Raw genomic sequence first — 144,179 nt, 5'->3', positions numbered from 1 at the left:
AGAAAATATTATCAAATTGAATCCATAAACATATAAAAATGGAAATACATCACAACCAAGAGGGGTTCACTACAGGAATTCAAAGCTGATTCAACACACAAAAATGAGTTAATATAATTCATCATATTAACAAAATAAATTAAAATATATAATTATATTAATAGATGCAGAAAATTATTTGAAACAATTCTACATCCATCCATGATAAAAGCACTCAAAAACAATAGCAGAAAAATGAGTTTTCTTAACACAACTGAGGGTACTTACAAAAAAATTCTAGAGCTAACATTGTACAAATGTTATAAGATTAAGTGCTTTCACTTTAATATTAGGAATAAGTCAAGGTTCCCTCTCTGACCACTGCTATTCAACATTTATTAGAAGTACTATCTAGAAAGTAAGGCAGGAGGAGAAATGCAAGATATACAAATTGGCAGGTAAGAAATAAAACTTTTTTTATTCTCAAATAACATGATTATCCATGTAGAAAATCTAAAAAAATCTGCATCTACTGCAGAATTCTCACAACTAAGTGAGTTCAGCAAGGTCATATGGTATAAGGTCAATAGAATTTGAAATTACAAATGATAATACCATTTGCAATTGCACCCCCAAAATTAAGTGCTTGGGTAAAAACCTAACAAACTATGTGCAAGATCTATAGGTGAAAAACTACAAAACAATGAGGAAAGAAATCTAATTTAATTAAAAAAACATTCACATACATATTATGTATATAAAATATGTAATATAAAAGCAGTATGCCTGTGTCTATACTGATATAATAAATAAATGATTGAATGGATAAATACATAAATAAATAATTAGTGGAAAGGATACAGATCGTCCTTACAAAATAATTCCAAATAATTTGATTAGCTACTTCTCAGGAAGTACATCTAAATTTTCCTCACTCACGTTGAGAGGGTTAGAGTTAATGACATGATGCCAAAATAAATAAATAAATAAATAAATAAATAAATAAATAAATAATAAGGATATGGATAGGAGATAGAGTAACTTTGCAGTGAAGAAATTAGGCAAATGCTTATTTGATCCAGGATCAAGGTTAAAATCTCCAGTGATAAGTCCTGTTGACAGTGTGCACACATTTATATAATGTTAATAGTACAACATTTTACCACTTTGGTATTCTTTTTTTTTTTTTAAATAATTTTATTTTTTAATGGGGCGACATCAATAAATCAGGATACATATATTCAAAGATAACAAGTCCAGGTTATCTTGTCGTTCAATTATGTTGCATACCCATCACCCAAAGCCAGATTGTCCTCTGTCATCTTCTATCTAAATAGTTTCTTTGTGCCCCTCCCCCTCCCCCTTTTTTGGTATTCTTTATAAAAACCCATAACTAAGTCTAATCATGAGAAATCATCACAAAGTGAAATTGAGGGACAATCTACAAGATATTTGACTAGTCCTCCTCAAAACTGTCAAGTTTATGGAAAATGAGAACAATCTGAGAAACTCACAGTCAGGAAACAAAGGAGACATAACAACTAAATGTAATGTGGTGACCTGGATTAGATCTTGTAACAAAAAAGAAATCAGAAGTGGAAGAAAACTAATGAAATCCAAATATAATTTGTAATTTCATTATTAGTAATATGTCTGTGTTGGTTTCATAGTTTTGACAAATGTATTATGCTTTTAAAGATGTTAACAAGAGGAGAAACTAAGTTTTGGGGTACACAGAAATTCTCTGCAATAAATATAATTAAAGAAAATTATGAAAAAATTCTTACTTTCAAATTTAAAAATAATTCCCAAGATTTCTGACCACACACACATACACAAAGACCATATACATGCAATACATATACACTAATAAATAGATTGCTGGGTTTCAGGAGGCTGCCCTAATAATTATTCTGACAAAGTATTCCTTCTAATGGTTTTCACCTGCCTCATCTGGCAGTACAAGCCTTGGACCTCACCACACAAAATGTTGGCCTCCCGTTTATGTGTTCACAGGATTTATACAAAGAGCCAAGAAGTAATGGTTTGGACTGATACTGAGGTTCACTGTACTGTTGCACCTGGTGTTATACATCTGTTCCCTGTTTTACCTGGAAAGTAATTAAACCCTACACAAGCCCCTGGGATACCAGAGCTTTTCAGGACCAAACTTTCTAGCCATCTGTGTTATCTGAGGATTATTGAGAGACAGATTGTGCATGGAAAGCATTCTCCATTCTGCAAACAGGCATTTATCAATCAACAAATTCAGTGATTTCCAACTCTTTACTGAGCAAACATTACAGCTCATTTTCCAGGCTTGGAAGTCAGTTCATACGTCCAGGGGCAGGCTCAGAAATAGAAATAACTTGGAAGTGTTTTTACATGCCATCCTGCCAGGTTCTCAACAGGCAAATATGCTTACTTCCCACTCTCTGCCAGACTATGTTCCAAAACCAGGACCAGGAGACAGACTGTTGCAGCCTCCATAGGAAGGAGAGTTCAACTATTGGAGACACTCTCTTGGGTAAATAAAGTCTTAAGACCTTAACTAACTTGGTCACAGGCTTCTATTAAGTTCTTCTTTTTATTTTTTGTTTCTCTGTGTAATTTTATTTATTTATTTAATTTTAAATTATAGTTGACATATAATATGATATTTGTTTCTGATATCCAACATAGTGATTACACATTTTTTTTACCTTACAGTACAATAACCACAATAAGTCAAGTACCCGTTTGGTACCATACATAATTATAACAATATTATTGACTGTATTCCCTGTGCCAAACTTCAGTTCTTTCGGTATATATACAAGATCTGCCAAACATGTGATGTAGGTAAAAATTGCAACGGGCCCACAGCCTCCCTTCTAGGTGATAATAAAGCAGGCTTTGGATCAAATTTTAGCATAGATTTATTTATTAATTACTCATTATCAGATGTCCATAAAGCAGTTCATGCAACTATGCAACTGGGAAGTGGCATCTGATAATTGTATTTTTAACAAGTATCCTAGATGATTCTGAAACCCACAAAAGTGTGAAAAACACTGCCTAAGGTTGTACATCTGATGCCTGACTCAGCTGCTGCCCAGATGGTCTTCAGGTGCTGAAAGAAACTAGGAAAGAGCTGCTGGAAGGAAGCCCAGGAAAGGTAACATTTGAGGCAGATTGAATGTGCATTACGCATGCTCCTCAACTTTGTTTATTTTATAAAGCATAGAAATTATCTGTGGAGATTATTTTTTAAATACAGGGGTAAGAGGAACCTACCCCAGACATCCTGAAACTATATGTTTGCTGTAAGAAAGTCATATATATATTTTAAAAGCCCTGTAGTTGAATACAATGCACAATCATGTTTTTGAATTATTGATATTCAGTTAGCCAGAAGCCTCTTTCTATTTATCCTGCTCCAGTTCTCAAGCTTCCAGAAAGAAAAAAAAGATTTTTCTTTTCTGTACACAGAGTTGTTATTAATTAGCACTGGGTTCTCAGTCACATCAATTAACATATCAGAACTTCAATTTTCTCACAATAAAATATTTCAAACATATGCTACTATATAGATCCAAACAAAATATTATCCCAAATCCAGTAATTTAATTATCCACATATCTTTGTTGTAGGTGTGGCAGGAAACTATATTTTCATCATAACCAAAGCTTTTCTTTCTCCCATTTTTTAATAATCTGGAATATTTTATACATTGGGTCATTGATAATAATTGATTCAGCCAAAGGTTAAACCACTTGAGAATACAGAAGTTAAGTTCGTTTTTTTGTTTTGTTTTGTTTGTATTTTTCTGAAGCTGGAAACGGGGATAGACAGTCAGACAGACTCCCGCATGTGCCCGACCGGGATCCACCCGGCACGCCCACCAGGGGGCGACGCTCTGCCCACCAGGGGGCGATGCTCTGCCCCTCTGGGGCGTCGCTCTGTCCTGACCAGAGCCACTCTAGCGCCTGGGGCAGAGGCCAAGGAGCCATCCCCAGTGCCCGGGCCGTCTTTGCTCCAATGGAGCCTCGCTGCGGGAGGGGAGGAGAGAGACAGAGAGGAAGGAGAGGGGGAGGGGTAGAGAAGCAGATGGGCGCTTCTCCTGTGTGCCCTGGCTGGGAATCAAACCCGGGACTTCTGCACGCCAGGCCAACGCTCTACCACTGAGCCAACCGGCCAGGGCAAGTTAGTTTTTTGAGTGGATTGTTTAAACAGATAGAACACACAAGAGCAAGGAAAACCTGGCATTCCAAGAAACTCACCCTTGAAGGAAGCAGACCTAGAGATTATGCTATCCATGTTCTACTAAGAGTTGTATAAAGATGTAAGAACAGTTTCCTGTCCTGTCCTGATAAAGAACCCATGTCTTACCTTTAGAAAATTAGAAATAATTAGCAGAATTGATCAAGGATGTTAAATTGTGGATTATATGTTTCCAACCTGTTTCCTAGGGCTTGTTGTATGATAGAAATCCAGACAGATTTACTGGGACCTAAATACAAAATTAGTGTAAGGCTCTTGGAGAAGTCCCAAGGCTACTTTGGCACCTCATTTTAGAGTAATAAATTGTGAGTGTATGCACTCAATGTAGTGGTTATAGGAACATCCAATAGTGGCTTACACCTTTCAGAGGGACATAAAAATGACTAAAAGTGTGCTGGAGACTTGGAGCGACCTTAAAAATGAAGAAAAATGGAGACAGATATTGGTGTATAATAAACTGGGCTCAACAGAACATAAGGTTATGGACATTTGAACCACAGAGGCAGTGGCTAGATGTCAACCAATAATACAATTTTATCTTGCCTAATGACAGTTTTTAGTTGGTTCTGGTGTTGAGCTATGTATAATAAGTTACATATATCCCCAAGTGCCAGCATATTTATAAATTCCCCTGGAACATAGATCACCTCCAGGGCAAATAGAAAGAAAAGAGACACAGGAAATCCCTGAACTAGAGACTGCCACCTTAAAACCGGTTGAGTTTCAAACTAGAATTTACCTTTAATTTTGAACAATTAAATTTTTTGTTACTGAGCTGAAATAAAAACTCAAGATCTAATTTTAGTTCAGTTACAGAGGCAAAAGATAGGATATAATCGTCCTTTTGTGGTTGGTAACTGTACTCGATAAATATTTTTTACTTACAACAATTCTGCCCTGATGAAAAAAGTTATTTATTTGTTATCAGCTGTCTCTACACTTTGATGAGTATATCAATTAAGTTTCTATTCAAATGATGAATATTTTATTCAGAACAACTTATACAATGGAATTGAATTTTTTGTTTGTAACTTTTTTTTTTATTTCTTACATAATTTAAAATGCAGATGTATAAAACAGTAATTACACATCTACCTTAATGTGCATACAGTGTATAAAGATGTAATTTGTGACAACAATAACATAAAAATGAGAGGATTTATGTAGGAACAGAGTTTATGTATGCTATTGAAGTAAGTTGGTATTAATTCAAACTATATTGTTATAAATTTAGTATGCTAATTGCAATTCTTATATAACCACTAAGAAAATAATTTTTTGAATATACATGCAAGAAAATCATAGAAAAACCAAAGTGATATACTTTAAAAATTAAAAACAGAAGAAAGCATAAATGAAAGAAATGGAGGAAAAAAGGAGAAAGAAATTCAGGAAAAAATATATCAAAAAGACACAAATAAATTCTCTTTCATCAGTGATTGCTTTATAAGTAAGTTGGTTAAGCTTAGTAATTAACAGATATTTACACAATGGATATATATACACATACATATATAATATATATAATATAATATATATGATATATATTGTAATATATATAATCATCTAACTATGTGCACTGTACAAGAGACTCACTTTAGAGCCAAAGACAAAGATAGGTTGAAATTGAAAGAATGGAAAAAGGTATTACATATAAATAGTGATCAAAAGAAATTTAGAATAAATATACTAAAATCAGACAAAATTAAGACTTAAAATTTATGTAAAAATTGTTACAAGGTATAAAGAAGAATTTTTTACTGTGACAAATAGGATAATTCATTAAGAAGAACTGAAGAAATTAATTAAGACCTGAAAGATGGAAAAATATTCTGTGTTCATGGTTTAGAAGATTTAATATTGTTGAAATGACAATACTATCCAAAGCAATCTACAATGTCAATGTCTTTACCATAAAAATTCCAGTGGTACTTCTTTTTGTAGAAAAAAATGGAGAATTGACCCTAGCTGGTGCTCAGTGGGTAGAGCATCAGCCTGGTGTATGGACATCCAGCATTCGATTCACAGTCAGGGGACACAGTAGAAATGACCACCTGTTTCTCTCCCACTTCCTCTCATCCTTCTCTCCCTCTTCCCCTCCTGCAGCCAGTGGCCCAATTTATTAGAGTGTGACTCCTGGCACTGAGGATAGCTCATTGGTGGAACACATCAGCCACAGGTGCTAAAAATAGCTCAGTACCCAAGCATTGGCCCAAGATGGGGTTGCTGTGTGGATCTTGGTCAGGGCTCATGCAAGAGTCTGTCTTGCTATCTTCCCCTCTCTCATATGAAAAAAAAAAATGGAGAATCAAATTCTGAAACTCATATGGAATTGCATGGGGCAACAAATAACCAGAACAATCCTGGAAAAAAAAACAAAAAAACAAACACCAAAATCGGAGGACTTGCATTTCTGATTTCAAAACTTGTTAAAAAGCTGCAGTAATTCAAGCAGTGTGCTACTGGCATAAAGAACAATGAAATAGAATTAAGAGTGCAAAAATAAACCTATACATCTAAAGTCAATTGATTTTTGATAATGATACCAAGGTCATCTGTTTTAGTCTACTAGGGCTGCCATGGCAAAAAATCACAGACTGAGTAAATTAAAAATAAAAATTTGCTATTTATTGTTCTGGAGGATGGATATCCAAGGTCAAGGTCCAGCAGGGTTAATTTCTTCCAAGGCCACCTTCCTTGGCTTGCAGATGGCTATCTTCTAGTTGTGTCCTCACATGGCCTTTTCTCTTTGTGTATCCCTGGTGTTTCTTTCTCTTCCTATAAATACACCAGGTATATTGGATTAGAGCCTAACATGTATGACCTCATTTAAGTTGACTTACCTGTCTTGAAAGGCCCAGCTTCAGATATAAACACAGTATGGGTTAGGGCTCAGCATATGAATTGCTAGAGAATACAATTCATTCTATTACACCATGAAAAGTAGAAAGACTATTCTCTTTTAACAAATACTGCTGAGATAACTGGATATCAACATATATATAAAAGTGAAATTAAACTCTCACCTTACTTCACATACAAAAATGAACTCAATATAGGTAAAATATATAAATTTTAATCTATAAAGTTATTACAAGGAAATAAAGGAGTAAATTTTATAAGCTTGGATTTGCTGATGGATTTTTAGATAAGAAACCAAAAGTATGACCAACAAAATAAAAAAAAGAATAAATAAATTAGACTTTATAAAAATTAAATATACTACAGACAATCTACAGAATGTAAGAGAATATTTTCAAACTGTCTATTGGGTAAGATTTTAGCATTCAGAATGTATAAAAAATTCATATAACTCAACAACAAAAAGTCAAACAACCCAATTTGAAAAAATGGCTAAAAGACTTAAATAGACATTTCTCCAAGAATGATAAACAAACAAACAACAAAGACATGCAAAGACGTTGAACATTATTAGTCACTAGAGAAATGCAAACTGACCAACACACTCTAGAATGTCAAAAATCAACAAACAGAAAATAACAAGTGTTGGCATGTATGTGGAGAAATTAAAACACTTATACATTACTGATGAGAATGTGAAATGGCTTCTCTTCTGTGGAAAGTAGTTCCTCAAAAAGTTAAATAACCAAATGCCATATTTCCAACAATTGCAATCCTAAGTATGTGCATGTACCCAAAAGAATTAAAAGAAAGCCATTAAATAAATATATATATTTTAAATATATGCATTTACATGTCCATAGTGACACCATTCACAATAACCAAATGTGGAAACAGCCCAAATGTATATCAACAGATGAACAAATTAATGTATGTATATATATTAGAATATTATTCATTGAAAAAAATTAAGGTCTGATACATGCTATAGTGCAGAAGAACCTGAATAACATTATGCCCAATGATAAAATCTAGACACAAAATGTCACATATTGTATGATTCTATTTATAGAAAAAATTCAGAATAGGTCTATTTATAGAGACAGACAGCAGACTGGTAGAGGGAAATGGTAAATAACTGCTGAATAGCTGCAGAATTTCCTTTTGAAATGATTGAAATGTGTTGGAACTACTTATAGATGATAGTTGTAGATGATAGTTGCACAATACTGTGAATGTATTAAATATCACTTAATTGTTCATTTTAAAATGTTAGTTTTATGTCATGTAAATTCCACCTTAATAAAAATGAAAAAAATCTTTGGAATCTCAGACTAGCCCCCACTTACAGTACAATTAGCTTAATAAAAACATTTGGTGGGCAGAGATGTAACTTGCGCTAACAGTTAAAGTACCATATTTTATTCTTTATTTTTCAATTTGCAGAATAAAGAACACATAAAAATTTGAATAAATAGGTAAACTTGGTAATTTCTAATTTTTTTCTTAGTATTATTTAAGAAGGGTATTTTAGATTTCCATCTTTACCATCTCTTTTCCTCTGGGATACATATACTGTGAACATGTGTCACATTTGGTTTGGTCTTGAGTCCACAGCCTCTTTCTGCTCACTATTGCCTTTCCTGAGATACCTCTGACTTTGTAATCAATCCCATTTGCTGTCTTCTCTCTAACCTGATCTCTGATGCCAGATCTACAGAGATAAATGTCATCTTCCTTATCTAAAACAACGAATCCCTTCACATCCACGGAACCTTCCTCAAACTCTCTTGTGAAAGACTGGGAATCTCAGGATGTTCAAAATCTGCCTCATTCTCAGACATCCAACTGCAAGAAATTTGGGGATGCAGCCAACATGAGACAGTCAGAATTTCTTTACAACTACTTTTTCTTTGTCATCATTTCTAGTGTGAGACTGTGCATGTTGGTATTGTGGCTGAGAAAGAAATTTTCCTCTACTCTTCAAAGTTCTCCAACTGGACTAAAAATTAAACTAACACGAGACATATTAACAAAAAAACCCCACCAAATTTAATTATTTACAAATATATGGAAACCGCACATACATGCGATAGTCAGTGACCCCATGTAAATAAAAAGTTCTAAGATAGAAAAAGAAAATAAGATATATATGACATTCTAACCGGAAGATCATCTTGGGGCTCCAGAGGGTAGGAAGGCCATTGTATAATGATAAGAAGAGCAGATATTCAGTAATTAGAAATTTACCCGGCTCTATGGATAGGTAAAAAAGGTTATCTCTGGGCATGGTTCCTAATTCAAATTTTTCTAAATAGTTAATGTGGAGTAGAATTTTTTTTGAAGTCACAGAGTCTTGTTTGTCTTTAGCTCCAAACAATCCACTCACGACAGAGGTACATCTTGGGATGACTCATTCTGAACCTTTGTACTAAAATGTTGTATTTGTTTAATTTTGATTTCTGTTTAGAGTGGAATTATTAGATTAACTTTCCACTAAAAGTAATTCAAAACTTTGGATAAAATTTATAAAACATCACTTTAAAAACATTGAAGATCAGGTAAGATGATACAAAAGCTTTAGGCTGAGACTACACGATTCAGTGAGAACCCAGGGAGTTTAGCAGAAAGCAGAAAAATTAGTTTCACTTCACTGCCCCTTAAACCCTGAGAGACTTAGAGCTCCTTTTATTTTGAGAGTTAGATTCTCTGGCTTAAGTAGGAGTGAGGGAAAGAAGGAATGTGGGTACAGAAGCCAAGAGTCAAGGTCTGCCCAAGGAGGGAAGTCTGTGATCCAAAAAGTCTACATCTTTAGTATCAGAGAAATTCAAACTACACTTATTTACAGTGGATGCAAGAAAGTCATCTTGGTGCTGAGCAGAATGGGAGAAAAAAAAAGGGAAAGAAAAAAATCAATTATATATGGCCATAAACAGCCATACTGTAGATTTGCTAAGCCTAAAAGCATTATATGTGATAGAGTTAGTTCATAAAGATAAATGATTAATTTCATCAGGAAGATAAAATAATAGCATATCCTCAGTGCACATACATGTGCACATGTACACACGCACACAGAGGCAAAAACATACAAAATTGTAGTGAGAAAGGGATGAACTTCACAGTCATTGTGGGAAGTTTTAATATACTCCCGTTTTTGTTAACAATCACTCAAAAAATCAATTAGCATATAGATTTAAATGTCATTAAGAAATATGACCTAATGGTTATGTGTTTGTATGCATAAATCATCTCACCCCAAAACAGCACAATTCACATTATTTTTATTAATACAGAAAATATTCACAAATATTGACCATAAAAATCGATGTACTCAAATATTGTAGTATTAAGGGGAACAGAGTTTGCCACCCCAAAATATGCCTTTTTGAGAAGGGGAACATCTGTTAACCTTATCTAAGGCTTGTGGGGAAGGATAGTTCTTTGTGGTAAACCATTCCCTGAACACAAACTTTGGAGGGGGTGAATCTCTTTAACCATTGCTCTTCTCCAGAAGCATAGGATTCAGATAAAAGTCAACATTGTCAAAGCCAAAACCAAACAAAGTGTAAGACTGCAAGAATTTCTTTTTTCTTTGTCTCCCCACTGAGCTACTCAAAGACTGACCTTCAGGGAAGCAGACTGATTTGTAAATGAAACCAAGATGAGATGTGAGCCTCATCATTTCACACTAGCATCACCTTCAGTTTGCTGAGACTGCAGACTCCCCTGTAATAAAGGAGAAGACTCCATGGTACAAATTTAGGTTCCTTGAGATGTGTCCAGTAAAATTAGGAAACATGATGGTTGATAACATCTGGAGCTGCCCACAATAGAGGACAGAAGAGAGCAAATTTGGAATCTTGGAGCTTAAGCATCATAGAATACACAGATTTGCTACATAGTGACCAGATATGTGTGACAGCTCTGTGGTCAGTAATAGAAATAGTAATTTCATGCACTGTTTACTGTGTGCCTAGCATTTGCAGGGCACTTCACACATGTTTTTGTTTTTTAGTCCCTCAAGAATCATATTTTCGCCTGACCAGGTGGTGGCACAGTGGATAGAGCGTCAGACTGGGATGCAGAGGATCCAGGTTCGAGACCCCGAGGTTGCCAGCTTGAGCGCAGGTTCGTCTGGTTTGAGCAAAGCTCACCAGCTTGAGCCCAAGACCGCTGGCTTCAGCAAGGGCTTACTTGGTCTGCTGTAGCCCCACGGTCAAGGCACATATGAGAAAGCAATCAATCAACAACTAAAGTGCCACAGCAAAGAACTGATGCTTCTCATCTCTCTCCCTTCCTGTCTATCTCTCTCTGTCTTTGTCAAAAAAAAAGAGTAAAAAAAAAAAAAAAAGAATCATATATTTTAAGTATCATGTTACAGATGGGTTGACTGAGGGCCAAAGAGGTTATATAACTTGTGGGAATTTAGGCAACTAAGGTTCAAATTACTGTGAAATAGTCCATGGTTGCAGCAGTAAAGCAAACAGTAAATTCATAAATTACCTTTCAGTTTATCTTTCAAAAAGTAAGGAGATTATTTGATGTGTTTTGATTTTCATATTTTCCGCAATAATAAATATTGTGCTTTCCAAAACTACATTAGAACTTATAAAGTGTTTTCATAAAGCAATATTTAGAGGAAAATAATAAAAATCAGCCTCTAAAACTATTGGTCAAAGTTTTATGTTTTTAGTGATTTAGACTTTATTTGCTGAAGTACGACATTAAAGTCATTCTATATGTTTGTCTCTGTTATATTTGTTAGACCGTGTTTGCTCTTTAATTATAATTTATATTTGTGACAATTGTTAAGGCAGGAAACAAATTCTTTTACCCTTCTAAGTTCTTTTGGTTGGTCTAATAATTAAATTGACACAAGGCATATTAACAGGAGAGAGAAAAAACGTTTAATTTATACTTATAGAGGTCTTGTAGATGTGGGACCTAAGAAGTGGCCAAAGCAGGCAGCTTTATTTTTTTACTTTTTAGACAAAGGAACAATACATTTAGGAATTCCCAGAACAAGGAAACTTAGGCGTGGGTACTTAATTAGTGAATAATCGAAACAGAGTTTGTTTACACAGTCTTCTTGGCCATACATTTCATTTCTGGCAATAAGAATAAATCTTTATGTCTTGGTTCAAGGATGATACCTTTTTTAAATTTATTTTTAAATTTTTATTAAGTGAGGGGTGGAGAGGCAGGGAGACAGAGAGTCTCTCCCTCTTCGCGTGCACCGAAACTATGATATACCTGGCAAGCCCACTAGGGGGCCCATCTGGAGCAGCAGCTCCACTGCTCTGAACAGAGAGGTCATGGAGCCATCCTCAGCACCAGGAGCCAAATGCTAGGACCATTGGAGTCATGATTGAGGCAGTGGGAGGAGGAGAGAGAGGGAAGAAAAGGGGGAGAGAGAGAGAAAGAGAGAGAGAGAGAGAGAGAGAGAGAGAGAGAAGGGAGAGGGGTGGAGAAGCAGATGGGTGCTTCTCCTGTATGCCTTGACTGGGAATCGAACCTGGGACATCCACACACTGGGCCAACATTCTACACTGAGCCAACTGGCCAGTGCTAAGGAGGATACTTTTTATATGGGAAATTTAGTTCTTGCTTTCAGGGAGAACATAATAGGGTCATAATGTCCTTTTTGCAACAGCCACTTTTCAAGTAATTTTAATTCAAAATAATCAATATGCAAAGTAGCATCTTTTGAGGTAACTTGTCCTCAATCCTATTACAATTAAACCCAGGCTGTTTTCAGTAGTGAGGATAAGAGAAGATAGCAAATTCACCAGTTGAGTTTCTCTTTACCTTTCTGTTCCTGAGACTATCCAATTACTAACCTGACACCTTCTGGCTTTTTGGTTGTTGTTGTTCAAATACGGTTGACATTCAATATTATTTTTTATTAGTTTCTGGTCTACAGCATAGTACAATATTTTGACAATTATATAATTTACAAAGTAATTCCCCAGACAATTCAAACCTGGTAAATTGTCTTCATGCCTTTAGCTAGGATGAGTCTTACACTCAGATGGAAAAGCAACACTATGCACATGATTCAAACTGCAGGATTTTACATTTGTTTTTATTCACAGTGGGGTATAATCAAGGCACAACATCACAAAAGCCAGTGTATAGTTGGGTTTTTTTACTGGCAAGTGCTCAGGAAATCTTGGGGAAGATCTTGTTTGGCGATTCAGACAGACCAACAGACGCTGCGACTTGCGGAGAACTCTCAGCAAATGCTGGGCACCAGCCATGATCTTGGCTTTCCAGTTAGGACATCAATATTTAGTAAGGGAAATAGCAAGAGTAGACATGGTCCCGAATTCTAAAGGGGCTCTTGGTATTTCTAGGCAATTGTTCTAAGAAAGTAGGGACAAGGATAAAGACAAAAGCTCAGGTGCTAGCTGGAGAGTTAACTCAGTTCTGAGCCCTGACATGTCAAACTTTGTTTCCCCCTAAAAGAAAGCAATTAATCTCCTTTATTTATTCTGTAAATCTCAGGGCAGTTGTCAAATGGTCAAAGAGAGGAATAAGTAATTAAAGTACTAATCTTACTAGCCAGAATTAACATTGGTTTTATATTTATCACTCACTGTAGAAGAAAAAAAATCTCTGTTAACACATTCATCTGTTAAGAGTCATAAATTTATTCTTGCTAAGAGTTTCGAAAAGAAAATTTAGAACTAAAAAGCTTTCTGACTGATAAGTAAATCAATTATTTCACATTATAGTAGATGTGTTACCACTTTTTGCAAGGGCAAAATAGATATTGAGCTAAATATCAGCAGGCTAGTGTGTGTTTTACAATTTTTGTTTTACAATTTCCTGTAATAAATGCTTTAACAGATAACATTGTCTATATAAAAAAGCATGTACAATACGCTCCTAGTAATTATAGTCTCAAGGGTAAGGATTACATTGCACTAAACATAAAAATAAAACTGAGAATGCAAACAGAAAGTTACAAAAGAATTTCCTTCATTTGCAACAAACTTGTTCCAAAATCAATTTTACAATGACAAGATAAAGAATATGTATAGATTTAGTTAAATCAGTACCCATATAATGCTCCTTACACCTTGTAAATGGTAATTGATTCATTGATATTTTCCAAATCTTTCTATTATCTTTTCAATAAGGATTAACGTAGAGCTCTGTTCTCCTAAATTTTTCTCATTAAAATGAGACTCATGGACATAGATAAAAGTGAAGTATTTACCAGGGGGAAGGGTTTGGGAGAGGAGTGTGGGAGGCAGGGGAGTCAATAGGGACAAATATATGGTGACGGAAAATGATTTGACTTCGGATGATGGGCACACAACACAGCATTTCAAATGCTATAAAAATACTTACCTGAAATCCATGTACTCTTATTGACTAATATCACCTCATTACATTTAATTTTCTATTGTTTGCTTGGAAAATCATTTTCCAACCTTTCACTTTGAGTATACTTTTATCCTTGCACATTAGATGTGTTTTTTGAAGGCAGAATACGGTTGAGTTTTGCGTTTTGATCCAATCTGCTACTCGGTGCCTCTTTATTGGTGAGTTCAGTACATTTACATTTAGGGCAATTACTGACACTTGAGAATTTCCTATAGCTATTTTATATTTTGTTTTCTAGTAGCTCTGTGCCTCCTTTTTTTTCTCTCTCTCTCTTTTGGGTTTCTGTCAGTTTTTGTCTGTTTGTTTGCTTGGTGGTATTTCATGCTTATGTCCCAATTCTTCTTATTTTTTAATGCTATGTATTTTAGTTTTGTTTTCTTCATAGGTGGTTACCATTAAGTTGTTGAGAAAAAAAAAACTTCCTTATGTACAAGAGTCCTTTGTCTTATGAGTGCTTCTGCACTCAGTTCTCCTTTGCTATTACAGGTCTTTATTCTCTCCTGTTTTATATTATTGTTGTCACAGATTATCCTTGTTTTTATTTTAACCTTGTTGGAGCTTTTACTTGTAGTTTTCTATTGTTTTGTTCTTTGTATGTGGTAGAATAACCCCATTGAGTATTTTCTGCAGTGGGGGTTTTCTGGTGATATATTCCTGCAACTTCTGTATGTCTGGAAAAGTTTTTATTTCTTCGTCATATTTGAAGAATAACATTAATGAATATAGTATTCTTGGCTGGTAATTCTTCTTTTTTAGTATTCTGAATGTTTAGCTCCACTCTCTTCTGGCTTGTAGAGTTTCTGCTGAGATGTCTGATGATAACCTAATGGGCTTTCCTTTATATGCTATGTTCTTTTTTCCCTAGCTGCCTTGAGGATTCTCTTTGTCATTGATTTTTGACAGTTTTATTACAATGTGCCTTGGAGTAAGTCTGTTTGGGTTGAGGTAACTCAGCATTCTGTTTGCTTCTTGGGTTTGAAACACTAGCTCTTTCCATAGGCTTGTGAAGTTCTCATCAATTAGTTGTTTGAATAGGCTCTTCACTCCCTTCTCCCCTTCTTCTTCTGATGTATCCATTATTCTTATATTGCTCTTTCTGATCAAATTAGACAATTCTTGTAAATGTCTATCAATTTTTATTTTTTGACTCTCTCTCGTCTTCTCTTTGTAGCATCTCTAGTTGCCTGTCTCGATGTCTCTGATTCTCTGCTCTATCTGGCCTGTTTCATTAGTTAACTTGCTACCTAAGTTTTCAATTTATGTATTAAGTTCCTCATCTCTGTTTGGTTCTTTTTTTAGTTTCAAACCTTTCCAGCAGCTAAACTTTTGCCTCCTTTTTCAGAGGCAATTTGACCTGTGGCTATTCATTGACTTGTTACCGATGTCTCCATGAGCTATTCTTGGTCTCAGCCTGGCCTTGGAGGCTGCAACAGTCACCATAGGCATGTGCTTTGTGCCTGCCATACCAATCTTCACCTTATTTTCAGCATTAATTTTTGTGTTCCTGGTGACCCAGAGTGCTATGGCTCCCTCTTTACCAGGGGGCAGATCAGTAGGGAAAAGCTGACAATGGGAGCCCTGTGAAGCTGGGGAATCGAAACAAACACAAATCAGAAACCGTTTCTCCACATCATGCTCTCATTCAGTATTTGATGCAGATTTTTACTTCCACAACAAATTACAATATCTTTCTTTCTTGAGTTGTTCCTTTACTGCAAGCAAATGTCCTGGTATTGTCAACTGTTGCTAATAACAATGCTAATGTTCACCTTGATCATAATCATTGATGATATATGCAAAATTTAACAAAAATGGGTGGGAAAAATTGGTACTATTAGAGGACAAGGGGTATTGTTCTCACCCAGAAGGCAATTAATGTTAACACCTTTCAGTAGAATAAACAGTGTTGTGCATTATCAGTTCATGTAAAGATAGTAATATGTTTCATCACATCTCATTTCAATATTAAAATTTGTCTTATAATTTTATTTTGTTGGCTTCATAGTAGCATTTCAGAACACAGATGTGGCCATGATGATTACTTCACAGTTAAAATGTCCACACAAATTGTTCTGGCCTCTCAGGTTTCTGGGTGTGATGTCATGACTCATCAGCAAAGAGCATTTCAGACAATGCCTTCGTTGTTTTGTATTTAAACTAAAAGCTGAAGTGGAAGCTGAAGCTAACACACAGAAATGGAGAGGTCAAGGGAACACCTTTGCCCCCATTGCTGCTTCTGATGGACGTTCTGCAGTCATTGAAGTGGCAATGACATGATTATGGGGCCTCGGAGGAATTGTATTTATGTCACTTTTGTGTCACTAGATAAGTCATTTATATCTCTTAGGACTTCAAATTCATCATCTGTGAAATATGACCTAAATACCTGCCTTCTTACATGAGTATTGTGAAAATTAAATAAATTATGTAAATATATTTTAGAAGAAGCAAAGCATTATAAAAACACAGTTTATGGCCCTGGCCGGTTGGCTCAGTGGTAGAGCATCAGCCTGGCATGCAGAAGTCCTAGGTTCGATTCCCGGCCAGGGCACACAGGAGAAGTGCCCATCTGCTTCTCCACCCCTCCCCCTCTCCTTCCTCTCTGTCTCTCTCTTCCCCTCCCGCAGCCGAAGCTCCACTGGAGCAAAGTTGGCCTGGGTGCTGAGGATGGCTCCATGGCCTCTGCTTCAGGCGCTAGAATGGCTCTGGTTGCGACAGAGAAACACCCCAGATGGGCAGAGCATCGCCCCCTGGTGGGCGTGCCAGGTGGACCCCGGTCGGGCGCATGCAGGAGTCTGTCTGACTGCCTCCCCATGTCCAACTTTAGAAAAATACAAAAAATAACAAAAAAACAACAACAAAAAGTAGTTTATTATTATCTGTTCACACTTTTCTTCTCCATTCAATATTTATTGAGCATCCATGTATCTTTAGTCCTTCTCTTTTTTCTCTCAGACTGCTCACAATCCCTACTCTTGCCCTAGCCCCACCCCCTTTAACTCCTACCCCATGTCCTGATTATCTGGTTCTTCCTTCAAGACTCTTGTTGAATAGCACATTTGTTTTCATATCCACTCATGCTTCTCCCTCCAAACGGCTAGTTGACTATCCCTGTTTTAGTGCTAATGGTCTACTAAGTGCCTACCTAGCATTTTATGTTTTATCAAAATTGATTTCGGTTCCCTCCTGTATTTGTAAGGTATTTTCCTCAAAAGACTGCAACATATTTATTTATTTATTTTTTATTTTTAATGCTGAACAGAGGATGCTGGGAGATTGGGGATATTTAATGGAAAAATGGGAGAAGAGGCCTTTAATGATGGTTAACAGTATTGCATTATTTCAGGTGCAATGCATGGATGGCAAGGGTGGTAGTGGAAGCCATGCTTATGTGTTACAGGATTAATGCCTGTCCAGGCAGTCTAATCAACTAGGCAAATGAGCAACCAGAACCCTGATTACAAGAAACACTTAGAAAATTTCTTGGAGATAATATTTTTAAAGGAAGCCTCAACCAAGTAGGCCATCCAAACCTTTATCCGTTAGCAGAGAAATAATTCTAATACCAGTGTAGGATGGTAGCTGTGTCTAATCAGTAGCCCTTCCTAAACTCATGTCTGAGTTTGAAGGGAAAAAAAATGTGAGTACACTCTCAACAAGCTAATTTTTCTGAAACTTCTTTATAAAATAAAAGCAGAATGCAGTAGGATCTTTACATTCCCTGACTTGCCCTTCTCCTACCATACCTAACAGCACATAACACAGAAAAGAAGAAAATAATCTTTAATTTCTTCAGATAACAGAGATTTAGCATCTGCGAGGCAGTGATAACCAGCAGAAGCAACATGGGCTTTGATGATAGCCATAGTGTCCTAAAAAAGGAACAAAAATACCAAGCGGTGGAGGTAAGAATCATTCAACAGCAGTGCCCACCCAGCCCAGCTTCTCTAAGGGCCTCACCTGAGGACAAGTGGACAGGTGAAGGCAGGGAGACAGTGAAGTGGCCAAGGACCCTGTTTCTAAGCAGTCACCTGTTGGCTCTCAAACTTCTTCCTTTTCCATTTTCCCCAGAAACACTGCTGCTCCCCATCCCAGGTATCACCTTCACCCCACAATTTTAGTGACTTCTTTTGTTCTTCAAGGCTGCCATTTAAGTTCTTTTTAGTTTGGTTCTTCCTTCTGCCAGAAAGACTCTCTCTGAACCACCTAAGTGGCCCTCGAATTGGTTTACAAATCTGTCCTCTTTTTCTAGACCCAACTTGAGTGACTTCCTAGTGAAGTTTTAGGAGACAGTAGGATTGTAGATGACATGTGCTCCAGCCTCTGTACCAGGGCTGGGAACATGCGTTCTGGAAGCCAGAATGCCCAGGTTGCAGTGGGAGTTCCACAGTTTATCTGCTTTTTGAACAAAGTCCTTTCTTTACATTTCAATTACTGAAACTGTAAAATGAGGCCAGGGATCATACCTACCCCACAGTTTATGGCCTGGATTAACTGAGTTAATGGAGAAAGCAGTTACAGTAAGCAGCGCATATGAAGTGCTCAATAAAAGTTAGCCTTCCTTGTTACTCACTTACTGACCCCGTTTTGTTACTCCACAATTAACATTCCTGATAAGCTGTGAACTCAGAGGGAAGGGATGGAGTTCTGTATTTCCTTCATCTTTATATCCTCATTCCTTAACAGGGTGCTGGCCTGGCTCATAATAAATTTGTAACAAATGACTACTAAATTGTGTACATAACTGAATAATTAACTGAATAAAGAATGTGGTGGTAATAAGGAGAACTTTTATATTTGTGAAGTAGGTGCTGCCTCCAGGGATGATAAACAGTCAGAGGAAATTATGCCACTAATGGACAGTTGAAGGAAAGCAACTCTGAAGAGTGAATTATGAGGTTATACTTTTGGTTCCTTCAGGGGTCAGTTGCAGTGTGATTCCCTGTGATCAATGGAATCAGACAAGCCAAGAATTTGGTGTTTTACAGTTGTTCTTATCCAATTTCCATTGGTTGCTTAACCTTTAACCTTTTTTTAAATGATACAATTTTTTAAAAACTAAATAGTGATTCATTTCCTAGAAGGGAAATATAAAAAGAATGAGAGGTATGTATATGACTCAGAGAAAGCAGATATTTTACATATACAAGCAATATGCTCTTTTTAAAAAATACATAAGAGGATTTTTTTATTTGGATAACACAATAAATATTGGTTTAAACCATTGTTTAGAGACCTCCCTCAACTTCACATCTTTTTATTTTGTTCTGTTCCTCTGGTGCTTTGTGGTTTTACTTTACATGAAGAGGGAATATTAGTATATCAGTTTGGACAGCGGTAAGGTTTATAAGTACATGGGAAACACAGCTTAAATAGGTTAGAAATTCCTCACCTGTGAAAAGGGAGAAAGAATAACACTTTTATCTCATTTATGGACATTTTTCACACTTTTCTTTTGTTGTTGTTGTTGTTGTTGCAGAGACAGAGTCAGAGAGAGGAACAGACAGGAAGGGAGACAGATGAGAAACATCAATTCTTTGTTGTGGTTCCTGAGTTGTTCATTGATTGCTTTCTCATATGTGCCTTGACCGGGGGCTACAGCAGACCGAGTGACCTCTTGTTTGAGCCAGTGACCTTGGGCTCAAGCTGGTGAGCCTTGCTCAAACCAGATGAGCCCGCACTCAAGCTGGCGACCTCGGAGTCTCGAACCTGGATCCTCCACATCCCAGTCCGACACTCTATCCACTGCGCCACCACCTGATCAGGCCACGCTTTTCTCTTTCAGTTTTCTCATCTGTATCATTTATAGATTGTACACTGCAAAGGCATATAAAATGCCTGGTAACGTTATAGATAAAGTCTTGTTTGTGCCTAAATTCATTTGAGGTTCAATTAGTTAGAACATTTGCTCTGTGATCATAATTGATAAACACATTAACTCTGTCTTATGGTGAATATACAATTTGAGCAAGTATCTGAACGTGTAAAGAAAGGATATTTAGTATAAGCTTCTTCATAATAATATCCTTGAAATATCATAGGTACACTTAGTAGCTCCAATGAAGAAATTTGAAACTCTAGCTATTTTTTTCTGTTGGGTTATTATATCCTTAGGACTTGATATAACTGGTTATGCATAAAAAAACTTTCCAATTTACTGTATTATTGTTAAATTATGCAAACTTTAGTTTGATAGAAGCATATTTATCTTTGTCAGTAACTCAAACACCAAAATATATTTTTCTTTTGAGCAACCTGGTATTTAAAAATTTAAAATTCTAGCTGATACACTTATTTTTCATTTGTTCCTTCTCTTTTTTTTCAAATTCCCTATAGTTAAGCAAAAGCCTTTTTTTCCATTTCACACTCTTTTGCCTAGAGAATTTCCATTTAGAAAACATTATTTTATAAATGATATGACAAATTTTAATATGCAGTGTCTCTTTTCTCTGTATAGTCTCATTTCTTAAATTCCAAATATAAACATTACTTTGCTCCTGCTGAAATCCATGTTTTCAGTAAATGATTATATTATATACTGCAAGTTTTAAATCATAAGAGTGTCTGTATTTCACTTTTCAGATGAGATTAATTGGCAATAAGAAGTGCATCTGTCTAATTACCCAATAAGACTAATTGGACTAATTACCATTTTTTATTTCCTGGGGGCAGAAAATTGGAGTCAGCTTCTAGATTCAGTTTTTGTTGAGCCACTTGTAGTTTTAGAAGTCTCTACATTGCCAACTTTGCTGACCAAACTCATCCAAATTATGGTATTGGTTTATTTGCACTTCATTAAAGTACAATTGACATACCATAGACTCAATATATTTAAACTGTACAATTTAATCAGTTTTGACATATAGCTGTAAAAACATCATCACGGTCAAGATAAAGAACGTATCCACCACCCCTAAAAGTTTGCTCATTAAAAAAAAAAAAAAAAACTCTTCCTCATTTCTGTTCCCTTTCGTACTCTCCCAGCCCACTCCGGTTGCCAGGTAACCACTGACCTTTCTGTTAGTATAGATTGGTGTGCAATTTCTACCAGGTTTTATAAATGGAGTCTTACAGTATGGCATCTTTTTTGTCTGGCCTTTTTCACTTATCACTATTATTTTGAGATTCACCCATGTTGTGGCGTGTATCAATAATCCATTTTTTTGTCAAGTAGTATTCTGTTGTTTTATATATATGACAATTTATTCCTTCACCTATTGATGGAAGTGATGCATATGTTCTATATCTTGATTGCAGTGATGATTCCACAGGTGTATGAATTTTGCCAAATTTACCTAATTTATACAACGGCTATGTACAGGTTTTTTAACTATCAATTATACCTCAATAAAGCTGTTAAAAAACAGTAGAAGAGACAGGGTATTGGATATTTACAAACTATCTTTGCAATTTTTAAAAATAAACCTAAATCTATTTCAAAAAATTCATTTTATTGTTGAATAGTATTTCTTTGTATAGATATACAACAATTTGTTTATTCCTTCACCTATTGATGAATCCTACATCATCAACAATTGTTTCAATTCGGGAGCTATTAAAAATAAAGCTGCTTTAAATGTTAATGTTCCAGTATTTATATGTAGATGTAATTTTATTCCTTAAGGGTAAATATCTAGGAGTGGAACAGATAAGATAGTTACCTGCTTAATTTTTAACTGCCAAAATATTTTCCAAAATGATTGTATCATTTTACACCTCCACCAGTTTGAGTTAGAGTTCTTGCACATACTCACAGATTTTTGGTGTTATCTTTTTAAAGTAAATATTTTAGCTATTCTGATAGATATGCAGTGTTATACTGATGTGACTTTATCTTGTATTTTAGGAATGATTATTGATGATGAATATGTTTTCCTCTGCTTGTTTGCCCTCTGTTTAACTTCTTTAGCCAGATGTCTGTACAAATCTGTACCCATTTTTTATCAGGTTATTTAATTTACTATCAATTACATTTAAAAATTATTTATATATTGTAGACAAAAGTCCTCTGTTGGAAGTATGACTTGCAAATAATTTTTTACACTCTGTAGCTTGCTTTTTTCTCTCTTAATGGAATATTTCAGAAAGCACTAATTTTTTATTTTGATGAAATACAAATTGTCAATTTGTTCTGGATCAAGTCTTTGCCTAAACCAAGGTCACAGTGGTTTTCATGCAGATGTTTCATGGTTTTAGGTTTTACATTTAGGTCTATGATGCATTTTCAGGTGTTTTTGTTGTTGTTGTTTGTTTTGTCTTGTTTGTGTGTATGTGTATAACACAAAGTATGGGTCAAATTCCATTTCTTGGCATATGGATATTCATTTGCACCAACACCATGTATTGAATAGATTTTTTTTTCTCCACAACATTGCCTCTGTACTTTATCATAAATCATTTTTTGAAATAAGTGTGAGTATATTTCTGGAATCTCCATTTACTTTCATTGATCTATTTGTCAACCTTTATGCCAAGCCCACTTTATGTTGATTACTGTAGCTATAGATGTCCTGAATTCAAGTACTGTGGAAAAAAATACTTTCTATTACTTGAATATTTTCAAATATATCAAGATTTCTTTCATGGTTCAGAATATCATCTATCTGGGTAAATGTTCACTGTGCACTTGAAAAGAATGTATGTTCTACTATTGTTAAATGGAGTGTTCTGTAAATATCAGTGAACTCAAATTTGTTGTTAATGTTTTCTCTATATCTCTACTGATTTTGTCAAACTTGCTGTATCAATTATTGAAAAAGGAGCTTTGAAATCTCTGAATATCATTTTAGATTATCTGATTCTCCTTGTAGTTCTATTGTTTCTGGCACCATGTATTTTAAAGCTCAGTTATTAGATGAATGAACATACAAGAGTGTTATAATGCCTTGATAAATTGACTCCTTTGTTATTGTGAACACACCTTCTTTATCCTTAGTAATATTCTTTACTCTAAAATCCTGTTTAATATTAATATGACCACTCAAATTCTCTTAAAAAAGTGTTACCATCATATAACTTTCTTCATTTTTTTTTGCTTTAATTTATTTATATCTTTTGAGTCAAATAGTATCTCTGGTTGGCAGCATATACTTGTATCTTGCTTTTATATCCAAACTGACAATTTTCATTTTTTAATAAAAATACTTAGACATTTATATTTTCCACATTTTAACCCTCAAAAAATAACTGTATACATTTTCTTCAGTTTTCCAAATTGTTAAATATTACAAAATTATAATGCGAAATCAAAAACAAAAAATTCACATTGATAAAATATTTGTGTTTTCTATGTCAATTCATGACATTTCTACAACTATGTAACCACTATGACAATCATAATAAGGCATAATAAGGGCATATTTCATCATGTCAGATATATCCCTGATGTTTCCTTTTTATAATTGCACCACCACAGCCAAATCCCTAACTAGTGACCTGTTCAATATTTCTATAATTCTGCCATTCTGATAAAGTTGTAATAAATAGAATCATACTGTATGAGACCTTTTGAGGCTATTTTTTTAAATCAGAATAAAACCCTTGACATCTATCCAAGCTGTTGTGTGTAATAAAAATCCACTTCTTTTCATTGTTGAGTAGTATTTCATGGTGTGGGTATACCACAGTTTGCTTTACCACTCACCTATTGAGGGATATTATGGCTGTTTTGAGTTTATGATTATTATAAACACATCTTCTATAAACAATATATACAACTTTTATGTAAACATAAGTTTTTTAATGTGCCCATAAATTTAATTACTTAGATTAAACAGAAAAACATTCTTTTTTTTATAAATAAATTTTTATTTTAATGGGGTGACATCAATAAATTAGGGTACATATATTCAAAGAAAATATGTACAGGTTATCTTGTCATTCAATTCTGTTGCATACCCATCACCCAAAGAGAGATTGTTCTCCGTCACCTTCTATCTAGTTTTCTTTGTACCCCTCCCCCTTAAACATAAGTTTTAATTTATCTGGGATGAATGCCCAAGACTATAATTTGCTGCATTGTATCAATCGTTTGTTTAGATTTCAGAGGCTGAACCCATGACTAATTTAGCTTTCCTGTCCTTTAGTAGAGGAAGACAAAGGAGATAGGGTTGTATATAGCTTTTGAGTAGCGGATCCATAGTATCTGTACCGTGTTTTTTACCTCTTAGACAGCAAATACAAAGCACTCTGAACAATTGAAACAACTAACCAAACTTGATAATTTTCATAATTGGTAGTAGATTTGGCTCAGTAAATTAAATCAATTAGTTCTTTTGGTACCTAAGAAAATGCCTGAAGGACTAATGCCTTTGGAAAAATTTAAAAAAAATCAAAATCTTTAGAACGTGTTGTTTGATCATGTTGTTGACACATAGGAGAAGTACCCATTTGCTTCTCCACCCCCACCCCCTCCTTCCTCTCTGTCTCTCTCTTCCCCTCCCGCAGCCAAGGCTCCATTGGAGCAAAGATGGCCCGGGCGCTGGGGATGGCTCCTTGGCCTCTGCCCCAGGCACTAGAGTGGCTCTGGTCGCAAAAGAGTGACGCCCCGGAGGGGCAGAGCATCGCCTCCTGGTGGGCAGAGCGTCACCCCTGGTGGGCGTGCCGGGTGGATCCCGGTCGGGCGCATGCGGGAGTCTGTCTGACTGTCTCTCCCCGTTAACAGCTTCAGAAAAATACAAAAAAATTAATAAATAAAAAATAAAAAAAGCTATATCCACTGGACTCCTAGTAGCCACACCATACTAAGGCCTGTGAGAAAAAAAACTCAGGGAAGACAGAAACCTGGATCTCTGGGGTAGGAACCACACCCACTACCTTTCCTGATGCCTGATTAGCTCCAAGTATCCAGCAGACAAAACAGATCTCAAAGAACCATGGGTCTTTTGCTGACTTGCTCCTAGGACTGGTGCTGGTAAAATCCAACCTAAGTGTGCAGCTTGGTCCTTTCATGTGCAACCAGATCAAGACGAGGCACCCACAAAAGGGCCAACAGCACTTAAGACTCATATACAACAGGAATGTAAGTATAACTACCATTATAGGCATATATTAAGAAACAAAAGACCCTGACCTGTGGTGGCACAGTGGATAAAGCATCGACCTGGAATACAGAGGTCACCAGTTCAAAATTCTAGGCTTGCCTGGAAAGGCACATATAAGAAATAACTACTATGAGTTGATGCTTCTCACTCTTCCCATGCTTTCTCTCATACTCTCTCTCTCTTCCCTCTCTAAAATCAATTAGTAAAATCTTAAAAAATATAAAGAAAAAAAATTAAAAAAGAAACAAAAGGGATCCCTAGTAAAAAACCTAACATTACATCTTAAAGAACTTGTAAAAAAATAACAAAGGTAACCCAAAGTCAGCAGAAAAATGAAAAAGTAAAAAGTAAAGCTTATCTTAATAAAACAGAGGACAAAAAAAATTAATACAGCAAAGGAATTGTTCTTTGAAAAAGATCAATAAAATTAACAAATAAAATTAACAGGCCTTTGGATACACTTGCTAAGGAGATTAAAAAAAAAAGTCTTACATAAACAAAATCCAAAATGAAAGAAGAGAGATTATCACAGACATCATAGATATACAAAGCACCATACTAGAATATTATGAAAGATATATGCCACCAAATTCAACAAACTAGAAAAAATGGATAAATACTTAAATCTATACAGCCTTTCTAGATTGAATCACAAAAATTAGAAAACCTGGATAGACCCATAAGCAAGTAGGAAATAGAAACATCTATCGAAAACCTCTCCAAAAGTGAAAGTCCAGGACCAGATGGCAACACTAGTAAATTCTACCAAACTTTCAAAGATGATTTGGTACCTATCCTTCTCAAAGTCTTCTGAAAAATAGAAAAAGCAATATTCTTTAACACATTTTATGAGGCCAACATAACCTTGATACCAACACCTGGCATGGACAACACAAAAATAAAAAATTACATACAGGCCAATATCTGTAATATGTACAAATACAAAAAAATCTTAAAATACTAGCAATTAAATAAAGAAATCTTTTCAAAAAATAATAAATTATGATCAAATGAAATTTATTCTAGGAGCACAAGAATTGTTCAACGTAAGTAAATCAATCATTGTAATACACTAACTACATCAATAAGACAAAGTATATAAGCATATGATTCTATCAATAAATGCAGAAAGGCATTCAAAAATATACAGCATCCATTTATGTTTAAAACATTCAATAAAATGGATATAGAAGGAAGGTAGGAAAGTACCTTAATATCATAAAAGCCTTAGGTGACAAAGCATCAAGCAATACTATACACTAAATAGTGAAAAAGTAGAGTTTTTCCTCTAAAATCAGGAACAAGACAAGGTTGCCTACTTCCTCCACTCTTGCTCAATATAATAGTGGAGTTTTAACAAGAGCAATAAGGCAAGAGGAAGAAATATTAGGTATCCATATTGTGAAAAAAGAAGTAAAGGTATCATTTTGGGCAGATGACATGATTCTGTCTATAGAAAACCTCAAAGGCATCACTGAAAAACTATTAGAAACAATAAACAAATACAGTAAAGTTGCTAGATACAAAATCAATGTATATAAGTTTACTGCTTACCTATATTGCCAACAATGAAACTTCAGAAAATGAATTGAAAAATACAATTTCATTTACAATTACAATATGAAAAATAAAAACACCTAAGAATAAACTTAACAAAGAATTTGAAGAACGTATACACTGAAAATGTCAAAACATTATTAAAAGAAATTGAAAAAGATACAATAAAGCAGAAAAATATAACATTTCATGTTCATGGATCAGAAGAATCAACATAGATAAAATGACCATATTACCCAAAGCAATATACAAATTTAATGGAGTCCCCATTAAAATTCCAATGTCATTTTTTTAAAAAATTGAACAACAACAAAATAATCACCAGATTTATACAGAACCATAAAAGAAGCCAAATAGCCAAAGCAATCATGCAAAAAAAAAAGAATAGAGTCAGAAGTATCACACTAACTGACTTCAAATTATACTATAAACCATGATAATCAAAACAGAATGGTATTGGTAGAAAAACAGACATACAGACCTATGGAATAGAATCAAGAACCCAGAAATAAAACCACCTGTATATGGACAAATAATCTTCGACAAGAGTCAAAAACACACCGTGGAGAAAAGAAAGCCTGTTCAATAAATGGTGCTGGGAAAATTGGAAAGCCACATACAAAAGAGTGAAACTTGACTACAGTTTGTCTTTATGCACAAAAGTAAATTCAAAAATGGATCAAAGATTTAAATATTAGATGAACTCCATCATGTCCTACCTCTTCTCCTCATTCACTCCACTCCATTCACACTGAGTTCCTTGCTTCTCCTGGACAATTCCATGTATGCTCCTGCCTCAAGGTCTTTGTACTTGCTGTTACCAATGCTCAGAAAGCTCCCTCACTTACTTCAGCTCTTTGCTTAAATGTTGCCATACCATAGTTACCCCAACCTTATCTATGATTTATTATTCATAGTCTTCATTAGTACTCAACTATTAAACTAATACTGAAGCATCCATGAATGAGTGACATTAGCCTTTTCATAATATTTCCAACGGGAAAAATGGATAACATTATTATTAATCAATGTTTGTTTACAAAATATAAGTTATTTTGTATCATATACAAAAAATTAGAAAATTCCATTATTATTGCTTAATTGCCTTTTCTTGCACTCTGGCCTTTCTGTTTTTGAAAATCATCATGTGAGCAAACTGTTTCTAGCAGTAGATTTATTAAAGAAAAAATATCAATGCCTTTGTAATATACATTTGTAGCTCTGAATAAAATGTGCCAACAAGAAAAAACCAAAAAAAAAATAAAAAAGATTTAAATATAAGATCTGAAACAATAAATTACATAGAAGAGAACATAAGTACTAAAGTTATGAACCTTGGCTGTATAGAACATTTTTTTTCAAAACATGGATTTGACCCCAAAGGTAAGAAAAGTAAAGAAAAAATAAATGAAGATGACTATATCAAACTAAAAAGCTTCTACACAGAAAAAGAAACTGACAATAAAACAAAAAGGCTACCAGCCAAGTGGGAGGTGATATTTACAAACAACAGTTCTAGTAAGGAGTTAATATTCAAAAGTATAAAGAAATAACAAAGCTCCGCAGCAAACAGTCAAGCAATTCAATTAAAAAACAGAAAGAAGTCCTGAATAGACACTTCTCCTATGAAGACATGCAAACATGTTGTTACAAATAGATATATGAAAAGATACTAATCTTCACTAGGTATTAAAGAAATGCAAATCAAAACCACAATGAGATACCACCTCACACCTATTAGATAGGCTGTCATCAACAAGACAGGTAGTAACAAGTGTTGGGGAGGCTGTGGAGAAAAAGGAATCCTCATTTACTGCTAGTTAGAATATAAACTGATTCAGCCATTAGGGAAGAAAGTATGGTGGTTCCTCAAGAACTTAAGAATACAACTACCATATATCTATCTCAGCTAGGTATCTACCCAAAAACGTTGTAAACATCAGTATGCAAAGACACATGCATCCCAGTGTTGTTCACTGTAGCATTTTCACAGTGGCCAAGACGTGGAAACAACCAAAGTGCTTTCAGTAGAGTTTTAGATAAAGAAGATTTGGTACATGTATACAATAGAATACTATTCAGCCATAAAAAATGATGACAAGTGCCATTTATGACAACATGGTTGGACCTTGAGAAGTTTTTAATAAGTGAAATTAGTAAATAGAAAAACCTAACAACTATATGATTTCATACATAGGTAAGTTAAGAAAGTGAAAATCAAGGACATAAATAAAAATGAAATATTTAGCAGAGGGAGGGGTTGAAAAGAGTGATATAGAGAGAGACAAATATATGATAGAAAATGACTTGACTTTCAGTTTTAGACCCACAATGCAATCAATAGTTCAAATGCTATAGAAATCTTTAACTGAAACTTATGTACTCGTATTGATCAATATCAGACCATTAAAATCCTAGAAAAAAAACATATGCAGTGAAATTTCAGAAATTTCTCATAGCAGTATTTTTGCTGATATAACTCCTCGGACAAGGGAAATAAATGAAAAAAATAAACAAATGGGGCTATATTAAACTACTCAAGCCACGTTCAAGCCAGATGAGCCCATGCCCAAACCTTCAAACTGGGCGTGTCAAGCCTGGGTCCTCAGCATCCCAAGCCAATGCTCTATCCACTTTGCCACCTACTGGTCAGACAATATGGAAATATCTTAAATAACAGTTTGTTTGTTGTCAGGTATTATTTAATATTTTTCATTAATATTTTAAAACTCTTCCTTATAACATAATATAGTTTTGTATATCTCTTTTATTGTTCTTATTTAAGTACTAAATGCATGAAATAGTAAACTACCTTTTGGTATATTATTTTTTTATACTTAAAACGGTCATTAGTGCAGAGAACCGGTTGTTAAATTATTTGAATCCCACCACTGCCACAGATACCCATTGACACATATTTGAAAATCAAAGAAAGTCAGTTATTAAAAAACATTTGACATAATATTTTTATAAATTTATCTTTCTAATATATAGTAAAATAAAATGTGAAAGAAGACAACTCTTTCTAACAGTAGAATTCTAATTAACATTTGGCTAAGGAATAATGGAAATAGAAAATATACATTAGGTAAATCCCAGAAATTATTATTGGATACTAAAATTAATAGGAGAAAGTAAAACAAAAGTAAGATATTTACCTAGTCTCAAAGTATCTCCACACAAGGTACACATTAATGAAAAGGGGGAAATTGTAACTTCTCTGTAAAGAAACATGACAGACACCACCTTAGCCAACAGATCAAGGTTAGCATTGCCAGTAATGAGACATAGTGTCTTCTTGCACTTCCTCATGATGTACTGAGAAGGATCAGCATCCCTTCTGACATTCTGAACTTCCCTTTGAACTTTGAACTTCTTCACTTTTGCTGAAATGACCTGCAAGCTCCTACAACTATTAGATCTTTCTAGTCTCAATATTATTTTTCCAAAAAATTTCTTAGTGTATTCTTTATTTAAGAGGTTAAATCAGTGTTATGAGCAATGTAAAAAGAATAAGACACACTGTAGAACTTCTACAAGTTCAGAGTTTGGCCAGAGATGCATAAGTATGAGCATGTAAATCAATGAGAAATATAACTAAGTCCTATGATGACAAGCTGTGCCTGGACAAAATGAGCTTTGATTTGTACACTTAAAATCTTGTTTCTCTCACATTCTCAGAGAAGACATGAATCCTCAGATAAAAACCATTAAATCACACAAAACGTCATGTGTAAAAGGAGGAAAAGCAGAAAGTCTTGCTTGTCCACATCCCTGTTCAATTCTCACTTTGATATTATATCAAATACTTCTCCTACATTCATTTTCATTCATTTTCATTCAGTCATTTCTTCCCCAAATTATCCTGTGATTTATCTCCCTTTCTCAAAACCATAATTTCAATTTATTTCCTTTTAATATGTTCATAAAAATTTCATGTAGATGTTGATAATGGGGGGGGACTCTACATGTGTGGGAGCAAGGGTTATATGGGAAAACTGTACCTTCCACTCAATTTTGCTATAAACCTAAAACTCTAAAAAATAAAGTGCAATGAAATTAACATAAGTTACTAGGTATAGTGATGTACATGGTTTTATAATGTACACATTATTTAGACATGAACATTATAGTTTTTTATCTTTAGTTACTAAAAAGTGTGTGTGTGAATCTATTTTCTTATGGGCCTGTTAAAAAGAAGTAACAAGTACTAAATAGTGTCACCAGTGTAAACCCCATATCAGCAGACAAAGGTTTAATACCTAGTTTATTTGTAGTTTCAACTTTCCCCAGGAACGTAATCTTAACCTTTCAATCTGGAATTTTCTGGTCAGTACCAATGAGGCGATCCTTCTAATAGACCATACAGACTGTATTGTCCCCAAAGGAAAGTGATCTTGCCTGAAATAATTTATTTTTCTTTGTTTATGACTGTCTTGTTTTACTCCTTCTTTGCCTTTAAAATCTTATCCCTTTCTTTTGCCCTTTGGAGCTCTTTTCCATAAATCATTCAATAAAACAAATTAAATTTTTAAAATTTACTCAGTTGAATTTGTGTTATTTAACAGGTTTATAAAAATTAAATTACCATCTGTGTCTGAGACTGTTTTATTTCTTTTTTTTTTTTTTACAGAGACAGAGAGAGAGTCAGAGAGAGGGATAAACAGGGACAGACAGACAGGAACGGAGAGATGAGAAGCATCAATCATTAATTTTTTGTGGCACATTGCAACACCTTAGTTGTTCATTGACTGCTTTCTCATATGTGCCTTGACTGCAGACCTTCAGCAGACCGAGTAACCCCTTGTTTGAGCCAGCGACCTTGGGTCCAAGCTGGTGAGCTTTTGCTCAAACCAGATGAGCCTGTGCTCAAGCTGGCGACCTCAGGGTCTCAAACCTGGGTCCTTGGCATCCTAGTCCGATGTACTATCCACTGCACCACTGCCTGGTCAGGCTCTGAGACTGTTTTAAATATTCCCTTGACTAAAGACCAAAGTAGCAGTAGGAAGAATCCTTAAAGTATCTTCTAACCTTGCTTCTTCTTCCCTTTCAAGGCATTTTAGCAAAGCACTACCTTGCCTTTCCACAATGGGATGAGTATTGGTATTGCTTATCATTGATTAGTAGACTGTTTCTTGAGATCCTGAATATCAATTATATTTTACTCATAGTATTAGAAAACCAAGGATGAAAGAAAGTCATTCAGATGTCTAGACAGTGAATTACAGAGGTTAGGATCACTGGAGAATGTGAATTACAAATTATCAAAAAGAATGAGTATAGTATTCAAAGAAAGTCATCAGTTTGCCTTTGAAGGGAGGAGATGATACAAAAATACAAAACTAGTACCATAACTGTTTGAGTTTAATTTTCTCAATTTTATTTTGGGATGAATAAGTCTGTATCCTGGTCAATTCTTTGTCTTGCTGTATCACAAGTTTTAAAATAAATTTTAATGAGTGTATAGTGATTTACATTGTACAAATGGCTTTCTCTCACACTATCTCATGTGTTTCTCACAATAATTCCATGAGACAGGTATGGTAAATACTCCCACTTTATGGATAAGAAAGCTGAATCTCAGCAAGGGCTCAGTTTGTCCAAGTGGATGGGGTCTAATGTAAAGCGAGCCAGGTTCTCATAGCACACCTCCTCCTCCAGGGTCCATGCTCTTCCCACAGCACCTCTCAACTCCTCAGAAACTAAATGAGGAAGCAAGTTGTCAATCATTTTCTGACAAAATTTTCATTTATTTAAATCCCTTGACTCTCAAAAAAAAAAACACAAAAACCCTAAAGTGAATCATAACAAATTTCTCATATAACCTAAGAAAATACAGCCTTGAGGGTGGTCTCCTGGAATAATGTTAAGAATCAATTGAGAGGATGTCTCCTAAAGCCTCTTGTCTGTCAAGAGGGATTCAAGGAGAGCTGCCATGTTTTTTCTTCCTGCATCTGGTCCCCTGGTCCCCTCGTCTTCCTGCTCAGCACCTGTTCTGGATGCCATTGCTATCCCAGTGAATCAAGGAGGCTGGCAGATGTGTTATTCTCTCTCACAGCTGCTCTTTACCTATCAGACTTAATTTATATAGTGATTATGTCTTGCAGAATGGTTCTTAGATATATTCCTTTCTTGATATTCTCCAGGAAAGACAAGATGTGATTCAGACAGATGGTTTTCATAAAGTAGCCACATTTTCGATGAATGGCTAAAATGTGCTGCATTGAGATAGGAGAAAACAATGAAAACAGTGACAAAGGGACTACACAACTGTCTTTTCACAAGCTTTCTCTCATCAGTCAATACTCACCTACAAATACAATTCAATTCACAGCATTCAAATTGGTCATTGTTCTACATGGCATATTATTGGAGAAAACATTACTCAAAATGTGTGGCTTTTGTTTTTCCAATTTTTAGTGTGGTATTCCCATATCTTCTTCTTTTGAGGAAAATGTTGACATTAGATCATTTCTTCAAAACCAACACACTAATGTCCAGAGGCGGCTCATTCACACACACGCTGTCTCGAAATTGAAACTGCTCACAACCTTGCCTTCTGTCTGACACCCTGAGACTCCTGCAGTTTTCCTGAACCAGTCACAACTCATGGGACTTTCAAGAAGTTACAAATTGTGCCCATGAGGAGCCACCAAGCCAAGCAGAATGACTGTGTGGAAAGTATCTGAAAGCTGTGTAACCACAATAGCAAATGTGATGAGTGCAAGAAGATAAAGGGATGACATTCTGTCACCCCGTGGTCTAATGTCTTAGTTATACACCCTCTCTGGCTTATTTTCTATACATCAATGGCCCCATTTCATTTCATTCATTTTATTTTGTTTTATGCATTTCATTTTGGAATTAGAGGTTCTCATTTCTCCTTTTAAAGTCCCTCCTGAGTTTCCTTATCATTCTCAGGGGTCACATGTCAACTAAATGAGACTAAGTTATTTTAACTATTATTTTCAATGCTACCACAAATTCTTGTGGCATTTCCCTCTGTTAGGTATAGGTTAATGAAGAAATTCTGAACGCAACTGTTGAATCTCATTGTAATGTAGAAACAATGCATTAAATTTGAGTGGAAAATTTCTTATAATAGCTAGAGGGACAGTTTATAAAAGTGCAAGAATACTTTTTGTTTTTATTTTTGACTGATTCACTTGAATAAAGTCAATATAGCCTAAGACAAAATGGCTTACATAAATAGATGTGCACTGGTTTTCCTAGGACAAGGTCTTTTCTTAACTGAGGCTCTTGAAAGCTTTCCTTTGGTTTTTGTAAGGTAATGAATATTGTATTAGCTACAGTTTTTAAGGAAGCCACTGCAACTATTTTATTTATTTATTTTTATATCTCTCATAACATTAAATACAATCGTGTATAAAGTAGGTATATGATCATTGTTTATTCATTTTAAGTCTTTGATTTATGAAGAAATACCTTTGCCTTCAAAGTTAATTTTTTTTAGTATTTTTCTGTGTTCTTTTAATTATTTTTAGTTTTCATTTTTATAATACAAAAGGTAGCATCTTATCAAAGAATATAAACAAATGGAAAATAGGTATATAAAAAGATGCTCAATATTGACTTCATCAGGGAATTGTAAATTAAAAGAATGTGATGCCACTACTCATCTATTAAAATGGCTGAAATCCAAAACACTGACAACACCAAATGTTGACAAGGATGTGAGCAACAGAAATTGTTATTCACTGCTGCTGAGAATGGAAATAAGTTCAACCACTTTGGAAAACAGGTTGAGCCTGACCTGTGGTGGTGCAGTGGATAAAGCGCCAACCTGGAAACACTGAGGTTGCCGGTTCAAAACCTTGGCTTGCCTGGTCAAGGCACATATGGGAGTTGATGCTTCCTGCTCCTCCTCCTTCTCTCTCTCTCTCCCCCCTAAAATGAATAAATAAATAAATAAAAAATTAAAAAAAAAAAAAAAGAAAACAGGTTGACAATTTCTTAAATATCTAAACATACTTTCCCATAGGTTCCAGCAGTCACACACTTGGGTATTTACCCAAATGAGTTTAAAATATATATCCATATAAAAATCTGCCCATAAATATTTATAGCAGCTTTATTTATAATTTGCCAAAATTTAGAAGCAATAATGCTATTAGATGAATGGTTAAATAAACTATGGTACATCCAGAGAATAATATATTTTTTATTGCTAAAAATAAAACTTCCAAGAAGAATTTCAACATAGATGCAAATTAGGTGAATGTTGCATTCACCTGCTCTCAGCTGCAAACCAGATGTAAAACTAAAACATCACACGTTCAATCAGGATAACCAACTGAAGACTAAATATATTTTAAAAAACCCTAAAACCAAAGATTTGTTGAAGAAATCACATATAAACTGGTAAGAAAAGCAGAGGCACAGAAGGGGCTAGCCCCTGCATCCATGTTCTGTGCCTGAAGTCAGACAGATATCATGGTCAAGAAGCTCTCTACCTTCAGGAGAGTGGGGTCTCAAGCCCACACAAAAATCTCCAACCCAGAACAACAGAATGGGAAAACATCCACATAGTATCTGGTAGCAAAAATCAGAGACCCAGATGCCACATTCTCAAGTACCAGTACTCTTATTATCATGGAAGCAACCAAGGGAATGCACAACCCATCTCCGACTGCTTGCAGAACCATTCTGCCATGCTCAGTACTAGCAATATCTTTTATGATGCCCTTTTTTCTGAGGCTTTTGGCAGAGACCCAGACAATGACTAAATAATGTGGCCTTCAAAGAAAGCTAACTTCTCCCACATCCAGCACAAAGCTGTCTCTGAAGAAGTTTTTGACTGAAACCAGGTGAGCAGAACCAGGATGGTGTGGAGGCATCATGAAGGTACTACTCTTATCTCCCCAGTAAATACAGCCCCTGCTACCCTGGGAAGAACCAAAGGTCCCAGCTCTCCTTTTACTGGGTGGTGAGAACCATCCCCAAACAGAGATAGTTGCCAGGGCCTTGGAAACAGAGTAGAGCAGTACTGGAAAATCAGAGTGACACACAGAGAATCAGAACTTTAAAACTGGCCTTGCTGGCCCTGGCCGGTTGGCTCAGCGGTAGAGCATCGGCCTGGCGTGCAGGGGACCCGGTTTCGATTCCCGGCCAGGGCACATAGGAGAAGCGCCCATTTGCTTCTCCACCCCTCCCCTCCTTCCTCTCTGTCTCTCTCTTCCCCTCCCGCAGTCAAGGCTCCATTGGAGCAAAGATGGCCCGGGCGCTGGGGATGGCTCCTTGGCCTCTGCCCCAGGCGCTAGAGTGGCTCTGGTCTCGGCAGAGCGATGCCCCGGAGGGGCAGAGCATCGCCCCCTGGTGGGCAGAGCGTTGCCCCTGGTGGGCGTGCCGGGTGGATCCCGGTCAGGCGCATGCAGGAGTCTGTCTGACTGTCTCTCCCCGTTTCCAGCTTCAGAAAAATACAAAAAAAAAAAAAAAAAAAAGGCTGGCCTTGCTCACCTTGAGCATAGACTGTTGCGAGAGCAGAGAGCTATGCATAGAGCCTGAACTTTCTGAGCCTGTCACCCCAGGGATTTGAACTGGGATCCTGACAAGCAGAAGCTGAGGTATGTGGAGGCATTGTGAGGGAAACCTCTTATCTTCCTGCAAGCAGAGTCCCTGGTACCCCTGGAAAGGGAAAAGGTCCCAGCTCCCCTTTACAGGCTGGTATGTACCATCCTCAAGGGAGAAAGTTGGCAAGGTCTTGGAAAGAAAGCATGGCATCTTGGAAGAGCAGAGTACTACAGAGAGGCAGGGCTTTAGGAGGTATCCTTGCCTGCCAGGAATGCACGGAGTGCTGAGAAAGCAGAGTGCAATGCAGAGAGCCAGGACTTTCCAAATTTGTCACTCAGGTGAAGCTCTAGTCTGGGAGTCAGACAGGTGGGTGGAGGGGTTTGTGGAAATTTTACAGTGAGAAGTTGTTCTTGCCTCCCCTGTGAGCTTAGCCGAAGTTAAACCAAGAAAGCAAAAAACTACCCCAACCACTTCTACAGGATTGCAAACATTGTCCCCAAGTAGAAGCTGTTTGGATTAACCCTGCTGTGTCCCAGATACCCTACTCTGCTGGGCTCAATTCCCGAGGAAAAGGGTGAGAGGCTTAGAGCTCAGATATTTATAGTGTGAGTTCCTTAAAGCCTATTGTTGGGGACCAGACAAAAAGCTTAATCCCCACCTGTGGGCTGAGCCACAATCAACCCCAGTAAGAGATTCTCTCAATCTTTCTTCCACTGCAGAGGGGACTGCTGTCCTCACTCAACCTGAACGTGTTGCTCACCCCTCTTGGGGTAAATAGAATCAGAGTCTTCCACAATGACTGAAGAATTTGGCTCTGGAGTAGGGATCAATTTCTCAACACTGAGTGCCTGATCAAGAAACTCCCAAGTAGCTGTGCAAAAGCTTTTTAGTTTGATATAGTCCCATTTGTTTATCCTATCCTTTATTTCTTTTGCCCGTGGAGATAAATCAGCAAATATACTACTGCGAGTGATGTCGGAGAGTTTATTGCCTATGTTTTCCTCTAGGATGCTCATGATTTCACGACTTACATTTAAGTCTTTTATCCATTTTGAGTTTATTTTTGTGAATGGTGTAAGTTGGTGGTCAAGTTTAACTTTTTAGCAGGTAGCTGTCCAATTTTCCCAACACCATTTGTTAAAGAGACTGTCTTTACTCCATTGTATGCTGTTACCACCCTTGTCAAATATGAATTGTCCATAAAGGTGCGGATTTAATTCTGGGATTTCTGTTCTGTTCCATTGATGTATGCCTGTTCTTATGCCAGTACCAAGCTGTTTTGAGTACAATGGCCTTGTAGTATAACTTGACATCTGGAAGTGTGATACCACCCACTTTATTCTTCTTTTTCAAGATTGCTGAGGCTATTCATGTTCTTTTTTGGTTCCATATGAATTTTTGGAATATTTGTTCTATATCTTTGAAGTATATCATTGGTATTTTAATAAGAATTGCATTGGATTTATAAATTGCTTTGGGTAATATGAATATTTTAATGATGTTTATTCTTCCTAAACATGAATGCAGTATATGCTTCCACTTGTTTGTATCTTCCTTGACTTCTTTTATCAATGTTTTATAATTTTCTGAGTTCAAATCTTTAACACAGCAATGATTAAAAAGCAGAAATGCACCCCCATGTTTATGGCAGCATTGTTTACAATAGCCAACATCTGGAAACAGCCCAAGTGTCCATCAATGGACAAGTGGATTAAAAAGCTATGGTACATATACACAATGAAATACTATGGGGCCATGAAAAAGAAGGACATCTTACCTTTTGTGACAACATGGATGGACCTGGAAACTATCATGTTAAGTGAAATAGGCCAGGCAGAGAAAGAAAAATATCATATGACCTCACTCATTTGGGGAATCCGATGAACAATATGAACTGAGGAATGGAACAGAGACAGAGGCGGGATCAAAGGATCCTGAGGAAAAGCAGACAGAGGGAGAGGGGATGATAGGATGATAGGATGATAGGATGGGATGAGAGCAGAAAAGCAAATCCTGGAGAGAAGGGGGGAAGGTGTTATGCAGAGGGGGACAGGAGGGATGCACAGGGGAAGGGAGGATATATTCGGGGAAACACTAGAATCTATGTAAACACAATAAATTAAAATAAATTTCATGTTAAAAATAAGAAACTCTCAAGTACGGGACCCATTAATGTTGTCCTTCTAACCTCAGTTGCTCTGCCTTAACAAGCTCACAATATGTGGACAGGTCTGTGGGGTGAGGAAAGCTCAAGTTCTTTCAGCCGTCTTCCTGCAAAAGGCTCTGTAGGAAAAGCAGGCAACTGCAAGGAGAGGTGGAACAGCTGAAAAATGAAAGCTAGTCTTAAGGAGCTTGGGTCCTTCTACAGAGCTTTTCTCAACCCCTAAGCATAAGGAATTCACATTTTATACATAGGTTGACCCTTCACACATGCACCCACACACAGTTGACTCAGCCACAAACAGTGTACAGAGTGGTAGCTCTAGGCAGATAGATCATGACTGATTACAAACAACATCTGAAACCAGGCCATAGCTGAACCCCACTCAGGTGCACCCAGAGCCAACAAATTCAGACAGCACCAGCACTAGACCCAACTAGCCACACAAGTAGCACACTAGAAGGTGGACTCCAGTAGGTACCAGACCGTTCCAAGAATAACTAATGGGGAATCAGTACACAGCATCTAATACACAGTGATCAAGGATGACTCTTAGAGCCAGTCAACCTGAAGGGTTAACTCCTCCCACAAAAAGACCGACAACATACAAAATTCATATACAGCAGGAGGATGCATATAATTCAAAGAAACATTCCTAGAGCAAGTAGCTCAGGTAATCTGAAGGTTTATACCACTAAGCCCCACAAGACACCTTCATTATAAAGACATCACAACATGTTTGGGAGTCAGAGCAGAGCTACCTTATACATAGACAAAATGGGAAGACAAAGAAATATGCCCCAAATGAAACAAAAAGAGAAATTCTCCCAAAAAGAAATAAATAAAATGGAAGAAACCAAACTACCAGATGAAGTTTAAAACAATAGTTATAAGATGATCAAGGACTTTAGGATAAGAATGGATGATCTCAGTGAGAACTTAAACAAATGGATAGTAAGCATTAAAAAGGACATTGAAATGATAAAGGAAAGCCAGGCAACAATGATGAACACAACATCTGAAATGAAGAATACACTCAAAGGAATCAACAGCAGGATAATAATGAAACAGAGGACTGAAACAGAAATTTAGAGGACAAGATACAGTAAGCACCCAAACAGAGCAATGAAAAAAGATAATTGAGAAAGCTGAGGAAAGTAAAAGACCTGTAGAACAACAACCATTGAAACAATATCCACATGTAGGAGTACCTGAAAGAGAACAGAGCAAACAAGGGATAGAAAATCTGTTTGAAGAAAAAATAGATGAAAACTTCCTTATTCTAATGAAGAAAAACTCACGGAAGTTCAGGAAGCACAGAGAATGCCAGGTAAGATAAACCAAACCCAAAGAGGCCCACACCAAGACACATCACAATTAAAATGACAGTGACTAAAGACAAAGAAAGTTTAAAGCTGCAAGAGAGAAGTATCAATAATTAATTACTTCAAATGTTTCTCAACAGAAACATTTTAGGCCAGAAGAGATTTTTTTTTTTTGTATTTTTCTGAAGCTGGAAACGGGGAGAGACAGTCAGACAGACTCCCGCATGCGCCCGACCGGGATCCACCCGGCACGCCCACCAGGGGCGATGCTCTGCCCACCAGGGGGCGATGCTCTGCCCCTCAGGGCGTCGCTCTGCCGCTACCAGAGCCACTCTAGTGCCTGGGGCAGAGGCCAAGGAGCCATCCCCAGCGCCCGAGCCATCTTTGCTCCAATGGAGCCTTGGCTGCGGGAGGGGAAGAGAGAGACAGAGAGGAAGGAGAGGGGTGGAGAAGCAAATGGGCACTTCTCCTATGTGCCCTGGTCGGGAATCGAACCCGGGTCCCCCGCAAGCCAGGCCGATGCTCTACCACTGAGCCAACTAGCCAGGGCCAGGCCAAAAGAGATTGATGGGAAATATTCAAAGTGATGGAAAACAAGGAACCACAACCAAGAATACTTTATCCAGCAAGGCGATAATTTAAAATTGAAAGAGAAATAAAGAACTTTCAAGAGAGAAAAAAAAGCTAAAGGAGTTCATTATCATCAAAATGTACTGCAAGAGGCCTGACCTGTGGTGGCGCAGTGGATAAAGCATCGACCTGGAAATGCTGAGGTCACCGGTTCAAAACCCTGGGCTTGCCTGGTCAAGGCACATGTGGGAGTTGATGCTTCCTGCCTCTCCCCCTTCTCTCTCTCTCTCTGTCTCTCTCTTCTATCTCTCTCTCTCCCTCTCTCTCTCCTTTCTAAAATGAATAAATAAATGTACTGCAAGGAATGTTAAAAGGCTTGTAATGAAAACAGGAAAGGGGGGAAAATTGACAGAAAGGGTTATAGGTTTAAAAAATAAAGTGTCAGTAAATAAGTACATATCAAGGATAACAATAAATGTAAATGGATTAAATGTTCCAATCAAAAGACATAGGGTAGATAGATGGATAAGAAAATGTCTACAAGATACCTACATCAGAAAAAAGATACAGACAGACTGAAAAGAAAGGGCTAGAAAAAATATTACATGCAAATACAAGTGTAAATAAAAGCTGAGGTAGCAATATTTATATCTGACAAAATAGTCTTTAAAACAAATGGTATAATAAGGGACAAAGAAGGTCACTATATGATAATAAAGGGAGCAATCCAACAAAAGGATAAAACCATTGTAAACATTTATTCACAATGTCAGATCACCTAAATAGATAAAGGAGATTTTGATGGAAATAAAAGGAGAGATAAACAGCAATACAGTAATAGGGGAATTTAACACCCCATTGATAATAATAGATAGATCATTCAGATAGAAAATCAACAAGGAAAACATGACCTTAGATGACTCATTAGATCAGTTGGATTTAATTAATATCTTCAGAAAACTTTACCCAAAGCAACAGAATATATAGTCTTTTCAAGTGCACATGGTAGATTTTCTAGGATAGACCACATGTTACTGAAAAGAAGACTCAATAAATTTAATAAGAATAAAATCATATCTAGCATCTTCTCTGACCACAATGTTCTGAAGTTAGGAATCAACTACAGCACGAAAAAGTTTTATACAAAAAAAAAAAAAAAAAAAAAAAAAAAGAAAATTCAAATATTTGGAGGCTAAATAGCATACTATTAAATGAATGGGTTAACAATAAGATAAAGGAAGAAATAAAAAATAAAAATGAACATACAACAACCCCAAATCTATGGGACACAGCAAAAGCAGTTCTTAGAGAGAAGAAGTTCATAGCATTACAAGCATATCTGAAGAAGCAAGAAAAATTTTGAATAAACACTTTAACCCTACACTTAAAAGAACTAGAAAAAGTACAACAAATAAAACTCGTAGAAAGTAGAAGGAAGAAAATAATAAAGATCAGAGCAGAAATAAATGACATAGAAGCTAAAAACACAATACAGAAGATCACTGAAACCAAGAATTGATTCTTTGCAAAGATAAAGAAGATCGATAAAACCCTAACAAGAATCATCAAGAAAAAAAAGAGAGAGGACTCAAATAAATAAAATTAGAAATGAAAGAGAAGTACAACTGACATCACAGAAATACAAAAAAAAAAATAGTAAGAAAATACTATGAAGAACTATATGCCAACAAATTGGACAAGTTGGGCTAAATGGATAAATTCCTAGAAACATACAATCTTCCAAAACTGAACCTGGAAGATTCAGAACACCTGACCAGACAAATTACAACAAATGAAATTGAAGCAGTAATCAAAAACCTCACTGCAAACGAAAGTGCTGGACCACATAGCTTCACGGGCAAATTTTATGAAATATTCAAAGAAGAACCAATACCTATCCTTCTCAAACTATTCCAAAAATTCAAGCGGAGGGAGGACTTCCCAACTTATTTTATGAGGCAAGCATTGTCCTAATTCCAAAACCAGATAAAAACAGCACAAAGAAAGAAAACTATAGGCCAATTTCCCTGATGAACGTAGATGCTAAATTTCTTAACAAAATAATAGCAAACTGGATCTAGCATTACATTAAAAAGATCATATCTCATGATCAAGTGGGATTTATTCTGGAGATACATGACAGGTGCAATATTTTCAAATTGATAAACATGATACATCACATAAATAAAATTAAGGATAAAAATCACATGACCATATCAGTAGGGGCAGGAAAAGCATTAGATAAAATCCATCACCCATTTATGATAAAATATATTAGCAAAGTGGAAATAGAGGGATTGTACCTCAACATAATAAAGGCCATATATGACAAAGCAACAGCCAACATCATACTCAATGGGCAAAAAATAAAAAGCAATCCTTTTAAGATCAGGAACAAGACAGGGATGTCCACTTTCATCACTCTTATTCTACATAGTTCTGGAAGTACTAGCCACAACAGTTAAACAACAAGAAGAAATAAAGAGCATCCAAATTGGAAAAGAAGAAGTAAAACCGTCATTATTTGCTGATGACATGATAATGTAGATGGAAAGCCCTAAAGTCTCCACCAAAAAACTACTAGAATGATAAATGAATTAGGCAAAATGGCAGGATACAAAATTATATCAAGAAATCAGTGGTATTTCTATACATCAATAATGAACTATCAGAAACAGAAATTAAGGACACAACCCCATTTACTATTGCAACAAAAAATTATATTGTACCTAGAAATAACTTTAACCAGAGATGTAAAAGATTTTTATTTGGAAAATTAGGAAAATGAAATTGAGGATGATACAGATAAGTAGAAGCATTTATCTTGTTCATGAATAAGAAGAATTAACATTTAAATGTCCATACTTCCCAACACAATCTATAAATTCATCGCAATTCTTATTATAATACCAATGGCATACTTCACAATTCTAGAACAAATATTTCAAAAATATATATGGAACCAAAAAGAACTCAAAAGACCTCAGCAATTTTAAGAATACAGAATGAAGTGGGAGATATCACACTACCTGATATCAAGCTGTATTAGGAGACCATTGTCATCAGAATTACCTGTTACTGGCATAAGAACAAGCATACAAAACAATGAAACAGAACAGAACAGAAATAAATCCATGACGTCATGGTCCATTAGTATCTGACAGAGAAGGCAAGAGCTTACAATGAGGAAAAGATAGTCTATTCAGTCAATGATGTTGGGCAAATTAAACAGGTACATGTATAAAAATGAAACTAGATCATTTTCTTACACTATACACAATAACAAATAAAATTAATGAAAAGTTAAATGTATGTCACAAAATCATAGAATCTTAGATATTTCTCATAGCAATAGTTTTGCCAATATATCTCCTTGGACAAGTGAAACAAAGGAAAAAATAAACAAGCGGGACTACATCAAACTAAAAAAGCTTTTGCACAGTGAAAGAAGCCATTAACAAAATAAAGGGACTACCTACTGTATGTGGGAACATATTCACTGATACATCTGGCAAGGAGTTAATAACAAAATTTATAAAGAACTTATAAAACTCAACACCTTGCCCTGGCTAGATAACTTGGTTGGTTAGAGCATCATCCCAAAGCATAGAGATTGCTTGTTCGACCCCCAGTGAGGGCGCATACAAGAACAGATGTTCCTGTATCTCTTCTGTTTTCTCCCTTCTTCTTTCTAAAATTAATAAAATGGCCATTTAAAAAATCTCAACACCAGGAGACAAATAATCTAAGTAAATAATGGGTAAAAGATTTAAATAGATATTTTCAAAGAGGACATAGAGATGGCCAATAGGCATATGAAAACATACTCAACATCACTAATCATCAGAGAGATGCAAATTAAAACCACAACAAGATATCACCTCACACTTGTCAAAATGGCTATCTTGCACAAATCAACAAACAAGTGCTGCCACGGTTGTGGTGAAAATAGAACTCTCGTGCACTGCTGGTGGGAATGCAAACTTGTGCAGCCATTTTTGAAAACAGTATGGAGTTTCCTGAAAAAAAAAAAATACTGGGAATTTATTCTAAGAATTCCCAAACACTAATTTAATAGAAGATATGCACCCTCATGTTTAGAATAGCCAAGATCTGGAAACAGCCAGAGTATTCATCAGTAGGTGAGTAGATAAAAAAAATCTGTGGTATATTTACAGAATGGAATACTACTTAGCCATAAAAAAGAAGGAACATTTACATTTTGTGACAGTATGAATGGAAATGGAGAGCATTATGCTAAGTGAAATAAGCCAGGCAGAGAAAGACAAATACTATATGATCTCATTTATATGTGAGTTTTTTTTGTGTGTGTGCATGTGTGATAGAGACAGAGAGGGACAGATAAAGACAGACAGACAGGAAGGGAGAGAGATGAGAAGCATCAACTTGTAGTTGCAACACCTTAGTTGCTCATTGATTGCTTTCTCATATGTGCCTTGACCGCGGGCTACAGCAGACCGAGTGACCCCTTGCCTAAGCCAGGGACCTTGGGTTCAAGCTGGGCAGCTGTGCTCAAACCAGATGAGCCCACACTCAAGCTGGTGACCTCAGAGTTTTGAACCTGGGTCTTCTGCATCCCAGTCCAATACTATGTCCACTGCACTCACACCTGGTCAGGCTATATGTGAAATTTAATGAGCACAATAATCTGGTGAACGTAATAGAAACAGGAGCATGTATACATGAAAAAGATGGACAGCCCTCAAGGAGAGGGGTGTTGAGGAGACTGGATGAGAAAAGGTGAAGGGATTAGAAATAAAAAGCATATATGTGTGTGTGTGTGTGTGTGCGCGCGCGCATGTGTGTGCATGTGTGTGCGTGTGTATGTGTGTGTGTATATGTGTGTATATATATATATCATGGGTTGGGGAGTGCACAACGCAGCATGTAGGTGGTATTATTTTGAGTTGTACACTTCTGTGAACCATGTCATCGCAATAGATTCAAATTAAATTTAAAAATATAAATAGTAATGAGGTACAAGGCCATGAAAATGCAAGTAGGAACATTAAATAAATATTACTTAGTGAAAAAAGCCAATTTAAAAAAGTTATATATTATACAATTCCAACTCTATACCATTCTGGAAAAGGCAAAACTGTGGATACAGTAAAATATCAATGACTGCCAGGGGTTTTAGGGCATGGAGGGATGAATGAGTGGAGGATAGAAGATTTTTAGGGTAGTGAAACTATTCTGTATGATATTGTAATGTTGGATACGTGTTATTATACATTTGTCCAAACCCACAGAATTTACAACTATGAGTGAATCTTAATGTGAAATGTGGCCTTTGGGTGATAATGATTAATCAATGTTGGTTCACTGATTACTACTCTGGTATAGAGTTTTGGTAGTATAAGATGCTTTGCTGAGGGAATGGGGAGGAAATATATGGGAATTCTCTGTACTTGACACTCAATTTTGCTAGGAACTTGAACCTTCTCAGAAAATAATATACATAATATATATGTTTTATATATATTTATAAATTACATAAGATAAACATTGTATTTGGAATGATTTTATTAAGCATATTCCTATACTATTTTTTTATGTCATGAATTCTTACTTCTTTTGGGTCTAACATCATCTGCTAAAATTTGTAAACACTACTTAGCAAATGTTTATATTGATATTTTACTGCAAAGATGACTATGTTTTTTGACTTACAGTTCAGATGCATAGGTCAGAAATTATGAACTTGATATATATACACAAGCTTTATGGGAAAATGTTTTCTAGATGAAACAGAAGTAAATAAGTTTATTTTTGGAATTCTTAGGTCATTTAAATATGCTCATTTGCTTCATAACTCTCTAAGGAGAGATGTGATATGCAGTGTTTCTAAACATATCTGAATGATCAACTTTATCAAGTAGTGTCTCATATGTCAAGTGGTCAAAAACTAAACTTGATAAAACCAAGTAAGGATAGGGATATCAAGTTTTCCAAAATTGGATAGTTGCATAATTCTCTCATTTCTATCTCTCACAGTCACTGCACTTGTAAAGTTATATAGAGTATGCCCACATTGTTTACTCCAATGACTATCTCTCAGTTTCCATCTTTTTTCTTGTAACATTTGACACTATTTATCACCTCCTTCTTGATTAAATTGGCAACTAAGTTATGGCACAGTTTTATTTTATTCTACTACTTCATTTATGGTTTCTGCCACATTGTTTGGAATTCCTTTCCCTCTAAATGTTGAATAGTGTTAGAACTTAGGTTATCAGATCTGTTTTGCTCACTATGTTTATCTCATGCAAATCTCATTCAATCAAACTTTATTCATTTATTTTTTTGTTTTTATTTTTTTTTTTGTATTCATTTATTTTTGAAAAACATACCAATTTTTTTTAATGTTTACATTTCCCCAGATGCCTTTTTGAGAGAGTAAAGACCCAAAAAAGTGACCAGAGCAGGAAGTTTTCAGACAAAGGATGGATAACTGTGAAGAATGAAGAGACAGAGGAGTTGGTTTGGTCTAGAAGCGGGTAGTCCACTATATAAAGAAGTAATTAGGCCCTGGCCGGTTGGCTCAGTGGTAGAGTGTCGGCCTGGTGTGCAGGAGTCCCGAGTTCGATTCCCAGCCAGGGCACACAGGAGAAGCGCCCATCTGCTTCTCCACCCCTCCCCCTCTCCTTCCTCTCTGTCTCTCTCTTCCCCTCCCGCAGCCGAGGCTCCATTGGAGCAAAGTTGGCCCGGGCGCTGGGGATGGCTCTATGGCCTCTGCCTCAGGTGCTAGAATGGCTCTGGTCACAACAGAGCGACACCTGGATGGGCAGAGCATCGCCCCCTGGTGGGCATGCCAGGTGGATCCCGTTCGGGCGCATGCAGGAGCCTGTCTGACTGCCTCCATGTTTCCACCTTCAGAAAAATACAAAACAAAAAAAAAAGTAATTAGGACTTCCTACTTACTTCGTCTCATTTAACCTAACTTTAAAAGTTTATCTATATCTGAAAGACACTGGTGCATATGATTTCATCACCATCATGCAACAATTCAAAATAGATAAAAGAATTAATAATGGTCAACGTATATGTTATAAAATTCTGCATTGCATATTTCGTTAAAATAAATATTGCAATATTTTTTTCATATTACATACTATCTGTGATAGTTAATTTTATGATTCAACTTAGAGGGTGCTTTTGGATAAGATGGGTGAAATTTGAATAAGTGGATTGCCCTTCAAAATGTGATTAGTAGAAGATGACTGGCCTCCCTGAGTAAGAGAATTCTCCAGCAGACTGTACTCAAACTTCATCTACACCATTGGCTCTCCTGAGTCTCCAGCCTACAGTCCCACAGTTCATGCAAATTTAGACTTGTCAATTTACATATTCACATGATCCATTTCCTTATAACAAATGTCTTTTTTTGCATATACAGATCTTATTGGTTCTGTTTCTCTGAAGAACCCTGACTAATAGACCATCTGAAGATTCAAAATAGATCAACTCAACAAAAACGGTGGAAGCTTAAATTTATTTAATGTTTTCTACTTAATTTTCAAAGCTCTGGTGATGTGCTTTGAAGTAAGTTATCTTCTATGCAGTTGTGAGACCCAAGTATACATCAAGGACAAAAAGTGAACCTTTCTGTTTTTCTGAAAACAGGCCCCACGCACTTTGGGGTAAAAATGTATGCACTAACATAAGAGGAAAAAAAGAGGCAAAATATGCTTATTAAAGAACAAAGCCCTTTGAGTGTTATAATATAAAATTATATATATATATAATTTTAACACATTTTGAGAATTTTTAACTTGATAAGGAAGTATATTATGGTACTGCCTGGAAATCTTCAATTTTTGCCTTGACTGAAAAAAAGCATAGAGAAAAAAACATGTATATATTTTTTAAGAAAACAAAATATATATTATGAAGGAAAACAAAACTAGTTACTGCTTCTTAGGGGAATTTTCTGGTTTTAGTATTGAGAGATAACAGAGATTTGCCACTTCCAAATATGCTTTTATGGGGGAATATTGGTTATTTTAAGCTGGTTATTTTCAAGAAACAAGACTCAAGAAGAGCCTTTTACCCTCACCTCATCTTCCTAAAGGGACTTCAGATAGAAAAACTAAGTGTGACAGACAGAGAGGAACCTAGCAAAGTCTGTTTGTTGGACTACCCTCTCCCCTTTGTGCCACATTGTTCTGGGTTGCCTGGCAAGAATTAGTTTACCATATGTTTCCTCTGTCTCATCTACTTGTGCATTGTCAACTGTACCTTCCAAGTCCAAACCACTACTCCCCCCTTTTCTTCTTAACTCAAGACAGCATATAAGCCTCAACTGCTCAATTTGTCTTCTTTTTTCCTATTCTTACTCCTGTATGTATATAAGTAGTAAATTTGGTTATTTTCTCCTGTTAATCTGCTTCATGTCAATTTGACTATTTGTCCAGCCAGGAAAACTTAGATGGATAGAAGGAAAATTATTTTCCTCCCTTATAGTATATATTGTAGTATACACTGCTGGGCATATTTCAGTTATCAAACATGAGTTGCAGAAGCACACTATAGATAATAGACCAGAAAACATAATTATTATCATACTCTTACTATGTAATAGACTTTTTGTTAAATGCATAAACTCTCATGCATTTTTCTTTAAGAACTCATACCACTTTTAGACAGTAACATTATTTGTCCCACTTACAAATTGTCACAGTTACTAAGTTTATTAATTTGTTAATTCCACAGATATATCAGTTGAGGAATAGGTTAAAAGTGGTTAGGTGAGTTGTCTAATACACTGCTAGTTAATAGTAAAATTAAGATTAAAATTCTAGTTAGTAACTTTAAAATTGCTACTGTTTCCTTTTTTTTTTTTTCTTTTTTTTTTTTTTTTTTTTTTGTATTTTTCTGAAGCTGCAAACGGGGAGAGACAGTCAGACAGACTCCCGCATGCACCTGACTGGGACCCACCCGGCACGCCCACCAGGGGCGATGCTCTGCCCACCAGGGGGTGATGCTCTGCCCCTCCGGGACATCGCTCTGCCGTGACCAGAGCCACTCTAGCGCCTGGGGCAGAGGCCAAGGAGCCATCCCCAGCGCCCGGGCCATCTTTGCTCCAATGGAGCCTTGGCTGTGGGAGGGGAAGAGAGAGACAGAAAGGAAGGAGGGGGGGGTGGAGAAGCAAATGGGTGCTTCTCCTATGTGCCCTGGCCGGGAATCGAACCCGGGTTCCCTGCATGCCAGGCCGACGCTCTACCACTGAGCCAACCGGCCAGGGCCACTACTGTTTTCTAATTCATGGTAAATCATTGCCATGCTATTTACTTTGAATTTTAGCAGCTTTTCTCAAGTACGTTTTTTTTTGATAGAATTAAACCTTATTGCCCTAAGACATCCATTACATGTAATGGATAAAATCTTCTATATGTCTAGAATGATACTGTATCATCTTTGGTAGAATGAGAAAATAGTAACAAATACTTTTTTGAAGGACTTAATTCTCTTAAGCATCCATTGAGAAAGTCTGTTGGATGATAGTTCTGAGACTTTAATAATAATAATAATAATAATAATAATAATAATAAAAAAACAATACCTGAGAATCTTGCTAAAACTAGGGCTCCTAAACCACACTTCTGAGATTCTAATTTATTAGGTTTCATATGAGTCCTAAAAATCTGTATTTTAAAAAATTTTCCATATTATTATAAGTGAAACTCTGTGTTTTTGCTTGATTTTTTCTGGCTTAAACAATTGAAATTTATTTTCTCACATTTCTGGAGGCTAGAAGTTTAGTATCAAGGTGCTGCAAGTTTGGTTTCTTCTTAAGGTCTCTCTCTTCAGGTTGCAGGTAGCCTCCTTCTTGTACCTTTACATGGTTTTTCTTTGATATGTTCACATTCCTGGGGTCTTTCTGTGTGTCTAAATTTCCTCTGTTTATGAAGACACCAGACAGATTGGATTAAGGCCCACCCTAAGAGACTTATTACCTCTTTAAAGGACTTATCTCTAAATAAAGTCTTTTAAGAAGGTACTAGGGGTTAGGACCTCAACATAGGAATTTGGGGGGACACAATTAAGACCATAGCACCTGGATAACTCCAGTTTGTTCTTTAGTCTCAGCTACAATGTTATTTCCTCAGGGAAACCCTCTTATCCTCAGACTATGCTAGATCCTCCTGTCATTCCCTTTCATAGCCCTTATCAGAATTGCAATAAGGGTTATTGTGATCTGGGCCAGTTTCTCCCTCCATCCCCATTCACAAACTAAACTGAAGCTCTGTGAAGGTATGGCCAAGTCTGTTCATCACATCAAGTCCGAACACCTATCCTCTTGCTCGGACATAGTAGGTTCCCAAATACATGTAGTGTTGGATTAATGAGTGACATCCAGGGAGGGAAGAGGAGCAGGAGGTCAAATTCATGCCAATGGCCAATAATTTAATCAATCATGACTATGTAATAAAGCTTCCATAAAAACCCCAAAAGACAAAATTAGGAGAGTTTCCAGATTGGTGAACAGGTATAGATTTAAATAGAGTGATATGCCTGGAGAGGGAATGGAAGCTTAGTATTCCTCCCCGTATTTTTTGTCCTACTCTTCTCTTCCATTTTAATGTTCAACTGGATCCTTGTCATATATATCTTTTCAATAATGAGCAGGTAAATAGTTTGCCTGAGTCTGTGAACCTCTCTAACAAATTAATTGAACCCAAGGAAGGGGTTATTGGAAACTCAAATTTATAACACTTGGGTCAGAAGCACAGAAGATATCCTAGACTTGTGATAGACATAAAAAAGCAGGGGGTATTCAGTTTTGTGGAATGGAACCCTTAACCTGTGGGATCTGACTCTATCTCCAGGTAGAAAATATTAAAATTAAGTTAAATTGTAAAACACACAGCTGGTACTGCAGAGAATTATTTCGTGTGAGAAAAAAAAACACCCACTTTTGTTCTGTGTGAGTGTAGGAAAAATACGAAAGCAAAGGATAAAGACATATAGAAGGAAAGAACTGGAGTTTTTTCTAATATTCAGTTGGTGGCAAAGGTACATTTTTCTAACTCATAATTAAACACATTTATCACCTCACATGTTGCCATTTTAAAAATTAAATTTAGTTTTAGAGAGAGAGAAGAGAGAGAGAAAGAGAGAGAGAGAGAGGAGGGGGAAAAGTAGGAAGCATCAACTTCCCTATGTGCCTGACTAGGCAAGCCCAGGGTTTTTGAACTGGCAACCTCAGTGTTCTGAGTTGATGCTTTATCCACTGCAACACCACAGGTCAGGCACCATTTTTTTTTTTTTTTGTATCTGTAGTGAGAACACTTAAGAGTATTGTCTTAGTAAATTTCAAGTATATAGTCCAGTATTATTAACTGTAATCACCATGCTTTACATTAGATGCCCAAAACTTACTCATCTTTTAACTGGAAATTTGTAACCTTTGACCAACATCTCCCCATATTCCCCAATCCCAAACCCCTGACAACCACTATTCTATGCTCCGGTTCTATGATTGTGGCATTCTTAGATTCCACATATATAAGTAAAGTCATACAATATTTGCCATTCTGTTTGTCTTATTTTGGCAACTACTGTTCAAAGTGTTTAATGTCTTAATTTATTTAATCCTCAGAACACACATCTATGAAAATTAACTTTAATGTTGAAAATAAATTAATATTTATTAAGAAATTACAACTAGTGCATGGAAGGAAAAAATAAATACTTTGCTCACTGTTCAGTGAGTTATATTGCTGGTTAGTGCTGGGCTTTATTTATACCAAAAATGAGAGTACAGCAAGATATTTTATAAACACCTTACAGGTGAATGAACTGATGCTCACAGATGATAAATAAATCATAAATGGTCACATAAAATTTCTGAAACACAGGGCTCAATTTTGGTACATTGTTATAATTTCTATGTAATTGATTGTTTCTCTGATCTCATTTATACCAGCAAATGTCAAGTAATAAATAGACCAATGGAATAGAAAGAAGAATTTCAAACTAGACCTGCATGTCAAAATGTGGAATATGACAAGTGGAGAGAGCATTGATTGTTTAGTTCAACAATTCTTTTTTCTTTCTTTTTATTTTCTCTTTTTTTTTTTAAGTGAAGAGGAGGGGAGATAGTGTGACAGACTTTTGCAAGCACCTCAACCGGGATCCACCAGGCTATCCTTGTCTGGGATTGATGCTAGAATAAACTGAGCTATCCTTAGTGCCCCAGGCAAATGCCGGAATCAATTTAGCAACTGGCTGTGGTAAGGGAAGAGGTAGAGAAGAGAGAGATAGAGAGATAGAGAGACAGAGAGAGAAGCAGATGGTGGCTTCTCTTGTGTGCCATGATCAGGGATCGAACTAAAGATGTCCATATACGATGCTGATGATCTATCCATTGAGCCAACTGGCCAAGACTAGTTCAGCCAGTTTAAAGGTTAGTCCATGGACACATGGATGTCTCTGATACTTCTTCAGGAGGTCTATATGGTCAGAAACTTTTAAAAATAAATGTAAAATTAAATAATTATATGATTTTAAGTTTTATATTACATTATAAATAGTGATGATAAAAAACCCACATGGAAAATTATTTTTAGTTTCCTCAATTAAAATGTGCTGAGGAGATGACGTCAGAGTAATGGCGGGGTAGGAAGCGATACCGATAAATCTCCCCCAAAACTCAACAAGATCTTCAACCAGAAACAGAAAAACCTATACTTGGAGCTTCCAGATGCTTCGCAATACACCCAAAGGTATGATTGAGTGAAAAATTGGCTAAATATATAACCAAACCCCGAAGGAAATAGGGAGTAAGAAATGCTCCGCCTTCCTCACTAACCTAAACAGGGCGGCTTTCTCTGGTAACTGTGAATATAGAAACTGAGACGGGCAAAGGGGGTGAATACAAACGGCCGAACCAGGCTGTGGCACGGAGATCCAAGCCGAGGAAAATCTGATCCTGTGGCAACCCGGGCAATACAAGCTAACACTCGCGCCAAACCCAAACAAAGAAAGACAAGCGGCGCGGCCATTTTACCCGGTCTCCTGGTTGGTGCGCAGTTAGTGGGCGAGAGATTTCTTCCTAGGCCCCGGGAGTCAGTGCCCGTGTTGCCCCACGGAGAGGCAGGGTCAGAGGCCTTTCTGTGGGCCGAGGGCAGAGTCTCTGGGCAGCCCCAGCGCCCTGGGAAAGCCACACACGGGAGGGAGTGAGAACTAATTCCAATGGTGGAGATTTTCCTTGCCGAGGGTGTTTCACTCAGAGGGAAAGCAGCCGGCCTCATATCCTGGTTTGCGCGCGCAGATAAGGAGTGAGCGATTCCTCCGAGTGCCTAGGCAGTGCGCGCCCGTGTCATCGCACAGAGGAGCAGAGTGAGGGGCCTTTGTGTGGGCCAAAGCGGAATCTCGGGCCGCCCCAGCGCCTTGCAAAAGCCGCGCATGGGGACGGAGCGAGACTCAATTCCAACGCTGCAACTTTTCCCTGCGGTCGGGGGTTTCACTCAGAGCGTGAGACTGCTGGCCGGATATCCTGGTCTGCGTGCGCAGCCAGTGAGTGAGAGTTTTCTCCAAGCGCCCGGAAGTGGGCACCCGCTTGTGTTACCGGACAGAGTGGCAGAGCCAGAGGTCTGTGAGTGGGTGGAAAGCCCGCCTGATTATGCTAGCAGCTCTGACTGACTGAGCCTTACCCAGAGCCCTGTGCTGAGTGGAAATAGAGTGGGGAGTTGCCAGCTCTTTGAGCCTCTTACTATCCAGGCAGAGGCAGCAGCAACCCCATAGCTGGATTATCAGGCTACTAATTGAGGAAGGAAAGACTAGGAGAAAGGCTCCAGGAACACGGACTCTCTCACTGTCGGAGCCTATAAATACTAATAGCCTCGACTGCCAACGAGACTAAAGCACAATACATGACATTGCCATAGAGACTTATCAACTGCAAACCTCCACCTGAGCGTGGCAAAGGGGCAAAACCCGGGGTACAGAGTCACCGACCAGGAAGAGGGAGAGAAAAGAAAAAGCAAGAAGATAACCTCTCAAAATCAAGAATAATCTGCAGACTTTATAACCTATCCCATTTTATTATATTTGTTCGTTTGTTTCTCTTATCTTCATTCTTGATACTTTTTTTTTCCTCCTCCAATTTGGCCGATTAACTCTCTACCGGTCTTACTCTCTCCTCTCCTTGAACTACACTACCCATAAGTGTTACATCTCCCATTATCTTTTCTCTTCTCTTCCTTTCTCTCTATGAGGGTTGCACTCCAAAACCCTTAACTCTCTCTCTCTCTCTCTCCTTTCTTTTTTCTTCTTTTAGTGGTTCCCTCTTTTTTTTTTTCTCTCTCTCTCTTTCTTTTCTCCCTCTATATTAGTTTCTTCCTTTTTCCTTTACATCTCCTCTCATTCAAACCTCAATAACAAACAAATTATCTTATCGGGGACTCAAACTTATGTTTGTGGCATTTTGGGGGGTTTTTACTTCACCTTTTTAACTCACTAGCAGTGCTCCCATCCCTGGCTCTCCATATTATCTAGTTCTTGTTCCACTAAATACAATAGTAATTTTTTAATTTGTCCCCCCATTTTTCCGTTTTCCTCTTAATCCTCTCATCATAACTCTTAGACAACCAACACCTAAAAGCAAATCATTTTATTCTTGACCCAAATTTTTTCCTTATTTGCTTTTTGTGGGTCCATACACTCTTTTTTTTCTTTTTTCTTTCTTTTTTTTTTTTTTTTTTTTTTGCCCCTTTATTACTTTTCCCCAATTCAGGCCCTCCATCACAGGCATTGTTTGTTATAATTCACAGTCCACCACAAGATTTTATCAAGAAAGAGGGGAGAGGAGAGGAGAGGAAAAAAGGAGGGGGGGAATAATTTCCTTTTTTTTTTTTTTTTTTAAATTTTTATTTTATTTTATTTTTCTTTATTTCATTATTAATTTTTTTTAAAAAAATAACTCTTTTCGATTTTTTTTTATTATTTTTTGAAACTTTTTATTCTTTATTAAATCTCATTAATACTATCAACAAAACCACCCTCAGATGCCATTAAGGAAGAGAAAATCGAATATCATGGATACAAAAGAAAGAGAGGTAACACAGATAGATGAGGAAAAATCTATGGAGAAAAAATTTAATATATTGGAAACCTTGGAGCTAAATGACAGAGAATTCAAGATAGAAATCCTAAAAATCCTCCGAGATATACAAGAAAACACAGAAAGGCAATTTAGGGAGCTCAGAAAACAACTCAATGAACACAAAGAATATATGTCCAAGGAAATTGAAACTATAAAAACAAATCAAACAGAGATGAAAAACTCAATTCACGAGCTGAAAAACGAAGTAACAAGCTTAACTAATAGAACAGGTCAGATAGAAGAGAGGATTAGTGAAATAGAAGACAAGCAACTTGAGGCACAACAGAGAGAAGAAGAAAGAGACTCAAAAATAAAAAAAAATGAGATAGCCCTACAAGAATTATCTGACTCCATCAAAAAAGAATAACATAAGAATAATAGGTATATCAGAGGGAGAAGAGAGAGAAAATGGAATGGAGAACATACTCAAACAAATAATAGATGAGAACTTCCCAAGCCTGTGGAAAGAACTAAAGCCTCAAGTTCAAGAAGCAAACAGAACTCCAAGTTTTCTTAACCCCAACAAACCTACTCCAAGGCATATCATAATGAAATTGACACAAACCAACAGCAAAGAAAAAATTCTCAAGGCAGCCAGGGAAAAGAAGAATACAACATATAAAGGAAGGCCCATTAGATTATCATCAGATTTCTCAGCAGAAACTCTACAAGCTAGAAGAGAGTGGACCCCAATATTTAAAGTCCTGAAAGAGAGGAACTTTCAGCCACGAATACTATACCCATCAAAGCTATCCTTCAAATATGAAGGAGAAATAAAAACATTCACAGATACAGAAAAGATGAGGGAATTTATCATCAGAAAACCCCCACTCCAGGAATTACTAAAGGGGGTTCTCCAATCAGATACAAAGAACAAAAAAAAACAGAGCCACAAGTAAAAGCTCCAAGAAGAACACAATAAAACCAAATTTAAACTGTGACAACAACAAAAAGAAAGAGGGGGAGAAGATGGAGATTAACAGTAGCAAAGGACGATGGAGTGCAAAAGTACTCACAAAATAGTTCGCTACAATGAACAGGGTAGGGACCCTTTTCATTATTCAAAGGTAACCACCATTGAAAAAACCACCACAGAAGCACATGAGATAAAAAAGATAGCAACAGTGGAAAGATGTATGGAATACAACCAAATAAAAAAAAAAGATAGAAAAACAAAAGAGAAGGATCAAACAAGACACAAAACTAACAGAAAGCAAGATATAAAATGGCAATAGGGAACTCACAAGTATCAATAATTACACTAAATGTAAACGGATTAAACTCACCAATAAAAAGGCACAGAGTAGCAGAATGGATTAAAAAAGAAAATCCAACTGTATGCTGCCTACAGGAAACTCATCTAAGCAACAAGGATAAAAACAAATTCAAAGTGAAAGGCTGGAAAACAATACTCCAAGCAAATAACATCCAAAAAAAAGCAGGTGTAGCAATACTCATATCAGATAATGCTGACTACAAGACAGGAAAAGTACTCAGAGACAAAAATGGCCATTTCATAATGGCTAAGGGGACACTGAATCAAGAAGACATAACAATTCTTAATATATATGCACCAAACCAAGGAGCACCAAAATATATAAGACAGCTACTTATTGATCTTAAAACAAAAACTGACAAAAATACAATCATACTTGGAGACCTCAATACACCGCTGACGGCTCTAGATCGGTCATCCAAACAGAGAATCAACAAAGACATAGTGGCCTTAAACAAAACACTAGAGCACCTGGATATGATAGACATCTACAGGACATTTCATCCCAAAGTGACTGAGTATACATTTTTCTCCAGTGTACATGGATCATTCTCAAGAATTGACCATATGTTGGGCCACAAAAACAACATCAGCAAATTCAGAAAAATTGAAGTTGTACCAAGCATATTTTCTGATCATAAAGCCTTGAAACTAGAATTCAACTGCAAAAAAGAGGAAAAAAATCCCCCAAAAATGTGGAAACTAAACAACATACTTTTAAAAATGAATGGGTCAAAGAAGAAATAAGTGCAGAGATCAAAAGATATATACAGACTAATGAAAATGACAATACGACATATCAGAATCTATGGGATGCAGCAAAAGCAGTGATAAGAGGGAAGTTCATATCACTTCAGGCATATATGAACAAACAAGAGAGAGCCCAAGTGAACCACTTAACTTCCCACCTTAAGGAACTAGAAAAAGAAGAACAAAGACAACCCAAAACCAGCCGAAGAAAGGAGATAATAAAAATCAGAGCAGAAATAAATGAATTAGAGAACAGAAAAACTATAGAAAAAATTAATAGAACAAGGAGCTGGTTCTTTGAAAAGATCAACAAAATTGACAAACCCTTGGCAAGACTTACCAAGGAAAAAAGAGAAAGAACTCATATAAACAAAATCCAAAATGAAAGAGGAGAAATCACCACGGACACCGTAGATATACAAAGAATTATTGTAGAATACTATGAAAAACTTTATGCTACTAAATTCAACAACCTAGAAGAAATGGATAAATTCCTAGAAAAATACAACCTTCCTAGACTGAGTCAAGAAGAAGCAGAAAGCCTAAACAGACCTATCAGTAGAGAAGAAATAGAAAAAACCATTAAAAACCTCCCCAAAAATAAAAGTCCAGGCCCTGACGGCTATACCAGTGAATTTTATCAAACATTCAAAGAAGACTTGGTTCCTATTCTACTGAAAGTCTTCCAAAAAATTGAAGAAGAAGCAATACTTCCAAACACATTTTACGAAGCCAACATAACCCTCATACCAAAACCAGGCAAGGATGGCACAAAAAAAGAAAACTACAGACCAATATCTCTAATGAATACAGATGCAAAAATACTAAACAAAATACTAGCAAATCGAATACAACAACATATTAAAAAAATAATACATCATGATCAAGTGGGATTCATCCCAGAATCTCAAGGATGGTTCAACATACGTAAAACGGTTAATGTAATACACCATATCAACAAAACAAAGAACAAAAACCACATGATCTTATCAATAGACGCAGAAAAGGCTTTCGATAAAATACAACACAATTTTATGTTTAAGACTCTCAACAAAATGGGTATAGAAGGAAAATATCTCAACATGATAAAGGCCATATATGATAAACCATCAGCTAACATCATATTAAATGGCACTAAACTGAAGGCTTTCCCCCTTAAATCAGGAACAAGACAGGGTTGTCCACTCTCTCCACTCTTATTGAATGTGGTACTAGAGGTTCTAGCCAGAGCAATCAGACAAGACAAAGAAATAAAAGGCATCCATATTGGAAAAGAAGAAGTAAAGGTATCACTTTTTGCAGATGATATGATACTATACATCGAAAACCCCAAAGAATCCACAAAAAGACTACTAGAAACAATAAGCCAATACAGTAAGGTCGCAGGATACAAAATTAACATACAGAAGTCAATAGCCTTTCTATATGCCAACAATGAAACAACTGAGAAGGAACTCAAAAGAATAATCCCCTTCACGATTGCAACAAAAAAAATAAAATACTTAGGAATAAACATAACAAAGAATGTAAAGGACTTATATAATGAAAACTATAAACCATTGTTAAGGGAAATCGAAAAAGATATAATTAGATGGAAGAATATACCTTGTTCTTGGCTAGGAAGAATAAATATAATCAAGATGGCTATATTACCCAAAGCAATATACAAATTTAATGCAATTCCCATCAAACTTCCAATGACATTTTTTAAAGAAATAGAGCAAAAAATCATCAGATTTATATGGAACTATAAAAAACCCCGAATAGCCAAAGCAATCCTAAAGAAAAAGAATGAAGCTGGGGGCATTTCAATACCTGACTTCAAACTCTATTATAGGGCCACGACAATCAAAACAGCATGGTATTGGCAGAAAAATAGACACTCAGACCAATGGAACAGAATAGAAAGTCCAGAAATAAAACCACATATATATAGTCAAATAATTTTTGATAAAGGGGCCAACAACACACAATGGAGAAAAGAAAGCCTCTTCAATAAATGGTGCTGGGTAAACTGGAAAGCCACATGCAAAAGAATGAAACTGGACTACAGTCTCTCCCCCTGTACAAAAATTAACTCAAAATGGATCAAAGATCTAAACATAAGACCTGAAACAATTAAGTACATAGAAGAAGACATAGGTACTCAACTCAGGGACCTGGGTTTTAAAGAGCATTTTATGAATTTGACTCCAATGGCAAGAGAAGTGAAGGCAAAAATTAATGAATGGGACTACATCAGACTAAGAAGTTTTTGCTCAGCAAGAGAAACTGATAACAAAATAAACAGAAAGCCAACTAAATGGGAAATGATTTTTTCAAACGACAGCTCAGATAAGGGCCTAATATCCAAAATATACAAAGAACTCATAAAACTCAACAACAAACAAACAAACAATCCAATAAAAAAATGGGAAGAGGATATGAATAGACACTTCTCCCAGGAAGAAATACAAATGGCCAACAGATATATGAAAAGATGCTCATCTTCTTTAGCTATTAGAGAAATGCAAATCAAAACGGCAATGAGATACCACCTCACACCTGTTCGATTAGCTGTTATTAGCAAGTCAGGTAACAGCAAATGTTGGAGAGGCTGTGGAGAAAAAGGAACCCTCATACATTGTTGGTGGGAATGTAAAGTAGTACAACCATTATGGAAGAAAGTATGGTGGTTCCTCAAAAAACTGAAAATAGAACTACCTTATGACCCAGCAATCCCTCTACTGGGTATATATCCCAAAAACTCAGAAACATTGATACGTAAAGACACATGCAGCCCCATGTTTATTGCAGCATTGTTCACAGTGGCCAGGACATGGAAACAACCAAAAAGCCCATCAATAGATGACTGGATAAAGAAGATGTGGCACATATACACTATGGAATACTACTCAGCCATAAGAAATGATGACATCGGAACATTTACAGCAAAATGGTGGGATCTTGATAACATGATACGAAGCGAAATAAGTAAATCAGAAAAAAACAGGAACTGTATTATTCCATACGTAGGTGGGACATAATAGTGAAACTAAGAGACATTTATAAGAGTGTGGTGGTTACGGGGGGGAGGGGGGAATGGGAGAGGGATAGGGGGTGGGGAGGGGCACAAAGAAAACAAGATAGAAGGTGACAGAGGACAATCTGACTTTGGGTGGTGGGTATGCAACATAATTGAACGACAAGATAACCTGGACTTGTTATCTTTGAATATATGTATCCTGATTTATTGATGTCACCCCATTAAAAAAATAAAATTATATATAAAAAAAAATGTGCTGAGGCTTGTTGAGAACAAAAATTTTGAGTACTAGCTTAATGATGCTTTGCTTAATTTGAGAAAAATTGGTTCATTCAGTCTTTGAGGAGATATAAAGCTATACTCTATATTCAATTTACAAAAGAAAACACAAACACAAACACTACTATGTGCTTTTTAAACAAATTCAAGATATCAAACTAAGTAGAGTGAATATTTATTTATGAGAGGAAAATGGGAATGAGGTCTGGGATTGAAGGTAGCAAAATTAGAGGAAAATATTACTTAAATGAACAAATGATAGTGTCTTATGTCATAATTTTAATGTTTGAGTGATTCCACTTTCTGCAATTGAAGTAGTCAAAAAACAAAAAATCAAAGAAGTTTTGATATAATGTGGTTTTAACTTTTCTTGTAAATGTAAGAGAAAATTAGAAGACAAGACTTTGGTATAAAACTTAAGTTATAAATCTGGCTTTGAAAATATCTTAATAAATGAAGATGTTTAAACATTTATATATGTATGAATTGAAGAGTACTTAGATAGTGATTCATCTACATATGTAAAACACTGCCTAGTTCCTTCAATTTCCCAATGAACTGACGGTATGGAAGGGCTTTCACTATGTATGATATTATTGTTAAAACTCCTTTGGTAGCAGTAAAAAATGTCTGCCTTTAATCAGATCAAACAAATGTCATTTTGTTTTCATACTAATAGTATTAAATATTAATTAAGTGTAATATAAGCAGTTAAAAATAAAAATGCAGAGGCAAAACAAGACTAAGCTATAGTAAGTATTGGTAGCAGGAAGTTAAGATTTTCCTGTATTTATCACCTCTTCGAAATATTTTTTTATTTTTTATTTTTTTATTTTTCTGAAGCTGGAAACGGGGAGAGACAGTCAGACTCTCTCATGCTCCCGACCGGGATCCACCCGGCACGCCCACCAGGGGCGATGCTCTGCCCCTCGGGGCATCGCTCTGTCGCGACCAGAGCCACTCTAGCGCCTGGGGCAGAGGCCAAGGAGCCATGCCCAGAGCCCGGGCCATCTTTGCTCCAATGGAGCCTTGGCTGCGGGAAGGGAAGAGAGAGACAGAGAGGAAGGAGAGGGGGAGGGGTGGAGAAGCAGATGGGCGCTTCTCCTGTGTGCCCTGGCTGGGCATCAAACCCGGGACCTCCGCACACCAGGCTGACGCTCTACCACTGAGCCAACCGGCCAGGGCTCACCTCTTCGAAATATTAATAAAATAGGTTCCTTAATATTTAAAATTTTGTTTTTCTCTGCAGAAGCAGAAGTTAGTTGTTGTTAGCTCCTATCTGAGTTTATCCATTGTCACCTAAAAATAGACTAATTCAGAGCAATGAAACACAAAGCAGAGATTGCAAAAGATCTATTGGAGTTCAGAAGGAAAATAATAAAATTCTTCTTACATTGTTTTTAAATCATTCTTTTACATTTCTATATGAATATCTAGACAATGTGTACTTTAATATTTGTGTGTAAATATATATACATATATAAATAAAATATATTACAGGGATGCTCAAACATTTTTAACTGATGAGATCTATAATTTTTAAACTTTGCAGGGTACTTAACAGGGTATTAAATTCTTGTTATTAGTGTAGAATTTCATTTAGGGTTTGGCTGGGAACAACTGTATCAACAATTCTTATTACTCTGCTTACTGACCGTAGCTCTGCTCCAGCACAAGAGAACATATCAGAACAGTTGTCCTAAGTAGAAACATTCATCCTAATCCCTGTAGCAAATGAAAGGCAGTGCAGTTTACAAGGCTTGATAGTTCTTAGCTTTCTTTATTGCTCCAAAAGTGGTTTTGCAGAAATTTATTTCCATCATCTCTTCCAGGTTATACCTCTGCTTCTACTCTGCCCTAAACTCATTTTTCTCTGTTATTTTTATTGATATCACTATCATCTTCATTGTTTTCTTTCTGTTGTTGTTGGTGGTGGTGGTTGGTCAATTGATGTTTAAGAGCTTTATTGAAGTTTAATTGATATACAAAGAACTGCACACATTTAATATGTGCAGTTTAATAGTTTGAATGGATTCAGATATATGCAAACACACATGATACCATTGTCACAATAAAGGCAATAGAAGCATCTTCTGTTTTTAATTTCCAAGAAATTCCATATATTTGGAATGTATGCAAATTAGATGGAAGGGAGGGCAAAAATTAATAAATAATAAAAATTAGAAAGTACTGATTAAGAAAGTACTAGTGCAGATTTATGAATTAAAATGACTATTTCTAAATGATCTAGACATTTAACTAATATTTTTAATATAGCCTTATTAAAAATTTAAAGATATTTTCTTTGTAATAACACATAACACAATGTTCAACCACAAATTAATTGGAAGGAGTCTGCTTTAACTATGAAAATCTTGAGATACCACTAATTTACTTCCTAAAATTACAGACACAGACTTTAAGTTATCTTTTTATTATGTAGGAGACATTTCTCTCTTTGTCATGAATTAGCATAAATTCAGTTTAAAAATAAGGGAATACCAATTAAGATATATTAAAAGATATAAAGAAACAAAATGAAGAAACATAATTTTTCTGACAAAATGTGATGAGCATAATGAATTATTATTTTTACTAAAGTACTCCAATATCTGTATTAACTTAAGATTTTGAACAATATATCCCGGTCCATCTGTTTATTCCTAAGAACTTCAGATTGTGAGCACCACAGGGACAGAGAGGAGGGCTTGTTAGATTTTATTTTCTTAGTGTCTAGCACAGTAATTGGCATAATACCAACAGCAGCAAAATATAGTAAATGAAGTTGGAAAGAAGGAAGAAAGAAAAGAAAAAATGAAAGAAAGAGCAAAGGAAAGAAGGAAGAGAGGAAGGAAGGAAGGAAGGAAGGAAGGAAGGAAGGAAGGAAGGAAGGAAGGAAGGAAGGAAGGAAGGAAGGAAGGAAGGAAGGAAAAGGAAAAAAGTAAGAAATGGAAAGAGGAAGAAAATAGTATTACTATTGGAAAAAAATAGTCATATAACTCCAAAGTGTGCAGCAAAGGGCATAGCTGCATTAAGATAAATTCTCAAATTAGTACTAATTTTTGATAGGTGTTTTCTGGCAAGGATTCTGATGAATTGGCTTGTCAGTGGTTCCTAAACTAGGTTGAACTTTAGGGTCACCCATAGAGTTTGTACTGACAGCTGAGTCTTACCCCAGAGTATTTATATAAAAATTCTTGGATTGGGGAACCAATATTGGTATTTTCAAAGGTCCCCAGGTAACCCTACTGTGCAGCCAGGTTTGAGAACCCAGCCTTATGAATCGTTTTAGAAATGTTTTCCTGCATTTCACTTTATTAATTTCTCATGGTTATTCATCTTATCCAACATAATTACCCCATCAGAAATCAGTCATGTTGGTGTTATTTTAGTCTGCTTTTTGTGATATGTCATTTCAGAAGGTCTTGTTCATCTTCATGTTCTTGTTTCAAAGGCTGTGATTTTTCCTAATCATCTGTTTCAGAACAAGAATTTCCTGTGCTCTATTCTGTGGTAAAATTACATGTTGGCACTCACAAAGCAGTGAGCCGAATGGTAATAAATATGCACAAGGAAAGAAACTAAGTCATTTTGATCAGGACTCCCAAACATTACCTCTCTTCCTTTTGCTTCTGATGCCTGGAAGGAGAATATCCTTCCAAGTTCATCAGAAAATCAGACAAAAGCCTGCAATTTTAAAATCTGAAGATCTAAAGAATGGAATTCTCCTTCATGCATTATAATTTTCTTTTTACTATATGAAGACTACTTTGATTTCACCTTACTAAATGGAGACTTGAAGAAAAATAAAAACATGTATGTTTTGGAAGCATGTACATACATGATAATGCTGAGTGTAAGTGTATATATGTTTCACATAAAGCTCTTAATTTGGGGTTTTGGTAAGTTGCCAAATAAAATTTTTCTTCAATTATAAACAAAGCACTAATGTTTGAATTTGAAATATAAGAAAAATAATTCTTATCTTCACAAATACATACCTCAATTCTAAAGTAAATTTTTGACAGAAAATACTAAATGGTATAATTTTATATCTTTATATAGATATGTCTTTTTTCTTTTACAGTGTTGCTTTTTTCTTTGTATTACTTATTTAAAATTATAGTTGAATAAAATTGACAAACCCCTGGTTAGACTCATTAAGGAAAAAAGAGAAATGACTCATATAAACAAAATCTGAAATGAAAGAAGAGAAATTATCACAGACATGATAGATATACAAAGGAACATGTTAGAATACTATAAAAGAGTATATGCCACCAAATTAAACAATCTAGAAGAAATGGAAATAAAAATAACTATCAAAAATTTCCACAAAAGTAATAGTTCATAACCAGGTGGCTATACTAGTGAATTCTACCAAACATTCAAAGAAGATTTAGTACCTATTTTTCTTAAAGTTTTCCAAAAATTTGAAGAAAAACAATACTCTCGAACACATTTTATGAAGCCAAATAACCCTGATATCAAAACCTGGCAAAGACAATACCAAAAACACAAAAATAAAAACTACAGACCAATATCTCTAAAGAATATAGATGCAAAAATCCTGAAATAAGTACTAACAAATTGAATACAACAATACAATAAGAAAATAATATATCACGATCAAGTGGGATTTATTCCAGGAACACAAGGATGGTTCAACATATGAAAATCTGTCAATGTAATACACCACATAAACAAAACAAGTGATAAAAATCATATGATCTTACCAATAGATGCAGGAGAAGGCATTCAGTAAAATACAACAATCATTTATGTTGAAAGCACCCAATAAAGGTGAAGGGAAGTACCTCAAAATAATAAAGGCCAGAGATGACAATTCATCAGCCAATATCATAATAAATGGTGAAAAACTGAAAGCTTTTCCTTAAAATAAAGAACAAGACAAGGTTGCCCACTCTATCCACTGTTTTTCAACATAGTAGTGAAAGTCCTAGCCAGAGATCAGGCAAGAGAAAGAAATAAAAGGCATCCATATTGAGAAAGAAAAAGTAAAGCTATCACTTGGCAAATGGCATGAGCCTGTGTATAAAAAAACCCCAAAAGTCTCCACCAAAAAAACTATTAGAAACAATAAAAAATACAGTAAAGTCACAGATACAAACTCAATATACAAAAATCTACTGCATATAAAATTTCACACATAGTTAGAATATAAAATTGAGACTAATGGACATAGATAAAAGTGAGTGGTTACCAAGGGGAGAGGATTAAGGGGAAGAGGGTGGGAAAGAGAAGTAAAGAGTGACAAATATACAGTGACAGAAAATGATTTGACTTTGGGTGATGGGTACACAACAAAATCAACAGCTGAGAAGTTATAAAAATATTTACCTGAAACCTATGTACTCTTATTGATCAATGTCACCCCATTAAATTTAATTTTCTAAGTAAATTTAAAAACAAAATCTACTGCTTTCCTATATGCCAACAATGAAACTCAGAAAATGAATTAAAAAGAAACAATTACTTTTACAATTGCAACAACAACCAAAAATTCCTAGGAATAAACTTAATAAAGGATGTGAAAGACCTGTATACTGAAAACTACAAAACATTATTAAAGAAATTGAAAAAGTCTTAATGTAGGCAAAAATTGTTCCATATTCATGGATCAGAAGAATCAACATAGTTAAAATGGCCTTATTACCCAAAGCAATACATAAATTTAATGCTATCTTCATTAAAATCCCAATGTCAAACTTTAAAAAAAATAGTACAAAAAATCACCAGATATGTATGGAACCATGAGAGACCTCAAATAACCAAAGCAACCTGGAGAAAAAAGAATTAAACCAGAGGTATCACTACCTGACTTCAAATTATAATATAAAGCCACCATAATCAAAACAGCATGGTATTGGCAGAAAAACAGTCATACATATCAATGGAACATAATTGAAAACCCAGAAATAAAACAACAAATATATGAACAAATAATCTTCAACAAAGGAGCCAAAAACACACAATGGATAAAAGAATGCCTCTTCAATAAATGGTTCTGGGAATATTGGAAAGCCACATACAAAATAATGAAACTTGACTACAGTTTTTTCTCATGAACAAAAATTGATTCAAAATAGATCAAAGACCTAAATATAAGATCTGAAACAATAAATTACCTTGAAGAAAGCATAGATATTAAACTTGTGGCCCTTGGCCATAAATAACATTTTATGAGTTTGACCCCCAAATTAAGGAAACTAAAGGCAAAAATAAATAAGACTATATCATACTATTGTAAAAAGCTTTTTCATAGAAAAAAAAACCGGTAAAAAAACAAAACTTTAGCCAACAAAATAAAAGATTATATTAAAAAACAACTCCGATAAAGTTAATATCCAAAATATATAAAGAACTAACAAAGCTCAGCAATAAACAAGCAAATAATTCAATTAAAAAATGGACGAGGACCAGAACAGACATTTCTTCCATGAAGACATACAAATGGCCAACAGGTATATGAAAAGATGCTAGCTATACAGAAACATAAATCAAAACTACAATGAGATAACACCTCATGCCTGTTAGATTGGCTGCTATCAAAAAAACAGTTGATAATAAGATTTGGAGAGGCTATGGAGAACAAGAAACACAGTTGGGAGGAATTTAAACTGGTATAGCCATTATAGAAGACAGTGTGGTGGTTTCTCAAAAAGTTAAGAGTAGAACTACCATATGACCCAGCAATCCTTCTACTGGACATTTACAAAAAACAAACACACACACACAAAAAAAAAAAACACAAAAAAAAACCCAAACCAACCAAACAAACAAAAAACACCACCCCAAAAACCTTGAAAACATTGGTATAGCAAGACACATGCATTCCCATGTTCATTGCAGCATTATTCATGGTGGCCAAAAATGAAAACAACCAAAATGTGCGTCAGTAGAGGATTGGATAAAGAAAATGTGGTGCATATATACTATGGAATACTATTCAGCCATAAGAAACAATGACATAGTATCATTTACAACAACATGGATGGACCTTGAGAACATTATACTGAGTGAAATAAGTAAATCAGAAAAAGGTAAGAACTGTATGATTTCATACATAGGTGGGATATAAAACTGAGACTCATGGACACAGATAAAAGTGAAATGGTTACCAGGGGGTGGAGGGAGAGGGGAGGGAAGTAAAGAGGGACAAATATACAGGGACGGAAAATATTGACTTTGGTGGTGAACACACAATGCAATCAACAGTTCAAATGGTATAGAGATGTTCACCTGAAACCTATGTACCCTTTATTGATCAACATCACCCCATTAAATCTAATTTCTAAATAAAAAAATTTTAAATAAATTAAGTGGGCAAAGAAGAGAAAAAATATGATTCAACGATCAAAATTATTTAAAAACATGCTATACGTAATGATACTTATCAGAGTATTTTACAGATAGGTTTCCAACCTCATCAGAATTATTGCCCCAGTTTTAAAACACCTATTTTGTCATCCTAAAATAACATTCTTAGGTAATTCAATCTAATTTTAACAGAATTGTGTATGTATGTTAATACCTAAAGTGTAACATAAATAAATAAACTTATAATAAAAAGATTTTGTTTCTTTCTCTAGTGCAACCAGACTGGAAGACCTAATGACTGTAATCAGAAGCTTATTCTTAGACTTACAATCACTGTGCAAGAGGTCCTCAGGTGATGACACAGTTCCAGTCTTATGACAGTGACGAAACCCAAATTTTGGTGTCAGTTGAAATACACCCTAGCCTAAGTCACTTACCTACCCTAACACAATTGTAAAATTATAATCTAGAATATAAAAACAAAACTAAGCCACAGAAAACGGAGAAAGACATAAATATACTGTACTGTACACTTTACTGTAGTAACAGAAAAAATGAGTGTAAAAAAATTCCTTACCTTTATTACTGTGGTTTGCTTGCACATCGCTGCACACAACCAAACTAGTTCATCCACATAGTCCATAAATACGATGCTAATGGCATAAGCTGAAACACATCTAAATTTTTAAAAAGTTTTTAATGGGAGTGAGCATCATTGTATGTCGACACTGTTATAACCCGAGAACCACCTGTATATACTGTACAAATGTTTCCTGAAAGAGTTGTGTTGTTTGGCTGAGTTAATTAGGATTGCTATATTCTTGGATGACATAATTCCTTGAAAATGGAGAGCTACTGAGCACAATACTCCTTTGATGAAGGTTATATTAATACTCAGATAGCTAGAGACTGGATTTTTACCTGCAAAAATATCCAGAAAAATAATTGAATTTCGTGTAGAGAATGTGAGAAGCTTTTGCTATGTAAGGCTACTCAGTGATTCCTCCCACTAAATACCAAGCATGCCTTCTAATAATTCTGGAGACAAAAATGTCATTGAGCTTGACCAGGTGGTGGTATAGTGGATAGAGTGTAGGTCTGAGAGGACCCAAGTTTGAAACCCCAAGGTCCCCAGCTTGAGCACAGGCTTATCCGGCATGAGTTCAGGCTCACGAGCTTGAGCACAGAGTCAGCAGCTTAAATGTGGTCTCATAGACATGACCCCATGTTGGCTGGCTTGAAGGCCAAGGTCACTGGCTTGAATCCAAGGTCACTGGCTTGAGCAAGGGGTCACTCACTCTGCTGGAACACCCCAATCAAGGCACATATGAGAAAGCAATCAATGAACAACTAAGATGCCACAATGAAGAATTGATGCTTCTCATCTCTCTCCCTTCCTGTCTGTCTGTCCCTGTCTGTGCCTCTCTCTCTCTCTCACTTAAAATAAAAATGTCATTGAACATTTCCCAAATACGTCTTTGAGGTGATACTGTTACCATTGGAAATTTTTGATATAGCCTTTGTTTCAAATGAAAAACTCTGGTCAACTCAAGGTCAAATTAGGTTTAAAATTTGAACAAGAAAATATCTCAAAAAGTTATGAACAATGTGAACTGAGGAATGGAATAGAGACAGAGGTGGGATCAAAGGAATCAGAGGAAAAGCAGACAGAGGGAAAGGGGATGAGAGGATGGGATCAGAGAAGGGAAAGAGATTGGTGAAATATACACATAACACAGAGTTATAGAGAGCAGAAAAGCAAATCCAAGAGGCAATGAGGGAGGGTGTGGGGGAAGGGGAACAAGGGGGATGTTGAGGGGAACACATGGTGGGGAGATGCATTTGGGGGGACACTAGAATCTATGTAAACACAATAAATTAAAGTAAAAAAAGCTATGGTCCACTTTAAATATAACAAACTCTTCATATCATAGGTTTGTCTTGCTCCCATAGTGTTTTTACTCATCTTAAGTTTCTATTGCACCTTCCTAAATTCAATAACATTTTTAACTTATATTCTTTTTCGTCCATTATACTTTTATGTAACTCATGAGTCCCATTTTTTTTCTTGGCCTATGGTCAAGTCCAGGGTCTCCCATTTTCTTTCCTATGTAGCTGGACATTATTTAACCTCTTGAATCTCAGTTTACTCATATACAGAGATGATAGCAGTATTTATCTCATAGGATGGTTATAAAGATAAACATGACAAAAAGACTCTGAAGAGTCTAACTCAAAAGTATAAGGAGAACAAACTTTCATTTGCCCAGTTTAGGCAGAGAAAGTAGACATTTGAGAGATGGATCCCCAGGACATAGATGCGCACAGAAAGATAAATCAAAAATATATCAGCTGAGAAAAATGTCAGAACACAAAAAAGCACTGATATTTTATGAATAGTTAAAGACATGCATCAGTTTGAGTTAGTCAACAAAAGTAATAGACTTCCCAATGAGGCTTGAATGTCTCAGGATCAATGGCCAAAATGATGCTTTCTTTGGAAAGAACTTGGATAATCATTGCCAAAGTAGTCTTCTTGCTTAGCACACCCTTTATTGACCTGCTCCACCTCTAATGAAAACATATTCTCTTCACTATGTGTCTTTGAATAATATTCAGAGGACCGTTATTATTTCTCTCATGATCAAGGAGCACTCTCTGTGCTTCTGTCCATATACTGGCTACAGGTACCACTGCCTGGTTATTTACAGGACTAAACAGGGGTGTAGCATCCTAACACCAGGCTTCATCCCTTTATTCTTTCAACTAACTCATTAATCTTCTAATAGTAACTCATTTCTTCAGATGATGCTATTGTTATTGGTCTGGAAACCACAATTCAAAAACCATTATAGTGTAGTGTGAGGGTAGGATGGTAAGTGAGCAGAGTGTCATTATTTAAGAAACTTCTAGTTGCAATCATAGTACCTGTGATTATTATTCTGTGTTATAAGAGACTCAGTATGGATATTTCTGTACAAAATAGGAGCACAGAGCAAAGTACCTTAGCCATTTGAAAAAGAGTTAACAAAAACTTGTCTGTAGAGTTGTCATTGTGCAGAGGTCTGAACATTAAAACAACTTGGTCAAGTAAGAGAAAAACTTGATAGGGAGAGCGCTACAGAGACCTAGGTAGGAAATCTGACATTAGGGAAAGGTGAAAAATTTAAGAATGACATAATCTTACACATAATGCAATGCATATGCTAATGGCACACCTTTGTGAAGGACTGAGTAATGTAAGACATTAGATCAAGGTCCAACAGAAGTTAGATCTGAGCAGGTGAAGGTAAAGCTAGAGTTTAAGGACAAAATCAAATGAGAGTTGCCAGGAGTTTAAAAAGAAGAAAGGCAACCATATAACAAGCCGATAAAGTAGGTCCAGATGAATGTATGTGACTGGTATTTGCTAAGGCACATTAAGGTATTTACTTGACACATTTAAGTCTCCATCACTCAAAAATGACATTTTAAGCTTTGAACATCTGATAACTTCAATTGGGAATATTTGCCTCATGGAATTTCAGGGCAGGGGAGGGGGTGGTGCAACGAAGATAAAAATCCAAACATTATGCCAGTTTTTGACATTTTGTTACTTGGCTTCTTGAAAACCTGACAAATGTAAGATTCTACCTTGTTTTGGCAAACACAAGGAACTTTGGATTTCTGTTTAGACAGTCTGGGTTAAACAGGAGACTACTGAGAAGAAAAAACAAGGTTTCATATGTTATAGATTAGAATGTATGCCAAACCTAAGTAACAAAATAAACCATTCTCTGCAATATACTACCACTCCTGGGTATTAACAGGAGCTGTAATTGTACTGAAACATGAGTCAAAACTGGAATGGACCACAATAATTTGCTGAACTCTGGAAAATTCTTTGAACTGTGTACTAAAATTTCAAATTAAAAAACCAGAAGCCAAGCATTTACTCAACCCTAGTTAAACTAGATTTGAACCTATATTTGGTCTATATTTATTTAAATACAGATTCACATACAAATAAAATATTTTTCAAACTAACTCTGAAAAGAGCTGACATATTGTGCTTGAGTCACTAGTTTAGAAAAAGACTTTTTTAATGATGCGAATCTGTAGTAGCTGTAAGTTCTCTCAGGTAGCAACTAACAATGTTTTAGGATCCTTGCTGGGAAATTACTTCTAGCCTTTGAATAGCCCACTGCAAGGCACTGTCTCCAAAATGTTCCATGCCAAGGAAGGTGTATTATTGTTCATGGTAATAAATAGACCCTCTCTGATAATTGTTGGGCTTTGGCAATCAGATGGATAACGTGAAGTCTCTCTTTCTTTCCTTCTAACATAGCTGGTATCTGTTTTACTTTTCTCATTCTTCCTAGTTCTTTATTTACTGAGACAGTAGCCCATCTTCTTTCCTGTGGGTCCAGCTCCTTATTATATCCAGGATTAGTCCAGAGTGATTGCTACAGGATAACGTGAAGTAACGGTGAAGAGAAATGGAAGATGTTAGAGAAACTGGCTGTTCTATTTTACTGGTAGAGAGACGACCAACAGACTCAGTAGTATCTTCTTGCTTCCCACTCCCCTTTCTTACCCTAAATACTCTTCTCAAAATGTTTTCTGTAACCTTAGAATTCAATGCCAGGAACTAATTAATCCGGCTGTTTTTCTAAATGTACATGAATTGTATTTCAATATTTTAATTCCCAAAAGTACACCAGTAACATCCAGGTTTTTACATTGTCATTTCAAATTTAAGTTTTGGAGGCAGGAAGAAAAAAGGGAGACAAGGAGAAAGGGAGGAAAGAAGGAACTGAATTTGGAAATTGAGGAAGAAAAAAAAGGATAGTTTGAAGACTTAGAAGCGACTTTTTTTTTTTTTTTTTGTATTTTTCTGAAGTTGGAAACGGGGAGGCAGTCAGATAGACTCCCGCATGCGCCCGACCGGGATCCACCCGGCACGCCCATCAGGGGGCGATGCTCTGCCCATCTGGGGTGCTGCTCTGTTGCAACCAGAGCCATTCTTGCACCTGAGGCAGAGGCCACAGAGCCATCCTCAGCGCCCGGGCCAACTTTGCTCCAATGGAGCCTTGGCTGCAGGAGGGGAAGAGAGATACAGAGAGGAAGGAGAGGGGGAGGGGTGGAGAAGCAGATGGGCGCTTCTCCTGTGTGCCCTGGCTGAGAATCAAACTGGGGACTCCTGCACGCCAGGCTGACACTCTACCACTCAGCCAACCTGCCAGGGCCAAGGAAGCAACTTCTTTATAGTGCTTTTCCTTCATAGCTAAAAGTAAAAATCTTCAGAAAAACTCACATGCTATATGATTTCTTTAGGTTTACAAAAAAGAGAAAAAATATATAAGATAATAGAGACATGCCTGCCCGGGCGGTGGTGCAGTGGATAGAGTGTTGGACTGGGATGCCAAGAACCCAGGTTTGAGACCCTGAGGTCGCCAGCTTGAGCGCAGGCTCATCTGATTTGAGCAAAACTCAGCAGCTTCGACCCAAGGTTGCTGGCTTGAGCAAGGGGTTACTCAGTCTGCTGAAGGCCTGTGGTCAAGGCACATATGAAAAAGCAATCAATGAACAACTAAGGTGTTGCAACAAAAAACTAATGGTTGATGCTTCTCATCTCTCTCCATTCCTGTCTGTCTGCCCCTACCTATTCCTCTCTCTGACTCTCTCTCTGTCACTGTAAAAAAGAAAAAGAAAAAAAAAAGATAATAGAGAAGAAAAACTTTCGTAATCTACAACTACTAGTGCCTAAAGGGAATATAACATCAGATCATACATTGGAAAAGGTTGACAAAATATGATACAAGAAATCAGGTATTTATGAAGCCAATTAGAAAAGAGGGGAAGTCGGTTTAAGCAGATTAAGCCCAGCTTCTATGGTAGTGCCTCTCTAACTTAACTTTAATATGTATAGAATTCACTTGAAAATGTTTTTAAAATGCAGATTCAGATTTAGTAATTCTAGGGTGGAGACTGAGAGTCTTCATTTCTAAAATGTTCCCAGATGCCTGACCTGTGGTGGTACAGCGGCTAAAGCGTCGACCTGAATCCCTGAGGTCACTGGTGTGAAACTCTGGGCTTCCTCATGCTATCGGAGTTGATGCTTCCTATTCCACCCCCCTTCTCTCTCTTTCTCTCACTCTTATCTCCCTCTCCCTTCTCTAAAATGAATAAATAGCGTTTTAATAATAAAATAAAATAAAAAGCTCCCAGATAGTGCTCATCCTGCTGGTATGCAGACCTCACTTTGACTAGCAGGGTTCTAAACATTCTTATTCTAACTATTAATACTTGTAAATTCCTAATTATTGTTGATGTAGATATATGCCTGGATTTTGAAACAATTTTTTCATATGTAATATTTCATGCAGTGTTGGAATTTTTTGTATTGTATTTAGGGTACAATAGGGTGGTAAATAAACTTTTGTAGAATGACTTGGCTACTCAGGCAGATCATAGAGCACATTGGAAAGAAACCCATCTATGATTAGATAATTTATTTAGAGTCAGAGGATAAAAAGTTAGTACAGAATTTTTTTAAAAAAATTATTACAGTGACACTAGTTAACATAATTATACAGGTTACTGGTGCCCAATTCTACAACATGTCTTTGTGCATTGTATTTTGTGTTTGCTCCCTCGAGTCAAGTCTTCATTCATCACCATTTATGCCTCCATACCTTTCTCTACCTCCCCCACTCCCAGCAATCACTACACTGTTGTCCATGTCTATTAGGGGTTTTTTGTCCTTTTTTGCTCTACCCTTCCACCTCCCTTGCTCAGTCTCACCACCCTTTCCCCTACAGGTATCAGCATGCTCTTTTTTTTTTTTTTTGTATTTTTCTGAAGCTGGAAACGGGGAGAGACAGTCAGACTCCCGCATGCGCCCGACCGGGATCCACCCGGCATGCCCACCAGGGGCGATGCTCTGCCCACCAGGGGGTGATGCTCTGCCCCTCCGGGGTGTCGCTCTGTTGCGACCAGAGCCACTCTAGCGCCTGGGGTAGAGGCCAAGGAGCCATCCCCAGCGCCTGGGCCATCTTTGCTCCAATGGAGCCTTGGCTGTGGGAGGGGAAGAGAGAGACAGAGAGGAAAGAGGTGGGGGGTGGGGTGGAGAAGCAAATGGGCGCTTCTCCTATGTGCCCTGGCCGGGAATCGAACCCGGGTCCCCCCGCACGCCAGGCCGACGCTCTACTGCTGAGCCAACCGGCCAGGGCCTCAGCATGCTCTTTATATATGAGTCTGTCTCTATTTTGCTTGTTAGTTAATTCTGTTTTAGATTCCTCATATGAGTAAAATCATATGACACTCTTTTTCTCTGACTGACTTATTTTACGTAGCATAATAATTTCCATATCCATCAATGTTGTAACAAAAGGTAAGATTTCCTTCTCTTTTATGGGTTCATAGTATTCCATTCTGTTACTATATCACATAAATTTTATCCACTCATCTACTGATTCTACTGATGAACACGTAGGCTGTTTCCAGATCGTGAATGTTGTTAATGATGCTGCAATGAACATAAGGTTGCATATATTCTTTGGAATTAGGGTTTTAGGTTTCTTAGGATATATTTCCAGAAATGGGATCACTGCATCAAAAGACAAGTCTATTTTAATTTTTTTAGGTAACTCCATACTGCTTTCTATAATGGCTGTACCAATTTGCATTCCCACCAACAGAGCATGAGGTTTCCATTTTCTCCACACCTTTGCCAGCACTTACTCGTTGTTTATTGATTTATATTTTTCCAAATTTTTTTAATTTAAAAATTAAATTTAATGAAGTGACATTGATCAATAAGAGTACATAGGTTTCAGGTAAACATTTTTATAGCATTTGAACAGTTGATTATGTTGTGTGCCCATTGTTAATTTATTGATGATGGCCATTCTGACAAGTGTGAGGTGATATCTAATTGTGGTTTTAATATGCATTTCTCTGATGATTAGTGACATTGAGCACCTTTCCATATATGTCTATTGGCCATCTCGATGCCCTCTTTATAAAAGTGCCTATTCAGGTTCTTTGCCTATTTTTTAATTGGATTGCTTAGTATTTTTTGGTGCTGTATTTTATAAGTTCTTATACATTTTGCATATTACTCCCTTATCAGATGTATCATTTGTGTCATTTATGAATATATTCACCTTAGAGTGAGTTACCTTTTCATTTTGTAGATTTTTTTTTTTTTTTTTGCTGTGTAAAACTCTTTTTTTTTTTTTAAAGGGACAGAGAGAGAGAGTCAGAGAGAGGAATAAACAGGGACAGACAGAGAGGAACAGAGAGAGATGAGAAGCATCAATCATCAGTTTTTTGTTGCAAGACCTTAGCCGTTCATTGATTGCTCTCTCACATGTGCCCTGACCGTGGGCCCTCAGCAGACCAAGCAACCCCTTGCTCGAGCCAGCGACCTTGGGTCCAAGCTGGTGAGCCTTCGCTCAAACCAGATGAACCTGCACTCAAGCTGGCGACCTTGGGGTCTCAAACCTGGGTCCTCTGCATCCCAGTTCGACGCTCCATCCACTGCACCACCGCCTGGTCAGGCTGCTGTGTAAAAGTCTTAGTTTGATGTAGCCCCATTTGTTTATCCTTTCTTTCATTTCCCTTGCCTGAGGATATAACAGAAAAAAATATTGCTACAAAAAATATCCAAGATTTTACTGCTTACGTTTTCTTCTAAGATTTTTATAGTTTCTAGTCTAAACTTTGTCTTTAATCTATATTGAGTTTCCTCTTCTGTATAATGTAAGTTTGTCTAGTTTTTGTTTGCCTGTTTGTTTGTTTTTGCATGTATCTGTCCAATTTTTTTTAATACCATTTACTGAGTAGACTGTTTTTACCCCATTGCATGTTCTTGTCTCCTTTGTCAGATATTAATTATTCATATAGGCATAGGTTTACCTCTGGGATCTCTGTTCTGATCCAATAATCTCTATATCTATATTTACACCAGTACCATGGTATTTTGGTTACTATGGCCTACTCTTTCTTTCAGTGTATTCATGATTTCAAATATTATATTTTTTAGTTTTGACTGATTTCTTTTTAGGGTTTCTATGTCCTTTTTTATGCTTGATATCTCTTTGTTGAAATTATTACTGTGTTCCTTGAGCATTTGTATAGCCATTATTTTGAACTTTATATTTGATAAATTGCTTATCTCCATTTCAGTTAGCTCTTTTTCTGGAGATTTCACTTGTTTTGTCATTTGAAGCCTGTTTTTCTTTCTTCCTGTTTTGGCTGCCTTTTTTCTGTTTGTTTCTATGGTCTGCTATGCTTCCCAGCCTTCTTGAGGTTGTCTTGTGTAGTAAATGCTGTGTTGGGTCTAGTAGTGCAGTCTCCTAGGTCAATTGAACTATGTGCTCCAGGAATGTCCCTTGTGTGGGTTATGTGGGTCCTCGTGTTGTAACTGAGTCTTGACTGCTATTAGACCATTGTTATTGGGATTGACATTCAGGCTGGCTGACTGTGAGGTACTACCTTAACCAAAGTGTGCAAGATGTTGTGCAGGTGCTGACCACAGGAAGCGGAATTCATGTCAGCTGGGTTTGGTGCCTGATGAGCTCTCCCTTTGGAAATGCTGCTTGTAAAGTTGATTGGGTCCTGCTGTGTTGTTGTGTAAAGGTGGCCACTGGTTTTGTTGGTTCCGGACCTCTTGGGAGGGAACCTGGTGCAGACCAAAGTAAGACACTGCCTGTGATTGGCCTTCAGCAACCTGTTTGTAGCTATAAATGATCCATAGTTTGTGGCAGCCTCTGCTGGGCTTAGGTGCACATGGGAATCAAGCTGCACACCATGGCCATCTCTTATCAGCACCTGGCCCAGGAGCAGGTCAGAACAAATCCCAAGACACCTCAAAATCCACTCAGCTCTCCCTTTGCCATGGTCCAGGGTAAGTGGCTGCAAACAAGATTTTTGCATTGACCCTTTAAGAGAGTGTGTGAGTCTTTACAGATTCATATCTCTTTCTGGGATACAGAAATTTGGTGCTTTACAGCCAAATACTCTGTGGGTACCTTTTCTAGCTCTGGTACTCTGGGCTGGAGAGCCTGGCTTTGTGTTTAGGCCTCTCTCTTCTCAAGGTAAATTTCTACTCCAGCTGAAATATCCCTCCTGAACCTCCTAAGAGTAGGGCCAGCCATTTTCATGCCTTCAGTCTTCTTATCAGTCCCAATGTGAATGCCTTGGTTATAAGACTCCTCTCCATTTAGTCTTAAGTTGTGTTTTCTGGATGATTGTTCTTAAATTTAGTTGTAACTTCAGTTTGATCCTAGGAGGAGGATCAAACCCTGGGAGGGTGTAAGAGCACTTATCTCATTGCCATCTTGGAATCCCCAGAATTGTGAAACCATTAAGTATAATATCATCATATAATTATGTTATTTTTAATGAGTTTATTTGGGGGGCATATTATCTATTTTGCCTGATACTTTTATATTAAAATGTGTCAAATATTAGCAAGAAGTTTTAAGTCAAGGAGTTTATATGAGAGACAGACTATTAAGGAACCAACAAACAAACAAGAAGTAAAAATTTGCCACTGCCACCCTTTGCCAAAAGCCATGTGTTGTCATCTGATGTGTTCGTTTCTTGGTTTCTTTGATTTATTTTAACTTAAAAAGATGAACATTTTTGTAAGTGCTGACCCCTTCAGGAATAGTGTAATTAATACCTACTACCCATCAAGGACAAAGTTGCAGACTCCTCACTGATCAAAGAAAGTACACTCAGACAGGAGGGTTTTTTTGTTTTTTGTTTTTTTTTTCTTTCTTTTTTTTTTTTTTGTTTTTTTTTTGTAATTTTCTGAAGCTGGAAATGGGGAGAGACAGTCAGACAGACTCCCGCATGCGCCCGACCGGGATCCACCCGGCACGCCCACCAGGGGCGACGCTCTGCCCACCAGGGGGCGATGCTCTGCCCCTCCGGGGCGTCGCTCTGCTGCGTGCGACCAGAGCCACTCTAGCGCCTGGGGCAGAGGCCAAGGAGCCATCCCCAGCGCCCAGGCCATCTTTGCTCCAATGGAGCCTTGGCTGCGGGAGGGGAAGAGAGAGACAGAGAGGAAGGAGGGGGGGTGGAGAAGCAAATGGGCGCTTCTCCTATGTGCCCTGGCTGGGAATCAAACCCAGGTCTCCCACACGCCAGGCCGATGCTCTACCGCTAAGCCAACCGGCCAGGGCCCAGACAGGAGTTTTTATGGGAACAAATGTATCTGCTAGATCTTAGGAGTCAGTAGGGAAAATATTCGAAGCTGCTATTCAATGGTGTACTCACTAGTGTTATGGCTCAGTTGTAGTCTAACTCTACAATGTCATCAGGTGATTAGGGAAGTTATAAACATAGAAATCATAAATCAGATATACATGAATTATGTGTAGGATATAAAGGCTGTGAAGTCTTAGTATGAAGTAGTTAGATAATCATTTGAATTACCTTGTTACAGTGGTGTTACTATCTATTGTAAAGTCTACAATTATTTATTTACTTTGTTTTATATTGTGTTTCTATTTTCAATAAATTCTTTTATCAACAGCAAACTAATGAAGAACATTGATGCTTAATACAAACTAAGTGCTGAATTTCTGTTTCATAGGAAAATTGCATGAACTTGTAATTTGTACCATATGCTTTTCAAAATTGACCATCAAACATTGGGTTACGGTAGAGTTTTACTCATTTCTGTTTGTATATTTAATTTTAAACAACTTTGTTTCACGTGGAGGTTCATGTATTCAGCACAGATAACATACAACAGTCCTATTGCCTTGAGATTTCCTTGCATTGATCCCTTTTACTTTTATATACAAGCTTACCATCCCACTCACACTGCCCCCAATTCCTAACAACCAGTCATTTCTTCTCCATTGCTAAAATTTGGCCTTTAAAAAAAGTTTTATGTAATGAAATTATACAGTATGTATTCCTTTAGGATTGTCATTTTATACTCAAACTAATTCCCTGGAGATCCATCCAACTTGTTGTATTTATCAATAGTTTATTCTGTCTTATTATGAGTATCTTCCATAGTATGGATTTACCTCAGTTTATTTAACCATTCATCCATTGATTTTGTATGAATATCAATTTTCGTTTCTTTGGGATAAATGTCCATATGTACAATTATTGAGTCATATGGTAGCTGCATACTTAGACTTTTGTTGTTCTTGAGAAACTGCTAAACTGTTTTCCAAAATAAGCTTGCTCATGTCTGCAAAAATCTTTGCTAAGCTTTTTATATGAATTGCATTAAATTTATGGATCAATTTGGGGAGAATTAACATATTTACTTTGTGAGTCTTTCAATTCATGGACACAGTGACTTTCTATTTATTTAGGATTTTTAAATTTATTTCACCTTTATTTAGTAATTTTCAGTATGCAGATCCTGTACATGTTTTATTAACTTCATAACCACCATTTCATTTTTTGAAGTCATTATAAATGGTGCTGTATTTTTAATTTTGGCTTATGCAACTTATTGTTTATATATAGAAATGTAATTGATTTCTATGTGTTGATCTAGTATCTTGTGACCTTGTTGAATATACTTATTAGTTCTAGAATTTATTTTGTAGATTCCTTGGGATACTTATCATATAAATTTAGATTATTTGCAAATAGGGACATATATTTCTTTGAGTGAGACAGAGAGAGAGAGAGAGAGAGAGAGAGAGAGAGAGAGAGAGAAATATTGAGCTACTCCTATATTTGCTCTGACCAGGGGATCAAACTAGCAACCTCTGCACCCCAGGATGATGCTTCAACCAACTGAACTATCTGGCCAGGGCTTAAATTTTTTTTAATTTTTAAATTTTATTTAGAAAATTAACTTTAACAGGGTGACATTGATCAATAAGAGTAAATAGGTTTCAGATTAATAATTTTTATGGATTTTTAGAGAGACAGAGAGAGGAAGAGAGAGAGAAGGGGAAGGGAAACATTTGTTGTTCCACTCAGTCATGCATTTAATGGTTGCTTTCCATGTGTGGCCTGAGCAGGGATCAAATCTGCACCCTTGTTGTTTTGAGATGATGCTCTTAACCAACTGAACTAACTGGCCAGGACTGCGAATATGGATAATTTTATTTCTTCTTTTTCAATATGTAAGCCTTTTATATCTTTTGTTTGCTTTCTCAAAGTAGTTAGAACTTCCAGTATTATGTTTAATAACAAGTTATGAAAGCAGACATTCTTGCCTTATTCTCACCCTTGGAGGTAGAAAACAATGTCTTTTACCCTTACATATAAAGTTAGCTATAAGTTTCCCCTAAATGTTCTTTTTTTGTTGTTGTTAATATAATTTCTCTCAATTTCTAACTTCTGGAGAGTTTTTTAAATTACACATTAAAACTTTTTTGCTGTCTCTCTCTCTCTGTACTCCTTTCTACCTCCCACCCCACTTCCTTCCTTTACTTTCTCCTTCCAACCCTCTCTCCTTTCTTTTATACTCTCAAATATTTTTCTGTATCAATTGATAGATCATGTAATTATATTTTTTAGCCTGTTGATGTTCAAATGGTGAGCCAGCTTTGAATATCTGAAATAAGATCCATAGGACTATTGAATGTCATTCTTTTCAGTCATTTTTGGATTCAGTTTAGTAATATTTTATTGAGGTTTTTGACATCTGAAAGCATGAGTGATATTCAACTGCAGTTTTTTTTTGTACTGCATTTTGCAGGTTTTGGTATCAGGGTAGTACTGTTCTGTATTAAGAAGTGTCCCCACTTTTCTATTATCTGGGAGAAATACTATAAGTTTGTCTTGATTATTCTTTAAATGTTTGGGAAAGTTCTTTAATATAGCCATGTAGACCTGGAAATTTCTTCTTCAGGAATGTTTAAATTAAAAATTCTAATTCTTTAGTGGTTATGGGATTTGGTGATTTTCTCTCTAGCTTTATCAGTTCCTGAGATGGAGGTGTTGAATTCTTAACTATAAATGTGAATTTTTTTATTTCTTCTTTCACATCTATCATTTTTGTTTCATGTGTTTTGAGGTTTTTTGGCACATACACATTTAAGATTATTAGGTTTTGCTTTCTGTTGCGTTATTTGCATGCTTTTTTAGGATTTCATCTTGATTTATTGCAGCATTTTGAGTGCATTTTTCTTAGCTGTTGTTCTGTTTATTGCAATATAAATGTGACTTACAACAGTCTATTGGTATCAACATCTTACCATTTTGCCTGAAGCATGCAAACTTCACTTTCCTTTTGGATCACTTTATCATTCTTACTTTTAAATATCAGTGAGTATCAGATGTTGTTATAATTTTATTTCAGTCACCAAGTATGATTTATAAAAGCTATAAAGAGAAGTGCTGGATGGTCTAATTTTCTTATTTTTTTATGTTAAAATTTTTCCTTTAGACATTTTTTTAAAAATAGGTCTAAAAGCAACACATTCTTTTAGTTTTCCTTAGTTTGAAAAAGTCTTTAATTCTACATCATTCCTGCAGTTTTTAACTTGCTCTAGAATTCAGAATGGACAGTTACTTGCTTGAAAGATGACATGCTGTTGGAAGAGGTCTTGTAGAGGTCATGACCACTGGTTTACCCAAGAGCTGGACCTGGACAATAGGAGGCTTCACATCGCTTCCCCTGTCCTTGTAATGTGATTCTACTTGCTTCACCCACATCAGAAGCTCTCTGAAGAACACAGTCTTCATAGAGTATGATGCTGTTGAAACAACTGTACTGAATATGTGACTGAACCTCATTAAAGCCTCTATGTAAACTTTAAAATTCTAGTGGACAGATGTGGAGATGTACTTTTCTGATGGTTGCCCAGGACAAGCCTTTAAGTTCCCTTATTTATTAAACCTTCTACCTACCTATCTCTAGTGGCCTGACTCTTTCTTCAGTCTCCCCTAGCCCTCTATGTATAGGGGCCAGTTTGTAAACTAAAAATTGGTGAACCAGCCAGGAATTGGAAGAAATGGGCCTTGGAAAGAGACATCTGCAAGGGAGATCTCAAGTTGACCATCCTCTTCTATGTGGAGAGGGTTAGTTCATATATTAGATGCTTGTAGACTGCTGTATGAGTATGGGGATGCACCAAAACACCAGCTAGTCTAATGCACTTGTTTAAGGAATTGCACATAGTTCAGTGCATCAAGGAAGGGAAAGGGATGGCTGCACAGTGGGCTGGTTTCTATTGTGGACAGCTCATCTGGCCACTGATTTCCCAACTAGAGACTGAAGCTCTAGTTAGAAAGTTAAAAGAAGAGCTGAGGGCCCTGGTCAGTTGGCTCAGTGGTAGAGCATTGGCCTGGCGTACAGGAGTCCTGGGTTCGATTCCCAGCCAGGGCACACAGGAGAAGCACTCATCTGCTTCTCCACCCCTCCCCCTCTCCTTCCTCTCTGTCTCTTTCTTCCCCTCCTGCAGCCGAGGCTCCATTGGAGCAAAGATGGCCCGGGCGTAGAGGATGGCTCTATGGCCTCTGCCTCAGGCGCTAGAATGGCTCTGGTTGCAACAGAGCAATGCCCCAGATGGGCAGAGCATTGCCCCCTGGTGGGCATGCCGGGTGGATCCCGGTCGGGCGCATGCAGGAGTCTGTCTGACTGCCTTCCTGTTTCCAACTTCAGAAAAATACAAAAAACCAAACAAACAAAAAAAGAAGAGCTGAGGTTGGGAAAGGCATGCAGTTGTCCACTACTATGCTAAGTTTTCAGCTTGCATATTAGGTGGAAGTGCAAGATGGTAAGTTGTGGAAACCTTACTGTACAGTTTTGCAAATGGATGGCATAAGTTACCTTGGGCTGAAGTCCAAGTAATTGTGAAGAAAACTGATTGGGATCCTTGGAAAGTGACGAAAGTGAAGAGGAAGATGTAGTCATCGAATGTGAAACAGAGATAGTACTCTGTGCTATCTAACCCCTAATTAATAAAAAATAAAACAAAAGCTAATAACAGTCACAGCCAGTAGGGTAGACCCTGAGTCAGGAAATGTTCATGATGAGAGAATATACTCCTGCTAATCTTGTGGATGTAGCTGCTAAGTTCCAATAAAAGACCATGGAAAGTGTCCAGGTATGCTTAATGCGGCTGTGGATAGGAGAGGGAAGGTCAATGGCATTTCTCTGCCCAGGCAGCAGACAGAGAAAATGAGCAACATCACCACACATTCTGCCTTCTGGCGGCATCTGCTTGATGCTTGAGGTACTCACTTTCTTATAGATTGGATTACTTTAACTTGCTGGGAGGCTTGCCCAATGAGATGGATCTCCTTGGACATGTGAGAACCTAGAAATTTATAAAAGAAGTACAAAATATTTTAATGAATTGAGAATGTAACAGGCTGAGTACACCCCTGCCTTTAAAGGCCCTGATCAGGCTACATTCACAGCAGGAAAAAAAGCCAAGATACTTCAGTCTGCCCCCAACACCTCGTATGGAATGCTGATATCCATGCTGAGCCCAATTATGAGACAAGACATTTATGATATTCGGCAATCTATTGCTGATCTGGAGAAGACTGAAAAATTCCAGGAACAGGTATGGGCTGTGGGAAAGACAAGACAAGAGACCAAGGGAAATTCCCACTGATATCCAATATACAGATGAATCTAGTCAGGGCAATCCATCTACAGGGACTGTAGTTATTTGGCCCAACATTAATACTACCTGACTAGAAATAGTCATGAACCACAGCAGCTAGTATACTGAACTCAGAGCAGATTGGCTGGTGATTTCTCATGAGCCCTGGCCCTTAACCCTTTGCGCTGACTGTTAGGCTGTTCTAAAGGGACTAACTATATGTCTTGGACAATGGGAAGCCAAGGGGTGGATAATCACGGATAAGGTCTTGTGATCCCCTGGCTACCTTCTTAATGTTCCTGGATGATAGGGAGGGGGAGTTTCAGGCCCAACGTGACAAACAGTCTTGCTAAAGCATGTTGTTTATAATAGTAGGGACCCCTATGCTGGTGAATCTTGACTATGCAGTATCTCTGGTAGAAGCAGGGACTCATGGATCAAATAAAGGAGAAAAAGGCTTTCTTTAGAAACTTCTTAGAGGATTCCCTCTCTAAACGTCTTTGCCAATTCTGCCATTTTCCATTTTCACATCTTGTTTTTGGGAAGACTTATTTTCACAATGGTGTCTCATCATTCCCATAGACTTTCTTTTTTTATTTTTATTTTTTGACAGAAACAGAGTCAGAGAGAGGGACAGATAGAGACAGACAGGAAGGGAGAGAGATGAGAAGCATCAATTTTTCTTTGCAGAACCTTAATGCTCAATGATTGCTTTTGCGTATGTGCCTTGACCGGGGGGCTCCAGCAGAGCAAGTGACCCCTTGCTCAAGCCAGCCATCTTGGGCTCAAGCCAGCAACCATGGGGTTATGTATATGATCTCATGCTCAAGCCAGTGATCCCACACTCAAGCTGGATGAGCCCCTGCTAAAGCTGGCCACCTCGGGTTTTCAAACCTGGGTCTTCCGCATTCCTGTTCAACGCTCTATCGACCATGCCACCACGTGTTCAAGCTGCCATAGACTTTCTTTATTCTTTTTTTTCTATTTTCTTTTTGATCTTCTGATTGGATAACTTCAGTAGTTATATTAGCTCGCTGATTCTTCTGTTTAATCAAATCTAATATTGAAGTTGCCTATTGCATTCTTAAGTTCAGTCACTGTATTCTTCAGTTCCAAATTAATTTTTTTAATGTTTTCTATTTCTTTGTTGAACTTCTTTTGTTCTTTTATTGTTTTCCAGATGTTATTAAATTATCTTTGTTTGTTTTTTAGCTCTCTGTGCATTTTTAAATAATTTTTTGAATTATTTGTTGGGAAGTTTCTGATTGTCATTTGGGGCCATTTACTAGATTTTTTCTGTATTCATAACTCTCTGATTCTTCAGGTTACTGTAGCTTTGCATTAGTGTCTTCACATTTAAAGAAGCAGTCACCTATTCCAGGCTTCATGGACTGACTTTATTAAAGAAATACTTTCACTTATGGATGGAGGCATGCCAGAGTATTCTGTGACTCTGGTTCTAGTGGTATAGGAAAAAGTGCAGGTATATGTGGTAGTATTAGGTAGGGAAGAGATGGGATCAGGTTGGTGTCTATTCAGCTCAGATCATTGGGTCCATAGCAACAACTGTGTGGTCCTTGGCAAGCATTGCAAGTTATCCTCAGTTGCTGCAAAGGCTATGTGGTCTTCAGCAACAACCACAGTTCCAGTGGCTAGCAGGTGGCAGCAGTTACTGAAGCTATCAGTGTCCACACAATCAGTGTAAGAGCCAGCAGCAGATGCCTGTGTAATGGAAAGGGCCGAAGCCAACTATAGGCTCACTGTTAGCTTTGGTAGCCCTGGCTGTCAGTGTGCTCTTCTGTGGCTGCACAATCTCCCCTTGGGCATGTGAACTAATGATGGGTGTCAGGTTGGTTGTGTGCAACTGAAGGAACTAGCCCTGGGTGTGTGCATTCCAGTGGGGCTCAGTTGCACAGGTGTAGGCTGACATCTTGTACTAGCACAGCCACAGAGGTCTGGGCTGGCTGCTGGTGCTATTCCTGGGCTTCATAGGACACGGAAGTAGGGGGAGGAGACTTAAGTGACTGCCCATCAAACGTGCATACCAGTGGGGAAAATGGAGAAATCTATAGTGGATGGTTGATAGCTACATGGCTAATAGTTTTCTTCATTGGAAAAATCTGCTGGTTTGTCTGCAGAGCAAGTTAGTAGGAACCATGATTGCTTCTTCTGTGTGGCTCTATTTGTACCCTCTGTTTTCTTTCCTTGTTCCAAGCTGTTTCTATATGTCTTAGCTTTACTAATCTAGGTGGTATGAAAACAAAATGGGACCTTTGTGCAGTGTCCCAAAGGCTGGGGAAGGTTGCTCACCCCACTCTTCCTTTCTTGGTGAGGGAATCTATTTCTAGCTGAGAAACTTCCACTTTGGGTTGAGCAATGCCAATTTGGGGGGTGTGTGACATGATGTAGGCAAAATGAAGCTGCATTTCTTCTCTTCTTTCTCTACTTTGTGCAATTATTCTCAGGATTTGTTGTTTAACTGTGTTGCTGAAGTTTCTTCAGTAGACTTCAGAACTCTCCCAGACCTGCTTTTGTTTGTAAAAGCCTCCTAACTGTTGATCTTTTAGGCCGGGAGGATACTTACTGGAGGCTGGAGTCTCCTACATCACCATCTTGGTGACATCCTTAGATTGTTTTTACTTAGTTTTGTCCACTAATCAATCTTGTACTGAGAATGATGTGTTAAAAACTCTATTGATCATTCCATTTATTTTTTCTTTATGTTTCCTTGCGTGTTTTAACTTTTTGCTTAATATGGTGATTTCTCTATTAATTAGTGAGATATATTTATGATTATTTCATCTTAATTATGATTGTGACTTTTATCAGTAAAGTTAAACTTATTTTTCACATTTAATAATTTTTGCTTTAAATTCTACTTTGTCTGATATTAATATCACTTACTAACATTCTTGCTTATTTTTCATTTTCCTGAAATATTTTCATTACCCATCCCTAAATGCCCCTAAATCATTTTATTTGAGTGTCCGTTTATATAGCATGTAGATTTTTCTTGCTTTACAAGCCAAATTAAAATTATTTTTATTTAATAGATGGACTCAGCTTATTCATATTTATTGATATGACTGCTTTAGCTTTAGTTGATCTCCATTCTGTTATGTTATTTATTTTAATTATTATATACATTATTCTATATTATGTGTGTCTCTGTCATTTTAATTTAAAATTTATTTTAATATTTAAATGTTTTGTGGTTACCTTTACATTTATATATTTTTAATGTCTTTACTCATCCAATCGTCACTCAATGCTTTACTATCTAATTTGTCACTTTTAAATCATATCCTTTGCCAGGTCAGATAGTTTGATTGGCATCGTCCTGAAGCATAGAGGTTGCTGATTAGATCCTCAGTCAGGGCATATCCAGGACCAGATTGATATTCTTGTCTCTCTCTCTCCCTCCTTTCTTCTCCCACTAAAATCAATAAATAAAAATAAAAAATAAGTAAATCATATCCTTTAACCTTACAGTTAGTGCTATCAAATAAGCAATGAACTTATTCTATTCTTTTATTCCCTTTCTGAAATATCTCATTTTATTTGCATTATTTTTACCTTGTCAGATCACATAACACATAATATGTATACATACTATACAAAATATTATTCTATCATTTTCCCCATCTCCGCTTTATTTTTATATCATCAAGTAAATAGTGAAATGCTCTACACTAAGTCTTTGACCCTAATTATCTTATGAAGATAAAATTCATCTTGTAGTAGACTTCATAGAAACATCATCAATTCCCTGAGCTCATAAATGTTTAAAAATATTTTTCTGTAGCCTTCATACTAAAAGGAGATCTTGGCTGGATGGAAAATCCATGGTTCACGTTTTTTTAATCCTTGAATATTTTGCAAGCGCTGCTTTGTTGTTACTTTGCTTTGTATGTTTTATTTTTTAATGAGAAGCATGATATTATTCTAATTCTCTTGCTTTGGAAAGTTATTTGATCTTTTTGCCTGGATATCCTGAGGATAGTTTTCTTTGTCTTAAAAGTATAATAGACCAATAAACCCAATTAAAAAAGAAAGAAAAACCCTACCTGTGTGGCTCAGTGGTTAAAGCATAGATCTGGAATACTGAGGGTGCTGGTTTGAAACTCTGGGCCTACCTGGTCAAGGCACATATGCAAGTTGACGCTTCCTGCTCCTTCCACCCTTTTTTTCTCTCCTCTCTCTTTGTCTTCCCTAAAATGAATAAATATATTTTTAAAAAATTAAAAAAGAAAAATGAAGAAACAGAAAGGCCCATGAAGAAACTTTTGGGATAAAAGGACACAAATTGGGCAACAACCTACCAATTATTTTTGTGCAGCTCTTCAGCACCAGTGAATATATGCAATTAAGTAAGAAAAAAAATCTAATAGTTTAAATATTATATTGAAGTTCATCACTGAGGTCATTTGTTTCTCATACTCAATGAGCCCTTTTAACACAAAAATTTAAGTCTTTGATTTTTTTCCTGAAAGCTTTTCTCAGATTAATTTGTAAGTATTAAGTTCACTCTATCAGTTTCTTTAGAATCTTCAAGGACTCCAATTATACACGGCTTCAAACATTTTTGCCTATTTCCTATTTCAGCCTCTTTTCTCTCTGACAATTTCTCTTTATCTCATTTTTATTCTTTGGTTGCATTTTCATTCTTTTCAGTTGACCTTCTATGTTTTATTCAATTATATTTTTCTTTGTGCAACTTGTATTTTAGTTTTCATTGCCAATATAAATGTTGGCTTCTCTTTTAAGTATTAACCATGTCATCAGGCTCATTTCATGTCTTTTCTTATTGTATGTTTCTGCTTCAAAGTTTGCGTATGTATATTTGTACATGTATGTGTGACTACATATATGTATATATTCAAAGGCTTGTTTGAGGGTGTCAAATTGATTTTGGAATGCAGCATTACGAGTTCAGCTTTTTCATCAGAGATGTTGATGATTTAATATGTTTTATAAAATTTGTAGTTCAAGTACATACTTTTCTGTAGTGCAGCAAAACATGGTCTCCTACTGGCTGATGGTTTCTTTTTCTCTTAAGAATGAGGGAGGTGAATACAGGGTTTTATTGTTTTTAATTTCTTTTTTTTTTTTTTTTTGGTCCTCAGAAATCATAATTTTTAAATATTTTTATATCTTATTTTATATATATACAATTTCCATAGGGCAATGTTCTCTTTTAATCCTCTTTTCTCCTATTAAAATATTACCTTTCCAGGATTGCCTGCTTGAATCATATACTTCTATTTTTCTTTTTACTGAATTGATTGAGGTAACACTGGTTAACAAAATTATATAGGTTTCAGGTACAGAATTCCACAGCACATAATCTGTACACAGTATTGTGTTTCACCACCCCAAGTTACAGTATATCTCTTTCCATCACATTTACCCCCCACACTCTCCTCCACTTCCTCACACCCTCCCTGTCCCCTAACAATCACCACACTTGTATCTGTGTCCATGAGTTTTTTTTCTCTTTCTTTTTTGCTCAATCCCTCCATACCCCCACACAGCCCCTCAATCTCCTCTCCTGAAAGCTGTCAGCCTGCTCTCTATCTCTGAGTCTATCTCTATTTTGCTTGTTAGTTCTTTTTTTTTTCCAGTAGATTACACATACAAGTGAAATCATATAGTATTTGTCTTTCTCTGACTGGCTTATTTTACTTAACATAATGCTTTCCAGGTCTATCCATACCATCACAAAAGGTAAGATTTCCTTCTTTTTCATGGCTGCATAGTATTCCACTGTGTATATGTACCACTGTTTTTTATCCAGTCATTTACTGAGGAACACTTGGTCTGCTTCCAAATTTAGGCTCTTGTAAATAACACTGCAGTGAAGATAAGGGTGTATATTTTCTTTTTAATTAGTGTTTTGGGTTTCTTAAGATAAATTCCCAGAAGTGGAATCTCTGGGTTACATAACAGTTTTATTTTTAATTTTTTATTTAACTTTATACTGTTTTCCACAATGACCGTATCACTCTGCATTCCCACCAACAACAGCACATGAGGGTTCTTTTTTCTCCACATCTTTGCCAACACTTGTTGTTGTTGATTTATTGATGATAGCCATTCTGACAGGTGTGAGGTAATAACTTACTTTGGTTTTAATTTGCATTTCTCTCATGATTAGTGATGTTGAATATCTTTTTATATGTCTAATTTATATGTCTTTTCCAAAAGATACCTCTTTGGAGAAGTGTCTATTCAGGCCCTTTGACCATTTTTTGGACTGGATTGTTTGGTTTTTTGGTGTTGAGTTTTATAAGTGCTTTATAAATTTTGGATATTAATACCATATCAGATATATCACATGCTTTCAATTTTCTATCTTTTAGTTAGTCTTTTGACTGACCTACCTTATGCTTTCTCTCCCTAGTTTTTTTTTTTTCTCATTAAGGTGAATTTTCTTTTTCTAAAGATGGTTTTACTTCCTTCCTTATTTTTTCAGTTTTCCTAAATTGCTCCTGTTGTCTGATAAAGTTTGTAGATAGCACAGGGATTTGTTTATTTTTTTTTGTGGGTAATTTAAAGTTCAAACATTCTACACCTTTTAGTTTTGTCAAGCACAGAACATTGTGTGGCTTTACTTATTCTTTTAAGTTTTCTTTACTGATTTATAGGACATGCTGGGAGTTTTAGGGTTACCATTTTGCTTTTTAAATTACTTTTTAATGAAATAAAAAATTACTAAAAAGTGAATAAAGCATAATTTAAGAACTCAATATTTTTTAATAGAAAAAATGGCTCTGGCTGGTTGCTCAGTGGATAGAGCATTGGACCCACGTGTGGACATTTTGCATTTTATCCCTGGTCAGGGCACACAAGAAATGTGGCCATATGCTTCTCTCCCCCTCTCTATCCCTCTTCTCTGCCTTTTCCCTTCCCATGACTAGTGGCTCGATTGGTTTGAGTATTACCCCGAGCACTAAGGATGGCTGATTTGTCCAAGTGCATCGGTCTCAGACACTAAAAATAGCTTAGTTCATTGAGCATCAGCCCCAGACAGGATTGCCAGGTGGATCCCAGTGGGAGTGTGTGTGGGAGTCTGTCTTACTATCTCTCTTCCTCTCATTAAAAAAAAAAGAAATAAAAAAAGAAACTGAAAGAAATTCACCAAAATGTTAACTTCATATCTCTGAGTCATAATATTTTGGTGATGTTATTTTCTGTTTTATACTTTTCTGTATATTTCTTTATTTTTAGAATGAACATGTATTTTTCTTTAATAGAAAACTTTTTAAAATGAATTTTATTTCATCATTATTCTCAACTCTTGACTGTTGATAAATTCTTTGCATTTTTACATCAGAGGAACTTTTATTCTTTTAAACTGTAAGGAGACACAAGGTTTTTTTCCTCTACTTTGTCTCCCTCAAAAATCTTTCACAATAGAGCCACCCCAAATGTGATATTTAGAGACTTTTGTTGAGTCACTATGCTTCCAGAGGGCTATATGGGAGGGAGAGCTTCAAAACACCAAGTCTACACCCTCTTGTTACATGGGCACCATTCTAAACTGAGCAGTAGGTCATAAGTACCTGACATTAAGGTTTTGATTGTCAAGGCCTCCACTTCAAAGACATCCATCTCCAATAAAGGTATTGTGTGTTGTGTGACTCAGCTACTACCTAAACAACTAGATAAGGAGCCAGGTTTCGCCACACATGAAGGTTCCCTCTTAAAAATCCCTAGGTGACCTAGGTAACTGACTGCTTGGGTGACCCTGCTATTCCTAATCCATTCCAGGTCCCTAACCCTGACTTGTCTCGTATGTTTTAATACACCAACACAATGAAACCCTAAGCACCCCACCCTCGACCCCAGTAAAGTCAGAGCCTCAACTCTGCTTGATCTCTATCTGTGACCTTGTTGTGTGATTCTGAACCTGCCGTGTAACTTCCAATACTTATTTGTAATAAACTTGTCTTTTCAAAGTTCCCTGATGGTTATTGCTGATGTAATATCTTGCTATCATAATAAAAACCATAAGAGATTATCCAGCCACAACACTGACTCAGGTTGGTCCAAAAATGTCTGTGGGTGCTGTCACAAGTATTGGGTCCTATGAGTGTCCCGTCCCCAGCATTCCTAGCCAAAGACATCACCACTGATAGGTTGAGATGACAGAAGACACTCTGTCATTGGTGTCCTCTACCTATAGGCTAAGCCTTCTTATTTTCTGAGTTTATCACAGGAATAGCAGAAAGTATGCCTGAGCCTTAGATCCACAGGAATCTGAAATTATACCAATGGCCAGCTCTAAGATTCTCTCTGCTAGGAATGAACCCTGATGTCATGGAGATTTAAATGAAAGGGTGTTTGCTGTTGCTCAAATAGTTTTTAAAAATCACTACAGAGATCAAAGCATAAAACACTACTGGGATCCTAGAAACCTTCCTCTGTCCCTAACCCGATTCTTAGTATTTTCAATCCAAAGGTAAACACTATCATCATTTATATAAGCATATATTAATTTGTTTCATTTTAACTTTTATATCACTTCAATAATATGTTAAGCATTGTTATGTGCCTGCTTTACGTCTTTCAATTACGTGGTGAGATTCATCTTTGCAGCTGGTACATAGTAGGTTTCAATTCTTCATTGAGATATATAGACATATATATCTCAGTATGACTTTAATTCTCAGTTTGGATCCTTGATCCTTGGTAGGCCCTTGTTAATATTAGTTTTATTCAATTTTGATTTTTAGAAGTTAAAGTGCAGAGATTAATGATTTCATCAAGGCAACCTTGTAGGTCAGTGATTAAACAGGACTAGAATCTAATTTTCTAAGTCCTACTTGAGATAACATTTTCCTTCTGCATAATGATTTATGAAATAAAAAAGCAATTAGTCATTTCATTTTCTTCACCTTTAAGTATTTCTCAAAAAGCTAGTATCTTTTTCTTTCTATTTATACACTGTGATTTTTTCCATAGATTTGTCTTTTTTTTATAATGACCTTTGAATGTATTGACACCTTCATTTATTTATACTTATTTAACATCACATTTTATTTCTCCATTCATTTGTGAAAGGCCATTTAAATTACTGCCATATCTTGGATATTGTGAATGATGTTGCAGTGAACATGGGATTGCAGATATTTCAAGATACTGATTTTATTTCCTTTGACTATATATCCAGAATTGGGATTACTAGATCATATGATAGCTCTAACTTTTATATTTTGAGGAACTGACATGTTTTTTTTTCATAATGGTTATACCATTTTACATTTTCACCAACAATGTATAAGGGTTCCCTTTTTTCTATAACCTAACCAAAATTTGTTATCTCTTGTATTGAAAATAGCTGATAATTATTGATAATAGTTGTTAATTGTCGTTTTAATTTGCATTTTCTTTATGATTAGTGAAGATGACCATTTTTTTATGTACCTTTTTGCCATTTGTATGTTTTCTCTGGAAACATGTCTATTTAAGGCCTCTCTCCATTTTTTAATTAAATTTTTTTTATTTTTTTGCTTTTGATTTATATGAGTTAATTATATAATTTGAATATTAATGTCACATCAAACATGGTATATATATTTTTTCTCCCATTTATAGGTTGAGTGTTTATTTTTTTATCATCTTCTTAAAATGGCCCTATTGGACTTTGGTTCTACTAGGGTTGTGCAATGTCTTACCTGATCCCAAAGCTCTTACAATGACACTTTTGTCTGTGGATAACTGCCAAATTATTGTTGCTCTGGGTGGATACAATTAGGGAACCTCTTATTTCACTATCTTGGTGATATCACTGTCTGATAACTCTCTTGATATTAAACAATAGTACTTTGTCAGTGCTAAAATTTCAGAGTGAGTTGTGTTTGTGTGTGGTTATATAAGAGAATGACTTTGTGTTTAGATATATATGTTAAAATAATTATACATGAGGTTCTATGATTCCTCTCAAATGCTTTAGACAAAAATAAAGATATATCAGATACACATAAAATGACAATGTGTTGCATGTTTTCATTTGTCTTCTGAAATCTATTTGTGGGTCAAAACCTATTGATTACTGTGTGTGTTTACATACCTATGTGTGTATTTGTACATATACAGACAGAGACAGAAAAGGGAAAAATTAGGCAAGATATTAGCAATTTAAGTAGAAGATATATGAGTGTTTATTATTTTTGCAACTTTTCAATGTGTTTGACATTTTTCAAAATAAAAAGATATGGGAAATATTTATTGTTTTTATTATTTTATATACACAGATTCTGTAGTTTAGGTAAAATCTTTCCAGTTTTTAAAATTTATTATGTTATTTTCTCCAAAAAGGCTGAGAATGCCATGGGCACTTTGGGCAACATTTCAGGAAATTTCTAATCACTGAGGACTTCTCCTTTATTCACTAGCATTATAAATGTATCCTATCTCTTCCATTTCTACTTCCTTCAGCCCTCCTTGTTCTTCTTCAAATCTCTTCTCAGGCCAAAGAAAAATATAGTAGTTGATAAATCTTACTTTATGTGAACAGTTTTATTCATTTCCATTGGCTTTGAACTTTCTATTATTTTGCCCATCATGGTATTCTGTTTTAATCCTATATCTTGATCCATTCAATGAACAAATGCTATGTGATCACTGTGCTTCAGGTATTGTTCTAAGGGTTTATGCCTTCCTCTTTATTCTTTCACATAAGTCAGGTCCTATACAAGAACACCAAATATAATCACTTACATATTATGAACTTTTTTTCCTCTCTTATCAAAATACAGAATCTAGAATTTAAAACTTTCATTTAAAAATTACTCCTTTTATAAATTGTATTCTTGTCTCTAGAAAACAGACTAGTATATAAATTGAAGAGAAATGAATGAGTAAATGATTGGATAAAAATGAAAATAAATTACCAGAGAGTGTTTGTCAATTCAAGTGTTACGGAGTCAACCAAAGTAGTATAACAATGGCTAGCTTTAGTGCAAAAGGTATTTATTAGAAGAACATGAGGCAAAAATATTGAAGTAATTTTACCAAACTTGGACTCAGAAGAACAAAACTAGGCAGCTATGGAAAGATAGGGAATGAAAACAAAGTATCTTTAGGCTAACTACAACCCTGCTACTTTCTTTTTTTTATTTAATTTTTTTTTGAGATTAAATTTAATGGGGTGACATTGATCAATAAGACTACATAGGTTTCAGGTGAACATCTCTATACCATTTGAACTGTTGATTGCATTGTGTGCCAATCACACAAAGTCAAGTCATTTTCCATCCCTGTATATTTGTCCCTCTATTCCCCTCCCCCTCCTCCCTTCTCCCAGGTAACAGTTTCACTTTTATCTATGTCTATGAGTCTGTTTTCTACCCCACCTATGTGTGAAATCATACAGTTCTTAACTTTTTCTGATTTACTTATTTCACTTAGTATAATGTACTCAAGATATATCCATGTTGTCCTAAATGGCAATATGTCATCATTCCTTATGCTGAGCAATATTCTATTGTATATATGTACCATATTTTCATTATCTAATCCTCTATCAAAAGACACTTTGGTTGTTTCCATATCTTGGCCACCATAAATAATGCTGAGATAAACATGTGAGTGCATGTGTCTTTTTTTCTTTTTCTTTTCCAAGTGAGAGGAGGGGAGATAGAGAGACAAAAATCTGTATACACCCTGAATGGGATCTACCTGGCAACCACTCCCTGGGGCTGATGCTCTGCCCATCCGGGGCCATGTTCGCAACCAAGTTATTTTTAGTGCCTAAGGCAGAGACTTTTTGGAGCTATTGTCAGTGTCCAGGGCCAATGCACTTGACCAATTGAGCCATGTCTGAGGGACGAGGAGAGAGAGAGAAGAAGAAGGATTTGAGAAGCAGATGGTCACTTCTCCTTTATGCCTTGAGCAGAGACAGAACACAAGACATCCACTGGCTGGACTGATGCTCTAGTAGTGAGCCAACTGGCCAGGGCACATGTGACTTTGTGTAGCAATGTTTTTAAGCTTTCTGGGTAAATATCCAGTGGGTGGATTGCTGGGTCATATGGTAATTCCATTCTTATATTTTTGAAGTACCACTATACATTCTTCCAATATGGCTGTACCAGTTTATATTACCACCAGCAGTGAATGAGGGTTTCATTTTCTCCACAGCCTCTCCAACACTTGTTATTACTTGTCTTATTGATAACAGCCAATCTAACAGGTGTGAGGCAGTATCTCAGTTTTGACTTGCATTTATCTAAAAGCTAGTGAATATGAGCATATTTTCATATCTCTGTAGGCCATTTGTATGTCTTCTTTGGGCGAAATGTCTGTTCAGGTCCTCTCCCCATTTTTTAATTGGATTATTTGCTTGTTTGTTGCTGAGCTTTGTGAATTCTTTATATACTTTGGATATTAACACCTAATTGAAGATGTCGTTTATGAATATAAACTTTTATTTGGTTGGCTTTTTTGTTTTGTTGTCAGTATCTTTTGCTGTGCAGAAGCTTTATAGTTTGATACAGTCCCATTCATTTTTTTTTTTTTTTTTTTGCCTTTACTTCTTGAGCCTTTGGAGTCAAATACATAAAAAATTCTCTATGACCAAGTTCTGTAAGTATAATACCTATGTTTTCTTCTGTGTAATTTATTGTTTCAGATCTTATAATTAGATCTGATTTATTTTAAGTTAAGTTTTTTGCATGGGTACAAACTGTAGCAAAGTTTTATTCCTTTGAATGTGCCTTTCCAATTTTCCCAGCACCATTTATTGAAAAGGCTTTCTCTTATTCATTGTGTATTTGTGGCTCCTTTGTCAAAGATCATTTGTCTACATATATGTGTGTGTGGTCTTATTTCTGGTTGGACTCTTGATTTTGTTCTTTGGTCTGTATGTCTATTTCTCTGACAGTACCATGCTGTTTTGATTATGGTGGTACTATAATATAATTTGAAGTCAGGTGTATGATACCTCCAACTTCATTTATTTTTCCCAGAATTGCCTTGGCTACTCTGAATCTTTTATGGTTCCATACAAATCTGGTGATATTTTGTTCTATTTCTTTAAAAAATGACATTGGGATTTTAATGCGAATTGAAGTAAATTTGCATATTGCTTTTTTCAGTTCATTTTCTCAAGTTTCTTTGCTGGCTCATAAGTAAATAGTGAAGTTGTGTATATTGATTTTGTATCTAGTGATTTTATTTGTTTATTGTTTCTATAGTTTTTCAGTGGAGTCTTTGGAGTTTTCTATGTAAAGGATCATGTCATCTGCAAAAAGAGATACCTTTCTTTTTTCCCAATGCCTTTTATTTCCTTCTCTTGCCTGATTGCTCCACCTAATACTTTCAGTACTTTGTTGAATATGAGTGAAAAGATTGGACATCATTGTCTTGTTTCTGATTTTAGATAAAAAGCTTTCCGTTTTTCACCATTTAGTATGCTATTGGCTGAAAGTTTATCACAAGTGGCCTTTATTATGTTGAGGTACTTTCTTTCAATACTCATTTCATTGAGTGTTTAAAACATAAATGGGTGTTGTATTTTATCAAATGATTTTTTTCTGCATCTAAGAGAGAATCATACAGTATTGTTTCATACACTTTTAGAGTGTCTTTCAAAATAATTTATTTTTTTTAAATCCTTTCTTAAATTTTTTATCAATTTTCATTTATTATACTAACATGGATTCAAGTGCCCACTCAATATAAAACCCTCACCCCTCACCCCTGTGTTCCTATTACACTCCTTTCACTCCTAACTCCCTACCCCCATCCCTCTGGGATTTTCCGTCCTATTTTTTCTATCTATGTGTTACTTATATAAAGTTTCAATAATCTCTTCACCTTCTCTAATCCCAAGCCCCCATCCCACTTCCCACTGACAGTTGTCCCTCCGCTCCTTGTAACCCCATCTCTGACTCTATTCCATTCCTCTGTTTACTTTGTTCATTAGCTTCCATATATAAGTAAGATCATATGATATATTTCTTTCTCTGCCTGGCTTATTTCACATAGAATAATGATCTCCAGGTCCACCATGCCATTGCAAAAGGTAAGATTTATTTCTTTTGCATGGCTGCATAGTATTATTCCATTGTGTATATATACCACAGGTATTTTTTTGTGACAGAGACAGAGAGAAACAGAGAGAGGGATAGATAGGGACAGACAGGAAGGGAGAGAGGTGAGAAGCATCAATTCTTCGTTTTGGCAACTTAGTTGTTTATTGATTGATTTCTCAAATGTGCCTTCACTGGGGGGCTTCAGCAGACCAAGTGACCCCTTGCTTAAGTCAGTGACCTTCGGCTCAAGCTGGTGAGACTTGCTCAAACCAGATAAGCCTGTGCTCAATCCTGCGACTTCAAGGTTTTAAACCTGAGTCCACTGCATCCCAATCCAAAGTTCTATCCACTGTGCCACTGTCTGGTCAGGCTGTACCACAACTTTTTAATCTAGTCGTCCATGATGGACACTTGGGCTGTTTCCATATCTTGGCTATTTTAAACAATGCTCCAATAAACATGGGGATGCATATCTTCTTTTGAAATAATGATTTGGTGTTCTTAGGATATATTCCTAAAAGTAGGATAGCTGGGTCAAAAGGCAGTTCCATTTTTAATTTTTTGAGGAATCTCCATACTGTTTTCCACAGTGGCTGCACCAGTCTGCATTTCCACCAGCAGTGCAGGAGGGTTCCCTTTTCTCCACACCTTCCCTAACACTTATGCTGTGTTGTTTTGTTAATGAGCTCCATTCTGACAGCTGTGAGGTGATATCTCACTGAGATTTGCATTTCCCTAATAATGAGTGACCTTGAACATTTTTTCATATGTGTATTGGCCATCTGTATGTTTTCTTTGGAGAAGTGTCTATTCAGTTCCTTTGCCTATTTTTTAATTGGATTGTTCACCTTCCTGTTTTGAGTTTTAGAAGTTCTTTATAAATTTTGGTTATTATCCCCTTATCACATGTATTGGCGAATATGTTCTCTCATTGTGTAGATTGTCTTTCTATTTTGTTTAAGGTGTCTTTTGCTGTGCAAAAGCTTTTTAGTTTGATATAGTCCCATTTGTTTATCTTGTCCTTTATTTTACTTGCCTGTGGAGATAAATCAGCAAAAATATGGTTACAAGAGATATCAAGAATTTACTGCCTATATTTTCTTCCAAGATGTTTATGGTTTTGTGACTTACATTTAAGTCTTTTATCCATTTTGAGTGTATTGTTGTGAATGGTGTAAATTGGTGATCTAGTTTCATTTTTTTTGCATGTACCTGTCCAATTTCCCAATGCCATTTATTAAAGAGACTGTCTGTACTCCATTGAATGCTCTTACCTCCTTTCTCAAATATCAATTGACCATAAAGGTATGGGTTTATCTCTGGGTTCTCTGTCACATTGATCTGTGTGCCCCTTCTTGTGCCAGTAACAAGCTGTTTTGATTACACTGACTTGTAGTACAACTTGATATCAGGAAGTGTGATACTTCTCACTTTATTCTTCATTTTCAAGATTGCTGAGGCTATTTGTGTTCTTCTTTGGTATCATATAAATTTTTGGAATATTTGTTCAATATCTTTGAAGCATGCCATTGGTATTTTAATAAGAATTGCAAAAAAATAAAATAAAAAAAATAAAAAAAGAATTGCATTGAATTTATAGATTGCATTACATAGTATAAACATTTTATTGATGTTTATTCTTTCTATCCATTAACACAGTATATGCTTCCACTTATTTACATCTTCCTTGATTTCTTTTTTTAATGTCTTATAATTTTCTAAGTTCAACTGTTTTACCTCCTTAGTTAAATTTACTCTTAGGTACTTTATTCTTTTTGTTGCAATAGTGAAGGAGATTGTTTCCTTAATTTCTCTTTCAGATTGTTTATTGTTGATATATAAAAATGCAACTGATTTCTGAATATAAATTTTGTATCCTGCCACCTTGCCAAATTCATTTATGAGGTCTGGTAGTTTTCTGACTGAGACTTTAGAGTTTTCTATGTGCAGTATCATATTATCAGCAAATAATGATAGTTATATTTCTTTTACAATTTGGATGTCTTTTATTTCTTCTTTTTTTTTCTGATTGCTATGGCTAGGAATTCCAGAACTATGGTGAATAAGAGTGATGAAAGGGGGCACCCCTGCCTTGTTTCTGATCTTAACGGGATTGCTTTTAATTTTTGTCTATTGAGTATGATGTTGGCTGTGGGTTTGTCATAGTTGGCCTTTATTATGTTCAGGTATGTTCCCTGTATTCTCACTTTGCTGAAAGTTTTTATCATAAATGGGTGCTGGATTTTATCAAATGCTTTTTCTGCATTTATTGATATTATCATTTGAATTTTATCCTTACTTTGTGATGAATCTATGTGATAAATCACATTGATTGATTTGCATTTATTGTACCAGCCTTGTCTTCCTGGAATACATCCCACTTTATCAAGATTTATAATCTTTTTGATGTATCGCTGGATCCAGTTTGCTAATATTTTGTTGAGAATTTTAGCATCTATATTCATCAGGGATATTGGCTTATAGTCTACTTTCTTTGTAGTGTCTTTACCTGGTTTTGAAATGAGAATAATGCTTGCTTCAGAAAAGGAATATGAAAGTCTTCCCTCTCCTCTTTAATTGTTTGAAATAGCTTGATAAAGACAGGTGTTAGTTCTTCTTTGAATATTTGGTAAAATTCGACTGTAAAGCCATCCGGTCCAGGACTTTTGTTTGCTGGGAGTTTTTGATAACTGTTCCAATTTCATTTGTTGTAATTGGTCTGTTTAGATTTTCTGATTTTTTTTTTATATTGACATTTGGAAGATTGTATGTTTTTAGGAATTTAACCATTTCACCTAGGTTGTCCAATTTTTTTGGCATATAGATCTTCATAGTATTTTCTTACAATTCTTTGTATTTCTGCAATGTCAGTTGTTACTTCTCCAATTTCATTTCTAATTTTATTTATTTGAATTGTCTCTTTTTTTCTTGATGCATTTGGTTAAAGTTTCATCAATCTTGTTTACCTTTTCAAAAAGCCAGCTCTTGGTTTCATTGATCTTTTGTATTTTTTTTTCTTTTTTTTTTTGCCTCTATGTCATTTATTTCCCTTATGATCTTTATTTCCTTCCTTCTACTTCTTCTGGGCTTTATTTGTTGTTATTTTTCTATTTCTTTTAGATGCAGGGTTCAGTTGTTTTTTGAGCTTTTTCTTGCTTCTTAAGGTATGCCTGCAATGCTATGAACTTCCCTCTCAGGACTGCTTTTTCTGTGTCCCACAAATTTGAGGTTGTTTTATGTTTATTTTCATTTATTTCAAGGACATTTTTTATTTCCTCCTTGATCTCATTGTTAACCTATCCATTATTTAATAGCATGCTATTTAGCCTCCAACTGTTTGAATGTTTTTCAGTTTTCTGTTGTAGTTGATTTCTATTTTCATGCCATTGTGATCAGAGAAGATGCTTAGCATGATGTCAATCTTCTCAAATTTATTGAGACTTGTTTTGTGGCCTAATATGTGGTCTATCCTAGAGAATGTACCATGAGCACTTGAAAATATTGTACATTTTGCTGCTTTGGGGTGAAAAGTTCTGAATATCAATTGAATCCATTTGATCTAGTGTGTCATTTAAGGCCAGTTTTTTGTTAATTTTCTTTCTGAAGGAGCTGTTTAATGATGTTAGTGGGTATTAAAATTTTCTACTATTATAATATTGCTATCAGTCTCACCTTTTATGTCCATCAAAATATTCTTTATATATTTAGGTGCTCCTGTATTAGGTGTATAAATATTTACAATGGTTATATCTTCCTGTTGAATGGCTCCATTTATCATTATGCAGTGACCTTCTTTATTCTTATTATATCCTTTGTTTTAAAGTTTATTTTGTCAGATATAAGTGTTGTTACCCCACCTTTTTTGTTTGTTTTCATTTGCATGAAATACTTTTTCCATCCCTTCACTTTCAGTCTATGTGTGTGTCTTTTGTTCTGAAGTAGGTCTCTTGTACGTAGCATATGTACAGGTCCTGTTTTCGTATCCATACATCTATCCTTTGTCTTTTGATAAGAGCACCTAATCTACTTAAATTTAGGGTTATTATTGATATGTACTTATTTATTGCCATTTTATTCTTTAAATCTACAATCCTCTTTTTCTCGATTTCTTTTTTCCTTTGCTCTTTTTACAGCAAGCCACTTAACATTTCATGTAGTATTGGTTTCATTGTAATGAATTCCTTTAGGTTTTTTTTTATTATTTTTTGTCTGGGAAGCATTTTGTTTTGCCTTCAATTTTAAATGATAACTTTGCTGGATAAAGTAGACTTGTTTGTAGGTTCTTGTTTTGCATCACTTTGAATATTTCTTGCCAATCCCTTCTGGCCTCAAGTGTTCCTGTCGAGAAGTCAGATGTCATCCTTATGGAGGCTCCTCTGTAAATAATTAACTGCTTTTCATTTGTGTCTTTTTTTTTTTTTTTGTATTTTTTCTGAAGCTGGAAATGGGGAGAGACAGTCAGACAGACTCCCACATGCACCCGACCGGGATCCACCCGGCACACCCACCAGGGGCAATGCTCTGCCCACCAGGGGGCGATGCTCTGCCCTTCGGGGGCATCGCTCTGCCGTGACCAGAGCCACTCTAACGCCTGGGGCAGAGGCCAAGGAGCCATCCCCAGCGCCCGGGCCATCCTTGCTTCAATGGAGCCTTGGCTGCGGGAGGGGAAGAGAGAGACAGAGAGGAAGGAGGGGTGGGGGTGGAGAAGCAAATGGGTGCTTCCCCTATGTGCCCTGGCCGGGAATCGAACCCAGGTCCCCCACACGCCAGGCCGACGCTCTACCGCTGAGCCAACCGGCCAGGGCCTCATTTGTGTCTTAACTCTGGCATTTTAATTATGATGTGTTTTAGTGTAAGCTTCCTTGGATTCCTCTTTAATGAGACTCTCTATACTTCTTGAACTTGTGTGACTTTTTCTTTCATCAATTTAGAAAAATTTTCAGCTCCAATTTTCTCAAACAGTTTCTCTATCCCTTGGTTCATTCTCTTCTCCTTCAGGAACTCTTATGAAGTGGATGCTGTTTCTCTTCATGATGTCTCGGAGGTCTCTTAGAGTTTCCTCAGTCTTTTTGTGCTGCTTTGCATTTTGCTGCTCTGCTTCTGTCCTTCTGTTTATCTTTTCTTCTAAATCACTGATTTGATCCTCTGCTTCATCTAGTCTGCTGCTGATCCTTCTAGTGCAGTCTTCACTTCTGATATTTTATTTATCATTTCTGACTCGTTCTTTTTTATGATTTCAATTTCCATTTTTTATAATTTCTATATCTTTCTTTCAGGTCTCATTGTCACCATCCATTGTTGCTCTAAGATCCATGTGCATCCTAAAAATATTTATTTTAAACTCTGCATCTGGTAGTTTGGTTACCTCCATTTTATTTATTGATAGTTTTTTTTTTTTCTGGAAATTTCTCCTATTGACTCATTTGAATTGAATTTCTTTGTGTTCCCATTTTGTCTGTGTATTAGGTAGTGCTCTCTGACTTTGAAATTTTTGTGGTATCCTTATAAGGAAGATGGGCTCTGTGGTACTGACCTCCAGACTACCTATTTTCCTTGTTCTAGAAATGGTTCTTGAAGGTACTTCTTTCCCTTTTGTTGTATGTAAACATTGAATACAGTTGGTCTTTTGTGGGTATGGTATCCCTTCAGTCTGACTGGTTCTAAGGATCAACATTTTTTGTGTGTGTGTGACAGAAACAGAGAGACACAGAGAGAGGGACAGATAGGGATAGACAGACAGGAAAGGAGAGAGATGATAAACACCAATTCTTCTTTGTAGCTCCTTAATTGTTCATTCATTTGTTTCTCATATATGCCTTGACCGGGGGGCTACAGCAGTCTGAATGATCCCTTGCTCAAGTCAGTGACCTTGGGCTCAAGTTGGTGAGCCTTGCTCAAACCAGAGGAGCCCACACTCAAACCAGTGACCTTGGGACCTTGAACCTGGGTCCTCTGTGTCCTGGTCCAATGTTCTATCCACTGCACCATTGCCTGGCCTGGCCTCAGGTTCAACCTTGATCCTGTGTATTACACACTGTGCAATGTCTTCTGTTGGGTGTATTTATTCTCCAAAGTGTCTAGTGCCTGCTAGATTCCACCTTTGGGCATGCTGTTTTTGTATCTAGCTGATCCTAGACTTGTTGCTCTCTGCTATCCACTACCAGTTGTGTTTGTTCTAGAACTTCTTGGTTTGGCATCAGCCATTGTTTATAACCTGCTCTGGGCTACCTGTCTGCTGCTACTGCACTTTTCTTTTCTTTTTTTTGTGACAGAGACAGAGAGAGGGACAGATAGGAACAGATGCAAGGAAGAGAGATGAGAAGCATCAATTCTTTTCTTTTTAGATTTTATTTATTCACTTTAGAGAGAGGAGACACAGAGAGAGAGACAGTGAGAGATAAGGGGAAGAAGCATAAAGCATCAACTCCCATATGTGCCTTGACCAGGGAAGCCCCGGGTTTTGAACTGGCATCCTCAGTGTTCCAGGTCTACGCTTTACCCACTGCACCACCGCAGGTAAGGCAAGAAGCATAAATTCTTTATTTGGCACCTTAGTTATTCATTGATTGTTTTCTCATATGTGCCTTGACTGGGCAGCTACAGCAGAGCGAGTGACCCCTTGCTCAGGCCAGTGACCTTGGGCTCATGCTGGTGAACTTTGCTCAAACCAAATGAGCTGATGCTCAAGCTGGTGATCTCAGGTTTTCGAACCTGGTTCTCCGCATCCCAGTCCGATGCTCTATTCACTGCACTACTTGCTTGGTCAGAACTGCAGCTACTGTACTTTTCGCTGTTTGTGTCAGTGTTTTCTGTGTCTGGGTAGTGTGGGAGGTGCAAACTTGTGTATAAAGATCAGCTTCCTCCTGCTTAGAGATGACAGCAGCTCCATAAAAGCCCCAAGCTCCATAAGATTTGCCTCTACTTTTTAGCTGCTCCACCCCTTCAAGCAGCTGCCTGGTCTTCTCACAGACTCTTCTTTAGAAAGATTATAATGTGGGCTTAGACTGGCCTCACCCAACCAACCCCTCTACAGGTTGCAAGCTTGTTGGTTTAGGGCAGCTGAGGTTGGGAATCCAATGTTAGTGGAACCCGCTACTTCAGGGGTTGCTTGGTTAGGATCAAACTACAGGGAATGTGACCCTTACTCCAGAGCCTAATCCCTCAGCCACACATAGATACTCAAATTTTATTTCTCCCCAACAAGTTGAGTAGGAGTTTCAGACTCAGTAGGGCTGACAGTCCCATCTGAAAATGTTCTTACAGCTGGTGAGATCCTGGTCTCAGGGAGAAAGACTGAGAGAGTCCTTTCCTGGGGCTGACTATGCCCCCCAATAAAGTGGTTAAGCCCTTCAACCAGACTCAACAATAAGGTCACACTTACACGTTAAATGTCCATGGTCCAAGCCTCTCTCCCTTCTCCCTGTGGAGTCAAGCCTAGTGGGTCAGGATATCCAGCACCCAAGCCAGCTGTCCGTGTAGTTTTACCCTACCAATAGCACATTAGCCACTGTACTGGTGCTGATCACAGAGAGTGGAACATGCTTCAGTTGGGTCAAGTGTGAGGAGTCTTTCCTTAAGATACCACTCCAGCAAGAGTTGTTAGGTCTTGAGCTGATGCTCTCCACAGCTGGCCCCTGAAAGTGTCATCCCAGGGCCTCCCTGGAAGAACCCAGCACAACCAGTAGGAGACACTGCTTGTGACTGGCCCTCAGCAACCTTCTTGGAGCTACAAGCAATCCAGAGTTTGTTGCTGCCTCTGCTGGGCCCAGGTGCACACGGAAATATCATGTTGCAAACCTAGGCTGGCTTTTACCAACACTGGGCCTGTGGGAAAGTCCTATTAAAAGGCCAAGTCTCCCTGAGTTCCACCTCCTGCAGCCTCTGTCAGCTGGTTGCTTGTTGGGCTCAGCCACTGAAAATTCTCTGGTAGATTCTAGAGCCTATTGCAATTCAGGGATTAAATCAGGTGGTGGGTGTGGCTCCACCCCTTTCACTAGCTGTCAGTTTATCCAGACTTTTTCACAGACCTCAGTAGGGTATGGCCCCAGGAATCCAGTGGGTGTGGCCTCTAAGAACCAGAAGTGTGGTCTGTCCCTAGTCTGGAAAGTTTCTACTGAGTCTGCTTTGAGGTGGAAGAACCAGTCTAATACTCGGGAGTGTGTAAGGGAGAGCTCCAGCTTCAACACCAGAAAATTCAGTCACTGATGCGCCCTGCTTCCTGGCTTCTCAGAACAACCCAGTCTCTATGATTGGGGCTGTAGGGAATCACAAGGGTGGAGCAGTTGCTTTTCCCTGGGCTGTTGCCACTCAGAGGGGACTGCTCCACCCAAGAAAGATGGCGAATGCAGTACTAGAGAATGCCTCATCACAGGGATTCTGGTGGCAGCCTCCACAATGTCTCTCCCTGAGCCTCCAACTTTACACTCTCCTCACTCAACTCTAGTCCTCTTAGCTCTACTCCACTGGACCCCAGGTAAGTGGCGGTGAATGAGCTCTGTCTCTTTCTAACAGACAGAAATCCAACTCTTTTCACCTCCAAATGCTGTGTGGGCGCCTCTTCTAGGCTCCAGAGCTCTAGGCTGTTGCTCCGGGCCTGGAGCTGAGCACCCACACCTCTCAGGGTTGCCCTCCCTGCAGTGCGAGTCCCTCAGAACCCTCAGCCACCGCTCGCTCCTGGAAGCAGGACAGCCCTTTCCACATCTCTGCCCTTCCTACCAGTCTCGGTATGACTTCCTCTGTATCCTTGGTTATGGACTCCTTTTTGTTTAGTCCAAAGTTGTTTTTTCAAGATGATTGTTCTTAAATTAAGTTGTAATCCAATTTAGTCTGAAGAGGTAGTAGTTGGAACGTTTGCCTACTCTGTCATCATCTTGGACTCCATTTTGAAACCTGGAGCTCTACCCAGACCAGTGTGCTACCCAGGTGAGCCTGGCAATGGCACATACCAGAGTGGGGGCCATGTTCCTTTCTATTGCTTGAGTGTGGAATTCCTCACTTTCAAAATAATTTAATCTAAACTTTTCACAGAAACAGATAGAAGCCCTCAGAGATTAAATGACTTAACCAAGGTCATTTAAATGTACTGTGTGTCAAGGTTAGTTGGAGAATCCATCTCTTGACTGATACTTTAATGTATATTGTGCATTAATGTCCTATTTAAGATGTTTCAAGTCCCTTTATACTTATATGTGTATGCACACACACACATCAACAAATCAGAAACAAAAAACTAGGAAAACAAAAGCATGTCTGTATAATTGGAATCATTTATTTAAAATAATATAATTACTCCTTTGTATGTGTATATATATATATGAGTACACTGAATACACATATAACTATAAAAAAAGACAGTGCTAATAAGAAGTGCATTAGATTACAAGACATAATCATTACTAAAATTGTATGGTTCGTGTTAAAAACTGACCTATCAGAGTGAATATATAAACATAGTATACCTTAATTTTAACAGAAATCGTGATGAAATCTCATAATTCCTTCATGGACAATGTGGAAAATATGCTGGCAAGAAGAACAACAAATCCAAGATTGACCGAGCAGCAGGACTCAGAAATGTTTACCCTGGTACATTCACCAGTGCTGGTATCCTTGAAACAGTTTTGAAAAGACAGATTGCAGAATAATTTCAAGAGCAACCTACAGTAAATATATATATTTGGGGTACAGCGATGTCAATAACTATGAAGGACATTAGATTTTACCCTAACAAATGCTGGCAGAAAATAAACTAGTTCTGGGCCAGAAAAAACAAAAGAGTTATTATCCACAGCACAGTAGACCACATGAACGTTATGATTACATTAGTTCCCTCTGTTCCTTAAGTCTCATTGGAATGATGTGGAATGGTTACGATGGGTGATGCACACATAGAAAGTCAGTGTCACAGCTGAGGAACCTTTACAGACTCCTTTCTAGAGAACTGCCAACAACCTGCTTAATCTTTGGCCCAAGGGAGACATTATCTTACAGGCATGGCTAACTAACAAATCTGGGTTCTAACCAAGAGATGAAACACTCTTTGTTTTGCAAGGCTGTTTGCTTATCCAAACAGCCTTGAAATGAGAGCCCAGGGCAAAATCTCTTAGTGCCTCTATTTGAATAACATGCAGAAATGTGAGAGTTCCATGGAAAATTGTTTCCCAACAGGTGGCTGTGCTATCAGTCATTCATGAATGAACATAGATTGCTTCAAATGAACTTTCCCTAATTGGACACCTTTTAAACCTTGTGTGGCCAGAGAATGGGATGTGACAGCTGGCACCTGCTTTCAGGGCCACTTGTCTACACACAATAAACATTAAGCCCTACATGTTACTTCACAAGCCCTCACAAAATTCCTCACAAAACTTTAAAGGCCCATGCCCCTTATTTCTACAAATTCCTCATTCTGCACTGATAAGTCAAGAAAAGAAGGAAAAGAGAAAAAAACATTATTGTGTAATTGTTTCATTGTCCAATGGTTTTTGTGGACTTCTTTATAGGGCTTTTTCTGACTTCAAAGGTAGAGGGGTGGTGGTGGACCACATGAAATCACGTCTGGTAACTTTCTGGATTTGGCAGGGAAATTAACCTGCTTCAATGCATGAGGGATCTGGAGTGATGAGGTCTCAAACTAGGAGGTCAAATAATCATCCCATCCCATCAACCAATGTCACTTTTTACTGTATTGCACCTTGTGTTTACCCAGTTAAAGCTTTTTTTCCTAGATTGTTTTCTGTGAATTCAGGTAGTAGAAGAAGCAGCATAATTAGCAAAGCACATTCCAGAAGAGCTAGGGAATCAACCCCTACTACCATCATCAATATCTGTGTCTGCCTTGGCATAACATACAACAAATTTGGAAGACATGCAGAGTTGGAAATAAGTGTGCCATCCTTGGGACAATAGTTTATTAAACATTTTCTTCCTATTTTCTAATTTCTGGTTCAGGGGTTAGAGTTCTTAATTATTTACCTCATGCTTAGGGGCAATTAGCATGTTTAACATTCTTTCCCTTTCCCACTTAATTATGTAGGAGAAGATTCACACAAAAATGTGGATAAAAAGGCCACTTGATTCCTGATAGTATTTTTAGTTTTTTAAAAATTTTATGCTTATCATTCTAAAGTATTAACAAACAAGACAATATTTTATTTCTACCTTTAGCATAATATAACATCAAGCAAGAATTTAGTTGAACATTCCCTGCTTTTTTTCATTTGTCACTATCCGCAGTGAGAACATACTGAACATTTTTCTTGTAGTTTAAAAGGCAGACAGAGATACTGCTTCGTTACCAAGTCAGAAATCACATTCTGAATCAAGAGATACTTTTGCATCTGTTTGTGTCAGGCTTTCATTTAAATTAGCTCTTATGTTTTAGATCCAAGTTAGGTAATTTCTAATATGACAATTTCTGGAAGATTTTACTTTTAAATGGCAAGAAGTGTGTTTTAATTTTGTTTGTTTTTCTTTTCCTGAACTGACACATGCTTTGACTTTATATTTATACCTGCTACTTTCAGAAGGACAAGAGCTCTTTTCAGAAGATGAATGATATTCATAATCAATCAGTTAATCTTGTTTAAAATCTGTTTTACACGTGATGATGTGTATATATATCTCAGTTACCAAAAAACCAACATTAGAGTTAAACATTTGTTGAACTTCAAGTTATGAGCACCCTGAATTTTTGAATACTTAGAAGCCTGCATCCTATAAAACCTGAAAGTATTCTTCTTTTCAAATAAGTACTCACCTCTGTTCATGCTTCATTGTGTGATAACACAAAAAATGGAGAAAACTGGGCAAAATTATGTTAACAATTTGTGTGTGTGTGTGCCAAGTAACAAATTCAAGAATAGGTTATTAGACTGAAACAGATTTTCTGTATGGTTCTGAGCAACTCCCTCGAGTGTTTATTGTCCCCATCTACTAGCATAAATCAAGCTACCAAATTAGATTTGGAGCATAAGGTTGGGATTTAGCAATATTTTGTTGCCAAACCTAGATCTTAATACACTATGTAATTGGGAATAATGATGAAATTTTCTGTGAAAAGGGTAAGGAAGGTTATACCCCAAAGGCACAGGGTAGCAATTAATGGACTCCTCAAAGTCTATGTAAGAAATCTTGCTTTATAACTATTCAAAATGTGTAACTACTCAATGTTGACCTGCATTTCAAATGACACAAAATGATAAATGCAAATTAAGCTTCAAAATGAACTGGTAAAGGACGTATTATAAGTCTCTCATGTGAAATAGATTTTACTTGTTTCAACTCTTCTATTTTTTAACACATAACTTTAATGATGAATTAGTTTCAACTGAGATAGGGATTTGTTCACTTAGTTTAGCTGAAATCAGTGCTAACAGCCCATATTAGCTATATTTTCTGTGCCAACTGACAAGTTTACAACTCATGATACCAATTCTATACTATTCCTTTTCTAAAATTTTATCTGACCTCACTTCAGTTAAGGGAAAAGTAACTTGGAGCAACAAGTCTTATGTATTTATATATTTATCCAAATGAACCCTTTCAGAAAACCATGAAAAATTGCTGTTTTTTGAGAGGTTGGTAAATTGTCCAAGATCATTTAGTCATTCCGTGTAAGAATCTGGGTACTCTCTTGTATTTAGCTGTCTCTAAAAGCTTGTTCTTTTCCATTCTCTCCGTTTTCCAAATTGACTATGCTTCTATCTTATTATCTGAGTTGCACTTTGGATCACTATGCTCAGCTATCGTTTTCTGTTCAGAAAAGACAAACATTTTCACAGAAAGATATCTTCAAACCACATTTATTTTGTGTTTCCTTTTCCTTTTTTAAAAACATATTATAATCCATATATCTTTTCCACAATTATCTGTTTTAAAATATTAAATCTTAATGTCCTAACTGATAAAAATGAAAAGGTGGTTATTAGATTTTATTCAAATATCACAAATTTTAAAATAAATACATTTGCTTTAAATAGTGCACTTTTCTTTAATACTGAAATGCTACAGCAAGGCAAAGTTATCCAGCTTGATGCCAACAACAACAAAAAAAATCAGAGTAATTTGTTTCAAGTACAGTTCTGAGCTTCCATTCATCAGCCCACGTTGTTGCATTCTGCTATTGTCCTTGGAGTGGAGGGAACAGAGGAGACTTTTGGGAGAATCATTAGATGCTACAAGGTGTTCTGCAAAGAAACTTTAATTTGGTGTCTCATTTACTGAAAAAGAAAAATTGACTGCATGAATAAGTGAGGATTGCAAGAAGTCATCTACATTAGATCCAAACATATTCTAATCTTTTGGGATACTATTAAAGAGGCTAGTACTGAGTAAATATTTATTGAGCACCTGCTGGGGGAGGCCCTAGGTGGTTTCTGAGTTAGTCCTTACTCTTGAAGATCTAATGATCTAGTAGGGAACTAGTCAGGGTAATAGGTATAAACATTGAAGAGTCTTGTGATAAAAGCTTGCTCCTTCATGCCCAGGGCTCAGACAGCTGAGTTTTAAAGACTTACCCAGCAGAGAAAGAAAATGGAACAGTGAAAAGACAAATTTGTGTTAGAAAAGAATCACTAAATTGGGGGAAAAATAAAACTAAATAGCATATCATTCTTGGATAGTTGTCCCTGTGTGTAAAATAAGTCTAATTTGCAATTTTATCCTAAAGATCTATATTTGCAAACTTTGCTGCAAATCCAAAAATCACCTGTGGTCCTGTTCCAAACCCACTGGATCAGAATTTGTGTGAAATGGACCTAAGAAGTTCCGATATTAGCAGGTGCCCCTGGGTGATTTTATTGTGAAGTTAAGGAAACATAGCTATAGCTAAGTGTCTGAAACTCCACCACTTGAGTTTATTTCTTTGGTTGAGCAACAGATCTCAAACTTGCATTTGCGCAAAAAAAACCCAAACAAACAAACAAACAAAAAACAAAACAAAACAAACAAACAAAAAAACACCTTGATTCTCCACTATTTGGGCGTAATCCCTTTAGTTTGACAGATCTTCTCAAAGGTTGGGAAATATCCATGCTAAGAATGTTAAGGTTCCTGCACCTACCTTTGCAGAGTTTTATTGAGTGGGCCTGCTATGAAACCCATTAATATCTGTTTTCATTAGCTTCTTAAGGGATAGGGCAAAGGTGATCCGTGGAAGGCACTTGGACAAATATTGCTTCAATTAGAATTTATTCCTCTTGAAAATAAACACATTTCACTCTTATACTTTGGAGTAAAAGAAAGACTTGAAAATTGGATTTTATTACAGATTATAAATACATTAGACATAAAGTACTTGGTAAGTAATTATTATTATATGCTTTAACTTGCTGTAACTCTGCTTTATAAATTTTATAAAGTAAAGTTACTTCCCTACTTTATAAATCACCATTACTGTGGAACTGGTGGGCGGTTAGAAAATTTTACTACTAACAGAGATACAAAAGTGGGCGGTAGGTATAAAAAGGTTAACTACCCCTGCATTAGACTAAACTCTTAGAGGACAAGTGTTTTTATTTGGGGGGGTGGGTGTTGGGTTTTTCCCACCTCTTTTGTTCAGTAATGTATGTCCAGCACCTAGAAGGGTAGCTTTTTACATAGTAAATGCACAAAACTATTTGTTGACCTATTGAACCAAAATAATAATAAAGGTTAAGCTTCAATAAATAATAAAATGTGTTTATTTGAGCAAAGGAGGGATTGCAGTCTGGGGCACAGAAATCAGATAGCAAGTTAAACTGTACTCCAGAGAGAACAAAGAAAGGTGTGGTTTATAGAGGACCAAACCGAAATGGCTGTCCTCATTTCTGTCTTCCATATGAATGAAGGACTTTGGCTGGGTCAGTAGGGATTGGTTAAGTCTGCCCTGTAAATGGAGGATCCTACTTTTGAAACTGACCAGTTCTTTTCAAGGTGAAGAGTGCAGATGGTCCAGTCACCATGATGAGATGGAAGTAAGGTCCACAAATATTCATGTGGCAATCATGATCCAAGATGTTTGTTGTTGGCCCTGAGCTGAGTTTAAGAACAGGTCATCTTAACATTAACTAACTTAACATTAGTTCCAAGATCTGAGATGAGATGCACACAGGTCTCACTTCCACAGTGGCTTCCCAACTCTGTTTTAAGTCAATCTCTTAGTGATGCTTATTCTGTTTTATTTTTTCTAAGATCAACTTAATGAGATGCGATCAACTCATGTCTCTTACTCTTGCATTCCTCCCATATCTTTCAATGGCTTGTCATAGCCAAAATCAACTTGCAGAGAGCAGCGTGGAGGGAAAGAAGTAGAGAGGGACTAAAATACATGAGGACTTCAGGAGGCAGAAGAAAGAGTCCATAAACAAAAGCCAGGGTGGTAGCAGATAGCCATTGGGAGGAGTGCTGGCTTCCCACATGCAGAGCCGTGGCACGCATGCAGTGCCTCCCTCTGTCCACCACTGGGAATCTGGGCTAGTGTGGAGAGGCTGCCTGATGCTGTACACATGGCCCATCATGTCTCCCGATGCCCTATGAGCCCGGATGGCCCCTGGCATGTTGCTTGCATGTCATGACTTTTGGGAGCCACTGCTTTCTTCTTGTTGGCATGGAATCACCTCAGCTGGGTGGTAGTTCAGGAGCGGGAGAGTGCCCTGAACAACCAAGCGCCATGGCGTGGGCTCCACTGCACGTGGCAGTGGTGTGCTCCAGCAGCCAGAACCAGACATGGAGGCCCACCACCTCCTACCACAGTAGGGATTCACTCTCTGGTCCTTTAGAACAGGGACCTCTTTGAAGTTTCCAGGACCAGTGCCCAATGTTAATGATTTTAAAATCACCCATGATGAGATGTACAGTGATCTCATTAAGAAAGAGAAGGACTTCTACATGCATAATGGCATTTTCCACACATTGGAGAGAAATAAGAGAACAAGCCAAGGCCTGAAAGGTTCCAGAATGCAAAGATGTGTTCAACCTAACCCTCACCTGCGAAGAGAGCATGTACAACCAAGTGGTAGAAAAGTTGACTGCCAGAGAGCAAGAGACCTCCCAGCGTGTGCATGTGATCAATGTGGACATCCAGGACAACTACGGAAGAGGCAGCCTGGGAGGCGTGCTCTCCCCTGAGCTCTGCCAGTGCACTCAGCTCATGGAGGACATGGACACTGACATCAGGAAACTGCTGCTGGAGTTTGAGGAGAAGAGCTGCCAGGCCTTCCTGCACAGCGGCTGCTTCTACTGACAGGCAGGTGGTGCCTCCAGAAGCCGCCTTCTTGCACTCCCTCTTCTTAATAAGCTTTCCTTCCCGATACTTGGTTTTACTCTGTTGGCTTCTGCCGGTGGATAGTAGCAGAACCCAAATAAGTGCCAATTGACAACAATCAAATCTTTTCATCTCACTATTACTTACAAGTGAGATATTGTCTATGAATTTTTTTTCCTTTAACCAAAAAGGAATAAACAGTAAAAAGAGACAAATATATGATAATGAAAAATGATTTGACTTTGGGTGATGAGCACACAACACCATCAACAGTTCAAATGTTGTAGAGATGTTTTCCTGGAACCTATATACTCTTATTGATCAATGTCACCCATTAAATTTAATTTTCTATATAAAATTTAAAGAAGAAATAAATGATTTATAGTACATTTCCTCCCTCCAATAGATCCGCGCCTTTCATTGTGGATTTCTGCCCTCCCCGCTAAGTGGCTGGAATGTACAAATACCAAATAAAGCAAGGGGGCTGTATCCGTTGGAAGAGAACCTGCAATTTTCCAATGAAAAGATGCTGCTGGTAAAAAAAAAATACAGAAAGGATGGAATGCAAACTTCCACAATTCTCTTGACCCCACAAAGCTATCTAGGGTGACTGCAGTCTTGGACACTCACTGTTGGTGTCACAGGCTTTGGGTTGCCAACTCTGTTGAGAGATGACACTTAAAGCAGAAGCATGAGAATCCAGAGGGTGAGATGAAGCACTTTAGGAAGTACAAGCTCTCTCCTTCCCTTCCTTCTTTAATTTCTGAGCTTTCCTTATGCATGTTGAGTTGTATAATCTCATCTGGTATCAACAAGAGGGTGGAACTATGGCATCAAATGAGTCGGGTTTACTACCCCACCTCAGTTCTTTTCAGCTTTGTATGAAAGTGTGTCCCTTTACTCAGTGCCTGAGCGTTCACTTGCTCTTATGTTAGGAAAAGGGAAAACTTGAGTGTTAGTGACCTCAAAATTGAGAAAAGGCCAGCCTGTGGTGTGCAGCTCTTACTCTTTGTGCAAGGGCTGCTGCCAGCAAAAAAGAAATATGACTCCTGGGGTTAGGGCTGTCCTCTGTAGAGACATGCCTGTTTCTGCTTTAGCTCTGCATGTGAGAATGGGAGGGGAACACTATAATGGCTCCTCCCAGGTGTTTCTGGATCTGGGGTGGTATCCTCTGAGAGCTGCATATTTTCTAGTGCTGCAGGTATTGAGGTTTAACAAATGGGATGCATAGCAGTGAGTGCTGTAATCACAAGAGCTACATTTCTCCCTAATAATTAAATGCCATGAGGGGTAAAAAAAAAAAAGGAATGGGGTATAGACAATAGATCACATTCATTCTATTCTGATGCTTTCTGAATGTACCGGTGCTAAGAAAAATTGCATAGGTATTGTTCTTCTGGATGTTCCACAGCAAGGACTACAATTGTTCTTGGAATATGTAGGTTGCCAGAAAGTTTCCTGTTGTTCCACACAGAACTGCACTATGAGTGTGGCTCTCCAGGGCATAGAAAATGCATGACTAAGCTTACTACAGTATTTCTTCTTCCATTTTTTTTAAAACCAGTACAGAGAGTTTTGAGGAAACTAGCTTTGTTGAAGACCCAGGGAACAAAAGTAGCTCTACTTTTCTGAAAACAGTACTTGGCCCTCCGTCATTTCATTTTTAACACTTACTTTGGGGAAACCCCTTACTGGAGACAATTGTACTACTTGTAGAGCACATGATCATTTAGCAGGCATCATCACACATGATTTGAGCCACACGATTAATTTAAAAGACTGGATTTGTTGTTTTACTTTTTATAACACAAAAGTGAGGCTCAGAGATTTTAAAACATTTTCAGTGACTGGCAAAGCTGACAACTAGAAATCTTATTCTAAATTGTATGCTTTTTCTCCCAATAGCAGTTATTACTGTCACAGTGAATGAAGAATAAAATCCCAAATTTGGAGCAAGAGGATTGGATAGAATGTGCCAGTCTTGCTCATGCAGGTGTTTGGATGCCAAGACAAATCAGGCAGTTACTCATGTTGTTTGACTTGAAGTAGTAGTTCTCAGGGTGTGGTCCTTAGACCAGCATCTATATTAGCATCACCAGGGAGCTTGTAACAAACTCAGACTCTCTGGCCCCAACCCAGACTTACTGGATCAGAAACTCTGGGGAGAATCCCAGAAACCTGTGTTGTAAACCAGTACTGCAGGCGATCTTGATGCCAGCCACTGTTTGATTTTAAAGTACAGACCTATACATTTTTTCTCTCATCGCTTTATCCATCAATTCATCCTTCATTTTGAAAACCTTCCTGATACATAATAAGCATTTCCTTGTCATTTCCTAAATCAAGAAGGTTTTCTCTAAAACAGTGAGTGAAAAACAGGCACAAATGAAGTGAGACTTTGGAAGAGTGAGGAAGGGCAAAGAAAAATTTATTAGTCAAGAGCATAGAGATGCTATTACTGGGTAGAAATTACAAGGATGCTTTTTTTTGTCCATTTAAAAAAATCAAAAGAGAATTATCATGTTCTCATAATACAGTGTACAGAGACATGCTATAGAATGGGTACTTGAGACCTGTATAATTATGTTAACCTGTGTCACTCCAATAAATTCAATTAATAAAAAAGAAATGTCCTGTTACTAAATAGTGTGAAAGCCCCTTTCCTGTTGTTCACTTTGTCCACATTTGGCCCAGGCTGGGAGACAAACTTCCATGGAACTTGTCCTGATGCCAGTAAGTAGCCCTATCCTTTAATCTTAGAAGAATGATGTGTCACGTGCGACCTTTTGAGTCTATAATGTATTTGGAGACACTTACAAAAGTAAATTTTATCTAACAGTATAGACATTTTCATTTTAGATATCCAAGAGAAATTTGTAAAACCCTTGCTATAAAAATGTTATTAATTTCTTGCAGATATTTGCACAAAGATTTGGAGAATAATTTTCCTCAGGTCAGATGCACTTAGTTTCAGAAGCAGGCTTCGCTCCTTTCTCCTAACTCATGCTATTGTCATTTAGGACCTCACGCCCCTTCCTAATCTTGGCCACATGTATGTATTGTGACCATGCACGTCACACAGAACACTGCAGCGTCAGATCATCTTTTCAGACTCATTGTTTGATGTTTCTTCTGAAAGTCATTTTCTTACAGGCCATACTTATTTTTAACAGTTTTATTGAGCTACGTTAATGTAAAAATTATATATATCTAAAGTGTTCACTTGATGTTTTGATGTGCATACACATTATGGAATGATCACCACAATCAAGCTAATTAACATACTCATTACTTCTACACAGTTACCATTGGTGTGTGTGTGTGTGTGTGTGTGTGTGTGTGTGTTTTAATGATTTAAGAGCTATCCTCCTGCCAAATTACAAGCATACAAAACAATATTGTTAACTATCACCACCATTGCTGTACATTAGATTTCTAGAACAAGGCAATTTGTCAAATTTTTTCTCAGTCACATATTTTTATGTGATTTTTATATTAATCCTGGGAGGGAAAAAAATCTTAGATTTAAGTGAGCAACAATAATAAAACCTCTGCTTCTTTGAACTGCATGCGAGTTGTAAGGTTGGGTGCAAACAAGAACCAGGCCAGAGAGGCTTTTAAATAAAAACTTTATTAAAGCATCTGCTTACAGATGGGCTGAAACCAGAAAATGGTGTCAGCAGCAAGCAAGGGGAGGGGATGTCTTTTATAGAGTAGGTGGTCACATCTGGTCTGGCCTTGTGAGCTGAAATCTGTCACACCCTGGGGGTCGGATGTTCTATTCTCTACAGTTGATTTATTGACTCTGGTTGAGCAGCAGGATACCTGCTAGTGATAGCAATTTGTGACCCCAGAAAAAGGGTCTTTGTGCCCCAGAGACATTGTATGCATCAGTAGTAAAGGAACAATGCATCTATAGAAGTTAAGGCACCTGTATGGAAAAATACTGACAAAAGATATTTAACACAGTGGGGATGTATAAGTATTATTCTAACACGAGTCATCTATGACATTATCTAGGACTCTCATCATCTACTCTCCTCATCCTGTCCAATTACCAAGACTTTTCCACCTGGTCCCTCTTCTTATTTTCCATCCCAACCCCTCCAGCATCCCTGATGATGTGAACATTCTTATAATAATGTCTCCAACCTCCAGTGCTCCAGACTCCTTCTGCCTTTACAGGGAGGGCAAGCAGTGATGGCTATAACCCCAAACTCCAAAGGGGTTACTAGGGACCAAACTCCAGGGTAGACAGGGAGTAGTGCTTGTGTAAATGCAGCCTGAAATCACATGAGTGTTTGCTTATTTACAAGGGGTTCTCAGGTTATGACAGTCTCAACATACGACATTTTAAGTTTACGATGCTCACTCCCATAAAAACTTAAAGATATTGAGACATGAGTATTTCACCTTATGCCATTAGCATTGTACTTACGGAATACCTGTGCAAACTAGTCTGATTGCACACGGTGAAAGAAAACGCAATAATGCAGTATATGAGTGAGGGAGTTGGCGTCCCCCAGTATGCTTACCTACACCATCTTGGACTGTTAAAAGCACAAGTGTTCCATTTGTGTTGCTTTAGCGACTTTTTGGCCTTTACCATGGCTCCTGAACAAAAGTCAGAGCTACTGGCATCACATGGAGAAGAGCTATCTGCTGAGGACCTCATTCAGCTGGAGAAGCTGCTGATTGAAGAGGAAGCCATAGAAAACCCAGACCCCAAGAGATTTACTACTAAGGGTGTGGCAGAAGGTTTTTCTATGGTAGAGGATGGGTTGGCAAAATTTCAGGCTGAGGACCCCAGCGATGACAGATTCTGTAAGGTCTACAGAGCTGTTATAGATGCCTTGCAATGCTATAGGCAGACTTTGGAAGAGAAGAAGTCATCAACCTTACAGGCTAGCCTGGAATAATTCTTTAAGAAGGTAAAGGCCTGCAACAGGCTCTGTACCCTCTACATCAGCTGCTTCTCAAGATGAAACACCTGTAGTACAGGTAGAGTCATCTCCAGCGTACTCTGTATGCTCCTTAAGCAATCCTGATTCACCTGACCCAGTATCTCCAGCACCTTCTGCAGGTTCTCCTGCCTCTCCAGCTTCCTCCTCCCAACAGGTCAATCTCTCCCACCTTGCAATGCCTCTTCCAGTGCGCAAGTCAACCACAGGAACAAAAGTAAGGAATTATTTTACACTAATTTTTGTCATTTTTTTCTGTTACTACAGTATAGTGTATTTATGTTCTTTTCCTTTTTTCTGTGGCTTAGTTGTGTTTTTATGCTCTAGATTTTAATCTTACAACTGTGTTAAGATAGATAAGTGACTTAGGCTAGGGCATGTTTCAACTTACACTAAAATTCGGGTTATGTCACTGCCATAGGGACAGAACTGTGTCGTAACCCAAGTACCCTCTGTGTTTGTTTTTACCTTGGAGCTGTCATTTCCCTGTTTTATTGATATTGAGGATGTGTTTCCTCAGTCAGTGAGATTCTAGAAAATCAGCAGCTTGTCAAAAATCACCTCTTGCACCCAACAGTGGGCCACATTGTTCTGTGATCTTACAACCACCTGGACTAGACTGTGAATCACATGGCACATGGTCAGGTTGGTGACAAGTTCTATCCAGGTTTTCTGATTCTGTTCCACACAGTGTTCACCTCATCATTTCTTTAGGGAAAGTGATTGAGAGTTTTTTATGATTGATTTCATGATAGAACAGATCCCTAAAAATGATTTTTAACTTCCTGTGGTTTGAAATTTATAGCCAGTTTTTATAAAGTTTGTCACTAAAGCCGGCTGTTGGACAGCAGAAACAACAGAATCAAGGAAGAAATGAAGGTGGGGAGGTTGTGCACAATCTGGTCAAAGTAACCTGAAGTCTTATGCTGGCTACTAATTGAATACCCAAGCCCCCAAGATCAATGAGAAAAATCTACATCTGAACCATCTTTGTATTTATCGCATTGCTTCACTTGATCTGTGTGTGGTAGGTGCTCAATATTTGATTATAAAATAAATACATTTTTATAAAACTGATCTTTATCAGATCCTGATAGTTGCAAGAGGCTTGTACACAAAATGAAAAAATATCTATATCAAAAATAAAAGTCTCTTTCCTTCTTTGTCAACAATGTTTTAATGGGTACAATGAAAAGAGAAATAGTTCATTCAGGGAAGGGTAGGAGCACATTTGGTTTGTGGGGAGAATGTGACAGCTGATTGACAGGCCCAAGTGCTGCAGCCCTCCCTGCATCTGCCTCCTTACAGTGACCTCATCATGTGGGTGCAAGTACCTGAGCGTCATTTCCAAATCTAGACCCTACAAGGCTTCACACTGTTCTTCCTGCCCTCTTGCACCTCAACCATTAGCGTGAGAAAATGTTTGGCCAGATGCTGCACCTTCAACCCGGGTACTCAATGAGACATGGAGTAGAGCTGAGTCAGACGAGCCTAGATTGTCAGATTCTCAGTTGTTTGAGTCAGCTCATCTAATTGCAGATCAGTGAAATGAACATTTCTGTTAAGACACTGAGTAGTGTGGCATAGCTAATGAATATAGCAGATGTTCTTATTGTGTTTAGAGTTAATTGCCAACTCTGATTCAACTATATGCTATATAACAACAGATAATGACTTGCTCACTAGCTGCCACCTTTTAATTTTTTTTAAAGAGAGTTAAACTTCAGAGATGGCCCAGGACTGAGAAGCTAGGACACTTAACCAATTGAACAGCCAGAGACATTCCTGGGTCTGTCAAGAACAGCCTCCCTGAGCTAACTCCTTAATATAGAGATTAAATTTGTTTTCTCAAGTCAGATTTGGGTGTTCATGACTACCACAAAAAATTTTTTGATATTGTCTGCAATTTACTTTAAAATATTTAAAATATGGTTTATATTATATGTGTGTTAGATTTCAGTCTCTACCCTGGAGCTCATTAGTGAACATCTGAAGCCTAACCAACAGTATACACTACCGGGCCTAGTTTATTTAGCATTTCAGAGCCTGCATTCAGGCATTTGGCTCCGCTGGTACCCCTTCACTATCTTTATCTCTGATCAGCACTTGGTGGTTTGTTAATTAGTGTAATATAAAGAATTATTTTAATGCTTACTTGAGTGGATTCACCATATGTGGGTTGACTAGAATTATTGTCTATGTTTCTGCCTTTGCAAGAATTGAAATAAGAAATACAGAGAAGCCAGGATCCTGTACCTTTTGTACTGGTGACCCAGGTCTATGCTTAGCTCTGTTTTTTGTTTGTAGCCACTTTTGGAAGATTCTGAATAGTGTCATGTCCGTCTTACATAAAAATTTGAAACAAAATGTTTACTGAAAAGCCTAAAAGAACAACATTGTAACTATTTTCTTAACATATAGTATGTGTAAAAGAATAGCCTTGTAGGAGGACATTTGGTCCTGGCCAAAACATCCACTGAGTCATTTAGTCTAAATCAAAACGTTTTTGATATTTGGTTCTGTCAAAAATGTTTCATGAATTACAATAAAAATAATATAAATAAAATTTTAACAAACTTAAATGGCTTATATTATTTTAAAAAACTGTAGACCATATCTCTCCATAAATGTTTTTGACAGGACCAAATATTAAGGACTTCTTGGCATGGACCAAATGTCTCCATGGCTACTTTGGATAAGACCAATTGTCTATTAATCCAGAATGTTATCTATGAATTATAACACACAATGGTGGTGAGTTCTAGGGAACAGAGATATAAAGACATATTTCTGTCACTAAATGTTAGAGACTACCAATATCTACTAAGGTAACCTAATTTTGAACATACTCAAATTGCCTTAGCTCAGTAACAATTGGTTCTTTAAAAGATTGAGTTAAAAGCTAATCATAAATAGAATGAATAAATAAAAGGTGGTATTTTTCTTTTTTAAATTGTATTTAGAAAATGAAATTTAACAGGGTGACATTGATCAATAGAGTAAAAAGTTTTCAGGTAAACATTTCTATAGCATTTGAACAGTTGATTATGCTGTATACCCATCACCCAAAGTCAAATCATTTTCAGTTACCATATATTTGTCCCTCTTCACTTCCTGCTACCCATTCCTTCCCCCAAATCCCCCTCCCCCTGGTAACTATTTCACTTTTATTTATGTTTATGAGTCTCAGTTTTATATCTCACCTATGTGTGAAATCATATAGTTCTTAGCTTTTTCTGATTAACTTATTCCACTCAGTATAATGTCTTAATGTTTATCTACATTGTTGTAAATGTCACTATGTAATCCTTTCTAATGACTGAGTAGTATTCCATTGCATATATATACCATTTCTTCTTTATCCAGTCCTCTATCAAAGGACACTTTGGTTGTTTCCATGTCTTAGCCACAGTGAATAATGCTGTGATGTACCTGAGGGTTCATGTGTCTTTATGTACCAATGTTTTTGAGTTTTCAGGGTAGATACACATTTGAGAGGTAGCTGGATCATATAGTAGTTCTATTCTTAATTTTTTGAGGAACCACCATACTTTCTTCCATAATGGCTATACCAGTTTACATTCCCACCAACAGTGAATGAGGTTTCCTTTTTCGCCACAACCTCTCTAGCACATTTTATTAGCTGTCTCATTGATAACAGCCAATCTAACAGATGTGAGGTAGTATTTCGTTGCAGTTTTGATTTACATTTCTCTAATAGCTACTGAATATGAGCATCTTTTCATGTATCTGTTGGCCATTTGTATGTCCTCTTGGAAGAAGTTTCTGTTCAAGGCTTCAACTCATATCTTACTTGGATTGGTAGCATGATTGTTGCTGATCTTTGTAATTGCTTTATATTTGGATACTTTTTTCCTTATCAACACTGTTGTTGGTGAATATCATCTCCCATTTGGTTGACTGTCTATTTTTTTTATTGTCAGCTTCTTTTGCTGTACAGAAGCTTTTTGGATTTATATAATCCCATTCATTTATTTATTGCTTTTACTTACCTTGCCTTTGGGGTCAAATTTATAAAATGTTCTCTACAACAAGGTCCATGAATTTAGTACTTATGTTTTCTTCTATGTAATTTATTATTCCAGATCTTATATTTAGATTTTTGATCCATTTTGAATTAATTTTTGTTCAGGGGGATAAACTGTAATCATTTCATTCTTTTGCATGTGGCTTTCCAATTGTCCCAGCACCATTTATTGAAGAGGTTTTCTTTTCTCCATTGTGTGTTTTTGGATCCTTTGTTGAAGATTATTTGTTTATATATATGTGGTTTTATTTCTGGGTTCTCGATTCTATTCCATTGGTCTGTGTGTCTGTTTTTCTGCTAAACCATGCTACTTTGATTACTGTGGCTCTATAGTATAAATTGAAGTCAGATATTGTGATACTTCTGATTGCCTTCTTTCTCCTCAGGATTGCTTTGGCTAGTCATGGTATTTTATAGTTCCATACAAACCTAGTGATTTTTTGTTCTATTTCTTTAAAAAATGATATTTGGATTTTGATAGGCTTTGCAATAAATTGTAAATTGCTTAGGGTAATATGGTCACTTTAACTATGTTGATTCTTCCAATCCATGAACGTGGAATATTTTTTCATTTCATTGAGTCTTTTTCAGTTTCATTCAATAGTGTTTTGTAGTTTTCAGTATATAAGTCCTTCACATCCTTTGTTAAATTAATTCCTAGGTATTTTATTTTTTTGTTTTTGTTGCAATTTTAAAAGGAATTATTTTTTGGAGTTTATTTTCTGAGGTTTCATTGTTGGCATATAAGAAATTAGTAAACTTTTGTATATTGATTTTGTATCCTGCAACTTTACTGTATTGGTTTATTGTTTCTAATAGCTTTTTGGTGAAGTCTTTGGGGTTTTTCATATACAGGATCATGTCATCTGCAAAAAGTGATACCTTTCCTTCTTCTTTCCCAATATGGATGCCTTTTTTTCTTTCTCTTGCCTGATTGCTCTGGCTAAAACTTTTAGAACTATGTTGAATAAGAGTGGAAAAACTGGGTAAGCTTGTCATATTCCTGATATTAGAAAAAAAAGCCTTAACTTTTTCATCATTTAGGATGATATTAGCTGATGGTTTATTACCTATATATGGCCTTTATTATGTTGAGGTACTTTCCTTTTTACCCATTTTTTGAGTGTTTTAAAGACAAAGGGATGTTGTATCTTATCTGATGAATTTCTGCATCTATTGATAGGATCCTATGATTTCTGATCTTTGTTTTGTTGATGTGGTATATTATATTGATTGATTTACATATGTTGAAACATGCTTGTGCTCATAGAATGAATCCCAGTTGATCGTGATGTATTATTTTATTTTATTTTGTTGTGACAGAGACAGAGAGAGGGGCAGATAGGGACAAACAGACAGGAAGGGAGAGAGATGAGAAGCATCAGTTCTTTGTTGTAGCATCTTAGTTGTTCATTGATTGCTTTCTCATATGTGCCTTGATCGGGGGTCTACAGCAGACCGAGTGACCCCTTGCTCAAGCCAGAGACCTTGGGCTCAAGCTGGTGAGCCTTGCTCAAACCAGATGAGCCAGCATTCAAACTGGCAACCTCGAAGTCTCGAACCTGGGTCCTCTGCATCACAGTCCGATGCTCTATCCACTGCGCCACTGCCTGGTCAGGCTATTATTTTTTTAATGTGTTTTTATATTTGACTTGATAGTATTCTGTTTAGAACTTCTGCATCTGTATTCATTAGAAATATTGGTCTGTAATTTTCTTTTTTGTATTGTTCTTGCCCGGTTTGGTTACCAGGGTTATGTTGGCCTCATAAATGTATTAAGGAGTATTGCTTCTTCTATTTTTTTGAAAGACTTTGAGAAGGATAGGTACCAAGTCTTATTTGAATGTTTTGTAGAGTTCACTAGTGTAGCTAACTGGTTCTAGACTTCTATTTTTGTAGAGGTTTTTTGTTTGTTTGTTTGTTTGTTTTGTTTTGTTTGTTTTTTGTAACAGAAACAGAGAGAAAGAAAAGAACCCATAGGGATAGATAGACATGAAGGGAGAGAGAATGAGAGGCATCAATTCTTTGTTGCAGCACATTAGTTGTTCATTGATTGCTTTCTCATATATGCCTTGACTGAAAGACTAGCGCAGACCAAGTGACCCCTTGGTCAATGCAGCAACCTTGGGCTCAAGCTGGTGAGCCTTGCTCAAACTAGATGAGCTCACGCTCAAGCTGGTGACCTCGAGGCTTAGAACCTGGGTCTTCTGTGTCCCAGTTTGACACTCTATCCACTGTGCCACTGCCTGGTCAGGGTGTAGAGCTTTTTGATAGTTGTTTCTATTTCTTCCCTGCTTATGGGTCTATTTAGGTTTTAGTCTTCATCATGAATAAGGCTGGGAAAATTGTCTAGGTTTTAGGAATTCATCTATTTCTTCTAGATTGTTGAATTTGTTGGCATACAATCTTCCATGGTATTGTACTCTGATCCTTTGTATATCTATGCCATCTGCGGTAACTTCTCCCCTTTAATTTCAGATTTTGTTTACATTAGTCTTTTCTCTTTTTTCTTTAATGAGTCTAACCAGGTATTTGTCGATTTTATTGATCTTTGTAAAGAACCCACTCTTTGTTGTATAACATTTTCTTTAGTTTTTCTGTTCTCTATTTCATTTATTTCTGCTCTAATTTTTACTATTTCCTCTCTTCTGCTGACTTTAGATTGCCTTTGTTCTTCTTTTTCTAGTTTCTTAAGATGTGATGTTAGGTTGTTTACTTGGCATTTTTCTTGTTTCTTGATATAAGCCTGTAATGTTATAAATAGCCTTCCTATTACTGCTTTCAGTGCATCCCAGAAAATTTGAAATGTTTTGCTGTCATCTCATTTGTCTATATATATCTTTTGATTTCTTCTTTTATTTCTTGTTTGACTCAGTTATTTCTTAGAACTATGTTGTTTAATTTCCATATTTTTATGTTTTTTTTTTGTGTGTGTGTATGTGAGTGACAGAGACAGACAGAGGTACAGATATGGACAGACAGAAATGGAGAAAGATGAGAAGCATCAATTCATTGTTGTGGCTCCTTAGTTATTCATTGATTGCTTTCTCATATGTGCCTTGAACAGGGGTCTACAGCAGCACGAGGGACCAATTACCTTGGGCTCAAGCCAGTGACCATGAGGTCATGTTTATGATCCCACATTCAAGCCAGTGACCCCGTGCTCAAGCTGGTGACCTCAGTGTTTTGAACCTGGGTCCTGTGCATCCTAGGCCAACACTCTATCCATTGTGCCACCACCTAGTCAGATTATGGGTTTCTTTACTTTCCTCTTTGCAGTTGAATTCTAATTTCAAAGACTTATGGTCAGAGAATATTCTTGGTATAATATCAGTTTTCTTGAATTTGTTGAGGGTAGATTTGTGGCCCAACATATGGTTTATCTTTAAGAATTTACAATGCACATTGAAAGATAGTATGTAATCTGATAACCTTGGTTGAAATATTCTGTAAATGTGTATAATGTCCATTTTGATCTAGTGTTTTGTTTAAGGCCAATATTTCTTTATTGATTTTTCTGTTTGGATGATCTATCTAAAACCATCAATGGTGTGTTGAGATCTCCGAGTATGATGGCGTTTTTGTGTTTCTATTTTTAGATTAGTAGATGACATATATTTTGGTGCTCCCTGATTTGGTGCATATATAAATATATTGCATTAAGAAGTGTTATATCTTCTTGGTACAGTGCCCCATTATCATTATGAAATGTCCATCTTTGTCTCTTGTTAGCTTTGTTTTCTTAAAGCCAACATTGTCAGATATTATTACTGCTACATCTGCTTTTGGGGAGGTATTGTTTGCTTGGAAAATTGTTTTTCAACCTATCCCTTTTATTTTACCTTTGTCATTGCAGCTTAGATGTGTCTCTTGAAGGCAGTATATGGTTAGGTTTTGCTTTTGATCCAATCTGCTATTCTGTGCCTCTTTATTGGCGAGTTATGTCCAATTATAATTAGTGCAATAATTGACATTGGAGAATTTTCTATAGCCTTTTTATGTTTTATTTTCTGGTAGGTCTGTGTCTCCTTTGGTTGTTCTCTTTTGTGTTTCTGTCAGTTGTTTTTTTGTTTTGTTTTTTGTGGTATTCCATACTTCTTTCTCTTGTTTATTTTATAAGCTATGTGTTTCAATAATGGCTTTTTTGTGGGTGGTTACCATTAGGTTATTATGAAAAAAAGTTTTGTATGTATTAGACTCCTTTGTCATATGAATGCTTTTGCACTGTGTCCTCCTTTGCTACATCAGTTCTTTATCCTCTCCACTTTTATGTTATTGTTCTCACTGATTATTCTTGTTTTTATTGTGACCTTGTTGAAGCATTTACTTGTCATTTTGATTTATTTTGTTCTTTGTATTTGGTTGAATAATCTCTTTGAATAATTCCTGAAGTGGGAGTTTTTCGGTGATAAATTTCCTTACCTTCTCTATGTCTGCAAATCTTTTTATTTCTCCTTCAGATTTGAAGGATAGCTTTGATAGATATAGTGTTCTTGGGTGGTAATTTCTCTCTTTCAGTCCCTTAAATGTTTAAATCCACTCTCTTCTGGTTTATAGAATTTGTGTTGAGACATCTGATGATAATATAATGAGCCTTCCTTTGTATGTTATGTTTTCTTTTTCCTATCTGCTTTGAAAATTCTTCCTTTGTCATTGATCTTTGACAATTTTATTATGATGTGCCTTGGAAAAGGTCTGTTTGAGTTGAAGTAACTTGGCATTCAGTTTGCTTCTTATATTCCAGGAATAACTCTTTCCATAGGCTTGGAAAGTTTTCATCAGTTATTTGTTTGAATAGGCTCTCCATTCCCTTCTCCCCCTTTTCTTCTTCTGATATATCCATTATTCTTATATTGCTTTCTCTGATGGACTCACACAGTTCTTGTATAGCTCTATAGTTTTTTTTGTTTTAATTTATGAGTCTTTCTCATATTCTCTCTGTAGCATCTCTAGTTTACTCTTTGATGTTACTGATTCTGTCCTCTATCTGGCCTGTTCTATTAGCTTAACTTGATAGCTCATTTTTCAGTTAATGTATTGAGGTCTTTATCTCTGTTTTTTTTTAAAGTTTCAATCTCCCTGGTGAACTCATTTTGTTCATTAATTTGTTTTTTGAGCTCATTAAATTGCTTATTAATGTTTTCTTGCTTGTCATTGAGTACCTTCAGAACTTCAATTTTGAATTTTCTGTCACTTAATTCCAAGATTTTCATGTGATGAGATTGCTCTCTGGAGATATTGCATTCTGTTTCTGAACTACTTGTCTGTATTGTGTAGCCATGGTATTTTATTTCCTCTTTCTTAATAAGATTTGGAAGTAGTATTGTTAATAACCCTAACAAAATACAACTAAAAAGATAAAAACAAAAATGGAAAAATATAAAATTTAAAAAATAATAACAAAAAAGAAAAAACAAAAAAACAAAGAACAAATGACAAAAACAAAGAAAACACTCACAAAAGAATTAAAATATAAATATTAAATAAAATGAAATTCAAAAGAGAAAAAGAAAATAAAAATAAAGAAATTTTTTAGTTTTGAGAGGTTACTTTTTTTTCCCCAGTAGGTGTTGCTGTACTGCAAGTGTTAACTCTGTAAAATTTCTGAGCTGACCTCCACTGAGATACTGCTGTCACAGTGATGAAGGTATGGATGTAGTCACATTAATTGGTGAAGCATGTTGTGAGTGCTTTACAGCTTTAACAAAGGTGATCTCAAGCCTTTGGGCACTTCTCCCCACATCTCAAGAGACCAGGGGACCAGACACATGGCACCTCTGGTTTTTAGAGGAGATAGTGTCTCTTGAGAGTTAGCTGTGGGGTATGTTTGTCACTCTCTGTATCTGCCAGGTGAGGGAGGTGGGTTCTGGGAGGCTGGAAGCTGCACTTTGGTTTTCTCTGTCTCTGCACTGAGTGCAGGCTATGGGAAAACCATGGTATCACTGGTTATAACCACTTGTTCTGCCTCCACTTTAGCTTAGTATTACTCCCTCTTCCACTCAATCTCTGTGCTCCTCCCCGCAGAAGGAAACCCAGTCACTCTGAGCATCTCTCATAGTTGACCATGAGTGAGTTTTATCTTCCATTTTCCTTTTCAACCCTTCCTACCTTTAGTCCATTGGATGTACAGATTCTTCAGGCACCCCTGAGAGTCCAACTGGGGTTCCTTTACTGTATTATAGTTGTTCAATTTGTTGAAATTTCAAGGAGAGAGACAAGGAGTATCTTTCATACCACCATTACTTTGACATCGGACATATTTCTTAAATGAAATCCTATTCAGCAACATAAAAATATTTCTATATGTCTCAAAAACATTGTGTTGAGCTATAGATTTTACATTTTCCTGTGTATGTATTCTACCCTAATTAGAAATAACTAACCATGAGAAAGATATAAAAAAATCAGCAGATTCATGGCATGCTCAGAATTATCCTACTTATTCAGAGCACTGGTTTTTGTCTAGAAATTCTCCTCCTTCTCAAATTCTAAATTACAGGCTGTTGCTTTCTCATTTTTTCATATTTTTGAGGCTCCCAAAAACTTGATATATTCATATAATAGGGCAAACAATCGCACTACAGTAAAGGACACTCTTTTGTGTGAATCTACGGCTGCTATTCAATAAACTATGAAATGAATATTTGAAGAGCTTCTGCTGGGATTTTGTAGGGACAAAGGACATTGACTAGAAGCTGAAACTCTTTCTACTTTTAATATATTCTTGTATAAAATGTTCTTAAAGTTTTAGTTTTTGGGTTGTTTAAGTTAAAGTGATTCCTTCAGTATTGATTATGTAAATTCACTTTATTTATAATGAGTAGTATCTTTATTGATATACTTTTCAGGTAGTTGAGAATTAAATGAATAATTTTAGATGTTTCGGAAAGTTATTTTATATTTTAAATTTTAACTATGCTATTAAATTGTGGAAGAATAAAGTGTAATAAATAAATGAATAAATAAATAATTTATAAACTACAATTTTAATTATATTTCATACTTTAAACACTTTGGTCTACTCTTTCAAGAGCTACCTTTTGTTTTTCTTATACCCTTTCTAGTGTAGTTTACATTTACATGAAATTTAGAACCCTGAGGTTTCTTCCTTCAACAGCTGTTTCATTAGTATTTCAAGACAGGCTCCCAGAGTGGCAGTTCGGGTCAGAATGAAGTGAATATTGATGTAATATTTCATGCTTTGGCCTATGTCAATCAGAATACTACCTGTCCAAAGCTTAAGAGATAAAAAGTATCTGGAGAGAATATAGACCACAAAAAATATGTGAATTATATGTCTAAAGTGAAAAATGTTTAAAGAAATTAAAATGATTTACTCTGAAGAAGGGAGGCTGAAAAATGAATCCTCAAGTTTCATTACATATAAATAGTCTTTTTAAAGGGATGTTTTGAAATTTCATGAATTGTACAAGTTACTTTTTTAATTTTTAATTTTAAAATAATTTTAGGCAATTGCAAAAATAGTAGAAGGAACTATCATACTCCCTTCACCAGTTTCTCTCAATAATAACGCCTCTTGCAAAGATAATGTGATTGTCAAATATAAGAAGTTATCATTGATATAACTAAATAAACTATATAACTGGTTCATATTTCCCCACTCTTTCCAGTAATGTTTTATTCTGTTTTAATATCTAATGTAGGATCCCATATTGAGTACCTTTAGTTATACTGTTTCCCAAGTCTTTTCCAATTTATGGTAGTTCCTAAATATTTCCTTATCTTTTTTTTTTTTTTTTGTATTTTTCTGGAGTGAGAAACAAGGGCGGGGAGGGTGGCAGACAGACTCCTGCATGCAACCAACTGGGATTCACCTGGCATGCCCACCAGGGAGCAATGCTCAGCCCCTCTGGGGTGTTGCTCTGCTGTAATCAGAGCCATTCTAGTGCACCTGAGGCAGAGGCCATGGAGCCATCCTCAGTGCCCAGGCCAACTTTGCTCTCATGGAGCCTTAGCTGCTGGAGGGGAAGAGAGAGACAAAGAGAAAGAAGAGGGGGAAGAGTGGAGGAACAGATGGGTGCTTCTTCTGTGTGCCCTGGTCAGGAATCAAACCTGAGACTTCCACATGCCAGGCCGAAGCTCTACCACTGAGCCAACTGGCCAGGGCCTTTCCTTGTCTTTTATCACATTGACACATAAAAATAACCACTGCCAAGTTACTGTATAACAGTCATTAATGTTTTGTACCAAATATTTTAGGAGCTCTTCCTGATTGGTTTCTCTCTCCTTTTGACATGTTCCGAATCTATTTTTATATCACTTCTCATCCTTCTGATGTCCCAAGGAGCTCTATGCTTGACTTATATTTTCCCTTCCTCAGCCCCAGACCACCCATTTCTTAAAGAAGCTCACGTCCCTGTTATTAAAGTATGTCAATTTAGGAACAAAACCTGGGAACTACTCTGCTCATTGCTATGAAGTTGTCAGTGCTTTGGTGGTCTCTCAGCAAATAAAGCTGGGTGATTGAGTTTGCATAAAAACCCATATATACACACATCTGTATTCATTTTCATCTATCTATCTATCTATCTATCTATCTATCTATCTATCTATCTATCTATCTATCTATCTCTATCATCTATCAATAACTATGTGAGTTCAAAATGATACCTTTACCTCTAATCCACAAACACATGGTTTATTCCAGCATCATTGTCCCTTTTTCTAACTGAAAAATTGAGTCCAATTGTCTATGAAGTATTTATTTGTTTGTTCAAATCTTGTATAAATGTAGAATCATTTCAGAATTGCTATCTGCATACCTAAGTTTAAAACTGGAGTACAGTGTTTGTATAGCAATTTTGTTGGTTATTAGCCTTACAATATTTAATCAAAACAATGTTTTCTAAAATTACATGTTACACCATCTCATTTATTATGGTTATGTCACTCATTTGTAATACAGAAAGATTCATTTGTCACAATCTAACCTCCGTTTGGTTTCCCATAACATCTTAGCTATTTTTAATTTATATATGAAAATTTGCCCTACATATATATAGTTTCATGAGTTTGGACAAATGATTAGAATTCTTTTCTTTCCCAGCATGTCATATGAATGAAAAAACGATTGTATAACATTTAAGGTCTGTCTTTTTACATTACTTTGTTCATTATTAAACCAGTTACCCATTCTATTTCATAGAAGATATACCCTCCTGCATATACTTTAGAAAAAAAGTCAGTCTTTTATTTTTTATTGTTTCTTATAGAAAAACATCTTAAGAGGTATAATATTTTCCAAGTTTTCTACTTATTGTTTATTTTTTCTTAAGCTGCAGTATCTTTTGCATTCGATTCATTCTGTTGATTTTATATTTGTTTTTATTTTGTTTTGTTTTCTTAACCTCGAAATAGTACGGTACTATTTATTACTTGATTTTCTCAACTAAGAAAAAAGCTCTGGCTCACTGATTCCACACTTGAGAAATTTCAGTTTCTGAAACCTAAAACTAAGGATAATTTTGAGTTGCCAACCACCTGGGTCAATGTGAAAATGTACAGAAGTGGAATATTTGGTGAGAGAAATCAGACACTTAGTGGTCTTATATTTGAGAGAAGGTAGATATTCTTCTTGTAGTTTTTTTTTTGTTGTTGTTGTTGTTTTAGTTTTTTGTTCATTTTTCACAGAGACAGAGAGAGAGTCAGAGAGAGAGGGATAGACAGGGACAGACAGGAATGGAGGGATGAGAAGCATCAATCATTAGTTTTTTGTTGGGCATTGCGACACCTTAGTTGTTCATTGATTGCTTTCTCATATGTGCCTTGACCAGGGGTCTTCAGCAGACCAAGTAACCCCTTGCTCGAGCTAGCGACCTTGAGTCCAACCTGGTGAGCTTTTGCTCAAACCAGATGAGCCCGCACTCAAGCTGGTGACCTCGGGGTCTCGAACCTGGGTCCTTGGCCTCCCAGTCCAATGCTCTATCCACTGCGCCACCATCTGGTCAGGCCTGCTTGTAGTTTTAAGTTCTGCATTTTTGCAAGTGATTCAGATATAATTTGCAATAGATTTCCCTCTGACAACTGCTTTCACTGCATCTCATATCTTTTAGTATGCTGTATTTCCATTTTAATTTATCTCAAAGTATTTTTTAGTTTCACTTATAATTTTTTTACCTATTGGTTGCTTAAGTGTATTGTTTAATTTCACACATTTGTGAATTTTCCAGATTAATTTTGTTACTTGTTGCTAGTTTGATTCCACTTTGGCCAGAGAAGATACTTTCTATGATTTCAATTTGTATTGAGACTTGTTTGGAGGCCTAGCATGTGGTCTATTTATAGAGTGCTACATGTTTACACTTGAGAAGAAAGTGTATTCTATAGTTGTTAGTGGGGTATTCTACAAAGTCAACTAGATCCAATTGTTTTATAACATTGTTCACATTCTTTATTTTTTCATTAGCCTTCTATCTAGTTATTCTATACATTACTGAATGTGGGATATTGTAGTCTCCAATCATGATTGAAATTGTATTTCTTTCTTCAATTTGGTCAGGTTTTACTTTATTTACTTTGGGGCTCTGTTATTGGATGTATATATAAATATATTTAGAATTGTTATATTTTCTTGAGTGAGTAATCTTTTATCAATATATAAAATGAACTTCTTTGACTCATAACACTTTTTTTTCTTAAATTCACTGCCTCAAGATAATTTTTATTTTCCTTTTGATTTCTTCTCTGACTTGGTTGTTCAGAGTGTATTGTTTAATTTTCATATATTTTGGATTAGTTTAGTTTTCTTCTTCTTATTGACCTAGTTTTATACCACTATAGTAGGAATAAATAATATGATTTCAATTTTTTTAAATTAGTTAAGATTTATTTAATGACCTAACCTAACATATGATCTATTCTGAAGAATATTCTGTGTGTACTTGAGAAAAATGTATGTTCTGCTTAAGTAAATGCAATGTTCTGTAAATGTCTGTTATATGCATTTTGTCTATGGTATAGTTTAAGTTCATTATTTCCTCATTGATTTTCTGCCTGGATGATCTATCTTTGTTGAAAATGGGATATGAAGTCACCTACTATTATTGCATTGCTCTCTATTTCTGCCTTGAAATCTGCTAACAATTATTTAATATACTTTGATTCTGTGATATTGTTTGTTTATACATGTTACACTTATTATATCTGGCTGATAAATTGATCCCTTTTTCTTTACAGTTTTGTGTTACTTAATAATGGAAATGCATTATTAGACAGTTTTATTTCGTATGAACATCATAGAGTGCACTTACAGAAACCTAGATGATATAGACTACTGCACACTTAGCTTATATGTTACAGCTTATTGCTCGTAGGCTACAAACCTGTATAGTATATTACTATTCTAAATCTTGTAGGCATTAGTAAACAATGCTACTTGTGTATCTAAACATACCTAAACATAGAAAAGATACAGCAAAAATACAGTATAAAATATAAAGTGTGTGTGTGTGCACGAGTATGTGCATGCACATTGGTGAGACATAGGGTAGACTGTTTGAGTAGGACCATTGGAGGGAGAGGTGATGTCAGGAGGAGGGAAGGAGAATTGGAGAGAGGAAAAGAAAAGAAGGGGAAAGAAAAAGAGAGCAGAAATGGAAAGCGAGCCAGAGGGATAAAACTTCAGATGAGAAATAATAAAAGGGACAGTGGGAGAAGAAAGAAGGAGAGAGAGAGAGCGAGAAAGAGACCAAGACCGAGAAATGGAACTGGAAGAGAAAGTAAAAAAGAGGAAAGTACCAGTAAGTGTGTGCATGAGAGTTTAGGGGTGGCTGTGGGCAGATGGGGCAGAGGGTTCCTGAGTTCCCTTCTCCCTAGCCTGCTCTTCTTGCTTCTTCATCAACTCCAGGGCCCAACCAGGAAAAAGCACAGTGCAACTGGACAGAATGCTGAGCCTCCTCGTCTATTTAAATCGCTCAAAACTAGCAGTAAATTCAACAGTTTAGCTGGGTCCATTCTTTTCTTTCAACATTTCAAACATTTTGCTTATAATCTATTACAACTTTATGGGACCACTGTTGTGTATGTAGTCTATCACTGACCAAAATGTCATTATTTGACATATAACTACATTTAATGATCTCCTTTATCTCTTGCTTTTGACTTAAAGTCTATTTTGCCTGATGTGAGTATAGTTGCCCCTGCTCTCCTTTTGTTCTACTTCCATGGAATATCTTTTTCCATACCTTCACTTTCAGCCTATGAGTATCTGTAAAGCTTACGTGAGTCTTTTATAGGCAACATGTAATTGCATCATTTTATTTTTAATCCAACCAGTCATTATCTGTCTTTTAAAGGAGGAATTTAAACTCTTTATATTTAGAGCAATTATTGATAGGGAAGGCATTACTATTGCCATTGTGGTAATTGCTTTTTGAATGTTTCGTACTTCCTTTGTTCTTTTATTCTTTTCTTGCTTTTTCTTTGTGAATTGATTATTTTTGTAGTGATATCTTTTCATTCTTTAACCTACATCATTTATGTATCTATTATAGATTTTTGCTTTGTGATTACCATAAGGCTTTCATAATACATTTTATAGTTGAAACAGTTTATTTTAAGCTGATAACAACTTCATTTGCATGAATCAGTGCTACATATTTACCTTCCCCAATACATTTTGTGTTGTTTTCACAATTTACATCTTTTTATATTATAATATCATTAAAATACAGCTACAATTATTTTAAACACTTTTTTCTTCTAACAAAAATGCTAGAGTTCAGTGTAATTTAAACACCACCATTGCAATATATGGCATTTTAAATTTGACTATGTGTTAATTTTACCTGTGAATTTTATACCTTAATATGTATTTTATGTTACTAATTAGCATCCTTTTATTTTACCTTGAACAACTCTTTTCAGAATTTTTTGAAAGGCATGTCTAATGGTAATAAATTCCCTCAGATTTATTTGAGGTGGTTTCTGGAAAAGTCTTTATTTCTCCTTCATTTCTGAAGGACAACTTTGCTTGGTAAATCATTCTTGGTTGGCAGTTTATTTCTCCTTTAAGTAGTTTAATCTGTCTTCCCAATATTTCCTGGTCTACAACACTTTTGCTGAAAAATATGCTGATAGCCTAATCAGTGTTCCCTTGCATGTGATGATATTTTTTTCTCTCTTGAGCTTTTAAAATTTTCTTTAAATTTTTATTTTTATTTTTGAGAGTTTAATTATCATGTGTTTCAGTGAAGACTTCTTTGGATTGAGTCATGAATAGCCATATTGCTTCTCAGACTTGAGATATTTTCAGCCATTATTTTTACAACTAAGTTTTCTGTTCATTTCTCTCTCCCTTGTCCTTCTGGGATTTCCCTAGTGCAAATATTGTTTTGTTTTATGTTGTCTCATAGTTCAGTGGTTTTCAACCTTTTAACACTTGGGTACTGTGGGAAATAAGAGAATTATTTCAGGAACCATTTAGGTAGAAATCACCCTGAGTATAAATAAATTCTACTAAGATAATTGAGCCTATAATTTTTATACATCAAGATGGTTAACTCTTTTGCAGACCAGCACAAAATTTCTGGTGAACTGGTCCACATACTAGCAATTGGAAAACACTGCCATAATTCACATAGGCTTTCTTCTTTCTTTTTCATTCTTTTTTTTTTATCCTCCAACTGAATAATATCAAAAGATCTATTTTTAATTTTGCAGATACTTTTTTCACTTGATTGAGGCTGCTGTTGAAGCTCTCTGTCCCATTTTTTTCTTTGTTCATTTTATTCTTTAGATCCAGAATTTCTATTTGGTTTTTGTGACTTCCTTTGCTTTGTCGAACTCTTGTTTTATTCATGCATTGTTCGACTAAGTTCATTGAGTGTTCTGTATTCACTTGTTTCTTGCTAAGTTTCCTTAAGATAATTATTTTGAATAATTTTTTAGATAACTCACAGATATTCATTTCTTGGGGGCTTTTTCCTGAAATTATTGTGTTTTTTGGTAATACATATTTCCTTCTTCATATGTCTAATGGCTTTGTGTTAATGTCTGTGCATTTGAGGAAGCAGTCACCACTTTAAGCCTTCTCAGACTATCTTCAGTTGGAAAAGACTTACACACGAAGGTGGCTGCAAGAGCACCAGCTTCGTACGGTGCAGCATATTTGGTTTTGGGGAAGACATGGTGGTGTAGTGTCCATGTAGTTCCATCAGCTGAGGTCAATGTCAGAAAAGACTGTAGGGATCTTTTGTGGCCAATACTGGGGAGCTACTATAGTTGGTAGTAGTACTCTGGCAGTCAGAGGAGTAGTGAGCAGAAGTCTGGTTTCAGGTATGTGCAAAATGATCATAGCACCAGGGCTCTGAGACACAGATGCACTTGCTATGGCAGTAGCATTGGTGTCTAAGGTGCTAACCTGTGCAAGTCTCCTGTAGACGTCTCCACATAAGTAAGGCCCAAGAGTAGGGGAAGGTGAATACAGCGTTGGCATTGGCCCTAGGATTACAGGATATATCAATAACTTGGGCCCAATTGGCAGGTTGCTGTAGTAGCACACCCTGGGGATGGTGGGTCTAAGTCTTGCTTCTGGCTTCAGGGTGCATCACAGAATAACAATAGTTCAGTTCCTATGATGTTGGGACAAAGCCATGGTTCAGATCCCAAGGGAAGAAATGCAGACTAACAGCAGTACTTCCTCATTTATAGATGTCAGAGTCATGGTTTAAGACCCAGGGGTGGAGCATAGAGGACCAACAACCCAGTCCTGGTAATGAAAGATCAAATTTATTACTTTGGACCTAGGGTTGGTACACAGAGCAGTGGCAGCTATGGTCCCATAAAAGGTGAGATGCTATAAAATCCTAATCCCAGAGACCTGGAACACAGTAACATTGGGGCCCCTGGAGATAAGATCACTACAGTGACAACTCCTTCCCTGGAGTTTCTGGGTAGCTCACTCAGCTAGGTTTAACATTGATGGAAGATGGGGGTGATAATAGCAAAGGCTGCAAATGTCCATGTAGTGAGGCTTCCTGAGGTTCTTGTGCTCTTTCTTTACCTGTGGAGTGAAATCACTTTGTGGGGATCCCTCTTGGTACCAAGCTGCCGAGCTGCTCTGAACTGGGGATGGGTGGATGTAGATAAAATGATTTTTATGCTTTTCTATGTGGCCATCCTTGGTTTTTCGTTTTGTAATGTTTCTGCTGCTTCTCCATTATAGTACAGAACTTTTCCAGAGTTATTTTTGGCATTTTTCAGTTGTTTATTTATTTATTATTTTGTGGAAGAGATAAGCATTGGGACTTCCTGGCTCTCCATCTTGCTGATATCACCTCAGTTGAATTTTTTATTATAACATTTTGATTAAACCCAAAATAGGTGACATATGGAAAAAGGAGAAAGAGGAAAGGACTGTAATTCGTTGAAAATTTGGCTTCCCTGTGGTAGGAAAACAGAAACAAATTATTCTGGTCATTATATCCAGGAATCTTGGAATTAGGTTAATACCATCTTAAGGTTATCTCTCTTCATCTATTAAAAAAAACAAAAACCAGAAAGATATATATTCATCTCCCTTAGAGATGCAGTTAATGAAATTCCAGTTTGATCTTACTTCAATGTCTTCTCTTATCTTTGCCGAAAGATACTGCTGCCAATATGGGGCTCTAGGTATATTTTATGGGTTTCTTTTTAACAGAGAGAGGGATAGACAGGGACAGATAGTCAGGAATGGAGATAGATGAGAAGCATCAATCATTAGCTTTTGGTTGTGACACCTTAGTTGTTCATTGATTGCTTTCTCATATTTGCCTTGACCGTCGGCACTCAGCAGGCTCGAGCCAGCGACCTTGGGTCCAAGCTGGTGAGCCCCTGCTCAAGCCAGATGAGCCCGTACTCAAGCTGGTGACCTCGGGGTCTTGAACCTGGGTCCTCCACATCCCAGTCCAATGCTCTATCCACTGCGCCACCTCCTGGTCAGGCTTTATGGGTATTTTAATAAGCAAAGATGTTGTATATCAATATCAGCAGAATAGAATTCTGCAGTTTATCTTCTCCAAGCTACCTTCAGTCCTTGTGCAGTTGGAATATTTTATTGAGGGCCAGTTGTCTTCATGTGTGGTTCATGAAGAGAAAGGTGACCCCTCAAGCAGAGGCTGGGCCTTGACTCCAAAGTATAGGTGCCATATAAATATCATAGCTGATTCTTATGGGTATATAACTGGTAGGGACTCTGATAATGTCAAATCAGCCAGGGAGAACCATCAAATCTAGAATAAAGCAAAAGGGACACTCATGAGTCATACCAGCTACAGTAGGTAAACTGTAGTCAGATAGGTACAGGCCCTGCCAAAGATATCAAATAAGAGAGCAGACTGTAGTCATAAGGACTTTATTGTTTCTGCTTTGTCTGGTTTCAATAATAAGGAAAATAATCAGGAGCAAGAGAGTAGGAGGAGCTAGGACTGAAAGAGTTTTACCAAATGAGAATACATAAAAGGACTTTATAAGGTTATTTAAATCATATTAGTTTAAACCATATTAAACACACACGCACACGTAATTGTTTTCAAGGGTCTTTAGTTGTATCCTCTCTTTGACTGAAATATAGCTAGAAGTTTTAGTTTCTAGAAGAATCTAACGTACACATCGGGTACTCAGTAAATAATTTCTAAATAATTTACTAATTAAGACTAATTATCTTTTTAAAGATGATAGAGTTGAGTTTGAATTGAAATTCTTACTGTCACATAGTTAAACATGGTGGAAATATGTCTATGTTCTCCCTTGTATAATATGAATAATGGAAGACTATAGAGGGAAGGAAAGTCTCTACTCTTTTTTTTATGACTCCACTGTTAAAGGGACATTGTCCCAAAGTGAAAGATACATTCTTAGAGCATGGAAAAAGTGGAAACAACTTAATATAAAACACACAAGCTCAGTTTTCAAAGAGCTTGATTTCAGGCAACCTTCTGGGGTCCTGAGAGTGAGCAACCATGTAGAGTTTTCGTCTTCAGTGAGGGAAACGTGCAAAGGCATCCAGCAGTACACCAAGCACTTATATTGGCTTCAGGCCCATGAATGAATTAAGCTCATGAGCTCTGCTGTCTTTGCATAAAACAACTTTCAAGGAAATACTGACAAGAAGTGCAATAACACTTCTCTTTCCTCACAAAATTACCAGAGGGGAAATCGAGTTTTAGCAAAAGGCTGACAGCTGTAATGTATATTGTTTCTTAAACATGCAATCAATCATCAGAAATTTTTAGAGCAAGAATTCAAGAATATGTTGGAAAATTTTGTTAATTGAGATAAATCTTGATGTATCTTCCCAAGAGATTTAAATGTAGGATTTGTGTTTCATTATGGCAGGGAAATATATGATTTATTTGTATAAACTTAAGTTGGCTGAACTCTTGAAGCAGATCCCTTTCTTTTTGTAGGAAGTGAAAAATCCTTTGATAGAGTTTAAAAATAGAACAGACCTTCCATTGCAATTCTATACAGTAACTGATCGCTGTAACTCCTAGATACTCAGACATCTCACTATTAGGTTCTAATTTGTTGTACTATAAATCACTTTAAGGTAGACATACTTAATAGGAAAAACTAATAATTTTGTCAGATATCTGTCAGGACTCTACTACCCAATACTTATAATCACCATCTTGTTGAGAATCACTACATTATGAAGAACTGCATCATGAAATGAAGGGGGAGATGAAGTATCCAGGGTAAAACTGCCGATCAGATACGAGCTCCTGAATTTGATTCCCTAAATGGTACACATCAAGGAAAAATTGGAAGTTTAATAAATTGTAGTATGTTAAACAAATTGGGAGGCTTTTTATCTATCCTGAAAGACAATTTTACACAAATGAAAGCAAAGCTGTACAAAAAGAATGTGCTGCTGGCAAACTGTCAAAACAGTAGATTTTAATCAAATTAATATAGTATTTTAAAGCTACCTCCATGACAGAACTTGATTTATTTAAGGCAGAAGGGTACAAATCACCTTAAGACTTTTGCCAAGTAAAATAAATTAATTTCTCTATTAGACAGACAAACATATTTTTAGAGTGCAAATGCTTCTTTTAGAAACCTTCCCTGAATCAAGATTTCAAAGAATGTAAGAGAGGGTGAAAAATCTTTGAATGTTTTTATAAGCTTTAGCATGCCAAAAAAGCATAAAAGACCATAGGGATTCATTTCTTTTTTTTTTTTTTTTTTTTTTTTTTTTTTTTTTTTTTTTTTTCTGAAGCTGGAAACGGGGAGAGACAGTCAGACAGACTCCCGCATGCGCCCGACCGGGATCCACCCGGCACGCCCACCAGGGGCGATGCTCTGCCCACCAGGGGGCAATGCTCTGCCCCTCCGGGGTGTCGCTTTGCCACGACCAGAGCCACTCTAGCGCCTGGGGCAGAGGCCAAGGAGCCATCCCCAGCGCCCAGGCCATCTTTGCTCCAATGGAGCCTTGGCTGCGGGAGGGGAAGAGAGAGACAGAGAGGAAGGAGGGGGTCGGGGGTGGAGAAGCAAATGGGCGCTTCTCCTATGTGCCCTGGCCGGGAATCGAACCCGGGTCCCCCGCACGCCAGGCCGACGCTCTACCACTGAGCCAACTGGCCAGGGCCGGGATTCATTTCTTTACAACATTTTAAAGTTAAAAAAAACTGAAATAGAATTTAAATGATCTTATCAGTGTCACAATTAGTTCGATGATAGCATAGTCAGGGACAACAACTAGGAACAACAAGCATTCATTGAGTACTTACTTCTGTTTTTCATGTACATGTTGAACAATGAGTTAACTTCATGTAAAACAATTATGTCCTTTTATTGTTTAGCTACACTTTGGATGACTTTACATATTTTTTGTTGCTCTTTTATTAACTTGGCCTCATCTCTTATTTGTCCTGCTCCCCTATACATGAAACCTGTTCATGAGTCATGCTTTGCCTTTAAATCTCATCTTGTGACATAATATTATTTAGATGATTCTTAAAACTCTGCGTTCTATAAGTCCTCACACCATACTCTTTATTCTTTCTACACAGACTTTCTGGATACTGTTGTTGCCTTGCGTTTATGTACACCTTTTGTTTTTATGAATTTGAAATTGCACTGAAACTGTCCTGATAGGAATATCTCTCAAAATTCATATACTCAGGGCTATATACAGCATGATGTCTTTCTAGCTCCAGGTTCTTATCTCCTACTATCACTGCAGTGATATCACTATATTTTTTATATCACAGTGTGCTTCAAACTAGATGATTGTGTCAATTTCATTTATTTTAGTTTCTATAGTCTCATTCTGATCCAGAGCACACTACCATTTGTAAAATTATATAGATGTATATTCCGCAGGAAAATAAGGGAAAAAAGACTGAAAGAATGAATTTGTCAGTGTCCTTTATTCTCATCTTAGTTCCAATACCAAAAAAAAAAAAAAATCTAGTTATTTCTCCCATTACATGTCAGCTTTTACTTACAGAAGGAGAAAGTTTATTCAAAAATTTTTAGTTTCTTGCCTGGGTTAGAGATTATGAGCTAATTGTGAATCCAAATGTAATTATTATTTTACATGTGAAACAGCAAGTCAGGAAATGTCTCTGTGATTTTTGTACTTTGCTAAGGATAAAGAACATGTTTCCAAGAAAAGAAAAAAGGACATTGGTCAGTCCATCTATACCAATAGAATTCTGATCCACAACATTAGGAGGAGCCTATATGAGAAGCCAAACCATAACCTCTATAGCGATTAGTCCAGAACAGTCAGAACTTGATCATTTGCTGGAAGCTTTCTTATATATTTTTACCTGCTTCTAATTCAGGGTTAACCAGAAAAAGCCAAATATATTCCCCGAACAAAAACATAAGATGCCTC

At 36.6% G+C, this 144,179-nt stretch overlaps 1 pseudogene; it reads left to right on the top strand.

Moving 5' to 3' along the window:
• Nucleotides 1-114,724: 114,724 nt before the first annotated feature.
• Nucleotides 114,725-115,297, top strand: LOC136385942 (RNA polymerase II subunit A C-terminal domain phosphatase SSU72 pseudogene; annotated as a pseudogene).
• Nucleotides 115,298-144,179: the final 28,882 nt, after the last annotated feature.

Source organism: Saccopteryx leptura, chromosome X, assembly GCF_036850995.1.
Source record: "Saccopteryx leptura isolate mSacLep1 chromosome X, mSacLep1_pri_phased_curated, whole genome shotgun sequence".
Classification (NCBI taxonomy): Eukaryota; Metazoa; Chordata; class Mammalia; order Chiroptera; family Emballonuridae; genus Saccopteryx; species Saccopteryx leptura.
This window is presented reverse-complemented; position numbering and strand designations above follow the sequence as displayed.